The following is a 144179-nucleotide window of genomic DNA, read 5'->3' as shown; positions in this document are numbered from 1 at the left end:
TTGTATCGATGCAACCAAAATTTAAAAGCAAATGTTATGGAGCTAAAACCATAACTGCGCAACATCCCTAGTAAATTGAACCAAAATGAAAAGTAAAAGAAAAATAAAAGCTTAAAAAATAAATAAACCTTTACCTCTTTGCCTTTTGAGTTCACGTATTTAAACTTCCTAAAGAGCCGTGCAATCTATTAGGGCTAATATACGCCAATGAACATTTTCCCAATGATATGATAAATTATTTTAGTAAATTACAGCAATGCATTGCAGTTATCAATTTTTTATGCGGATTATCAAAGTATATTTTGTTTTAAAATGAATTAATTTATCAGTTTTAACAAATCAATCGTTTGTATTATTTATTTATTATTACATTTGTACCCCGCGCTTTCCCACTCAAAGCAGGTTCAATGCGGCTTACATAGTAATAGGGATTACAAAGTATTGATAGAGACAATATAAGTTAAGTATAGCAGAATAATAAAAGAGATAGATAGATAGATAGAGATGGGCAAGGGTGAAGGGAGTAGGAGAGGTATGAGCAAGGGTAGGTGAGCATTGGAGGAGGGGTGGAGGAGGCGGGAGGAGGATGGGACATGGGATAAGCAAATGGAAATTTGGTGGGAGATGTAGACTAGGTCATTGTCATTGTTTCCTGGATATGTGTTGGGTAGATGGGTACATAGGATTAGTCTGGGTCATTTGGGTAGGCTTGTTTGAACAGATGGGTTTTTAGTGATTTCTGGAAGGGTAGATAGTTAATGATTGATCGGATAGGTCTAGGGAGTGCATTCCAGAGGTGTCTGCCTAAGAAGGAGAAGTTGGATCCATAGTAGGTTTTGTACTTGAAGTCCTTTGCAATTAGGGTAATAATGTAGGTTGAGGTAAACACATCATCTTAACATTTAATGATTTGAAGGAATTTTAAAAGTCATTTTTATCTCAATAACATTTTATATTTATCTTTTCATTAACACACAGACTGAAGGTGTTTTTAAAAAAGGTTTTTTTTTAATTATTTCTTATAGTTATTGTCAATTGATTTAATTTGTATCTAACATTTTACATTTATCTTTTCATTGACTTTTAGACTGAAGGAGGAATTGTATTATCCAATAATTGGGCATAAGTACATAAGTACATAAGTAGTGCCATACTGGGAAAGACCAAAGGTCCATCTAGCCCAGCATCCTGTCACCGACAGTGGCCAATCCAGGTCAAGGGCACCTGGCACGCTCCCCAAACGTAAAAACATTCCAGACAAGTTGTACCTAAAAATGAGGAATTTTTCCAGTCCATTTAATAGCGGTCTATGGACTTGTCCTTTAGGAATCTATCTAACCCCTTTTTAAACTCCGTCAAGCTAACCGCCCGTACCACGTTCTCCGGCAATGAATTCCAGAGTCTAATTACACGTTGGGTGAAGAAAAATTTTCTCCGATTCGTTTTAAATTTACCACACTGTAGCTTCAACTCATGCCCTCTAGTCCTAGTATTTTTGGATAGCGTGAACAGTCGCTTCACCTCCACCCGATCCATTCCACTCATTATTTTATACACTTCTATCATATCTCCCCTCAGCCGTCTCTTCTCCAAGCTGAAAAGCCCTAGCCTTCTCAGCCTCTCTTCATAGGAAAGTCGTCCCATCCCCACTATCATTTTCGTCGCCCTTCGCTGTACCTTTTCCAATTCTACTATATCTTTTTTGAGATACGGAGACCAGTACTGAACACAATACTCCAGGTGCGGTCGCACCATGGAGCGATACAACGGCATTATAACATCCGCACACCTGGACTCCATACCCTTCTTAATAACACCCAACATTCTATTCGCTTTCCTAGCCGCAGCAGCACACTGAGCAGAAGGTTTCAGCGTATCATCGACGACGACACCCAGATCCCTTTCTTGATCCGTAACTCCTAACGCGGAACCTTGCAAGACGTAGCTATAATTCGGGTTCCTCTTACCCACATGCATCACTTTGCACTTGTCAACATTGAACTTCATCTGCCACTTGCACGCCCATTCTCCCAGTCTCGCAAGGTCCTCCTGTAATCGTTCACATTCCTCCTGCGACTTGACGACCCTGAATAATTTTGTGTCATCGGCGAATTTAATTACCTCACTAGTTATTCCCATCTCTAGGTCATTTATAAATACATTAAAAAGCAACGGACCCAGCACAGACCCCTGCGGGACCCCACTAACTACCCTCCTCCACTGAGAATACTGGCCACGCAATCCTACTCTCTGCTTCCTATCTTTCAACCAGTTCTTAATCCATAATAATACCCTACCTCCGATTCCATGACTCTGCAATTTCTTCAGGAGTCTTTCGTGCGGCACTTTGTCAAACGCCTTCTGAAAATCCAGATATACAATATCAACCGGCTCCCCATTGTCCACATGTTTGCTTACCCCCTCAAAAAAATGCATTAGATTGGTGAGGCAAGACTTCCCTTCACTAAATCCGTGCTGACTTTGTCTCATCAGTCCATGTTTTTGTATATGCTCTGCAATTTTATTCTTAATAATAGCCTCCACCATCTTGCCCGGCACCGACGTCAGACTCACCGGTCTATAATTTCCCGGATCTCCTCTGGAACCCTTCTTAAAAATCGGAGTAACATTGGCTACCCTCCAGTCTTCCGGTATTACACTCGATTTTAGGGACAGATTGCATATTTCTAACAGTAGCTCCGCAAGTTCATTTTTTAGTTCTATTAATACTCTGGGATGAATACCATCAGGTCCCGGTGATTTACTACTCTTCAGCTTGCTGAACTGACCCATTACATCCTCCAAGGTTACAGAGAATTTGTTTAGTTTCTCCGATTCCCCCGCTTCAAATATTCTTTCCGGCACCGGTGTCCCCCCCAAATCCTCCTCGGTGAAGACCGAAGCAAAGAATTCGTTTAATTTCTCCGCTACGGCTTTGTCCTCCTTGATCGCCCCTTTAACACCATTTTCGTCCAGCGGCCCAACCGACTCTTTGGCCGGTTTCCTGCTTTTAATGTATCTAAAAAAGTTTTTACTATGTATTTTTGCTTCCAACGCTAATTTCTTCTCAAAGTCCTTTTTTGCCCTCCTTATCTCCGCTTTGCATTTGGCTTGGCATTCCTTTTCATCAGTATTATATTACACTGCTACACCTGAGGTATTTTCATTTTTAAATTTTTAATTACTATAAAGAGACAAAAAATAGAAAATATATATATGTATGTAAAAAATATTTTAAATAATATTCAGGATGATAACTTAAGATCAAGTTTTTGACACTCAATTCATCACTCTTAGCATTATTTATCATATTAATTAATGTATATGGATTTGCATTTTCAACTATGCACACGCACTTAATCTAATGATTGTTTAATTTTAAAAGTATTTTAAACCATGCCTATTAATTGATCACATTTTAAAAGAGTTCCATCATTATAAAGAATTTGTTTGAGGTTTTAAACTGTTATTCAACTTATATACAATAATATGGTTCATTTATTTTAATTTTAAAACATTTTATTTGATTATGTATTATTTATTTATTCAAAATTATGTTTGTACATAGATTGATCAAGACCCCTGAGGAGGTCTTAGGGCCGAAACACAGCCGTGTCGGGTTGTTTTGGAAACCCTAATAAAGTTGTTTGGTGTCCTCCTTGGCTCATTCTCACTGTTTTTTCTACTACTACTAATTACATAATTGAACATTCTTTATGTACCTCAATGTCATGCTCCTCACCTCAGTAGGACCCGCTTCTTCGACACGGAGCGCCAGCCATCCTGGTGGGTCCAGCGCTCCAGGCGGTCCAGTGCCTACGGTGCTCCAGGGGGGGCTCCGGGGAGGGTGTCTCCCCTTTCGGCGAATCCACAATGTATTCCATGTGTCCTTACTCAAACCTTTCCTCACCTCCAAATGGCATCCGGAACCTAAGAAAGAAGCATTATCCAAAGCTGAACCAGACCCAGAGTACGAGGTGGAGGAGATTTTGGATTCTAAACATCGGGGAAGGCAGATATATTACTTACTGTCATGGAAACACTTTGGGCCAGAAGACAATTCCTGGGAGCCAGCGAGCAATGTCCATGCACCAGACCTGGTCCAGGAGTTTCATGCCTGGTACTCCTCGAAGCCCGGGCCAAGACGGAGAGGGGGTCTTCCGGGGAGGGTACTGTCACACTCCTCACCTCGGTAGGACCCGCTCCTCCAACGCGGAGTACCGGCCATCCTGGCAGGTCTGGCACTCCGGGCGGTCCCGTGCCTGCGGTGCTCCAGGGGGGGCTCCGGGGAGGGCGTCTCCCCTTTTGGTGACGCGGAGCACCAGCCATATTGACTGGGCCGGCGCTCTGGGAATTCTCCTGTCGGTCCGCCACGTGGAACGCCGAGTCTGGCCCCGCCTCCTGCTCTTCGGATGCTCCGCCTCTTGCTCCTCATGATTGGTCCCGGCTCCTCCTGACCCTGCAGCTGGCTAGCCAATGGGAGTCTCCCCCTGCCAGCTGATTCCATTTCCCCTGATGGTGGGGGCTATTTTAGAAGTAGCCTGGCCTCTCTTCTGTGCTTCGGCTTCTACTCCGGTAGATTACCTTACACTTTGGTGTGTGATCCTTTACTCGTGTTACTGCCTGACCTGACCTCTGCTTTGGACCCGACTACCTCCTGCTTGCTGCCTGACTTGACCTCTGCTTTGGACCCGACTACCTCCTGCTTGCTGCCTGACCTGACCTCTGCTTTGGACCCGACTACCTCCTGCTTGCTCCCTGACATGACCTCTGCTTTGGACCCAACTACCTCTTGCTTGCTGCCTGATCTGACCGCCGTGGCGGACCCTGATTACCCTTTACTAGGTGCCCGCTCTGACCTCTGCTGGTGTCCTGATTATCCTCGGCTCGCTACCTGACCTGACATCTGCTGGTGTTCCTCCTTGCCTGACCCGACCCGGCTAGAACCAGACTCCTCACTGTTTGACCCCTGTGCGTATCCAGAAGTCCTGGTGGCCACCTGCACCTGGGGGCTCAACCCTCGGGGAATGGTGGTTGCTCCCAGGTGAAGCCTCGGGGTTGTTCGGCTGCCCGACTGAGCGCTGGCTCAACACACCGGGTCACCATGCTCTGTTTGGGCACAAGGGCTCACAACCATAATAGTAATACTCAAGTTGAGTAAATTTGGTTATTCACCAAATGTTATTTTGTTTCATCAAGGATTCATACATATTTTTAGGTTTTTGTAACATATTCTTATCTATGTATCTTTTCTATATGTATTTGTTTTATACATTGATATATAATTTTTAAATATTTAATTGCCATATATATGTGTTTTCCTAGAGCATTGACGCAGGTGATTGGTCACCGAAACACAGACCATGTCGGGTCCACGCAATAGTTTCCTTTGCCCTGCTCCGGAAGGTCCACTTGTGCTTCTTGTTTTGTCTTGGTCTTGAACTGTACTCATTACCCTCGCTTTTCTGCTTAGACCCCAAACATGGGGGAAGAGAGAGAACACAAAATAAAAACAAAAGGAGCAAACACAAAAGCAAAATATTCATAAGGAAAAAGCTCTACACATATGGGACCTAATTTAATTTATGGAGCCTAAAAATCGGCTCCGATCGAAATCACACTTAGGCATATTCCATAAGCTGCACCTAAAGTTAGGTACGGTTTACAGAATACACCTGAACCTGTCTGAACGACTAGAATTTAGGCACAGAAAATTACTCCAATGAAAACCTGATGTAAATTCCCATGCCTAACTTTAGGCGCAGAACAGGTTATGCTATAACACTGTGGTCAGGACCAAGGAGATGAGACAAGATAAATCAAAAAGTATTTATTATATATTCTTTTGAAGTCAGCCCAATAAAAACAATTAACAATCAATCACTGTAGCATGGAGAATATATAATAAAGACTTTTTGGTTCATCTTGACTCATCACCGTGGTCATTCCCACTCCCACTCCTTGGCTTGTTTGCATTGGGTTTTGTAGGATTGTTTGACTTTTTTTTATTATCCCTAATTATCCCCTGCCATTAACCACATTGTTGGAAACAAGACACCTATAAGAACGTAAGCATTGCCATACTATGACAGACCGGAGGTCCATCAAACCCAATATCCTGTTTCCAACAGTGGCCAATCCAGGTCCAAATACCTGGCAAAAGATCCCAAGTAAAACAGATTTTATGCTGCTCAACCTAGAAATAAGCATTGGATTTTCCCAAGCCCATCTTAATAATAGTGTAAACCCCCACTATGATGTCATAAGTGCGCTCACTTGAAGGAACAGGCTCTGAAAAATGTCACAGTGCTTCCCCACATAAATAATGATCAGAGCCTTTACCAAACCAAGGAAATTGTTACAAATAAAAATTTATTTAAAATTAACTCAAAATTATTTCAGTATTTCAGTGGCCAAATGGCGTGGATTTTGCCGGGTTTGAGATGGCCGGGTTTGTTTTTCAGCGATAATGGAAAAAAATACCAGCGATCTCCAACCCGGCAAAATCCAAGCCATTTTGTCATGGGAGGAGCCAGCATTTGTAGCGCACTAGTCCCCCTGACATGCCAGGACACCAACTGGGCACCCTAGACATGTGGGTACAGTGGGCTTTGGAGGGCTCCCATTACCAGCACAAGTGTTACAGGTAGGGGGGGATGGGTCTGGGTCCACCTGCCTTAAGTGCACTGCGGTACCCACTAAAAGTGCTCCAGGGACAGGACTTGTTGCTGCTGTATAAGCTTGGCACACCAGTTGACACCTGAACACTAATCTCTTTGAAAAAGTCCTTTATTTGAATAAGCACGTTTACTCACAGTTAACTGCAGATCAGAGGTTGTGCCCCACTGGCAAAGAGTCTTCCTGGTTGGTACTGAGATTAGGTGTAGGTCAGAGCTGGCAGAATGGTGTACAATGCCCTCTTTCAGCCACATTCAAGATAAGAACTAAGTTCTCTAACATGGCTAACACATAAAAGGGATCTAAACCTGGCTTACAAACATGGCCACTACCTCATGGACTAATGGAAGTAAAACAGGGCACACTCTGACCCAGTTAGCAGGGGGAAAAGCACCATGGGAGTACAGCCCAGTAACCTACACCCACCACAATGCATTGCTGATGTGACTCTGCAGTGCACCTAACAGGAAAGGTGTCACACTCACCCGAGAGCCACATCACAACCAGGGAAAGGCTGTCGGAGGATAGAACACATTCTGCCGTCATGGAGGTGGGTACAGCATTTGAGGCTGGCATACGGCAAAAAAGGTTTTTAATTTTATTGTTTTAGTGTGGGAGGGGATTGGTGACCACTGGGGGAGTATGGGGAGGTCATCCCCCATTCCCTCCGGTGGTCATCTGGTCAGTTGGGGCACCTTTTTGAGGCTTGGTCGTGAAAATAAAAGGACCAAGTAAACCCGGCGAAATACTGCTTATCACTGGGGTTTTTTTCCATTATCGGCGAAAGCCAGCCATCTGGTAGCCACACCCACACCCGCCCATGTCCCGCCTTCACTTAGCCGGCGACATGCCCCTTTGAACTTTTGCCAGCGAGGCGACGGGAAAGCGGTGATGCTGTCAAAAATGCAGCTTTCGATTATACTGATTTCGCCGCTTTTCCGAGATCACCGGCCATCTCCCAATTTGTGTCGGGAAATGGCCGGTGATCACTTTCGATTATAAGCTGGACAGTCAACTTACCAATAAACTGAGTGCCTTGGTATAAGCCCTAAAGTGACTGACTAGACTAGAAAATAGTTGAGTGAAAGGTGACAAAGGGTGGTGGTAAATAGCATGCACTCTGAGGATTTGAGTGTTACCAGTGATGCGTCATGGGTATTGGTCCTTGGTCTAGTTCTTTTTATCATTATGCAAGCAATATTGCAGAAGGCTATAGGGTAAGGTCTCTTTTCAGAAGACACCAGAATCTGCAATAGTATAGACAACCTGGAAGGAGTGGATAACTTGAAGAGGAATTTATCAAAACTTATCTGTACCATTTTCGAACTCCAGACGCCTTTCTGTCCATCTTGAAGTTCCATACGCCTGGAATAGATTCCTGAGTCATTACGTCAAGCTCTGTCTCCAGCCCTATTCAAATCCAGGCTAAACGCCCACCTTTTTGAGGCAGCTTTTAGCTCATAACCCCTTATTTACCCATTCAATACCATGTAGTTTTAATCATTCCCATAAAAAATGTAATTCCCTAATCCCTTATTTGTTCTGTTTTCCTGTCTTGAATAGATTGTAAGCTCGGTCAAAAAGGGTAATAATAGATCTAGTAGTTACTTGAAGTACAGTCTTGAACTTAGCAGCTAAGATTTAATGCTAAAAATGTAGGGTCATGTATTTGGGCTGCAAAAACAAAGAGAGGGGTACAGTATGGGGGTGAAATATTTCTGTGCACAAAGAAGAGCAGGACTTAGGCATGATTGTTTCTGTTGACATTATGGTGGCCAAACAGGTAGAAAAGCCAGAAGGATGCTTGGGTACATAGGGAAAGGAATGGCCAACAGGAAAACAGAGGTGATAGTGCCTCTGTATAAGTCTCTGGATAGATCTCATTTGGAGTACTGTGTACAGTTCTGGAGACCACACCTTCAAAAAGATATTAATAGGATGGAGTCAGTCCGAAGTATAGCCTAATGATTAGAGCACCAGGCTGAGAACCAGAGAAGCATCTTTCAATTCCCACTGTAGCTCCTTGTGATCTTGGGCAAGTCATTTAACCCTTCATTGACTTGGGTCCTCCAGGGACAGAAAAATACCTACAATATCTAATGTATGCATCAATAGAAGGTCTACTCCCCGAACTCAACCTAACCTATCCATTCATGGTTCTCAGCAAGATTCTCCAACCTTATTAACTTGTAACTATTTATTCATCTTTTGTTACCTTTGCTGTTTAAATGATACCTATTTGTTTATTACCTTACTTTTACACTGTTTAATTGTACTTTTCTGTACTGTAGTCTCCCCTACGGTTCTATGTAAGCCACATTGAGCCTACAACTAGTGGGAAAAAGTGGGGTATAAATGTATTAAATATAAAACTGTGCCTAAATTCTTCAATAAATGTTCACAAACAATTGTCATTCAGTCCCGACACAGGTTGTGTTGATTGATAGATTCCAAAAACTTGATATCTTGTTGCTTTACTTTGCTTTGCTGTATTCAACAGTATTCATTCCTCATTTGTTCAACAATGTAATACTCGTGCCAAATACACGATGATATAGGTTTACCAAAGTTTCAATCCTATTTCTCTCACAGTTAAACCCCTGAAGATGCCTTCGGGTGAAACGCATCGATTGCGTAGAGTTTGACGGTGTTGAAAGTTGAGATTGAATCAGCTAACTGTGAAGCTACACAAGGCTATGCAAGGATTGTGAGCCAGCAAATGATATAGCTCACGTGGATAATCACACAGTACAAGACTGTTATGCGAGGTGACCGTATTTGGCATGAGTATTACATTTTTGAACAAATGAGGAATGAATACAGCAAAGCAAAGTAAAGCAACAAGATATCAAGTTTTGGAATCTATCTGTTACAGTCTCCGGTTCAAAACAAACAGTCACTAGAATGTGAGCCCTTGGACCACTGCTGAAGAGCGGCAGTGGCAGGCAAGACCTCCAGCTAGGACTGGGCAAACAAGCGAGGCTGGAGCTGGAATCTGGAATGGAGTTGGCCAGAATGGCAGGACTGGAACTGCGGCTGTAGGCAGACAAATGCTGGAACCACAGGACTGGGATAACAGGAGGCAAACAGGACTGGAGCAGCTCTGGGTTTCACCTGCGCTGATCGCCGTTCCCCAGAGGTTGAGCCCCTGGGTGCGGGTGGCCTGCAGGACTTACAGGATGGAGCTGGACGGGATCAGGATTCACAGACAGACTAGGCAGACAGGGTGTATGTACAAGCTGGGCAGAAGCAGGGTTCAGGATATACTGAAAAGCTAGGCAGAAGCAGGGTTCAGGATATACACACAAGCTTGGCAGAAGCAGGGGTTTAGGATATACACACAAGCTTGAAAGAAGCAGGGGTTCAGGATATACACACAAGCTTGGCAGAAGCAGGGGTTCTAGGGCAATTTTGTAAGTTAAATTTGAAAGTGCTAGGGCAATTTTGAAAGTTAAATCAATTGAAAATTCTTTGATCAGACTGTACCATTTCTGGTCCCATCTAGAGAATTGCCTTGATAACAGCATTTAGCTGACACATTGAGAGGAAATCACTACACAGCAGGAGGTAGGGTTGGGCTCTGAATAGGGAGACAAACCATTTGTTTGTAACTTTCCTCAGGTGCTGACCTGAACCAAACTCCTGCAAACGTAAAGTAAATTCTGAGCTTTTAAATTCCAAACTTCTCAACTTTCTGGCTATAGGTGAGACACCTGATATTCTCTTTAATTTAATGCTTATTGCTTAATTAATTAATTTGCCCTGTGAAACCTCTTATTTTCTTTCTTTCTCTTCCTGCCAAGCTCTGATAGAGAGGAGAGGCTGTTTAAACTGCATTGCATTGAGGCTCTAAAGTTTCATTTTACATTGCTGAAACTGATATAATTATTGGGAATATTTAGATTTATATTACAAAAAGGAAAGTTATATTTTAGGGCAATTTGAAAGTTAAATCAATTGAAAATTCTTTGATCAGACTGTACCATTTCTAGTCCCATCTAGAGAATTGCCTTGATAACAGCATTTAGCTGACACATTGAGACCAATAATCCTACCCACCCCAGGGTTTTCCAATCATTTATAGACAAACCAAACCTCATTAACTTTACTCTTCAATCATACACAGGCAGTCTTGCAGACTGTTAACCCCAACATAGTACACCTGTTCATACCCATTTCAACCAATCAGGATGACTTTTATTCTCAGCAATAATTGTGGTGCTTTTGTTTCAAGGCCAATCATCTGGAGACTGAAAGCTTGTCCTATCTGTCTTCAGCTATCCAGTTTAAAGCAAGAGCTCAGTAAAGTAATGCAAGAATTGGATGCAATTAAAGCAGCTTCTAGGACTGCAAAGAATAATAACTTCTCACCACTGCCTCAAAGAATAAAACCACATAAGGACAGATGGTTCACAGTAGGCTCAGGCAAACTTCGTCAGGTGACACAGAAGCATCCACCCGCACAAGTGTTGCCACTAAAGAATTCTTTTGCTCCATTACAGCACTGTGATGCTCCTGAAAATAAAACATTACAGCACTGTGATGCTCCTAAAAATAAAACTGAGGCAGAGGAAAAAGCAATAAAGTTGGAACAAAAAGATACGAAGGTACCCAAAGTGAAAAGACATCCCCAAATCACAAATGTTGAAACACATACCAGGAAATATAGATGGAAAGCGATGGCCACAAATGCTCGTAGTCTAAGCAATAAAGTTCATGACCTTCAAGCCCTGATGTTGGAGGCAGACTTAGATGTTGTTGCAATCACGTAGACGTGGCTCAATGATTCCCATGAATGGGATGCAAACATACCAGGCTATAATCTATTTAAGAAGGATAGAGAGGGTCGAAAAGGTGGAGGAGTAGCTCTGTATGTAAAGAATGATATCATGGCGATTGAAATGACAGGGACCTGGGGAAAAGAAGAAGCGATATGGATCACCTTAAAAAGAGAGGATAGAACCTCTGTCCACGTGGGTGTTGTCTACAGACCCCCGACACAATTAGAGGAACTAGATAAAGATCTGATCGCAGATATTCAAAAATTAGGAAAGAAAAAAGAGGTTCTGTTGATGGGAGATTTCAATCTGCCAGATGTAGATTGGAAGGTTCCATCTGCAAAATTGGAAAGAAGTAGAGAGATCGTGGATGCTTTCCAAAGTGCTCTGCTCAGACAAATTGTGACGGAACCCACGAGGGAGGGAGCGACACTGGATCTGGTGCTCACAAATGGGGATAGTGTGTCAAATGTCCGAGTGGGTGCACACCTGGGAAGCAGTGACCATCAAACGGTTTGGTTTGATATGACGGCTGAAGTGGAGGGGGGCCACTCTAAACTCAAAGTCCTGGATTTCAAGCATGCTGACTTTAATAAAATGGGGGAATACCTGAGGAAGGAGCTGATGGGCTGGGAGGACTTACAAGAAGTGGAAGGACAGTGGTCCAGGCTGAAAGAAGTAATAAATAGGGCCACAGACCTTTATGTAAGGAGAGTAAATAAAAGCAAGAGAAAAAGGAAACCAATATGGTTCTCCAAGCAAGTGGCTGAGAAAATAAAGGCTAAAGAGTTAGCATTCCAGAAATATAGAAAATCTCAAGAAGAGGAACACGGGGAGGAATACCAGATGAAACTGAAAGAAGCCAAGACAGAGGTACATCTGGCGAAGGCGCAAGCGGAAGAACAAATGGCTAGAAATGTAAGGAGGGGAGACAAAAATTTCTTCAGATATATTAGTGAAAGGAGAATGACTAAAAAGGGAATTGTGAGACTAAAAGATACAGCAAAATGCTATGTAGATAATGATGAAGAAAAAGCCAATTTGCTAAATAGATACTTTTTGTTCTGTTTTCACTGAAGAAAATCCTGGAGAAGGACCACGAGGGACTGGCAAAAGTACACCTGAGAATGGAGTGGATAGAACACCGTTCACAGAAGAGAGTGTGTATCAACAACTTGGAAAGCTAAAGGTGGACAAAGCCATGGGACCGGACGGGATCCACCCCAGAATATTGAAGGAGCTCAGAGAGGTTCTGGCGGGTCCTCTTAAAGATTTGTTTAATAAATCCTTGGAGACGGGAGAGGTTCCGAGGGATTGGAGAACGGCGGATGTGGTCCCTCTTCACAAAAGTGGTGAAAGGGAAGAAGCTGGAAACTACAGGCCGGTAAGCCTCACTTCGGTTATTGGAAAAGTAATGGAAGCGATGCTGAAGGAAAGGATAGTGAATTTCCTGGAAGCCAATAAGTTGCAAGATCCGAGACAACATGGTTTTACCAGAGGGAAATCGTGCCAAACGAATCTCATTGAATTCCTTGATTGGGTAACTGGAGAATTGAATCATCGACATGCTATAGACGTAATCTACTTAGATTTTAGCAAAGCTTTTGACACGGTTCCCCACAGGAGGCTCTTAAATAAACTCGATGGGCTGAAGATAGGTCCTGAAGTGGTGAACTGGATTAGGAACTGGTTGACAGACAGACGACAGAGGGTGGTGGTAAATGGAGTTCGCTCGGAGGAGGGAAAGGTGAGTAGTGGAGTGCCTCAGGGATCGGTGCTGGGGCCGATTCTGTTCAATATATTTGTGAGTGGCATTGCCGTAGGGTTAGAAGGTAAAGTTTGCCTATTTACGGATGATACTAAGATTTGCAACAGAGTGGACACCCGGGAGGGAGTGAAAAGCATGAAAAAGGATCTGAGGAAGCTAGAAGAATGGTCTAAGGTTTGGCAATTAAAATTCAATGCGAAGAAATTCAAAGTGATGCATTTAGGGAGTAGAAACCCAAGAGAGACTTATGTGTTAGGCGGTGAGAGTCTGATAGGAACTGAGGGGGAGAGGGATCTTGGTGTGATAGTATTCGAGGATCTGAAGGCGACGAAACAGTGTGACAAGGCGGTGGCCGTAGCGAGAAGGTTGCTAGGCTGTATAGAGAGAGGTGTGATCAGCAGAAGAAAGGAAGTGTTGATGCCCCTGTACAAGTCGTTGGTGAGGCCCCACCTGGAGTATTGTGTTCAGTTTTGGAGGCCGTACCTTGCGAAGGATGTTAAAAAAATGGAAGCGGTGCAAAGAAAAGCTGCGAGAATGGTATGGGATTTGCGTTCCAAGACGTATGAAGAGAGACTTGCTGACCTGAACATGTATACCCTGGAGGAAAGGAGGAACAGGGGTGATATGATACAGACGTTCAAATATTTGAAAGGTATTAATCCGCAAACAAATCTTTTCCAGAGATGGGAAGGTGGTAGAACGAGAGGACATGAAATGAGGTTGAAGGGGGCAGCCTCAGGAAAGATGTCAGGAAGTATTTTTTCACAGAGAGGGTGGTGGATGCTTGGAATGCCCTCCCGCGGGAGGTGGTGGAGATGAAAAGGGTAACGGAATTCAAACATGCATGGGATATGCATATAGGAATCCTGTGCAGAAGGAATGGATCCTCAGAAGCTTTGCCGAAATTGGGTGGCGGAGCAGGTAGGGGGAAGAGGGGTTGGTGGTTGGGAGGCGAGGATAGTGGAGGGCAGACTTATACGGTCTGTGCCAGAGCCGGTGATGGGAGGCGGGACTGGTGGTTGGGAGGCGGAAAGTACTGCTGGGCAGACTTGTACGGTCTGTGCCCTGAATAAGGCAGGTACAAATCAAGGTAAGGTATACACATATGTTTGTCTTGTTGGGCAGACTGGATGGACTGTGCAGGTCTTTTTCTGCCGTCATCTACTATGTTACTATGTATGTAAGCTTGGCAGAAGCAGGGGTTTAGGATATTCACACAAGCTTGGCAGAAGCAGGGGTTCATGATATTCACACAAGCTTGGCAGAAGCAGGGGTCCCAAACAGAGGGCAGAAAGCAGTAAGCAGACAGGGTAGAACAGGAGCAGACCACCTGCACAGCAGAGAGCTAATTAGGGACAATGCTGGCTACTGCAGACACTCAGAATGACAGACCAGAGCTCCACACACAGGTAACAGAACAGAACCAAGACTGAAGGCTGACAAGCTGCCACAGACAGTAAACAAGGCAAACAGAGAGACTGGAAGCCCACAGACAAGAGCAAGACAAAGCAGAAGAGCAAGAGCCCACAGAACAAGGCTAGGTAAACCGTGCAACAGCACACCGACTAACCTGACGACCCTTGGCAATGCAAAGGCAAACACAGAAGTCTCCAGGTGGTTAATAAAGCCCATCTGCAACTGAAGTTCAGCTGCAGGAATCACAAGGCAGCTACGGGTGCTGTTCAGGCACAAACAAGAAAAGCAAGTATGGCAGCCCGGAAGATCCGGACCGGACTGGGCTGAAGTCTGGAACGTGTGACAGTCCATAGCAGCCACCAGTACAGGCCACCAGAGGGCGAGGTGAGCACTGACAAGGAAACAGTCACCATCATGACACTGTCAATCAACACAACCTGTGTCAGGACTGAATGACAATTGTTAGTGAACATTTATTGAAGAATTTAGGCTCAGTTTTATATGTGCTTTGTTGCACCACCAGGTTATATTGAAAAAAACAAAACAGAAAAAATTGTTACTTGATGTTACATTAATGGTCTTGAAATTCTGTGGGTATATAGTTGAAACAAATTATAATGTTAAAATCGTGTGGTATGAATGTTGTGTGTTAAGAGAGGAAAATAGGATATGATAATAGTAAAAACTTTATGTATGGGAAGGATTGTCACATGCATATAATAATAAAAAACAAATATATTTTTTGATTAGAATTGTTCATAGTAGTTACTTAATTGCAAGATATGTAAAACATATAGAGACAAACTTAAAGATCTTAATATGTATAATTTGGAAGAAAGGCAGGAGAAGGGAGATATGATAGAACATTTAAATACCTCCATGGCATAAATGCAGAGGAAGCAAGTCTCTTTCAATTGAAAAGCTCTGGAATGAGGGAGCATAGGATGAAGGTGAAAGGAGTAATGTGAGGAAATATTTCTTTATGGAAGTGGTGGTGGATACATGTAATAGCCTTCCAGTGGATGTCCTTTCAGAGCAGTTTCTTAAAGTAGCCATTCCTCTTGGCACTAATGCCCCCATTTATCAGTTATTTCTTCTCTTGGTTTGATATATTTAAAAATGAACAAGCCTCCAAAATGGAATCATGTTGCAGTTATCGCAGTGTAATTAATGCAACTGTGCCTTATCTTATCTTACAGATGTATCTCAGCCATATGTTTCTACCCACAATCTATCTCATGTGAACAAGACTTATATTGTGCCAAAACTGAAAACTTTTATCTCTATCTGGTCATTAATAAAAGGAGCTCATTGTGAACACTATCCATCCTAACAGATTGTTTTGTGGCTGTACATGAGGAATTGTGATATATGGGTGGTATATTGGTGTATTAGGGTATGCCCAGCGTAATATTTACAGTGCTGCCTTTTCATGCATAATGTTACTTCACTAATGTAACCATTTCATTTTGGGATTTTCCATGGATGGAAATAGCAGTGTTTAATAATCGATAACATTTTTGAATAGTATACATTGGTTAATATATGCTTTTAACAATCACTTTATTCTTTGACATATGATACATATCTAATATCTAAATTTAATAAAAGGTATTCATTGTGACTATTTTACTTTTTTTTTCCTGTGGGTTGTCAGAAAATTATGGATATAAGTCCCACCCCTGATACCACCCCTAACCCCTCCCCCTTTAGCCTCCCCAAATAGTTGGGCCACTGACCGCCTATGACAAGCACTGTTAGTAACACCAGTGTACCCAACCGTTAGACTGGTGGTGAGTAAATCTCATGCATTCCTTTGCTGTACTCCAACTTCACGGAACCTGCTTCCTAAAGATCTACACTCCGAACATAACAATTTAACGTTTCATAAGTTGTTGAAAGTGTGGCTCTTTACACAGCTTTTCCATGATGGTTCATAAAATCGGTTGATGTTCTTAGTGTGTAACAGTTTTTCAATTTTGTTTTTTTGTTCTTGATATTATTTACTCCAGGATTTAGATGTATGATACATATTGGTTTAATATTGTAGTCATAGAAGCCAACTTTTCAAAATGATTGGGGGTGCTGAAATCTTCTTTTTTTTACAGGTGGTGCATTCCCCCCTCCCCCTCGTCCCACCTCCCCCTCCCTCCGAATTCCAGGCCCCTCCTCCCTCTGAGTTCCAGTCCCTCCCTCCCTCCCAGTTCCAGTCCCTCCTTCCAGGGTCCCCCTCCCTCCCTCTGAGTTCCAGGGTCCCACCTAGTTCCAAGGCCCTCCCTTCCTTTGACATACAGGCCACCTCCCTCCAAATTTTAAAAGTCATCTTACTTTGTCGGGGTTACGGCGGCAGCAGCGGTGAAAAGCGTGCAGGCTCGGCGCTTAGTTCAGTCTTCTCTTCTCTCTCTCTCAGACCAGGGCTGAGAGAGGGAGAAGGGAAGACTGAACTAAGCGCCGAGCCTGCACGCTTTTCACCCTCCTCTGATTTCTACCTCCAAACCACTATTACAGCTCTCAGAATACAGAGTCTCTGTGCCCTGAGGCAACACTTCAAAACATCTAACTGTGAGTAAATCATCTATACTTATTCAATAATTGAAACCTTAGAAAGAAAGAGACTTCAGTTGTGTTCGGGTACGCCAAGGACTCCCTCAAGACACTGAGACTTTACAGTGGAAGTAACTAGCTAACAGGAGACAAAGAACTATTCCCCCCCCCCCCCCCCCACGCTCACCAACATCATACAAGACCGGAGCAACTGCTGATCTCAATAGCTCAAGGGCAAGCCAAAAATACATGAAAAATAAGCCATTCTTGACATTTTGGACCTGCTACTTTAGTCACCTTTTCCCAGAGATGGTCAAATATTGCTGTATTGATCAAGATGGCGACGTGAACGGTTGTGAGGCTCAGTAGCTCCCGAGAACCAACATTGTTTCTGTGAGAGGATCACTTACCCGACTTTGTGATGGGTAAGAGAAAAGGGAAGACGGCGGATCCCTCCTCCGCGGTTCCGCCTCCGTTACCCACCTCTCGTCAGACGACTATGGAGAACTTTGGTGTTCGAGCCCTTGGAGAGCGGGTGCCCACTTTGGCGGACTCGGCCATTTTGGGCATTGAGTGCAGCATAGAAGGAGCGTCGTTGAGCCCTCCTTCCCACACTGCTCCTCCGCGACCCGGAGACGATTCGCTGACCATGGGGTCACAGCTACCCGAGAATGAAAAACCGGTGTTGGCCGTGGAAGGAGGACCTATGGGCACTTCGACCCCAGGAAAAGAAACATCTACATTGGATATTGTTCCACCAACCCGGGAGATCGTGGCAGTGAGTACCGGAGGAATTGTAAGACCTTCAGTGGTGTCGTTAGACACACTATGGGATGCCATACAAGGTGTGAATAGTACTTTATTATTAATGAATGCCTCAGTTAAAGGTGAAATACTTTCACAACAAGGTTCAAAAGATAAACCTTGCTTTCTCTACCTCACCACCTCTCCCTCCACTAGTCCGTCCCCCTCTCTCTCCTTCCCCTCATTCCCTTTCCTCCTTTCCTGAAGTTACTATTGAGGAAACTACACTTCTCCTTTCTTCCTCAAAATGTACCACCTGTTCCTCTGATCCCATTCCCACCCACCTTCTTAATGCCATCTCTCCTACTCTTATTCCTTTTATCTGTCACATCCTCAACCTCTCACTTTCCACTGCAACTGTCCCTGCTGCCTTTAAACATGCTGTGGTCACACCTCTCCTTAAGAAGCCTTCACTTGACCCTACTTGTCCCTCTAATTACCGACCCATCTCCCTCCTTCCTTTTCTCTCCAAATTACTTGAGCGTGCTGTTCACTGCCGCTGCCTTGATTTTCTCTCCTCACATGCTATTCTTGACCCATTACAATCTGGTTTTCGCCCTCTCCACTCAACCGAAACTGCGCTTACTAAAGTCTCCAATGACCTATTACTGGCTAAATCCAGAGGTCAATATTCCATCCTCATTCTTCTTGATCTTTCCGCTGCTTTTGACACTGTCGATCACAGCATACTTCTCGATACCCTGTCCTCACTTGGATTCCAGGGCTCTGTCCTTTCCTGGTTCTCTTCCTACCTCTCCCTCCGCACCTTTAGTGTTCACTCTGGTGGATCCTCTTCTACTTCTATCCCTCTGCCTGTCGGCGTACCTCAGGGTTCTGTTCTTGGTCCCCTCCTCTTTTCTATCTACACTTCTTCCCTTGGTTCATTAATCTCATCCCATGGCTTTTCCTACCATCTCTATGCTGATGACTCCCAAATCTACCTTTCTACCCCTGATATCTCACCTTGCATCCAAACCAAAGTTTCAGCGTGCTTGTCTGACATTGCTGTCTGGATGTCTCAACGCCACCTGAAATTAAATATGACCAAAACCGAGCTTCTCATTTCCCCCCCCAAACCCACCTCCCCGCTCCCCCCGTTTTCTATTTCTGTTGATGGCTCTCTCATTCTCCCTGTCTCCTCAGCTCGAAACCTTGTGGTCATCTTTGACTCTTCTCTCTCCTTCTCTGCTCATATCCAGCAGACCGCCAAGACCTGTCGTTTCTTTCTTTACAACATCCGTAAAATCCGCCCCTTTCTTTCCGAGCACTCTACCAAAACCCTCATCCACACCCTTGTCACCTCTCGTTTAGACTACTGCAATCTGCTTCTTGCTGGCCTCCCACTTAGTCACCTCTCCCCTCTCCAGTCGGTTCAAAACTCTGCTGCCCGTCTCATCTTCCGCCAGGGTCGCTTTACTCATACTACCCCTCTCCTCAAGACCCTTCACTGGCTCCCTGTCCGTTTTCGCATCCTGTTCAAACTTCTTCTACTAACCTATAAATGTATTCACTCTGCTGCTCCCCAGTATCTCTCCACACTCGTCCTTCCCTACACCCCTTCCCGTGCACTCCGCTCCATGGATAAATCCTTCTTATCTGTTCCCTTCTCCACTACTGCCAACTCCAGACTTCGCGCCTTCTGTCTCGCTGCACCCTACGCCTGGAATAAACTTCCTGAGCCCCTACGTCTTGCCCCATCCTTGGCCACCTTTAAATCTAGACTGAAAGCCCACCTCTTTAACATTGCTTTTGACTCGTAACCACTTGTAACCACTCGCCTCCACCTACCCTCCTCTCTTCCTTCCCGTTCACATTAATTGATTTGATTTGCTTACTTTATTTATTTTTGTCTATTAGATTGTAAGCTCTTTGAGCAGGGACTGTCTTTCTTCTATGTTTGTGCAGCGCTGCGTATACCTTGTAGCGCTATAGAAATGCTAAATAGTAGTAGTAGTAGTAGTAAATACTTGAGATAAAAAAGTCTAACAAGGATTTATCTGAACAAACTCAAGAACAGAACGTGAAAATTATTAAAATGTCAGGAGAAATTGAAGAACTAAAAAATTTAACCACGACTTTGATTAAAGATAGAGAAATCCAAGAAAGAAAATTGGAATATCTGGAAAATAATGGACGCAAGAATAATTTAAGGTTCCTGAATTTCCCTAAGTCACCTCTTATTTCCTCTTTGGATATGCTCAAGAAATATTTTTCTGATGTACTGGGAATACCCGTTGAGGGATACCCCCCCCATAACGAGGGCCCAGTACATAACTGGGATAATTAAGGTGCCTAAAGAACAACTCCAGCCTGCTCCTAATTCTGATTTAAATTTGACAGAATTCTTGGAGAGTTCTCTTGAATTAATAACCGAAAGAACAACATTACTAGTCACCTTCGCTCTTGAACCTGATAGAAACAACATTCTTCGCTCATACTTTCGCCATATTAATGATTCTTTCTTGGGACAAAAGATACAGGTTTTTCCTGATATGGCGCGAATTACACAAAAAAGGAGAAAAGAATTCTTGATGTATAAATCAAGAGTTCTTAAACTAGGTGGAACTTTTATTTTAAAATTTCCTTGTAAATGCTATGTCTCCTTTGCAACAGTGAATTTTGTGTTTTTTACACCCAAGAAATTATTGGAGTTAATTGAATTAAAAGAAAAAGATGTTTCACCTGTAGAAACTCCCATAGTTAATGCTGTATAAGCCGGCTGTGATCATCCGTTTTTTCTCTTCCGTTCGTAATAGTTATACTATGGTATTGTATTACTTAGCAGAAATTTCTTAGTATCTTGATCTATTTCTTTTTATTGTGGACAAATTATAATGTTTATGTCAAGATTATATCAGTTTGATATAATGTATTATACAGCTATTATAATTTCTGATATTTCCAATACATTTATGTTGGTGGATATAAATGTAAAAAGTTTATAAATAAAAAAAAAATATATATATATATATTGCTGTATTATAGACAAATTGATTCAGAACCTAAAATTGCTTGTGTTTTGATTTATTCATCACAAGCAGCTAAATTAAACAAATTATTGTGTATTACTGGGACATTTTGAAAGTTCATCCTGAGTTTCATGATAGACCAGTTTGCTTTTCAGCTTAGAAGAAATGTAAGAGACATTTTGTGCACTCATATTATCAAGTGGATTTAGAATTAGATATTTTATTTATTTATTGCACTTGTATCCCACATTTTCCCACCTATTTGCAGGCTCAATGTGGCTTACACAAGCCTGTTATGGCATGACCATTCCAGGGTAATAGATACAGTTGGTATTACAAAACATAAAGGATGACAAAGAAGCAATTGGTGTTACAAAAGATCAAGGATAACAAAGGGATCTAATCCTACAATTATAGAAAAAAGACTTTCAGGGAAGGTTTGAGTGAAGGAGTGTTATACTCAAGCTATTGAGAATGTGGGTCATTTTTAATATCTGAGGTATGTGTATCATGTCCTCATAACTCTGAAATTACAGGCATTTCAAATCCTCAATTAAGTTTTATTTGTAAATATAAAGCTAGCTTAGAGCTAAGTGTACTTCCTCAAGAGTTACATAATTGCCATCTGTCCTTGTAATAAATTATAGCTTTGGAAGATTAAGCAACTCATAAAACAGCACATAATAGAACACTATTCTGCTATTCACACTTTGAAATTTAAAGCTCCTGTAGTGAACATTGGGTGCTGCCGCCCCATAGTGTTGAATTAACATATATGTGACCATCTCAGAGAAAAAGGTGACTAAAGTAGCAGATCCAAAATGTTGAGAATGGCTGATTTTTCATGAAAGGAGTCCATAAGCAGTCTTAAAATGTTACACATTTAAATTTCTGTAACTTTTTAATTTTTTCACATAAAAGAATGGGGTTTACTTTCACAGAATTCATTAAAGCCTCATTTTTTTTATTTCTGGAGACTTTAGTCGCCTTTTCCCAAAGATGGTCACATATTGTTATGAATAAGTGAATTTACCCTAAAGTGGAATTTGTCCTAAATTCTATAAAAGTTGCCCAAATTTGGATATGGATTCCAGATCTGCATGCAAACTATCTAATGAGCCATTAACAATCAATTATTGGTGTTAATTGGCACTAGTTAGGACTTACAGATCTGCCTATGCACTATTCTAAAACACTGTGTGCCTAACTTGTCTTGCATGCAACTCAAAAAGGGGCATGGCCAAGGGCGGGGCATGGGTGGTCCAGGCGCATTCCCAAAATTTAAGAGTAACGTTATAGAATAGGGTAATTTATGTTTCCACCTGCCATTGGTTGCGCACCAGTATTTACAGCAGGTTTCAGCAGGTGTAAGTCCTCGCATCCAAAGTAGGGCATGAGAATCTACTCTAAGCACAATTCTATAAAGGTTGCTTAGCAATAAGCAACCTTTATAGAGCTGGCACTTGGCGTGGATCTTAATGGCACCTAACTGTGGGCACCACTTACTGAATCTGGCCCTGAATGGCATGTTTTATATATATATATATATATATATATATATATATATTTTTTTTTTTTTTTTTTAATAATGAAAGAAACATGCAAAACCAGAAAAAGTGATATTATAACATCATTTGAAATAACAGCGAAATAGTTTAATGCAGCTGAAATACAAGAGAAAAAGTGATTGTGTTATGAAGATTAGGGATGCTCAGGTTTTACCTTTGGGCATAATATGGCAGAACCCAGCAAAGGGGAGGGGGGCTATTGGCGGAAAAAGACAGTAGCAGGTATGGGATGAGGTGACAAAATTTCAGATTGGCCGAGCAGTAGAGGCGCTGCAGGCATTTAGTGGGGCATCTTCATCCAGGAAGACAGGCACAAAATCAGTGAAGAAATCAAGGTCTGTCACAGTGGCTTCCAGGGACATGGCTCTGGAGGTCAAAGCTGGCGAGTTGGGAAATTTGGTAGAGGGTGGAAAAAAATTTGTTAAGTGTCTCAGGAATGTACTTAAGCAGTTGAACACTGAGAAGTGGAACTACAAGGCACATTTGAATCTTTTGCAGGTGTGGGAGTCTTCAGAGGCTTGGGATTCATCTGAGGATTCCTCAACTTCTTCAGAGTCTTATGTTGAGGTGAGGTTTGCTGGTGGATCCCTGTGTTCTAGAAATTGGTCAGCTTCATCAGCTCGTTTCCAGAACTAGACATTCTTTATGTGAGATTGCACCATTAGATGCTCAGGTGTCTCAGAAGTCCTGTTAAAAAATTCTGAGGGGGAAATACATTGACAGTTTTTCCTTGCTAGCTCAGGAGCTGTTGAAGGGTAAGAAAAGTGAGGCGGGGAAGGACAGCAAGAAGATGAAGGGAAAGATGGCAAGGAATATCTTTGATTGGGTGTCAGCTTTTCATGCTTACTCTAGTGTTTTAGGTGAAGTGAAATCTCTGGTATCTCTCCTCATCTTCAGAGACACACATTGCTAGTAAGTGTACCTGTGTCCTACTCTTGTAACAGTTTGTATTTGCCCTTGTTGGGGATTGTAGCTACAGTATATTTTAAGGCAGTGACCACAATTTATTTTATCATCCTTGTGCTCAAAAAGAACCTAGAGAGATTTTATGATGTCTGGATTGTGAACCAAGGCTATAAGGCCCAGAGGAGGAAATTTCCAGGCACGAGTCCATAATTTTATCAGCATGAAAAGTGATTAGGTCTTATACCTTATTGAGGCCATAGGATCTCAAAATTCTGATTGCAGATCAAAGAGAGCAGAAATTTACCCCAAAGATCTAACCATTCCCCTTAACAGTTAATATAATCTAAAGCAATTGGTCTACCTCTGAAAGAAGCATTTTGTTTGAAAAAGAAAGAGTTTTTTTGTTGTTTTTTTTTTTTTTAGTCCATACTAGGGAGTCCTTATTTTTAAACATTTTGGAAGACAACATCTGCTACAACCTTCTTAAGTAATCTATAAAGTGAAGTCTGGAAATAGATTGGGCATAGCAGTTTAAGAGCTTGCTGCATTGTCATGACCTCTTCGCTCAGTGACACCACAAGCAGGAGAAAATGATTGCAACACAGGAGCTGTGGCATCTTGCATCTGTGCTTGACAAGAGCCTTAGCCCAATGTGGCTTTTTAGCAGACATGAACCACTTTTTACTGGTTATTTGCCTTGTTTGTTTCAAGATGACAGTGGCTAAGTACTCTAAATACATGGAACATTTCTTTTTTTTTTTTCTCTCATATGGAACATTTCTAAGCTGAACTTATTCTGTTGTGTTGTTTCAAACTACTATTAGTGTTTAAGTGCAGGATTGACCTGGTTGTTAGTGCCGTTCAGGCAGGGGAGCTGGGTTCAACTCCCAATGCAGCTCCTTGTGACCCTAGGCAGGTCACTTGATCCTTCACTGCCCCAGGTGCAAAACTTGGATTGTGAGCCCACTAGGGACAGAGAAAAGTACCTGCACGTAATAAATATAAACTGCTTTGGATGTACCACAGGAAGGCAGTACATCAAATCCACTACTCTTATTACTACTATCTTATTTTTATATTGCTACTAGATGTGTGCAGCATTGTACACAAAAACATAAGACAATCCCTACTCAATAGAGCTTACAATCTATTCAAGGCAAACAGGACAAATAAGGGATTAAGGAGTTTCACTTATTATTGGAATGATTAAAACATGGGTACTGAAATTAAATGTTTCTGTAAAACAGAGCATTCCTGACTCTGAGTATTTGGTTCTGTTTTTACTGCAACCTGTATGTTAAAGAAGGTATCTGTTCACTTTCTGTATATCCATAGATGGCATACAAAGCTAGATTCTATATATGGCACCTGAAAAAATCCGCAAACAGGCACAGCGAAGGACACAAGAGGGATGATGACAAAAAGACCTCTAATGGACTCAAAGAGTTCACATCAAAAGTTTATTGCTAAAAACTGGACTCAGCACGAGTCGTGTTTCGGCCACTCAGGCCTGCCTCAGGAGTCCCTGAAATTTGTATCTATGGCGCTTCCTGGAAGCAAAACTGTTCCTCAGAATTGTGTGTCAGAATGGAATAACAATTCAATAATAAAGTTGACTCAAATGTACGTCATCAAACACTGACGAACATCATCATTCTACGCCCCTAACCATGCCCCCTTTTCAACTGTGCAACTTGGAATTTAACGCGCACATTACAGAATACACTTAGTGAGTTGTGAGCATAAATCATGGCAATTAGTGCTGATAGTTGCTTGTTCACATCTAGTTGATAGCAGTGATTAGTTAACTAATTAAGTTATGCACACTCTTATAGAATATTATTCGATTTCCATGTTGAAATTAAGGCGTGATATATAGAATTTGGGGGTCAGTGTATGAATTGTCTACTACAATGTAGAGACTTTCTAAAATGAGACTTTTGTCAAGATTAACAAAAATTACACTTATTTTCCTATCATAAAATTCAAACAGCCTTGTGCTGAGTGATACCTTGGGTTTCCTGTTCCTCCTGAAGCAGAGTGTTCATTCAGCTAGTGCACTGCTTGGTCTTTGAGTTTCTAGAATATATTTGTAGTACTGGATAAGCTTTATAACAGGATAAAAATAACTTACTAATTTTTAAGGTAATCCATTTCTAAGAGTCTACTATGATGGAGAAGGCAGACAGACCACTCAGCTGAGAGGCTTCCAAGAAACCATCATGCAAATGGCGGACCTCATAAGTCATTTGCAACTCGGTACTTGCGTACAGAGGGCTATCTTTCCCTTTTTCTTACCATGGTTCTTTAAAGACTGAATTATCAAGCTGGCCCTGTGGCTGAGGATGCAGCACATATGAATTCTCTATTCATCTGAGCTGGGTATGACCACGGGTAAGGCACATGTTGCTGCTGTGGCAGCATTAGTCAGCCAAGAAGTGGTGCTGAGAATAAATCTCAAAAAGGAGGCTGACAAGGGTTCATAAAGTCACCCAGGATAAAAGGTGGGGGTGGGGGAAGACAAAAATATGGATGATCAAAGCTGGATGCTTTGAATATATTGTCCTGGCATGTCAGGGTGACCAGTGCACTATGAATGCTGGCTCCTCCCACGACCAAAGGGCTTGCATTTGGTCGCTTCTGAGATGGGCGTCCTTGGTTTCCATTATTGCCGAAAATCAAAAATGACCAAATCTAGGGACGACCATCTCTAAGGACAATCTAAATTTCAAGATTTGGGCGTCCCCGACCATTATCCCTATCCTTGTTCCTTCTCACCCAGTACTTTCCTCGCCCTTGTCTTGTCTGTCTGTAGTTTTAGAGTGTAAGCTCTATCAAGCAGGGACTGTCTCTCTGTGTCAGATGTTCAGAACTGCATGCGTCTGGTAGCGCTATACAAATGTTAATAATAATTATTATTATTATCGAAACAAAAGATGGACGCCCATCTTGTTTCGATAATACAGGTTTCCCCGCCCCTTTGCCAGGACATTTTGCGAGGACGTCCTCAGCAAAACTTGGGCGTCCCTTTCGATTATGCCCCTCCACGTAACTTTTTAAGCTAAGTACTTTGAAAATACACCTCTAAATGAATTCTTTGCATAGGTCTTCACCGAGGAAGATGTGGGGGAGACACCTCATGCCAGAAATGGTATTCAATGCTAATGAGTTAGAGAAACTGAAACAAATCTCAGTAAACTTGGAAGATGTAATGGGGCAATTTGATAAATTAAAGAGCAGCAAATTGCCTGGACCACACAATATACATCCCAGAGTACTGACAGAACTGAAAAATGAACTTAAGAGTTATTGTTAGTAATATGTAATTTATCTTTAAAACTAAGCATGGTACCGGAAGATTGGAGGGTGGCCAGTGTAAGAGGTGATCCAGGAAATTACAGAATGGTGAGCCTGACATCACCGCTGGGCAAAATGGTATACTAAAAAGAACAAAATTACCGAGCACATACATAGGCCAACATGGATTTAGTGAAGGGAAATCTTGCCTCACCCATCTACTACGTTTCTTTGAAGGGGTGAATAAATATGTGGATAAAGGTAAGCTGGTCAATACTGTGTATCTGGATTTTTGAAAAGGCATTTGACAGTACCTCATGAATGACTCCTGAGGAAATTAGAAAAAGTCACTGGATAGGAGGTAGTGTCCTATTGTGGATTAAGAACTGGTTAAAAGATAGAAAACAGAAAGTAGAATTAAATGGTCAGTATTCTCAATGAAGATGGGTAGACAGTAGGGTTCCCCAGGAGTCTGTGCTGGGACTGCTGCTTTTTAATATACGTAGAAGTGATCTAGAGATAGGAAGAACTAGTGAGGTAATTAAATTTGTTTAAGACACAGTTATTCAAAGTTGTTCAATCACAAGAGGATTTGAAAAACTGCAAGCGGACTTTACGAGACTGATAGAGTGGGTATCCAAATGGCAGATGACATTTAATTTGAGCAAGTGCAAAGGGATGGATGTAGGAACAAGGAACCCAAACTATAGCTACATGATGCAAGGTTCCACATTACGAGTTACCTCCCAGGAAAAGGATCTGTCATTGTTGTTGATACATTGAAACACTCTGCTCAGTGTACATTGGCGACTAATGCCTTTGTATCATTCCATGGTACAACCACACCTTGAATACTGTGTGCAATTCTGATCACTGCATCTCAAAAAAGATATAGCAGAATTAGAAAAGGTACAGAAAAGGGCGACGAAATAATAAAGGGGATGGGACGTCATTCCTATGAGGGAAGGCTAAAGCAGCAAGGGCTATTCAGCTTGGAGAAGACAGCTGAAGGGAGATATGATACAGGTCTATAAAATACTGAGTGGAGTAGAATAGGTAGACCTGAATCGCTTGTTTACTCTTTCCAAAAATACAAGGACTAGGGGGCACACAATGGAGTTAAGTAGTAGTAAATTTAAAACAAACCTGAGAAAATATTTCTTCACCCAATGTGTAATTAAACTCTGGAATTTGTTGTCAGATAATGTGATAAAAACAGTTAGCCTATCAGGGTTTTAAAAAAGGTTTGGATAATTTCCTAAAAGAAACCTCCAACTGTCATCATTAAGATGAACTTGAGAAAATCCACTGCTTATTTCTAGGATAAGCAGCACAAAATCTATTTTATTATTTTGGATCTTGTAGGTACTTGTGATCTGGATTGGCCACTGTTGGAAACAGGATGCTGGACCTTTGGTCTGTCTCAGTATGGCAACGCTTATGTTCCTATGTAATGCTGCAGTTGTTCATGTTATTTTAACAGTCAGCACATTGTTCTTTGATGGCTGAGTTGATGCATTTGGTGGTGTGGAGTTGCCTGTCAATGTAATGCTGTCTGTTTGTCATGTTCCTGGTATTTACAACTTAGCAGATGCTTTTTCCCATTTGCAGTGGTCCCAATTCCAGGCTTTGGCTCCCAACGCAAACTGAGATTCAGCGGTGATACTGGAGTTGTGGAACTTGCAGATGGAATCTTCAGGAATTTATTGAACAGTGAGTTGGCACCTAATATTTGGGAGGCTTACACAGCAAGGTGGCAGCAACTGCAGACTTTTTTGGGTCACAAAGGCAAACTGGCAGTTTAGCCACTTTCTATTCATACAATAATTGATTCTGAGTATATCGGTTGGTGGGTTCGTCAAGTTCTCTTTGGCCAGCACCACTTTTATGTCTCAAGTAAATAGCTTCCAGGACTCCACTGCTTCCTTTTTATTCTGGATTCTGCATGGTTATTCGCACTCAGTAGGGTCCTCTAGGGTGAGGCTGATTAGGTTACCAATTTTGCATGACAATATGTTGACAATTTTCACAGTTTTATGTGAGATTTGCTCCTCTTTCTCTGAAGTCCTATTGTTTCAAGTGACGTTTTCATTTGCCTTCTTTGCAGCATTGTGCATTGGGGAATTAGATGCATCCTGTAAGTCTATTTATTTATTAGGATTTATTTACCGCCTTTTTGAAGGAATTCACTCAAGGCAGTGTACAGTAAGAATAGATCAAACATGAGCAATAGGCAATTACAGCAGTAAAAATATTCAAGTAACAATACAAAATATGGCATGGTATACTACTTGCAATGACAACACAATACGTAATAGAACATTATAATTGGTAGTGAAGGGTAAGGCAAAGTTGTAACATATAGATGAGCAAGAAAATAGGAAGAATTTGAAAGTAAGGTGACTGATTTGAAGAAAGTTGCATAAGAGATCAGAGAGATGGTTAAATATCTCAATTAGGCTAGGAGTGGATAAACATGTCCTGCTGCAGTATGTGCAGCCCAAGTCAATCCTTGTGTGTGAGTGAGACTAACAAGTTAGCTACTTCTTCCATTAAAGGCTTGGTTGAAGAGCCAAGCTTTCACCTGCTTCCTGAAGCAGAGATAGTCTTGTGTTAAGTGGAGCCTTTCAGGCTTGTGTGCTGAGCCCCCCAAACCCCACTACCCACAACTGTACACCACTACCATAGTCTGTTGTGGGAAAAGCTGGGTTCCTGCAAGATAGATTGATGCGCATGCAGATTCGTTGTTCCAAGATGGATCAATTGGGGAAAGGTGTGTGGGTGACTTTGCGGGAGTCTTCCCGATAGTTACCTGTCCGGTGTGCTGTGCAAAGTTCTATACTAGTTTATATCCTCAAGGTGGTTTATATTGGTTGATACATTGGTGACGGTTCACCCTTAACTTGCATTCAGTTTTTAGATTTGCTGAAAAAGAGCTTGGCTCATGCTGGTTGGAATCCCGTAAACTTTGGGACACACTCATTCCAGATCAGAGCTGCTTCTTTTGCTGTTGCTAGGGGTGCTTCGCCTGGATTGATTCAGCACTTAGCGCATTGACAACTGAAGCAGTATTTGGGCTATGTATAATTAGTTGGGGATTTGTGAGCACTTGTTGTTTTTCTTTGTTTGTCAGTTTCTGTTCCAGGTGACATTTCATTGGAGATTTGCATTTGGATATGTGGGCATTCTTTCATCTTTTGGGCCCAGAACTATGCTGTTGAATCTTGCTCAGGTATGCATCTGGGACTGGCAGCATAGGAATTCACATCTGCTGGTTGGGGCTGCGGGCATGCTGTGGGAACAGCTACTGCCTTCTCTGCTACAAGCAAAGTGATTCTGTTCTCCATCTAATCTTTAATCATTTAGAGGATGACTTGTGTAGGGTAAAGGGGTGGACTTAATATGACATACTAAGTGGAATTTATTTTTTTCTGCCTGTTACTTTCCTTATTCTACATTGGTTTGGCCCCATAGTATTCCTAGATTGGTTTGGAGGATGAGAGAGCCATAGAGTAGCTCCGTTGTAAAGTTAATGCTGAGGTTTATAAATTTCTGGTGGCTTTGTAGGGGATTTTGGTAGTGCACAACCTGCTCACTGGTGATTGTTTGGGCTTATACTGTCTGGACAGTACCTACTTATCTGATATTGGGTTGGACAGTTTTCTCAGCACTATTCAGAACTTGGTGGAGGCCTGTTTTGGTGGCAAGTATTATGTGAGGTGAGGGAATATCAGATTGGCTAGGTGAAGAAAGGGGAAGGGTGAAGTGTGAGTCATTTGTAATCAGGGAAGGAGATCAGGTCACAAACTACAGGGGATTTATGGGATAGCTGCATATGTCCAGACAGCAATGCCTGGATTTTTGGTGTATGCAAACAAGACCCAGCTCTCTGCCACATGGTCCCTGCTCACTGTTTGTTATAGGTTGCCATCAATATCCAAACATACATCCTACAGGAGGATGCAAATGTGTTTATGGGTACACAATCTGCATCTGTGTGAGATGGAAACATCTTAGTGCAGTGGGTTAAAGGTAGTGGATGTCCAAACACCTGAACACTGATCAGCACATCCCTATTTGTGACTCGCATTACCATTGCCCTAGCAGGGGTGTCCTCTAATGAAATGGAATGTTTGCTCCAGGCAGCTCCACCCAGTTACCCACTGTTCTCTCTCTTGCTCCTACCGACAAGCAGTCCCCATATAGCTGACTTTATGATTCAGCCTCCTTCACTGCTGGTTATACAGCTGATTCTTTGACTGACCAAAGAAAGAATTAGTTTTTGGTTGCATAGTAGCTGAATACAGATTCTTTTCTACCTTCCCATTCCTGTTTGATAAACTGATTTGTATAATGAACCAAGTTAATGGCTGGGATTCCTTCCAGAAGCACATCTTGTTCTGCATGTCTCTTATACCCAGACTATATCCTGATTCTTATCCATGCTGGGGTCCTTACAGACCATCAGGCAAAACTAAGGCCCTAGCAGCCATCCTTTCCCATCCTCTGATACTTTCTCATAATTCACTGAAAAAATTGTTTTATACCTTTTGCATCTAAGTGAAGCGTTACCGGCAGCTATAGGGATGTCCCACTCGTGAACACAGACCACCCATTTTATTTTTAAACACTGAGATGCTTCAGAACATGACAACAATACTATTAAAATGCTTCGTTAGAAAAAGATAATATCTTTTTATTTGTTCTCTAAGAGGAATCCTGCTTCATTCATGTGTCTATTTTAAGTCCTCAGGCAGAATGCGGCCTTTCTTCCGGGCTCTCTCCTTCTTTTGCTCCACCTTGTTCCTCTTCTTCTTCTGGATGTTTCTTCTCCTCTTGTCTTGACGCCGTTGCATTTTCTCTACTGTTTGCTCAGTTCGTTTCTCCCACTGCTTCTGCCGCTGTGTCCGGCGCTTCTCCTTTCGCTTTAGCGCTGCCTGCAACAGCTCTTCATTATCTTTAATTTTGACACCTTCTGCCTTGTACAAGACATTTGTCCATTTCATTTTGTTCTCCAGCTCTTGGGCTCTTTTCTCATCCTTGGCTTTCAGGTCCTCCACTTTGCTTTTCCTAACTTCCAGCCTGCTGAGCAGCTGTTTGAAGTTCTTCCCCGTGAGAGGGGTCAGATTCCCCTTCAGGCTTTCTTTCTTCTTCTTCTTTACAGCCTGGTTCAGCTCCTTCTGATCATGGACTTCCATCTTGTTGAAGACAAATGATGCCTGGTCACTGCCCTGAGCTGCCTTTTTCTTCTCACATGGTGACTCCAATACCTTGCTAGTTTCTGGCTGACTGCACTCCTCCGGTCCCTCTCTCAGCTTCTTCCTTTTACGTTTCTTCCTCTCTCTTTCCTGCTTTCTCCTCTGTCTTCTCTTTTCCAGTTCTTCAGGCAATAGCCCTTTGGAGGTGTTCTTACCAGAAAGGAGGAAGAAAAAAAAATCACAGGCTTAATCTAATGCAAAAGAATAAGAATTCAGCATAAACAATGCATACACAAGCAGCAGAAAAGGGAAGATTGTCTCTTTCCAGTTTCTTCTGTCAAGGTCTATTTTAAAACTTGCTTTCCTTTGTGCAGGATCATGCTATTTGCTGATTTATTTATTTATGAAATGTTTATATGCTGGCTCACACCATTCAAGATGGTTTTACATAGGGGCCCTTTTACTAAGCCATGTAGGTGCTTATGCGCGCCCAACGTGCACCAATTCGGAACTACCGCCCAGCTACTGCCTAGCCCAGGCAGTAATTTCATTTTGTACGTGTGCCCCAGAAAATTTCTGGACAGCAATCAGCATTGTACGCGCGCTGATGATTACCGCCCGGTTAACGCGTGAGACCTTACTGCTAAGTCAGTGGGTGGCAGTAAGGTCTCATGCCCAAAATGGATGCGTGCCAATTTTCATTTTCCCGCAAGTCCATTTTCGGCCAAAAAAAAAAAAAAAAGCCTTTTTTTTGAAGGTACGCTGAAAAATGAACCTGCACGCATCCAATACAAGCGTCAACACCAGCGCAGGTCACTTTTCGGGTGCTGGTGTAGATAAGTGTATTGGACCTTAGTAAAAGGACCCCATAGTAATTAAAAAATATAGATCTCAAAAAGGACAGTAAAAAACAAAATAACTGTTCGATTTAAACCTTCCATCAAACCCTCGTTCCCACCCCCACCCCTACCCCCGCCCCCAAGGAAACAGGTCTTCAATTCTTTCTAGAACACTAAGGGGCTCATTTTCAAAGCACTTAGACTTACAAAATTCCATAGGTTACAATGCAACTTTGTAAGTCTAAGTGCTTTGAAAATATGCCTCTAAGGGGCTCTTTTATTAAGCTGCTTTAAGCATTAACACATTCCTAACACAGCTTAAAACGGCGCACCCTTGCTAACTATGTGCTAAAAAAAATTTAATTTTTGAGAGGGCATGCCAGGAGGAGGAGAGTGGGAGTTCCTGTGCTAATCAGTTAGCACAGGTACATTACCGCACTTTAACTGGTTAGCGCATGAATAGTGCGTGAGCCCTTACCGTCTACAAAATGAGTGCAGAAAGTGCTCACAGGATTTTTGTTAATGGCTGTACACTAATGGCAACATTAACAAATGGCCATTAATACAAAAAATACAAAAAGGCCATTTTTATGGCTGTAGCACTAAGGCCACTTTTTACCCCAGCTTAATAAAAGACCCCCTAAGAGATGACATCTCTCACAGGTCTACCTAAAACCTATTCCAAGTGTCCAACCCTCTCGCTCCATCTTGATTTCCACATTTCCATCACTGTAGGGATAACAAGTAGCTGGCCCTGAGAATATTGTAAATTTCTACCCAGTGGTTAATGTAGAGGTCCGAGAACCAGAGGAACCGGGTTTGATGCCCACTGAAACTCCCTGCGAGGGCAAGTCACTTAACCCTCCTGTGATAGTATATGCAAGGTCTGAGCGTGGGTCTTATGAATTGCATAATACATAAAGTTCTCCACTATTGATGTTAAATTTAACAAACACCTTTATTAATGTCCATCCATTAATTACCAATCCATACACAATGCACTCACGCAACTCACATTCAAATGTCTTACACACCATACCCCACAGGACAAACTTATCCTATTAATTTATGTCTTTACATACACTTTAAATGGTAATCATGCCCATACCATTGAACAATGCTTGAACTTAAATCTCTAATGTCCAACCGGCTCAAAGCACGCTGTTGAGATCAATCCTCTTTGGACTGTATGGCCACCTCCAGTCATCACAGATCACCTGTTTCCATTCCAAAGTTATTACATCTGGGATCACAGTAGCAACTCTATCAAGCAATTGAATCATTATGTATAGTCAATGTTGAATCTCATGCCTCACCCATCAAGGGATTATTTCAACTGTCCATGTGGGTCTGCTATGTGACACAAGAAAGGCTTGCGTGTGTAGCCACAAACAGGCATCCAAATCTTTCAATTCCCTGTCTGCCTGAGTTCCTTTAGTTCCTCAGGCGGACAGGGAATTGAAAGATTCGGGTGCCTGTTTGCAGCTACACACGCAAGCCTTTCTTGTGTCGCATACCAGACCCACATGGACAGTTGAAATAATCCCTTGATGGGTGAGGCATGAGATTCAACAAGGGGGAGGAGTTGGGGTGGGCTGGAGGTCTGCCGGACCTCCACCCCCCCCCCCCCATCGCTCACTGGGGGGAGGGGGTTGATCGGCGGCCACTGGACCACCATGGATTTCTTCAGAGAACGCTGGGAGGGGGGAGTTGGGGTGGGCTGGTGTCCACTGGACCTCCAGCCCCCGCCGCTTGCTGGGGGGAGGGGGTTGACCGGCGTCCACTGGACCACCAGGGAGTCATTTATCTGGGGGTTTGGGGGGCTGGAGATCCACCGGATCGCCAGCCCTCCCTGAACCTGGGGGAAGGGGTCATCGGGGGGGGGGGGGGGGGGGGGGGACCGGAGATCCACCGGACCTCCAGCCCCCTGCTGGTAGGTTTGCTTTGGGTGGGGGGAACGGGGGCCTGCCAGTATGCAATTGCATGCTGGACAGGGCTCACCATTCCTCCCCAATGATCTGCAAACCCTAACACCAGCTCGGAGCTGGCGTACTGTTTGCCGTGGCCAGCGACCCAAATTTTGGCACGCTGGCCGCTGATCATTGGCGATGAATGCGCTAAGCCCTGTTTAGCATGCATTTGCATGCTACCTGCGCAAAGAGCCCTCGAGCGCGTTGTTTCACACGCTCGAGGGCTCTGATCATGCAGGGTTAGCAAACACCGGCGCTAGTACGGCGCTAACAGCCTCTAGCGCCGGCGTTTGCTTTTGATCATGAGGGTGTGAGAGAGAAAGAGAGAGAGCAGAGAAGAAAGCAGAGCCATGTGCTCTGAGTGAGAAAGAGCGAGAGCTAAGAAAGCACAGCCATGTGCTCTGAGAAAGAGAGAGAGCAGACCAGCACAGAGCCATGTGCTCTGGCTTATATATATCTAACAGGAACAGAGAGGGATCAAATAACTTTTCTTTCCCAGCCTTTATCATCAGCTCTTTCTTTTGCAACCTCCAGTTTAATTTCCTGATGTAAGAAAGGTGAGCATTTTCACAGGTTCTAATCTTTGAAGTCCCTAGTTTTGGAGCCTCTCTGTCTGGCTCCCAGATGCTCAGAGAGGACAAAGGTATGTTAATCAGGGGTACTTGCAAAAACAAAGTGCTAGCAGGCAGCTGGGCACCATTTGGTCCATTTGCCATCCTCAGGGCTTCCTGAGGGAGGGTGGGGGGGAAGATATCAGAAGCTGGTTTCTAAGTATGTCCAGCAATCCTGACACTTACCTGTAATACTAGTTCTCTGTGGACAGAAGATCTGCTAACAACACAGACCCTCCCCTCCCCTCAGTTGTCATATTGCTTTTTTCATTTAACTGTCAAGGGGCCATGGTAACATGGTATATAAGGTAATTATATAGAGTGGGAAAGAAGGGACATATACATAAAGTATTTCTAGAAATTTTCATAGCTTTAGAAAAGATTGAGTCGGTCACGTCACTGTGATGTCATTCAACTGTGGCTAGCAGATCTTCTATCCATGGAGAACTACTGTTACAGGTAAGCAACTTTTATAACTAGGACAGCGTTTCCCAAACTGTTTGCCATGGCAAATTCACAGCGGTGCTGTGAATAGAGATGCAGAATAAGCGCACACACATGCGCACCTGCACGCCTCCAGGCAGGCACACAGGCAAAAGGCTGACTGATCTCCTGAGTGCCAGGATCAGGATTATCACATTAACGTGCCATGGGTCGGGTCCTTCTTCCTGCCTCGTCCTGCTTCCAGTTTGAAGTACTTCCTGTTTCCACATCCTATATAATAATTTGTACCTCCAACGTTCCATGGCTGGCTGGCTGTCTGGGTTTGTAACATCTCCTGACGTCAGCCAGCCTCCAGCGTTCCATTCCCCCTCACTGTCCCGCCCTTGCATCAAGACGTAATGACATCAGAGGGCGGAACAGTGAGAGGGATGGATCGCTGAGGCGAGCTGACGTCAGGGGATGTTACGAATGGAACGGAACAAAGCCAGCCAGCCAGAGAACGCTCATGTACAAAGAACAGAATCATGGGACATCGAGGGCAAGGCGGGGAGGAGAGAACCGCGGCACATGGATGGGAGGGCAGGGAAGAGGAGAATCGCTGGACATGGAGGGGAGGGGAAATAGAAAAAAAAACTGCTTACAAGACAGCCTTTCTAGGGCCCGTTTCATTGTTGAAGAAACGGGCTTTGTTCCACTAGTAAGAACATAAGAGTAGCTATACTGGGTCAGACCAATGGTCCATCTAGCCCAGTATCCTGTTTCCAACAGTGGCCAAACCAGGTCACAAGTACCTGGCAGAAACCCAAATCGTGGCAACATTCCATGCTACCAATCCCAGGGCAATAAGTTGCTTCCCCATGTCTGTCTCAATAGCAGACTGGATTTTCCCTCCAGGAACTTGTCCAAACCTTTTTAAAACCCAGATATGCTAACCACTGTTACTACATCCTCCAGCAAAGAGTTCCAGAGCTTAACTATTCGCTGAGTGAAAAAAATATTTCCTCGGGGAGGAAGTGACGTCAGCGGACCGAATGGCTGCTTAAACACTGAGCTCCAGCACACCCGCGATAAAACGAGCGAATCCCCCCTCTCTACAGCAACGAACGTGGGCACAAAACGCTCTTGAGATCTGCTAAGGGAAGCGGAGAAGGAATGCAGGCGAGTGGCGGTCCATTAAATCTCTCCCAATTTGCTTTTGAAAGCGGCGCGCAGAAAAAAAAAATGGCGGAGCAAGCCGAGACTGTACCAAGCACGCAGGAGTCGGATAGGGAGTTGGTCCCATCCCAGGAGCAAACGGACCGGTTGGGGGAGTTGCTACCTGAACTCCACGAGTGGCTACAAGAAATCCGATCTGACCTGAAGGCGGTACGCACTGAACTAGCAACGCTAGGTGCAAATCTGAGGGGAAAAATCGCAGAAGTCGGCCAGAGAGTTGACGAAGTGGAAAATCGGATGGAAGACCAAATGGAAGCTCTGCACTCCCTAGATTTGCAGGTCTTCGATGTCAGACTGGGACAACAACAAATTGGCGACAAACTGGAGGACCTGGAAAATAGAAGTAGACGCTGTAACCTGCTATTCCGGGGCATACCGGACACTCCGGCCTACCAGGATGCGGAGACGGTGGTGCAAAAATAGCGAGTGTGCTACTCTCCAAGGAGGGTAATGCAATGAACCCAGAGGAAATAAAGATAGAACAAGCGCATCGGGCATTGGGCCCGACAAGACAGAACTTGCCTAAAGATATTATAGCCTGTTTCCAGGAATATAAGATGAAGGAAAAAATCTTGCAGGCCGCTCGTCAAGTAGCTGATTGTAAATGGGACACACACCGCATAGAAGTGTATCAGGACCTGGCTGCGGCAACTTTAAAGAGAAGAGCGGAGCTAAAGCCAGTGACAATCAAGCTACGAGAGATGGGCCTGCGCTATAGATGGCGACACCCGTTTGCGTTGGTGTTCTATAAGGATGGAAAGATGCACCAAATCCGCACGATAGCAGAAGCACGGGAGGCACTCTCGGAGGGAGAACCCTTGGAGGCCCCAACAGCGACGGATGGGAGTGGGCCGATGGGAGCACTGATCAACCGCCCCAAATGGCAGAGAGTGGGGCGCAAGAGGCTACAGCGCCAGCAATCAGCGGGACGACTGACCTGAAGCTCCTGGAGGAGACCTATCCAAATTGGAAGACCAGGTGAAATGAGCAGCAGATCAATGGACCGAGACAGAGAAGAAATAGAACTGAAGACAGTTGATGTTATTTGTTGAGTTTGAGAGGGAGGGGGGATATATATCTGTATATAAGTTATATAAATATATCCATAGAGTCAAAGGTATGGGCTGAAGTATAAAACTACCCCGGGGGGATGTTTTTGTACTAAGCAACAGCGATGCCTCTAAGTAAGGTGACAGAAGGGTGAAAGGAGGTCACTTCCTGCCTGTGTAGCACCTACTGATTAAAAGTTCTGGTGCTTATGTTGAATGGGGAAGGGGAGGGAGGGGGGAGGGAGGAGGGAACGGAGTGTAGAATTGGTTTATGGGGGGAGAAGCGATGAAGAGATGGGCAGTGGGATGTCAGGGTAGATATGCAGTATAACAGTAATACAGATGGCTCTTAATTGTGTGACTCTGAATGTCAGAGGCCTAAATACCCCTCAAAAGCGCTCTCAGATGTTCAGAGAGATGATACGCATGAAAGTAGATGTAATGTTCATCCAGGAGACGCACTTGAAACGAGGACATGAGCGACTAGTGAGGCATAAGAAATACCCACTAATACAATATGCCTCCAATAGAGAAGGGAAAAAAAAATAAAGGGGTTTTAATAGCGTTTTCCAGTGCGTGCCCATGGATCATACAAGAAACGATAAGAGATCCTGAGGGGAGATACCTCATGGTAGTGGCATCACTGTATAATGTACAATATACTTTGGTATGTGTATATGCTCCTAATGATGGCCAAAAGGAGTTTATAGATGAGCTGGAAAAGATAATTCAGAAGAAAGCTAGAGGGCATCTCCTATTAGGCGGTGATTTTAATATCACACTAGATCCACATGTAGATAATTCGGGAGGGATAGCGGGATATGCTCAAAAGGATAGGCAGGCTATGAGAAGCTGGATGGCACGGGAATGTCTGGTGGATGTCTGGAGAGAGATACACGGGAATGAGAGAGACTACACATACTATTCGCCTAAATATAAAACATATTCGAGAATAGACTATTGGCTGGGTGATGGAGCCATAAGGGGCAAAATATTGCAGACTGAGATTGAGTCCTGTTCCTGGACTGATCACTGGATGGTGAGGTTAGTGGTGGCAATCAGGACAGAACAGAGGGGGCGCAGAAATTGGCGCATGAACGAAGCTATATTATTAGATCCCCAAACTGCACAACAAGTTGAAAAAGGCATAGAAGAATACATCAAGATTAATGATACAGGGGAAGTTCAACCTGTGAGTGTTTGGGAAGGGCTGAAAGTAGTGATAAGAGGACAATTAATTGCTTTACAGACACACCTGAATAAAGAAAAAATATATAAAGAAATTAAGATAAGAGAACAGATGGTAAGACTAGAAAAGGAACATAAGGCTGATCCCACCAACAGTAAAAGGGAGAAGGAAATACAGCAGATAAGAGAACAGCTTAATGCATTGCATCTAGAGGAAATAGCCATTCAACTACAGTCAGTAAAGCAAGAACACTTTGAATTTGGTAATAAAGCTAGCAGGCTCCTGGCCCATAAATTAAAAAAAAGAGAACAGCGCAACTATATAGCTGCTATAAAAAATATGGAGGGGAATATACTTACTAAAAGTGAGGATATACAAGAAGCATTCCGGAATTTCTATAGCCAATTATATAGAGGGGAGCAGTTAGCCACCAGGGAGGAATTGGAGAACTATGTGGAGGGGATAGAACTGCAGAGGGTAACGGAGGGCGAGAGAGACAGAATATCAGCAGCAATCACATTAGAGGAAATAGAGGAAGCAATAAGCGACCTTTCTAATCATAAGGCCCCAGGGCCTGATGGCTTTCCAGTACGATTTTATAAGATGAACAGGAAATGGTTGGTCCCCCTATTGCTGAAGGTGCTTACCTCTTTTGATGAAGCTCAGGAGATACCCTATTCCTGGAGACTAGCGGAAATAGTACTAATTTTGAAACCAGGAAAAGACCCGCAACAATGTGGCTCATACAGACCAATATCGCTTCTAAATACTGACTACAAGATTTTCACTAAAATACTGACTAAAATACTGAGAGGAGTGATGCCACGCTTGATTCATAATGACCAAGCGGGGTTCATAGAGGGGCGTCAAGGGGGAGACAATATTAGATGCCTGATGCATGTAATTCAGCAGGTAGAGGACAAGAGGGACCCGGTGCTCTTGCTCTCAGTAGATGCAGAGAAAGCTTTTGACCGGGTGGACTGGGCCTTTCTATTAACATTGGTGAAAAGGGTGAAAATGGGAGAGAGATTTTTCAAGTGGCTCCAACTCATATATGCGGAGCCCATGGCAATCCTAAAAATTAATGGAGGGCAGACTAGCCCAGTGCGGTTATATAGAGGCACGAGACAGGGATGTGCTCTGTCCCCTCTCTTGTTTGCCTTGTCTATAGAGCCACTAGCACGGAAAATTAGAGAACATACAGGAATTAAGGGGGTGGTCAGAGGCAAACAAGAACACAAGATTATGCTCTTTGCGGATGATGTTCTGCTGACTCTCTCGCACCCGAGTAGATCCCTGCACGGGGTGATGGAGGTGATAACACAATATGGGCAGATGTCAGGGTTCAAAATCAATCTAGCAAAATCGGAAATCCTCAACTTAACAGTATCCCAAAAAGAGGTACAGGAGATAAAGGAGAGGTACCCATTTGTGTGGGCCCGAAAATCTATCAAATATCTAGGGGTACAGATCACCCCCAAGATGGAAAAGCTATATCAGGCTAACTACCCTAGTAAAGTGAAAGAGCTATTTGCTGAGCTAGATAGATGGGAGGGACTAACAATGACACGGACAAGTAGGATCAATGCGATAAAAATGATAATATTGCCCAAACTGCTGTACATGTTCACGGCTCTCCCGGTGCTGATCCCGAGAATTTTTTTTCGGCGTCTGCACCGGAGAGTATTCGCATACATTTGGAGAAAGAAACCACCAAGGGTCCACAGGGGGGTTATGCACCAGCCCCCAGCAGTGGGAGGTATGGGGGTCCCAGACTTCCTTCTATATTACCAAGCAGCTCAACTAAAAATATTGGCCGACTGGACGCCGACTAGCACTAAGAAATGGCTTCATTGGGAAAGGGCATGGATGGGCTCCCGTTTTTTGGGAAATATATTGTGGAAGCTGAAAGCAAACGCCAGGGCGGAGGCGCAGAAACTCCCAATTGGGATGAATCACTTGCTTAATACATGGTTCCAAATTAGAGCAAAAGTTTTCCCTGAACGTCGCTACTTTTTGCAAATGGCCATAAGTGGTGCCCCGGGCTTCCCACTGGGAGAGGAAGAGAAAACTTATCAGATTTGGGCCAAGAAGGGACTATATATGCTGGGACAATTGTGGAAAGATGGGGAATTAAAGGGATTTGAGACAGTAAAAGAGGAATATGATCTGGATGATAAAGACCAGGTCTATTATCACTGTGTGAGGAACTTCATCCAGAGAAGGGTAAGAGAGGAACTTGAGCTGACTGAGACGGGACTAGAGAGGGCACTGAAAGGAGGAGGGGGGAAGAGATGTATAACACGATTATATAAAGCATTGATACTATTGACTTCATCACAGGATTTCTATACGGATAGATGGGAAGTAGTAATACACAAAACTCTGCCGACAGGATGGTGGGCGAGCAGTTTAAGGTTCCTATTGAAAGCCTCAATCACCCAGCCACTGATAGAAAAAGGATATAAGATCTTATATTGGTGGTACTATACACCAGATAGACTCCATAGGATATACACTACGGTGTCAGAAGATTGTTGGAGAGAATGTGGAGAAAGAGGGACATTTGTACACATATGGTGGGAATGCCCCAAGGTGCAAGTGTTCTGGGAAAAGATAGTGGAGGTGGTCAATGAGCTGGGAAAGGGGGGATACACACGACAGATAGAATACTGCCTACTTCATGCGCGACCTAAGGAGAGCAGGGTGCAGGAACACAAATTGGCGATCCAAATCTTTGCTGCAGCTAAAATGCAGCTGGCCCGTGCATGGAAAAAAGTGGAAGTGCCCTCTATGCAAAGAGTAGGTTATAAAGTGGACTATATATATCAGATGTCTAAACTGACTGCGTTGAGAAAAGGGCTGACACAAGGGTTCCAGAAAATCTGGGAACCATATGAACGCAAAAGAGATCATCTATGGCTGCTACCAGGAGAGGGAGGAATAAGTGGGAGGGAAGATAGGGTGGAGAGGGTAGAGGGATAAGACGAGAGGAAATGTGAGTTGGTTGATATGTATTATATAGAATGTAATGAGCTACGTAAGAAATATTTGGACCATGTGGTCACCACTGTTCACAAGTTATCAAAAATTTAATAAAGAAATTTCTAAAAAAATAAAATAAAATAAAATATTTCCTCCTATTTGTTTTAAAAGTATTTCCATGGCACATAGGCAGGAAGGCACTGTAGGAAGAAGGACCCAACTCACGGCTGGTGGCAGAGCAGAGTTAACACGTTAACCCAGGTCCTGGCACACAGAAGCAGGAGACAGACCAAGAGAGCACAGCAGAAGCAGTAAGAGCTACTGGCTCCGAGCCCCGGCAGCAGCTGAACAAGCCGACAGTAGACAAAACAGCGAGTACAAGGCAGCTCTTTCTATGCACAGGGGATTAAAGGTACACTCCCCTATTAGAACTTTTTTTTCCCCAGAATACCTTTTTGTGTTAAAATTCATTTTCCTATAATGTGCAGTCAGTATCTTTCAATGTTTGTTCCCTTCCCCCCTAGTGTGTGGACAGTTTGAAATAATTTGACCATGCCATTAAGGGACCAGGGAAGAAAGATGGCAGGGAAGCACCATCCACATCTCGGGCTGGACTGATTGAGCAAAAAGGAGAAGGATGGGGGGGTGGGGGTTGGATTTGGACTTATTACTTGTATTGTGGTTATTTAAGAATAAAATATTATTTTTCTTTCAATTTAATCATTTCTTTGGACCTAGCTACTTAATAACCAGAACTGTTAGGTATTTCTTTTGACTTAGGGGTGCCATGAAAAAATTACCGACACACTAAGGGCGCCTTGAACCAAGAAAGTTTGGAAACCACTGAACTAGACATGTATCTGGGACACACACCCTTGGCCCACCCATGTGTATCCTCCCCCTGCAGTTAGGTACCATGGTACTTGTGCACTACCTTATAGAACAATGCCTAGTGCACAAAGGTGCCTAGCTGTCAATTACTGATGCCTCCAAAGCACTAAGTGGCACCTACCTCTAGGCATCACTTTATAGAATTGCCCCCAAAATGGCACCTCAGATTTCCTCAGCAACACCCCCTAAAGCTGGAAATAAATGTTAAACAGTGGGGAGAAAGGAGAGCCCCGCGGAACTCTCCATGACCAAAACTGAGCTGCCGACCACTGCTCTGCCTAATGGACTGTAATTGCCTTCCCACCATAAGAGATCTGATGTTCTCCACAACTACCCACTTGTACCTAACTCTTTACACAGATCCAGCTGTATTTATTTTATTTTCAGGCACTTGATATACAAGTTGCACACTAAAAAGGGGGGAGGGGCAGCTCTGTTTAAGCTGCACTTGCACAGCACTTTGGAATAAATTTACACGAGGAACACTTCAGTTCCTGACGGCTATACAGCAGCTGTTCATCAGTAGCTTGAACTTTTACCCAGTGACTTTCCCACCCAGCAAGAGATTTAGTGCCTGGACAGTACCTGGCCTCGGGTTTCCTGGATTTTCTCATGCAACCTTTCACGAAGGAGATCCACAGCAAAAAAGGAACCATTTTCAGTCTCCCTTTCTAGGAGGGAAACAGAAGAAATGGACAGTAGGAAAACATATTTTATCTCACATAAGGAGTTTAAGCTAAAACTTTACCTGGCACTCTCCTACTCAAGAGAATCTGTCACTTCTGAAAGATGTATCTCGACTGTTTTTTTCAAGGGACAGATAAGAGATATGATTTTGTGACTCTTTCTGATCGTACACAATGGTTTGCTGCTGCCACACTTCTGGAGAGCTGGGACATATATGCCACCACAGCACCATCTGGTGCACATACACTGAATCTATCACTCCGTGATCTGAAGCCTAAGAATCACTCGCGCATCACAGAGTCGCTTTCCTAAAGCAGCAGCTCCTACAGTCTACCATGTTTTACTCTGCCATTATTAGAAGACTGACGGAACAACAGGACATGAAGAAAGGGCACTATTTACTGGAGTTTTAACTTTTCCAGGCTAGCTTCATGCTAAAACTATTTAATAAAGTAACATAACAACAGACTAATACTGTATATGGGCTGTTCATGCCATACACCTGCCCAAGAAGCAAGCAAACATTTCCATTAACATATTTCACATTTTGATTTTCCCCTATACCCCCACCCTTCAGTCTAGTTTTTAAAAATGAACCAAAAGACAACTCTTTCCTATTCTGCACACATGGAGAACACTTTCAAAAGATTTACTTCTCTTCTTCACAGCAGAGCAATTCAGATTCCTAAGCTTCAGCAGCTATGGGGGGCATTTTACTAGCAAGTGTATTCAGAAGGCAGACTTAATCCATATGCTCTAGGGCCTCCATTCAGGGACACTTTTGTCTTGTGCTGGGAAAGGCCAGGAAGGTTTCCCTGTATTTTCTATTGCCATTATGTCAGTGGAATTTTGCTTTCATTTTGGGCAACTGGGCCAGCTTAACCCATGGGCCAGGTGAGGCAGTGGCTCACGGTGCTGGTGATAAAAGGTGCCAAAATCCACAGCCTTTGACTTCACTAGCCCAGCTGACATTGTTTTCATCCAATCAAGATGGGATGCAGATGCTGCTTCGAAGCCACGACAAGTTACAAAGTCTACCCCTACAACCTTCCTGCATAGTGGCGGGCTTTAAGCCACCTGAGGTGGTCACTTCAGGCTAAACTGCAGCACATATCAAAAGCAAATACATTTCCTACGTCTCATAAGGCACTCTACACTGGTATTTAAAATATGCTGGCTCTGGCCTGGAGGTGGCCCGGCTGATGTGGAGAATCTAAAATCTGTAACAGTCTTGAATACAGCTTAGCCCTGACCTGCTCAGCACACCTGAACCATTACAACCCTTCTCACCTGCAGCACTTAGCCAGTCTTTTCTTTTCTTCTCCGAGGCAGGCCTTGCTTGTGGAGTATTAAAATACGATGCTAGCTGCAGACCTGGGCTTAACTTCATTTTTTCTGATCGCTTTCTTGGTTTCTTCTTCTTCTTCTGTGCAAATTCCTCAAACCCATCTGTTTTCAAAGTGGACAGATGTTAATGGCAGAGAACAGTCAGGGTTTTCCACATCTCCACTGTCTATGAAAATATTTTGTCAGTGCATCAATGAAGTCTTTCTAACCACAGCCCATCAAAATACTGATCAAAATTACTATAATAATTCCAAAACAGGAGTCAGTACTAAATCATGACTGCGTCAATTCCACGCTCCAATCTGGGCTTCCCTGGGGAGTCCAGATTGGGCGTGCATACAACGGTAAAACTTGAATAAGACATTCAAACTGGCTAAATTTAGACCTCAACATATGGGGCACTTTTAGTAAAGTTTAACATGCGCTAAATGCTGCGCGCCCTATTGTGTACCTATGGGCCACATGGCACTTAGCATACGGTAATGTAAGCTTTAGTAAAAGGGCCCCATGACGGATAATGTTATTAAAAGATGCCTATGTACCATTTAAAAAATAGGCCCCAAGAAATAGTTCTAATAGCGCAAAAATGCTGACACATATTTTGCACCTGCCCCAAAACAATGTAAATGTGTGCATGTACTCTATGCAAGTACCTGCATACTTATCAAAATACATCCTAAACTGCAGCTGCACTGCTCAAAATTATGCCCCCATGAAGGTCCATGCACAGTCAACACAAATGTATTAAAGGCCTTTTCCACACAAAGTAACATAGTAGATGACGGCAGAAAAAGACCTGCACGGTCCATCCAGTCTGCCCAACAAGATAAATTCACGTGTGCTACTTTTTGTGTATACCTTACCTTGATTTGTATCTGCCATTGTCAGGGCACAGACCGTAGAAGTCTGCCCAGCTCTAGCCCCGCCTCCCACCACCGGCTCTGCTACCCAATCTCGGCTAAGCTTCTGGGGATCCCTTCCTTCCGAGCAGGATTCCTTTATGTTTATCCCACGCATGTTTGAATTCCGTTACCGTTTTCATCTCCACCACCTCCCGCGGCAGGGCATTCCAAGCATCCACCACTCTCTCCGTGAAAACATACTTTCTCACATTTTTCTTGAGTCTGCCCCCCTTCAATCTCATTTCATGTCCTCTGGTTCTACCGCCTGGCTTTATAAAAATTTACCTTAACAAAACTCCAACACATGCCCAAACTGATTATTAAGTGGAAGTCACACTGTGAAGCTTTTTGGCAAAATTACTGTGCCATCAAGAGCAAAACTAAAAATGTGTAGTGATTTAGACAGGTTAATCCTAAATAAATAACTGGAATGTTACCTAGAAATTGCAAAGAAACCATTCTTTGTGATTTAAAAAAAATGGCATGTATATTAATTTTATACTAAGGAAAAAAGAAAAATAAAAGTTACCTAATCTTCTTTTCCTTGGTTCTTGATTCTGCTGGGCACACACTTTCTTGGCCAGGCTCTGAAAATAGGAGTCTTTGGCTACCAAACTGGCCATCCCTTAGGTACAGGGACAGAAAAGAGCGACAAACCAAACACAGTACGTATGTGCCTCAGTGTTCCTAGTCCCAATGTCCACAAGAGCGTGTTTGGAGACAGCAGAAGTTCCAAGTACAAGAGGCAAATCTATTTGTACAAAGAGCTGGTTTCAGTCTGGGGAAAACACCACACAATAAGTGAAAGCATCTGTTTTAAAATAAAAACAAAATATAACCAAAAAGGATAGGCAAGAATGTAATAATAAATTACCATACAGAAGGAAACATTATATTCTTACCTGATAATTTTCTTTCCTTTAATCATACCAGACCAGTCCAGACTAATGGGTTGTGTCCATCTACCAGCGGAAGTAGACAGAGAAAATAGTTCCAAGTAAACCGCCCCTTAAGGGTATCGTGCAGCCTGGAATGTTCAGTATTTCGAATAGCCCAGCAACGGTGCTCTGAAGTCTAGAAGAAAACACAGTTAATACCAAACAGGCAAACTCTTGGAGCCAATCTGCAAAACCTCACTGTTCCTGCTTGGCCAAAGGCAACTGCAACCTCCCCTCACAGTAAAGGAAGCGGTAGGGAATGGTCCATACTGAGCTTGCCCAAGAACATAGAGATCTACCCCTGAATCCGGGGAAAGAACTCCTTGATCCCAATAAGAGGAGTCATACAGAGCTGGCACAACAATAAGTGGCAGGAGATTGAATAGAGAAGATGAAGTAGGCAGTGCTGTAGAACATTTCACCATATTGAAGCATTGTGGAATAGCCAGGGATACCTAAAAGAAACAACACTCTGACAGACTATAGCCAGGGAGGACATCTGGACTGGTCTGGTATGATTAAAGGAAAGAAAATTATCAGGTAAGAACATAATGTTTCCTTCCTTGTCATCTATACCAGACCAGTCCAGACTAATGGGATGTAGCAAAGCAGTTTCCCAAAGGGGGGGGGGGGGGGGGGAGAAAAGAAGAATGAAGAAGGTTGAAAAATCAACAAAGCTATACACACAACAAACAACTGATCAGCAGAAAAGGATTCGAATAGCCGAACCACCAGGCTACCAAAATGGAACAGAGTTAGACACTAGAAAAGGAACTGAAGCCGTAGGACGTAAAACAAACTTCCTGAGCAAAAGAAAAATTGCGTACCCCTATCCCAAGAGTAGCAAAAGAAGCAACAAAAGATACTCATGCCAAAGGACCCCCCTTGGAAAGAAGGCAACAGTCGTATCCGAGCAACAAGGAGAACTGTCTCTCCTAGACCAGGATTCATTTCTTTGAACCCTGGCAGGACTAACTCCCAAACCTGCCGGTCTGCCTCAAGTCCAAGATGGTCGGATGAAGCAACCCTAACAAGTACTAGGAGTACGCAACCCCAAACAGTGCGCCACACTTCATAGAAGAAAGGAAGCAAGGCCCAGGAACCACCCAGACCCGTGCCTAGTGAGAGAATCAAACCCCACAGAACAAGAAGAGACTCCAGAGTCGAGAGAACCAACTAACTGGAACGCAAGTCTCTTCAGGAGAACCATGAAGAAAAGGACAGCAGCATACCAGGGTACAACCGTAGAAAGAGAGTACTCCTCAAGCAGATCGCTCTGGATTTAGGGATGAAAGAACAGAGCCAAGAGAACAAAAGGAGACAAAAAGAAAGAGAGTCGAGATCCACACTGTGGAGAAAAGACCCCCAAGGTGCCAAGTAGCCACAAAAGAAGCAGAGACGAATTCAAACTCCAGCAATGGAGAAGCTTCTCTCCAGCCACCAAGAGGCTACAGCAAGAAAAGGTGCCACAGGAATGGTAGCTGACAAGACAGCCTTGTCTAGCAATCTAAACTGCTGTATGCTACAGCTGCCGAGAATTTACTGTAGCCAACCCGCAGAAAAGAGCTGGGGTTGACCAACAAGGTGAAACAGTGCCCAACAGGCAAAGGTGAAAATACGCTCCACAGTCAGAGACTGAACTGTGCTCAAGGGACAGAAACGAAGCTGCACTCATCAGGCAGAGTAGGATCCGTGCTCAACGAGAAAACGGATTTGCACTCAAAGCACACAAACTGAGCACAGAGAAAGAGTTGCACACCTCTGGCAAAGATAGAAATGCGCTGAACAAGCAGAGAAAAAGCCACGAGTAACAGACAGAGGATGAGCAGTGCCCCACTGAAAGAGCCGGATGTTAGAGGTACTTGCAGAACTGAAGCTGCGGTAGCGACGGAACTGTGTATAAAACACAGACAAGGAGCTGTTTTCCACATGCAAACAAGGAGCTGCGCTCCTGACACCGGTAAGGAGCTATGCTTCCTATGCAGACATGAAGCTGTGCAGCACCCAGTCACAGAGCTGTGCTCCACATACCACCCTGGAACTTCGCCCAATTTGCAGAAAAGAGTTGTGCTAAACACACAGAGATGGAGCTACACTCAACAGGCAGTGAAGCTGCGCTCTGCATGCAGACAGGGAGCTGCGTTCCATACGCAAAGAGAGAGCTGCATGCCACACACAGACAAGGAGCTACGTTCCACAGGCAGGCATAGAGCTATGTTCTACACGCAGACACAGGACTGTGCCCCACACTGAGACCTGCAGAGAAAGAACTGCACTCAACTTGTGACAATGGAGCTGCATTCAACATGCAGAGATGAAAGGTTGCAGAATAAGCAGCGAAGGAACTTCACTCAACATGCCTTGATAGAACTGTCCTCCACACACAGCGATGGAGCTAAAGCCAACATGGAATTGTGGAACTGTGCCAGACATGCAGCAATGGAGCCGTGCCCAACATGGAACGGTGGAACTGCATGGAATAATGGAGCCGCGCTCAACAAGCAAAATGCATAAATGGAGCCCCGGGGAACAGCCAGAGAAGAAGGTGCTGCCAGGAGGCCAATAGGAAATGAATACAACTTGTGGAGGGAGTAAAACTACAAGAAGAGAAAGCCCCTGCCCCAAGAGACACTCTCGGCCCCCAAGTGGTCTCTGAGCCACAATGGCCGCCCTCCTAGGCAACCGATACGGAGCAGCAGTCAACGTAGAGAAAGAACTCCCACAAAGAGGGAGGTAAGCATCACAGATCTGGAATCCTCAGACCATAGAGAGCAAAATGCAGCCGTAAGGCAGTGAGGAAGAAACAACTCTCGCCAGGCCAGGAACAAAGAGGAAGCTGGCCACTAACATCAAACTGAGGAAAAACCAGCTAAAGGAGAGTCAAACTCCAGACCTAGAACAGAACCAGTTCCCTGCAGAAAAGTAGAGAAAAGCGCAGAGCTAAGAGGTGATAATCAGATGCACAGCAATAGATCTGCTCAGCAGGAAAGAACTGCGCTCCTCACAGAAAAAGGAAGGAGTGCCAAATGTGCCAGGAGAGAGACGCCTGAAACTAGAAAAGGCAAAATCCGCCTGTGCCAGGCTAAAACTCACACCCGAAAGCAAGGGAAGCAAGGAAGAGCTGTGAAAAACTAGTCCTAAAAAGGCACATTCCCATAAAGAGACACTGAACTGAGTCCAAGCAAAAGACTGGCAAGAATGGCGCTCCCAAGGGTACTCAGAAGAGGGATTTGAGCTAGCAGTTGCACACCAAGGACAACTTGGACCCCCGCCAGAAGGAAAGTACCCTGCAGAAAAACCAGAGCAGACAGGAAGGATCCATGGGGACGAGAGAACCAGAACCTCCCTAAGGAAGGGAGGAAAAACTACTGCCAAAACAAGAATCAAATAACAGGGCATCTCAAGCAAGATGCCTGAAGCAACAGATAACAGACGGTCTGTAGTTTCGTGATCTAGACACGAGCCATGCCCACAAAAAAAAAAAAAAATCAAAGCAACTGGTACTAGCTTGGAAGGGTCCAAGGTCAGAATCAGATGCCAGCCAGCGAAATTCAAATAAACTTCGCAAGCGCCCTCCTAGAATACACTGCCAAATGCGGGAAAATAAATCAGGTACCAGACAAGAGAAAGAAGAACAAACAAAGTTTCTTCTTTTTTTAAACAATCTTCTTCACTAGTGACAGGTTTATCTCAGAGGCAGAAAAAGAAGGGAAAACAAAGTTTCTTCTTCTTCCTTTTTTTTTTTGTTTGTTTGTAAACCACCTTCTTCACAAGTGACAGGAATCAATAAAGGTTTACCTCAGAGGCAGAAAAAGAAGGGAAAACAAAGTTTCTTCTTCTTCCTTTTTTTTTTTTGTTTGTTTGTTTGTTTGTTTGTAAACCACCTTCTTCACTAGTGACAGGAATAAATAAAGGCTTACCTCAGAGGCAGAAATTCAGATATACCTACCACCACAGAAGAGAAGAACCCTACAGGGGAGACAAGTTACTTCATGCCACAATCAACCATCACCCTGCTAGAAAGACAGCCAGGGGAGGGAACCAGGGTCACTGGATATCACCCTAGCTGGCACATGAGGAACTCAGGACCACTGAGTATCATCTAAAACTAGCCCCAACACGGCTACCAGCACACCCCTGGCTACACTGTCACCAGAAGAATCTGGGACAGGAGCTACCAGCCAGTAACCCAGAGCAGCTGCACGATCCGTCCACCATCCGCTAGGAGACAGAGAAAAAAAAATACTGAACATTACAGGTTGCACGATACCCTTAAGGGGCGGTTTACTTGGAACTATTTTCTCTATCTCCTTCCGCTAATAGATGGACACAACCCATTAGTCTGGACTGGTCTGGTATAGATGACAAGGAATCTGCTTTTCAGAATCCCTGAACAGACTTATGCATTCGGCTATCATATATCGTGTTTGCAGAGAATCACTGCCTTGTAAAGTTTTGCTGAGATCATGCAGATATGGAAGTATAAATACAGCACAAGAGGCTGAGGCACAAAAAAAGGGAAAGAGATTTTTTTTTTTTTTAATACAATGATCTTGTCCTTTTTCAGAGGACAGCATGGTCAACAAATTAAATCACTGCTGGTAGCACAGAATGCTGCTGGGAGGAAAGCGGTTTGACTCGGTGACTCCCATGTTACAATCATTAACTGGTTACCAATTGAATACCAAGTCATATTTAAAATATTAGTTTTAATCAAAAGGCACTTAGTAATGAAGTCCCTATTACATTGGCATCTATGTTAAAGTTATATCGGCCTCCTTGATTTTTACGATTATTAAATCAATGCTGGATGGCCATTCCTAGCCCAAAGTATGAGAAACTGTGATATACCAGAGCAAGAGTATTCTCAGTCGCTGCACCATCTTTATGGAATGCATTGCTATTAACACTGAGATCTATTTATAAAATATTGGAATTCAGAAAGCAATTGAAATCTTATTTGTTCCAGCTGGCTTATAAAAGTGACACTGAAAAATAATTTGCTGATAAGAATGCTAACACTGTTTGCAAAATGTTGATGAGAATTGATACTAACTACTAATTTAGATATGCAGTTGGTTTACGCTGTTGCATTTACAATGCTTAATTTTGTTATTTTATGTATTTATATTGTTTTATAAACATTGTGCAAGTACTTTGTAACCCACCTTGAGCACTGGAAGGTGTGGGCTATAAGATTTTATTAATAACCAGTAAAAAAAAAAAGGCCCGTTTCTGTCACAAATAAAACGGGCTCTAGTAAGGTTTTCCTCGGAGTGTATGTTTGAGAGACAGTGTGTGTGAGAGATGGAGAGTGTGATAGACAGAGTGTGTCAGAGACAGTGCGCCCCTCCCCCCTCCCAATGGCGGTCTCACGAGACTTCTGCTGAAGTCTTGGAGGCCGCCCTTGTAAGTATCGGCGGCCATTTTGAACAGCAATCCGGCAGCGGTGGAGCGTCAGCGCCAGCAGCGGGCAGGCAGGACCGTGGATCTTTCCTGCCTGCCCCAAAGAATTCGTTACACAACATGGGTAGATGAAGGAGGGGCAGGTGAGAGATCAGGGTCGCTGGACATGGGTGGTTGCAGGGGGGGCAGGGGGAGAGGAGGTTCGCCGCTGGACATGGGTGGCTGCAGGGGGGGAGGGGAGGTCACAGGACATGGGTGGCTGCAGGGGAGCAGGGAAGAGGAGGGTCCTTGTTTGATGCTCTGCTCTCTGCCAATTGCTCCGCTCCCTACCGCTTGGAATCAGCTGTTAGTGACCTCTGCCTGGCTACGGAGCCTAGCTCAAGAAGGAGGCACGGACACAGGTAGTTCCCAATTAGAACGTTGGTGGTGAGAATTATTATATAGGATAATAAAAACAAGAGGTAACGGTATGATATTTTTCATGGAAACAGTGGTGGGTGCATGGCGTAGCCTCCCAAGAGACAAATGGCAGACACAATGAAGAAAGCCAAGGATCCTTAGTCATGAAGGGAAAGCCAGCACTCAACCGGGATTTATACTCCAGGAATTATACTGGGCAAACTCAGATGGTCCTTGCAGTCCTTATCTACCATCGTAATTTATATTTCTAAAAGTTATAACAGAAGAAAGCAATTCACAAATAAAGACAAAATAATAGTAACACAGACAAGAGTCAAGTTAACATATAGGTATAGAACAATCCAGCATCAGACTTGCCAGTGGCACTTTTCTTCCTCTCTCACACTTTAATTTATGATGCAGAGCGGCTCTCTCGTCAGCAGTCAGAAAAGTCCTATTTGTTAATCAGGCATAAGAAATACCTCCTCTGATGATTTTTGGGTGAGAGGGGGTATGAATATCCACCATGCTTGCAGCTTTCTGTTCCACAGGAAGAAGCAGCCTCTGCTTACCACACTCAGTAAATGGTGCTGTTAAGTTCCATGTTAAGCTAGTACAGCACCCTTTACTAGCTTAGCGCGCATCCCATACCTAACTTTGGGTGTGACGTTACTCTTGCCAAAAAGCTGGTGTAAATCCTCGTGCCCAACTGCTGGGTGCGCAAATCCAAGTATTCTATAAAATTGTGTCTAACTTCTGGGAACACCCCTGACCCTCCTATGTCCAGGCCCCTTCTTGAGTTGCGTGTTATGAAATTTAGGTACACATTATAAAATAGAGCGTAAGGCAGATCAGTGCATGTCCTAATTACTGCCAATTAAGTGATTGTTAACACCAGTTGTTTAATTTGCTAATTAGTTTACATGCAATCTGGTTTAGGCAACATATAAAATATCCAGGCAATAAATAGTCCAGCATTAATATTTAAGAACAGAAAACAGGAGCCAACGTGTGCTTTCACTTTTGCTCAGACTTGACCACATTTGTTTATCAGTACCAGCGCTTAGAGGCTTGCTCAGGCTTCCTTGTGTCAAAAACAAATGAAAACCAGCAGATTTTAAAAAGAAAATCACAAGAAATCCTCTCAAACCACCCAACGCCAGCTCCAAGCCCGTGTTATTTTTTCCCAGCGGAAAGAGCTGGGTGTGTTTGTGCACTGTTCATTATGAGTGCATTGCAAATTAATTCATCAACATCTGTTTGATTACATTTAAATACAATTTGTAGCCATCTCTGGCGCGCACATTGTGCAGATTAACACCAGTGTTAGGTTCTTAGTACTAGCAGTTACTGCACAGTAAACCACACATTAAGGGTGTCTTTTACAAAAGCACACTAGCGGTTTTAGTGCGCGCTAAACACCAGAGACACCCATAAGAATATATAGGGGTCTGTAGCATTTAGCACATGCTTATTTTTAGTGTGCACTAAAAACACTAACGCACCTTTGTAAAAGGGGCCCTAAGTGAATAACACGATTTAATAAAACGGCTGCTATGCGTTATTCTTTCAGGAGTAACAAAAAAGCTGGCATAACTTTCAGGGATTAATCCTAAGAGAAGTGAGATATATATATATATATATATATATATATATATATATATTTCTTCCAAGAAGGCCAGGGTAACCTGCAGAAGCACAGGATTCAACCAAACATCAGCGATGAGACCAGACGTTTTGCGCAACAGCCTCATAGTTTGGATTTCACAAACATATCAATTCACAAGCATTTGGCTGTACTAACACCCTCACACGCCAAGCACCCCTCCTCACATGCATTTGGGGATCGGGGGAGAACTCTCCCCTCCCCATGATCTACCAGCTCTCCATCTTTCACTCTCTTCCTTGTCCGCGAGAAGGCACCTCTCCCTCAACCCCCACCTCGTCAAACTCATACCTCAGGTCACCAACTAACAAATCCCACAGCTTCCTTCTCCACTGGCCCGTCCTCTACTAACACTTAACTAACTTCTCTGTGTTCTGTTCTCTCCCTCTGCAAACCATCCATCCCGCCTTACCGGAAACAGGAAATTGCGTTAGGTCAGAGCCAGAAAGCAAGGAGGTTAGATTGAACCGGAGACGGCATGACGTCAAAACGTTTAAGGCATTTAGGTTAATCTATTTTTCCTTTTCCCCACGCAGCCGTCATTCTGCGTACACTCAAAACAAAGCAAACAAACCTATGAGCTGCTGCATCCACGTTGTCGTTCTTTATTCTTGGTAGCGTTTTTCTCACTTATATTTTCAAACATGCCAGCTTGTGCACCATACACAGAGGACGTATAATAAAGGAAAAACGTTTCATGCGTAGAGCAGTAAAACGCACCTCCAACGTTCTAATGAAGCCTCTGTTAGCCAACATTCTAAAGTGAAGGGGGGGTGAGATCGCATTGTGTCTGCCCCGCCCACGCGTCAAACGTGATGACGTCGAGGGCGGAGCAATGACACTCAACCAATCGCAACGCTCGGCAGCGAAGCGTCAGGGAAGGAGGCGGTGCTCTCGACGTCTAGCCTTCCCTTCGCTGTGTTCCGCCTTCTTCTGACGTCAAGGATGACGTCAAAAGAAGGCGGAACACAGCGAAGGAAAACCTAGACGTCGGGAGCACCGCCTCCTTCCCTGACGCTTCGCTGCCACGGAGGTAAATTTAAAAACAAGAAAAAAAAAAAAAAAACAACCATGTTGGGGGGAGAGAAGAGGGTGGCCACTAAACAACAACAATGGGAGCGGGAGGGCAGGGGAGAAACGACAGCATGGATGCGAAGGGGGGAGGGGGGGAGAAGAGGGCGGCCCAGGCTGGGACATGGGAGAGAGAGAAGCATGGATGCAAGGGGGGGTCACGAAAGGGAGACAGGGGACTTGCTGCAAAAGGATGAATGGAGGCAGCAGGGGACAGAGGGGCATGGATTGGGATGGCAGGGCTCAGGAAGAGAGGGCAATTGCTGGAAAGGGATGAATGGAGGGGGCAGGGGACAGAGGAGCATGGATGGGCATGGATTGGGAGGGCAGGACTCAGGGACAGAGGGAAATTGCTGGATAGGGATGAATACAGGGGACAGATGGGCATGGATGGAAATGGATTGCAGGGCAGGCCTCAGGGAGAGAGGGCAATTGCTGGATAGGGAAAAATGGAGGGGCCAGGTGACAGATGAGCATGGATGGGCATGGATTCGAAGGGCAAGACTCAGGGAGACGGGAATTGCTGGATAGGGATGAATGGAGGGGACAGATGGCCATGGATGGATATGGATTGCAGGGCAGGCCTCAGGCAGAGAGGGGAAATGCTGGATAGGGAGAAATGGAGGGGCCAGGTGACAGATGAGCATGGATGGGCATGGATTCGAAGGGCAAGACTCAGGGAGACGGGAATTGCTGGATAGGGATGAATGGAGGGGACAGATGGCCATGGATGGATATGGATTGCAGGGCAGGCCTCAGGCAGAGAGGGGAAATGCTGGATAGGGAGAAATGGAGGGGCCAGGTGACAGATGAGCATGGATGGGCATGGATTGGAAGGGCAGGACTCAGGGAGAGGGGAATTGCTGGATAGGGATGAATGGAGGGGCCAGGTGACAGAGGAGCATGGATTGGAAGGGCAGGACTCAGGGAGAGGGGAATTGCTGAATAGGGATGAATGGAGGGGACAGATGGCCATGGATGGATATGGATTGCAGGACAGGCCTCAGGCAGAGAGGGGAAATGCTGAATACGGAAAAATGGAGGGGCCAGGTGACAGATGAGCATGGATGGGCATGTATTGGAAGGGCAGGACTCAGGGAGAGGGGAATTGCTGGATAGGGATGAATGGAGGGCACAGATGGCCATGGATGCATATGGATTGCAGGGCAGGCCTCAGGCAGAGAGGGGAATTGCTGGATAGGGATGAATGGAGGGGCCAGGTGACAGAGGAGCATGGATTGGAAGGGCAGGACTCAGGGAGAGGGGAATTGCTGGATAGGGATGAATGGAGGGGACAGATGGCCATGGATGGATATGGATTGCAGGACAGGCCTCAGGCAGAGAGGGGAAATGCTGGATACGGAAAAATGGAGGGGCCAGGTGACAGATGAGCATGGATGGGCATGGATTGGAAGGGCAGGACTCAGGGAGAGGGGAATTGCTGGATAGGGATGAATGGAGGGCACAGATGGCCATGGATGCATATGGATTGCAGGGCAGGCCTCAGGCAGAGAGGGGAATTGCTGGATAGGGATGAATGGAGGGGCCAGGTGACAGAGGAGCATGGATTGGAAGGGCAGGACTCAGGGAGAGAGGAATTGCTGGATAGGGATGAATGGAGGGGACAGATGGCCATGGATGGATATGGATTGCAGAACAGGCCTCAGGCAGAGAGGGGAAATGCAGGATAGGGAAAAATGGAGGGGCCAGATGACAAAGGAGCATGGATGGGCATGGATTGGAAGGGCAAGACTCAGGGAGAGGGGAATTGCTGAATAGGGATGAATGGAGGGAACAGATGGCCATGGATGCATATGGATTGCAGGGCAGGCCTCAGGGAGACAGCGGAATTGCTGGATAGGGATGAATGGAGGGGCCAGGTGACAGAGGAGCATGGATTGGACTCACACTTTCACTCTGACTCTCAAACACTCACTCTCACATACACTCTCCCAAACATACACACTCCGAGGAAAACCTTGCTAGCGCCCGTTTCATTTGTGTCAGAAACGGGCCTTTTTTACTAGTTTGCTATAAATTCTAATCAGTGTGTCATTTGGAGGGGCTGGTTATAGGGACACCCCTAGTATATGTTATATTCGTGCAGAAAACAGACATCATGTTATGACAAGCAGGTGCTCAACATTCAGTTTCTACTTATGTATTTACTTATTTATGGTAGTTATATTCCACATAAACATGAACTAGGTTGAAGCCTGGGAGCATTAAAAAAAAAATCTTGTGCTATGTTATAAAAATGCACTTAATATTGTTTATTACTAAATAATAAATAATGAGGACAGATCTACCTTCTTGCAGAAGTCCAGAGTCAGTCTAAACGTGCCAACATAGTATGTGATATATATTTATTTCTTCTTCAAGTCAGTTTTCAACAGCATTTTCTCAATTATTACCCAAATGCAAACACAATTATAATGTTAATTACTACGTTTGGATGTTACTGAATTCTGTATTCTGTCTCACTGTATTTCCAGTTTTAGCACAGGGACAAAATAGAAGAAAAACAATGGACTGCATTAGGGGCTTATAGCCCATTTAGTTATGTTTAAACAAATGAGAGATCTGCATGAAATAAAATATTTATTTTTATTATTTTGACTAATGAAAACCACTTGTCCCCGAAACATGCTGATAATCCTTTTGTACAAAAGAGATGAGGTGAAGATGTGCCCCAATGAAAGGAAAGTTTAATTTTACTTCCAATATTTATAACACCAGGCTTCCCAAGGCAGATTACAACAACAGTTAAGAAGAACCCATGAGTAAACAGGATATCCTCACTGAAATGTATTACTGTATTGCATAGAACAGTGTAGAAAAATTAGCACAAAATACAGCCTTTATTAGTTCTGTTTCTACCAGCTACAAAAACTTTTGAAGCTGTTTTAGTGATATTCAGTTTTGATTTCATTATATTTATATCTACATATGGGACACTCAAATAAATGAAAAAGCTGTCAAATAAGTAAAAAAAAAAAAAAATTAATAATTTGTCCTCCACCCTTTTAAGGCACTGCCTATCCAACTGGAACAGCTTTTGACTTTTTACAGATGGACCATGCATAGACAGTCCCTTATTTCTAATAATACAGTGGGGGAAATAAGTATTTGATCCCTTGCTGATTTTGTAAGTTTGCCCACTGACAAAGACATGAGCAGCCCATAATTGAAGGGTAGGTTATTGGTAACAGTGAGAGATAGCACATCACAAATTAAATCCGGAAAATCACATTGTGGAAAGTATATGAATTTATTTGCATTCTGCAGAGGGAAATAAGTATTTAATCCCTCTGGCAAACAAGACCTAATACTTGGTGGCAAAACCCTTGTTGGCAAGCACAGCGGTCAGACGTCTTCTGTAGTTGATGATGAGGTTTGCACACATGTCAGGAGGAATTTTGGTCCACTCCTCTTTGCAGATCATCTCTAAATCATTAAGAGTTCTGGGCTGTCGCTATGGAACTTTGTAAGTCTAAGTGCTTTGAAAATACACCTCTATGTATACTTACTTCAAAGACATTTTTTTGTTTCAACCCCTTCCTTTTTCTTCTAAAACCTTTTCAATACAGTACACCCTGTCAGTGTCAGGATAAAAAGAACCTTCCACGGCTTCCCCATCGTAATCCTATATTTTGTAAACAGGCTTCTGCCCCCTGTTTAACATATTTGTGATTATAAATATCTCATCAGTCCATGTCTGTTCGTACCTCTTTCGAAAAACACTTTTTCTTTTCAACAGTGTTATATGATTGCCTTTTGTAAAATGTTTCACAGCCATTTCTAGTTTTGCATTCCTTCTATAGATCATTTTCCAGACCTGCAGAGAATTTAGAGGCATCATGTCAATAGGTCTACCCCTTATGGTTCTGTGATTATAGCTACGTAGCATGGCCTGCAATACATCTACATAGCAAAAAGTGTTGCGTGACATGAAGTACCACCACATTTTAGACTTTAGTCTGCAGTTAAACCTCTCTACCACAGCCACTTTTACATCTCTGTTGGTCACAAATTGTTGTTGGTCACAAAAAGTGACAGATTCCTTTTTTTTTTTACCAGTAATGTCTATACAGGTTTATTTAAGAACTCTTTGTCCTTATCCATTTGTATTTTTTTAGGAGTGCAGCCTAAAGTAAATACCTTTTCAAAAGGTTCAGCCACTTCAAGGCTGGTTTTTGTTTTTAGGCAAATGGCTCAAGCAAATTTTGACAAGATGTCAATAATCGTCAGTATGTATTTATAGTTGTGGTTAAAAAAAGACAGAGCTGATAGATCTACCAGGTCCGCTTGCTACTGAGCGTCCACCTCTAAAACTATGGTTTTATTTCTTTGAAAATGAATGTGAGTAGGTTGGTGTAAAGTATAAGCATTTTGTTCCCTGAGCCATTCATCAACCTGTACTCTATTGAGAGCTTTATTATTTTTTATTTATTTTTGTTACATTTGTACCCCGCACTTTCCTACTCATGGCAGGCTCAATGCGGCTTACATATACAGGTACTTATTTGTACCTGGGGCAATGGAGGGTTAAGTGACTTGCCCAAAGTCACAAGGAGCTGCCTGTGCCTGAAGTAGGAATCAAACCCAGGACCAGAGTCCACCACCCTAACCACTAGGCCACTCCTCCACTCTATGTTTTCTAGAAGCCCTGAGCAGAGACATGATGTCTCGTAAACTCTCAATCACCTCCAGATCGTAGTAAATTCTGCTTAGGATTTTTTTTGTACATGATTTCATAGGGTGGCACACATTTCAACACTAGCGATGTAGGGTGGGTTGGGAGCCATATAAGGGATGGTGAGGGGGGCGTAGAATTAGCCACCCATTGCATTTCTCTATGTACAGAGGCCTGACTGGCCAGGCAAAGATGCAGAGAGAGAGAGAGGTTTGCTTATCTGTAACTTTTTTTCCCCAGCTCTGAAAAGCAGGGAGGAACAGCCTGTAGTGTTCACACTAATTCTGGGGGCTTGTGGCCTTAAAAACCAAAAACAGCTCTATTACGATCTCTTGAAAAAAAAAAAGCAGGGAGGAAAAATACATCTGCCTTACGGTTATGTCCACAATTCTTGGAAGGGGCAGAGCAATGATTCCCTGTAAGTTTGCTGTTGGCTAGGGAAAAGGGGAAGGGTTTTGGTAGAGTCTGCAGACTTATTGATCTCACTCTGTCATGTCCCCTACCTCAATGCAAGCGGCGTCCTCGGGCTGCGCAGGGTCCCGTCAACACGCACACTTGGCTGGCACTGCCCTGAGCCATGTGTGTGTAGTTCTTGTCTGGCTGCAGGCTCCTTGATTGCTTTGCTTCCATGCACCTGGCTCTGCTCTCTCTCTGCCTGGCTTCCAGGCTCCTTGATTGCTTTGCTTCCATGCACCTAGGTCTGCTCTCTCTCTGCCTGGTTTCCCTTGCGTCTCTCCTATTGGTCTTCTGGTTCCCCCTTCCCCTGCTCTTGTCCTGTGGCTGTGCTCCTCCCTGCTGGTCCCTGCTGATGTCAGACGCTAGCACTTTATCAGCTGAACTCTTCCTGAACTTCAGGCTTCGGCTTCTACTTTGGTAGGTATTACTTGCTCAGTAGTTTGCTTCTTCTCTACTTTGTCCTTCGTTGCTGACTTTCCTGCCTGCCTGCTGCCTGCCTACTGACTTTGCCTGTACCTGGATTACTCTCTTGCCTGCTGCCTGCCTATTGACTTTACCTGTGCCTGGATTACTCTCTTGCCTGCTGCCTGCCTCCTGACTTTCCCTGTATCTGGATTACTCTCTTGACCGGCTGCCTGCCTATTGACTTTACCTGTGCCTGGATTACTCTCTTGCCTGCTGCCTGCCTACTGACTTTGCCTGTACCTGGATTACTCTCTTGACTGGCTGCCTGCCTATTGACTTTACCTGTGCCTGCATTACTCTCTTGCCTACTGCCTGCCTACTGACTTTGCCTGTACCTGGATTACTCTCTTGACATGCTGCCTGCCTGGCCGATACGTTCACCACCCCGCTTCCAGCTCCATCTCTTAAGTCCTGCAGGGCGCCCGCACCTAGGGGCTCAACCTCTGGGGAACAGCGGTTAGCGCAGGTGAAACCCGGGGTTGTCCGGCCGCCAAGCAAAACCTGGTCCGAGTACCGGGCTCAGCAGCGCTCTACTTGGTACAAAAACTCGCAAGTCTGACACACACAGACAGAGAACAGCATACTATTATTATTATTAACATTTGTATAGCACTACCAGACGCACGCAGCGCTGAACACCTGACACAGAGAGACAGTCCCTGCTCGATAGAGCTTACAATCTAAAAATACAGACAGACAAGACAATTAAGGGTGAGGAAAGTACTGGGTGAGAAGGAACAAGGATAGGGGAATTGAGTAGTGGTTAGGAGCCAAAAGCAGTGGTGAAAAGGTGGGTTTTCAGCATAGATTTGAAAACAGGTAGAGATGGAGCTAGGCGTACAGGCTCAGGAAGTCCATTCCAGGCATAAGGTGCTGTGAGGGAAAAGGAACGAAGCCTGGAATTAGCAGTGGAGGAGAAGGGGGGCAACAAGAGAGATTTGTCCAGCGAGCGGAGATTACGGGGAGGAATGTAGGGAGAGATGAGAGAGGAGAGGTAATGGGGGGCTGCAGAATGGATGCATTTAAAGGTCAGTAAGAGAAGTTTGAACTGTACGCGGAAGCGGACAGGGAGCCAGTGAAGTGACTTGAGGAGTGGGCTAGTGTGGGTAAAACGATTTTGGTGGAAAATAAGTTGTGCCGCAGAATTTTGGACAGACTGGAGAGGAGAGAGATGGCTGAGCGGAAGACCAGTGAGAAGCAAATTGCAATAATCCAAGCGAGAGGTGACAAGGGTTTGGATAAGGGTTCTGGTAGCGTATTCAGAGAGGAAGGGGCAAATTTTGCTAATGTTGTAGACAAAGAACGACAGGTTTTGGCCGTCTGCTGGATGTTAGCGGAAAAGGAGAGAGAGGAATCAAAGATGACTCTTAGGTTGCAAGCAGATGAGACAGGGAGGATGAGGGTGCCATCTACTGAGATAGAGAATGGGGGGAGGGGCAAGGTGGGCTTGGGGGGAAAGACAATAAGCTCAGTTTTGGCCATGTTCAGTTTCAGGTGGCGGTGTGACATCCAGGCAGCTATGTCGGTCAAGCAGGCTGAAACTTTGGCCTGGGTTTCAGCAGTAATGTCAGGTGTGGAGAGGTAGAGCTGAGTGTCGTCGGCATAAAGATGTCAAAAGCAGCAGATAGATTGAGCAGGATAAGGATGGAGTAATGGCCTTTGGATTTGGCAAGGAATAGATCATTACAGACTTTTGTAAGCGCTGTTTCAGTCGAATGTAGAGGGCGAAAGCCGGATTGAAGCGGATCAAGGATGGCATGAGAGGAGAGAAAATCAAGGCAGCGGCTGTGAACGGCACGCTCAAGTAACTTGGAGAGGAAGGGTAAGAGGGAGATGGGACGGTAGTGGGAAGGACAGGAAGGGTCCAATGACGGTTTTTTGAGGAGCGGTGTGACCACAGCATGTTTGAAGGCGTCAGGGACAGTTTGCAGTGGAAAGGGAGAGGTTGAGGATGTGACAGGTAGAGGGGGTGATAGTGGGAGAAATGGAGTTAAGTAGGTTGGTGGGAATGGGATCAGAGGGACAGGTAGTGCATTTCGAGGAGGAAAGAAGGTGTGCGATATCCTCTTCGGTGATATCAGGAAAGGAAGAGAAGGAGGCATTGGTTGGGTGATTAAGGGAGTGGGTTAAGGGAAGAAGAGGAGGAGGCGGCTTGGCAGAAAATCCAAGGTTGATCTTCTGGACCTTGTCATGAAAGTAATCAGCCAGTGATTGAGGAGAGAGAGAGGGGGGTAGGAGCTGAGGGTACTTTGAGGAGGGAGTTCAAGGTAGCGAAGAGGCGATAAGGGTTAGAGCCAAGAGAATTAGTCAGTTGAGTGTAATAGTCTTGCTTGGCGAGGACTAGGGAGAACTGGAAGGAGGTCAGCATAAATTTGAAGTGAATGAAATTGGCATGGGGCCGAGATTTCAGCCAGAGGCGTTCAGCAGAGCAGGCACAGGACCGTAGGTATCGGATACTAGGGGTCAGCCAGGGTTGAGGGTTGGTACGCCTTATGGGATGGTTGGTGGAGGGTGCGAGGGTATCCAGAGCAAAGGAAAGAGTGGCATTGTAGGAGGAGACAGCCTTGTTGACAGACTTGGACAAGATGGAAGAGAGGAGATTAGAGACACCTGAGAGAAACCAGCTCTGCAGTCTGTAGGGAAAAAGGGAGGGGGTGTTGGTAGGGTTTGTGGATTCTCTCACACAAAACATTTTTCCTTTTGAACTGTCTGCAGATGACCAATTCTTGCAGGTATGGCTCACGGGCTTCTGCCTGTGTGAATGAATCTGAAAGCACAGCATGCTTGCTGAAAACATGAGAGAAACCAGCTCTGCAGGGCACGATCTCATACAGCTGTCTGTAGGAAAAAAAGGAAGGGATGTTTAATCTTAAAACTGCTTGGCTTTTGTCTATGCACCCTTTAAAGCAAAGAGGAGAATGAAGAGGATGGTCGATACTTTTGTGTTAAAACCTAAAATGGCTGTCATGAGAGAAAAAAAAAAAGGTGAGACCAGGACTAAAAATGTCTATTTTCTTTCCTGTTATAAAAAATTAAGATGCACATGCACACATTCTGCATAGGCTGTAGAGGACAGTGTTGGTGGGGGGTTTATGTCATTTCCCGCCACGTGACCCCATCCAAGATGGCAGCCAGTAGTATAAACAGGAAGTGACATAGGGTGACAAGTGGTAGCCACCATCTTGGAAAGCGAGTGTGGCTATGATGTCACTTCCTGTGACCACCAAAAGTGGTGGGGTTTGGGGGCATGGTTATGCAAACGGAGGCAGTGTTTGGAGCGGGCTATGCAGATCAGGTGGGGCTAGGGGTTGGGTTATATGAAAGAGGTGTGGCTTAGGCGGGGCCGTGATCCCATCTGGTGATGTCATTAAGGGGGCAGGATGAAGGTGGGTGTGGGTGGGTGTGGGTGGTGATGTCATCAGAGGGTGTGGGTCTGGGTTGGCCTTGGGCATGTCCTCAATTCTGATTGGCTGTTGGGCCCAGAAATGGGCATAGCCACCTGTCAAAAATATTCAAATTATCTTTGATGAAAGCTGGTGAAATACAATACTCACAGGTGTACAAAGGAAAACAAGTGTCCCAGATTCACTCATAAAATAACTCTTAATTTTTCTCTATTCTATTATATGACTTACAAAACTTACAGACAAGCAGTGGTGATATACTGGCAGATCACCGACCTAGAAATTTTATGAACTAGTTCCTTTTCCTCATTGGCTCCAACCTGGTTATTTTGGGTTTTGGAGAAACTTACCCCTATACAAGCTTCTCTAGTTGTGGTTAGTTTTTAAATGAAGGAGAAGAGAACCAACTGAAAGTAACAGGATAGATCATAAGGAATGCCAAGCCAAATGCAAAGCGGAGATAAGGAGGGCAAAAAAGGACTTTGAGAAGAAATTAGCGTTGGAAGCAAAAATACATAGTAAAAATTTTTTTAGATACATTAAAAGCAGGAAACCGACCAAAGAGTCGGTTGGGCCGCTGGACGAAAATGGTGTTAAAGGGGCGATCAAGGAGGACAAAGCCGTAGCGGAGAAATTAAATGAATTCTTTGCTTCGGTCTTCACCGAGGAGGATTTGGGGGGGACACCGGTGCCGGAAAGAATATTTGAAGCGGGGGAGTCGGAGAAACTAAACAAATTCTCTGTAACCTTGGAGGATGTAATGGGTCAGTTCAGCAAGCTGAAGAGTAGTAAATCACCGGGACCTGATGGTATTCATCCCAGAGTATTAATAGAACTAAAAAATGAACTTGCGGAGCTACTGTTAGAAATATGCAATCTGTCCCTAAAATCGAGTGTAGTACCGGAAGACTGGAGGGTAGCCAATGTTACTCCGATTTTTAAGAAGGGTTCCAGAGGAGATCCGGGAAATTATAGACCGGTGAGTCTGACGTCGGTGCCGGGCAAGATGGTGGAGGCTATTATTAAGAATAAAATTGCAGAGCATATACAAAAACATGGACTGATGAGACAAAGTCAGCACGGATTTAGTGAAGGGAAGTCTTGCCTCACCAATCTAATGCATTTTTTTGAGGGGGTAAGCAAACATGTGGACAATGGGGAGCCGGTTGATATTGTATATCTGGATTTTCAGAAGGCGTTTGACAAAGTGCCGCACGAAAGACTCCTGAAGAAATTGCAGAATCATGGAATCGGAGGTAGGGTATTATTATGGATTAAGAACTGGTTGAAAGATAGGAAGCAGAGAGTAGGATTGCGTGGCCAGTATTCTCAGTGGAGGAGGGTAGTTAGTGGGGTCCCGCAGGGGTCTGTGCTGGGTCCGTTGCTTTTTAATGTATTTATAAATGACCTAGAGATGGGAATAACTAGTGAGGTAATTAAATTCGCCGATGACACAAAATTATTCAGGGTCGTCAAGTCGCAGGAGGAATGTGAACGATTACAGGAGGACCTTGCGAGACTGGGAGAATGGGCGTGCAAGTGGCAGATGAAGTTCAATGTTGACAAGTGCAAAGTGATGCATGTGGGTAAGAGGAACCCGAATTATAGCTACGTCTTGCAAGGTTCCGCGTTAGGAGTTACGGATCAAGAAAGGGATCTGGGTGTCGTCGTCGATGATACGCTGAAACCTTCTGCTCAGTGTGCTGCTGCGGCTAGGAAAGCGAATAGAATGTTGGGTGTTATTAGGAAGGGTATGGAGTCCAGGTGTGCGGATGTTATAATGCCGTTGTATCGCTCCATGGTGCGACCGCACCTGGAGTATTGTGTTCAGTACTGGTCTCCGTATCTCAAAAAAGATATAGTAGAATTGGAAAAGGTACAGCGAAGGGCGACGAAAATGATAGTGGGGATGGGACGACTTTCCTATGAAGAGAGGCTGAGAAGGCTAGGGCTTTTCAGCTTGGAGAAGAGACGGCTGAGGGGAGATATGATAGAAGTGTATAAAATAATGAGTGGAATGGATCGGGTGGATGTGAAGCGACTGTTCACGCTATCCAAAAATACTAGGACTAGAGGGCATGAGTTGAAGCTACAGTGTGGTAAATTTAAAACGAATCGGAGAAAATTTTTCTTCACCCAACGTGTAATTAGACTCTGGAATTCGTTGCCGGAGAACGTGGTACGGGCGGTTAGCTTGACGGAGTTTAAAAAGGGGTTAGATAGATTCCTAAAGGACAAGTCCATAGACCGCTATTAAATGGACTTAGAAGAATTCCGCATTTTTAGGTATAACTTGTCTGGAATGTTTTTACGTTTGGGGAGCGTGCCAGGTGCCCTTGACCTGGATTGGCCACTGTCGGTGACAGGATGCTGGGCTAGATGGACCTTTGGTCTTTCCCAGTATGGCACTACTTATGTACTTATGTGTTTTATACTAGAGCTATGTGAAAGAGCATATGTTCCCATAAGGCAGCCATTCCCAACCCAGTCCTCAAGGCACACCTACTCCCATCGAGTTTTCAGGATATCCACAATAAATATTAATGAGTTAAATTTATATGCAATTCAGGCAGTGCATGCAAATCTCTTTCATACATATACATTGTAGATATCCTAAAAACCTGATGGGTATAGATGTGCTCCGAGGACTGGGTTGGGAATGGCTGCCTTAAGGGAACATACGCTCTTTCACATAGCTCTAGTATAAATGGCTGCCTTAAGGCAAGGATTCTCAACGCAGTCCTCAGAAAACGTCTAGTCAGTCAGGTTCTCAGGGTATCCACAATGAATATGCATGAGATAGATTTGCATAGAGTGGAAATACTGCTTGCAAATTTATCTCATGCATATCCTGAAAATCTGACTGGCTTGTGTGTCCTGAGCAAGGAGGTTTAATAGACAAGTGGAACTGAGCCTATGTAGTTCACTGTAAGTGAGGAAGCCAAGTTGGTTAATCACTGTTTCCACTCTCCCATGCAGCCGTCATTGTCATACACTCAAAACAAAGCAAGCAAACCTATGAGCTACTGCATTCACATTGTTCTTTATTGTTGGTCTAAAGCTGTTTCAGTTGGATAGGCAGTACCTTAAAAGGTGGAGAAGAAAATAAATAACATTTGAATATCACTAAAACAGCTTCAAAAATTATTGTAGCTAGTAGGAACAGCAATTATAAATTCTGTAGTTTGTGCTCATTTTTCTTCACTGTTCTTCTATACAGTACAGATGGCCAGAGTTCAGTGAGGATATCCTGTTTCCTGATGGGTTCATCTTAACTGTTGTTGTAGTCTGCTTTTGGAAGCCTGGTGTTATAAAGATGATGGAACATATTGAAATTAAATGGAAGTAGAAAAAACTCTCCTTTCCTTTGGGCACATGGAATCACATCTTCGTCTGTTTTGTAGAAGTTTACCTTTTAGATACACAAATGGATTATTCTATTTTGAACAATTTTATGGGCAAGTGGTTTTATAATTCAAAATAAAAATAAATATTTTGTTCCATGCAGATCTCTTTTGTTTAAACTTAAATGAGCTATAAGCCCCTAATGCAGCTCATTGGTTTTCATTTTGTTGCTGTGATGACTTACACTGTGCCAAAACTGAAAACTCTTATCTCTATCTGATCAATAATAAAAGGGGATCATTGTGAACACTGTCCACCCTAAAAGGTTGTTTTGTGGCTATACATGAGGAATTGTGATATTGAATAAATAAGTGTATATTTGTGTCCCCAGTCATGCACCCTAAGTTTATATAATCCTTTCAAGAAATCCAATTACTCATTTAACTTATTAGTGCAGCATAACCACAGAGGCATGATATGGTCATATTTTCAATATGGTAATATTAGGCCCAGCTAAGGAACAGGTCATTTTGATTTAGTCTTCACTGGACCAAACTCGCTTTCTTTGTGCCATCACTATGCAGCAGGTAGGCAGTGTCTTAAAAGGTAGAGGATAAAGGATTTGTTTTTTTTACATTTATATCCCAAGCAAACTCTGGTTCAATGTGGCTTGCATTTGAAAATACAGTGAGACAGAATAATAGAATTGAATTATATCATGGGAACAAATAGATGGATATGGATATGTCTGAAATATTGAACAAAGTTCAGATTAGCATATATACCCAACTGGCCATTTAACAGTTTGGATGGACACCAAATGAAGCAGATACGTATGTGGAAAACAATGTTTAATTGATATGGATCAATAAAAAATTAACAAGCCCGACACAGGCCGTGTTTCGCCCCACTGGGCTGCATCAGGGGCTACAAAACAAACAATCATATAACAATTAGAACAAATATAAAAGCAAGTAAACATAAAAATAAATATAAAATAATAATTACATTTCATTACCATAATCTCATACTCGGTTGATAGTAATAGAACACCATGGTGATACAGTTAATTAAAAAAATAATTAAATTATTGAAATATCAAAATGATATTGTATAGAACTTAATTGAACAAATTGAATAAAAAATATGAATAAAAATAATATAATGTAAATCACTAACTTAACATTCATAGACAAATAATATATATATATGTGTATATATCCTGTTAAACAGACATCAAATAAAACACATATTATGTTAATAAATAGTCAAAAAATAATATGTTTAATATATAAATAAATGAATTAAGTAAATTGAATTAAAAAGCCAATGAAATATATGCTGCGTATATGTTTAAAGTAAATTTGACACATACCTAATCGATATCTATAAAATCATATAGAGGCTCATTTTCAAAGCACTTAGCCTCCCAAAGTTCCATAGAAACCTATGGAACTTAGCCTCCCAAAGTGCTTTGAAAATATGCCTCAATGTCTCCACTTGAGTATCTAGATAATATTAAATAAAAAGTGAAAAATAAAAAATGAATATAAAAAAAACAGTAATACAAAAATAATTACTAAAGATTATAGAAAAATAAATACCAACAGAAAAATAATTAATAAAGAAAATTATAGACAAGTATCCAAATCTAAATCATTAAATAAATATATACATATATATATACACATACATACATATACACATATAATCTTTAGTAATTATTTTTGTATTACTATTTTTTTTATATTCATTTTTTATTTTTCACTGTTTAACAGGATACATACATATTTATTGTTTGTCTATGAATGTTATGTAGTGATTTACATTATATTATTTTATTCATATTTTTATTAAATTTGTACAATTAAGTTCTATACAATATCATTTTGATATTTTAATTAATTAATTTATTTTTTATTTAACTGTATCACCATGGTGTTCTATTACTATCAGCCGAGTATGAGATTATGGTAATGAAATGTAATTATTATTTTACTAGTAAAACATGCCCGTTTCTGGAGCAAATGAAATGGGCGCTAGCAAGGTTTTCCTCCCGAACCCCCCCTCCCTACCCACCCCTTCGGTGTTGTGAAGCCACTGACTGCCATTGTTCTGGACCTCGTCAATGGACGCCACCTTCATCTCCCCAGTCCTTGTTGGTTGTAAAGCCACTGAAGCCATTGCTCCGCCCTCGACGTCATCACGTTTGACGCGAGGGTGGAGGCTTCACCACCACGAACCCTTCGAACCGGAAGGAAGTGGCCGCAGGTACTGACAGTGATGTCAGTGTCCTCAGAACATTGAGGGTGAGTTTTATTATATAGGATATTTATTTTTATGTTTACTTGCTTTTATATTTGTTCTAATTGTTATATAATTGTTTGTTTTGTAGCCCCTGATGCAGCCCAGTGGGGAGAAACACAGCCTGTGTCGGGCTTGTTAATTTTTTATTGATCCATATCAATTAAATATTGTTTTCCACATACGTATCTGCTTCGTTTGGTGTCCATCTTGGAGTTTGCAGATTGATTACCCTGCTGTTTTTTTTTATATAATAAGTTTATTAAATCATAACAATACACCACAGAAAATGCAACAGAACAGAACAAAACACACAATATGGTACAGTGCTGAGTTCTAACCCTAAAATTAGTCCTTATTGGATAGAAAAAGGTCTAAAGACTTCCATTTGCGGATAGCTGATTTGTGTCCAGACAGGGAGAGTACTGCAGATTGCTCATATTTTTTATAAAGCAGAATCCAATTCCACCACACCACCACATTCACATGGGAATTATCCTTCCAGTGCGAAATGACCAGTTTCAGCGCAACTGAAACCAAAAAGTGCTAGCTGATTTAATCCATCCTGACCAGTGTGGTTTTATGCGTCAAAGGTCTACCCTGCTGTTTTCTTGGACCATTTAAAAGTTTGTCCTTTATTGATGCCACATGTTTAGAAATCGCCATAAGTGTAGGCAGTTATTCAAAGATTATCACATGCACACACCAAAACAGGCATCCATCATCACATTGCAAAAGTAAACAACAACTTCTACAGAGTACCTCCAAAATGTAATTTTTATTTCCTTATTTCCATCTTCCAAAATTCCAAACAGCAGATGTACAGATCAGCAGGACCAAAAGCACTCCAAAACAAGTATTCAGAAACATCAGAGTTTATACCTAACTATTCAAACACTCTTAAGTGGTTGAATAATTAGGTATAAACCCTTCGGGTTTAAAAAGCAAACCATGTGTATGTAAGGTCTGGATAAACAAATTAAAACAATCAAAGTTTAAAGCAAATGTCCATATGTAATACGTGGTAGCAATAATGAAATAATGATGGACTATTCACATAGCAGGCAGCCTGAGCCAACAAATTTATTTTCCACTGAATATAATTAACTTTGTATGAACTTGATGGCTAATAACGTGCTGAAACTGGACAATGTTGGCACATTTAGACTGACTCTCGACTTCTGCATGAAGTGTCCCGTTCCGGGTCCTTACCGGTGCTCCCGCGGCGGGGAGCGGGGGTCGCCGGGGGCCGCGGGCTCCAGAGCGGCAGGGACCAGCCGCTGACGGGGCCAGCGCTACCGCGGGTCGCTCCGAGGCCGGCGACCGGCGGGAGCGGATGCCGACCTCGGGGAAGGGGAGACGCCGGCCAAGATGGCGGCGGCGTCGTCTCCCCGGCCCGAGCAGCAGCAGACAAGTTCCGCCCTCTCGCGCCCGATTGGCGCGTGGTAGGAGAGTCTCCGCCTGGTAGGCAGGACCGCCAATCCGGGCGCTCCTTGCCTATCAGGGCCAGCGGGATTGGCTCCTTTCCCGGAAGAGGAGAGATGGGCGGGGGATTTAAACCCCGAAGCAAGAAGGGCCCAGCGCTTCCGTTTCGTGTGTCAGAAGCCGACGTCGTGGAGTGCAGAGGCTGTGTTCCCTTCAGCTAGTCGTCCTTGCTAGCCACCTCCAGTGACTGTCTTCAGCTAGCCCTCCTTGCTAGCCACCGCCAGTGACTGTCTTCAGCTAGCCGTCCTTGCTAGCCACCGCCAGTGACTGTCTTCAGCTAGCCCTCCTTGCTAGCCACCGCCAGTGACTGTCTTCAGCTAGCCATCCTTGCTAGCCACCGCCAGTGACTGTCTTCAGCTAGCCGCCCTTGCTAGCCACCTCCAGAGACTGTGTTCCCTTCAGCTAGCCGTCCTTGCTAGCCACCTCCAGTGACTGTCTTCAGCTAGCCCTCCTTGCTAGCCACCTCCAGTGACTGTCTTCAGCTAGCCGTCCTTGCTAGCCACCGCCAGTGACTGTCTTCAGCTAGCCGTCCTTGCTAGCCACCGCCAGTGACTGTCTTCAGCTAACCGTCCTTGCTAGCCATCTCCAGTGACTGTCTTCAGCTAGCCGCCCTTGCTAGCCACCTCCAGAGACTGTGTTCCCTTCAGCTAGCCGTCCTTGCTAGCCACCTCCAGAGACTGTGTTCCCTTCAGCTAGCCGTCCTTGCTAGCCACTTCCAGAGACTGTGTTCCCTTCAGCTAGCCGTCCTTGCTAGCCACCTCCAGAGACTGTGTTCCCTTCAGCTAGCCGTCCTTGCTAGCCACCTCCAGAGACTGTGTTCTCTTCAGCTAGCCGTCCTTGCTAGCCACCTCCAGAGACTGTGTTGCTGGCGTCCAGCCAGGCCGACCGTCACCCCGCGGTTCCAGCAGTCCCGCTGGCCGCCTGCAGCTGGGGGCTCAACCCTCGGTGAACGGCGGTCGCCGCGGGTGAAGATCCGGGGTGCGCGGCAGTCCTCATGACGTCCTCCGGGCCTCAGGGAACCTAAGGGCTCACCACTACCCAGACCCGACAGGAAACGGAAGCCATGAGCTCGCCGACGCAGCCTGATCTACGGGACCTGGCCAAGGTACTTCAGCAGCAGCAGGAGCAGTTGAACGCCCTGTCAGGGGCGCTTCAGAACGTCTGCTCTCAACTTTCAACGCATCAGGTACAGAACCAGGCCGCTGCGGTCCCGGGGGCCGCAGCAGCTCCCCGTTCGGGAGGGTTCCGCACGGGACCTCGGTTCCCTGAGCCGGCACGATATGATGGGGCCCCCGGAGGTTGCCGGGGGTTCCTCAATCAGTGCAAGCTGGCCTTCCGGATGCAACCGGACACATTTGCTTCAGACCAAAGTAAAGTGGGATATATCATGGGCCTATGTGAAGGGAAGGCCCTGGCCTGGGTGGCCCCACTGAATGAACAACAGGACCCCATCCTGGATGACTATAGTGAATTTCAGCGTCGGTTCCGTATGGTGTTCGACCTTCCTGGGAGACCATCTTCCGTGGCGTCGGAACTATTGCGAATTCATCAGGGGGAGGGGACGGTGGCCGATTATGCCATTCGTTTCCGGACTTTAGCCACGGAGCTCCGTTGGAACCCAGAGTCCTTGATGGCAATTTTTATGGAAGGGTTACAAGAACGAATCAAGGACGAATTGGCAGGACGAGAGGTCCCAGGCCAGTTGGATGCCCTGATTTCGCTCTGTATTCGAGTAGATACCCGGTTCCAGGAGCGAGCCAGAGCCCGGGCAGAACGGCAGAAGTGGACGCGGGGAACGTCCCGAACTGCTAAGGGGCTGTCTCCTCGCAGTGGGAACCGGGACTCCAAGGAGAGTGGGGAGGAGCCGATGGTGATGGGCCGGCAACGGCTGGCTCCCTCCGCTAGGAAGAAACGCCTGTGGGACGGACTGTGCCTCTATTGTGGTGAGGCTGGACATTTTATCCGAGCCTGTCCCTCGCGGGCGGGAAACGTCTCCCCCAAGGCACCTTGAGGGGAGGGGTCTTGGGGCATTCCGCTCCCCTACCGGATGCCTTGATCACTCTGCCAGTAACCCTACGATGGCACGAGACCATGATCCAGACCCGGGCCCTGGTGGACTCGGGGTCGGGGGGCAACTTCATCGGGCACGAGCTGCTGCAACAGATGGGCTGGCCCACGCTTCCGCGGCGGCCGGCACTGCAAATAACCTCCATCCAGGGAACGACGTTACCGCAGCCGGTCACAGAGATCACCCCCTATTTGGGGCTACAGGTGGGGGAGGACCACCGGGAGGAGGTCCAATTCCTGATTCTATCCCGGACCATTCATCCAGTGGTCTTAGGACTGCCATGGTTACGGAGACATTGCCCTGTTATTGACTGGACCCGGGGAAGCATCCAGGCTTGGGGTAGTGCCTGTCAGGGGAACTGTTGTAAGGGCCGGACCAGCAGCTGCCCTGCCCTGGCGGTGGTGCCCGGGGGGGTACGGGTAGAGCTGGGCTCCCTGCCTATGGACTATAGAGACTTTGCAGATGTGTTTAGTCCCATGGAGGCGGAGGTTCTACCGCCCCATCGGTCGTTTGACTGTGCCATTAACTTGATGGCAGACACCGTGCCGCCGCGGGGTCGCCTATATACCCTGTCCCGAGGAGAGTCCAAGGTAATGCAGGAATACATCCGGGAGAATCTGCGGAAAGGATTCATCCGGCCCTCTACGTCCCCGGCCGGGGCAGGATTCTTTTTTGTCACTAAGAAGGACGGCTCCTTGAGGCCCTGTATTGACTATCGGGGCCTAAATGCCATCACCGTAAAGGATCGTTTTCCTCTACCGCTCATCCCCGAACTCTTCGGCAGGTTACAAGGAGCCCAAATGTTTACCAAGTTGGATTTGCGGGGGGCCTATAACTTAGTTCGAATTCGGCGAGGGGACGAGTGGAAGACGGCCTTTAACACCCAAGAGGGCAGATCACGTGGTGCCATGGGAGAGAGCAGTCGCTGAGAAGCGAAGCTCCCAACCCTCCAGAGAATCAAACTCACTAATCGAACAAATAAGGGCCTGATCCGACCCGAGGAAACGACTGGAACAGTGCGGAAAGTTAAAGAAGAGACAACCAACACTTACTGGGCAAAATTCGCTATAATGGCCTCCAGAATACCGAGGAAAGACAGGGACAAGCATAAGAGCGGGGAGAACAAAATGGCGGACGAACCTTGCTCCTCGGTGTGTTCAGCATGGACGGCGGAGATAACAGCGGAGGTAACCGCTGCAGTAGAAGCTGCGCTAGATAAGAAGCTGCAAGCCCTATATGATAGAGCTGAAGAAGCCCATGAACGGCTGGACGGTTTTCACTTAGACCTAGACCACCTGCAGCAGAGACTTAGTGATGTGGAGGACAAAGCAATAGAAACGGCGAAGCCTATGGAGGAGATGGTGAGAAAAATGGCCGAGCTTGAGCAAAAACTGGACGACTTGGAAAATCGGTCCAGACGTAACAATTTACGTCTCATCGGATTACCGGAGCACCTGAGAGATTCAGAGCTGGTGGAGTTACTGGAGAGGTGGCTCCCGAAGGCCTTACAGCTAAACGTTGCGTTGGGGCCTTTAAGAGTGGAGAGGGCCCACAGAGTAGGGCCGAAAAGAAATACAAATAGCAGACCGAGAGTAGTGATCCTAAAGATTTTAAACTATGGACATAAACAAGCGATATTGAGAGCTATGCGATCGGGCCAAAAGCTTCAATATGAAGGGAACAACGTGCTCTGCTTTCAAGATTATTCGGCCAGAGTGGCGGCGGCGAGGAGGGCTTATGCGCCTATATGTGCTGAACTGCATGCCCGAAAGATCAGATTTGCACTGGTGTACCCCGCTAAATTACGGGTGACCCACGAGGGATCAGAGAAAGCATTTGAAGAATTAGCAAAGGCGCAAGAATTTGTTAACAGCTTACTGCCAAAGACAAAGGAGTAAAAAGATTGAAGGCCGAGAGTGACATGGAACTGGCGGACGGCGAGCCGAAGCACGGCTGGAATATCAAATAACATAACACTGGAATCAGACTTAAAATGGAGATTTACAGTAAAGTGCCTGGAACTGGTTACAGAAATTAGTGACCAAGACATGAGACATTACGAATTGGGGACTGAACATAAAACAACTAAGATATAGAACAACTATCCTGAATGGCAGAGAGAGCCCACAACGGGAACAACCTTCATTCAAAGGTCAAATGGATAATCACTGCTGAGTAAGGTTGCAGAGCTGAGACTAGCGACACAGTTCTTTGTTGACTGTTATATTTATTTTCTGTTATTTCTTAATTTGTTTGCGGGTTGTGCACTGTATAGCTGGGTGGGATTAGAAAGATGTTACCAGTTAAACATACAGAAAGTAATTTAAATGAAGGAGGGAGGGTGCCTATACGTGAGGAGTTCATATAGAACTCAAGGGGCAGAGGAAGGAAGGGAATATGGGGGATAAGGGAGGGAGGGGGGGGAGAGGGAGGGTTAGGGGATTTCAAAAGGCTAAGAGGAGGAGGATGTTACGGATAAAAAGAGGGAACAATTTGTTACAAGAGAAAAATGGGAGGAGGGGTAAGCTGGGATACCTCTCTTCAACTGGGAAGTATAATCAACATGCCATATCAGTAGCTGAGAGGCTAAAAGAAACGTAATGGTAAAGGTAATTTCATGGAATGTGGGGGGGATACACTCTCCTCTCAAACGATCTAAGATTCTGCAAACATTGAATAGACATAAAGCGCAAATAGCCTTTCTGCAGGAAACACATCTAGACTCTTTGGAACATAGGAAGCTGGGTAAATGGTGGGTCAATGAAGTGATAGATAGTCCAGCACTAAATAAAAAGGCAGGAGTAGCAATACTGATCCGCAAAGGATTACAATATGTCTTAAACCGTAAAATGGTAGACCTACAAGGGCGATATATAATTCAGCATATCACCCTACAAGGAAAACCTCTTTTGCTGGTTAATGTATATTCTCCAAATCAATATGACAAAGCATTTTACCAGACCCTTGTTAAGCAAGTGCAAAGTTTTGGGCGACTCCCAACGATCATGGGGGGGGATTTTAATATGGTGTTTGACCCACTGATGGATAGCACGGGTCCCACACGAGTAAGACCAGTGAATTACAGTAAGGGGGTACCCTGGATATGCTCGAGCCTGGACTTGGTGGACTCCTGGAGACTGCTGCATCCAGGAGAGCGAGATTTTACGCATCTCTCCAGGGCCCATGGGACGCAGTCCCGTATTGACTACATACTTACGTCACAGAATAGTGCTACACATTTGGTAGAGGCAGCGATAGGGCCCACACAAGTGTCAGATCATGCTTTGATTTGGGTTACAATAGAGTGGGGGGACTCACCAAAGAGACCGTTTAGGTGGAGATTCCCGAGGAAGCTTTACTATGATGCACAATTCCATTCCTTTATGAAGGAGAAATGGAAAGATTATGCAGAGCTAAATAGAGCCAGCTTTCAGTCTGACCCCGTGCTTTTTTGGGAGGCTGCCAAGGCGGTATTGAGAGGTCATATTATCTCATAGTCCGCCCATAGAAAGAAAGTAAGAGAGGCTGAAATGCTTAGGCTGGAAGCAAGGGTACGCACGCTGAGGCAAACTTATGGGCAAACCCATTCTACTGCTCATAAAAAAGCATATTTGATGGCACAGATTGAATTAAATCATTTAGTGCACACCCGCACACAGCAATCTCAGACATATTACAAATACCAGTTGTATAAACACGCTAACAAGCAGGGGAAGTTATTGGCGAGGCTGGCGCAACAAGCGGGAGGCAGACGATGGATATCACATATACAGGATAAACAGGGAGTGAGTCATCACAAGAATATGGAGATTGGAAAAGTATTTGAAAACTTTTATGCTCAATTGTATGCACCACCTATGGAGGAGGGGTTAGAGGCAAAGACATATTTAGAGGGGCTAAAACTACCACGGCTTCTGAGGAGTCAGCAAGAAGTCCTGGAGGAGGAAATCACAGAGGATGAAGTTAGTTGGAATATAAGGGCTAGTGCCTTGCATAAATCGCCAGGAGTGGATGGGTTCACAGCAGAGTGGTATAAAATTTTGGTGGAGGATATTACTCCCTGTGTGACTAGGGCACTTAACTTGCATGTCCTTGGAGGAGAGTTGCCGACCTCGCTGAGATTGGCACAAATAATTGTGCTGTTGAAGCCCGGGAAAGATCCCAGCAAGGCAGAATCTTACAGGCCCATTTTTCTGTTATCATTTGAAGCTAAGCTGTTGGCCAAGATACTGGCCAACAGACTGGCCAGATTCCTCCCACACTTGATATCAGACCCACAGGTGGGATTTGTTAGGGAAAGATCAGTGGCAAAAAATCTGAGAAAGATACTACTGGCGCTGGAGCAGGTCAAATACATGAAAACCTCCTCACTCCTTATTAGCTTTGATGCACATAAAGCATTTGACAGAGTGAGATGGGACTTTTTGTTTGGGGTCTTAGAGGAATATGGTATTGGAGGATTTTTTAAGGAAGCCATACAGGCTTTATACAAGAACCCAATAGCAGAGATATCCGTAAATGGAGTGACCTCTTGTCAATTTTCAATTTACAGAGGCACGAGACAAGGCTGCCCACTTTCGCCACTCCTGTTTGTACTGGCGTTAGACCCTTTAATTCGGGATATTATGAATCTAGAGGAGATACAGGGAGTAAATATAGGGACGGAACAATTTAAAATCTCAGCATTTGCGGACGATCTGTTAGTCATTCTTAGGACCCCAAAAGACTCATTGGCAACACTTTTGGAAATTTTTAGAGAATATGGGGATTACTCAGGATTCTGCTTAAATTTAGATAAGTCGGAGGCTCAGGCCTTATGGATGTCTGAGGAGGAATGGGCAAACTTAGGGTGCCCCTTTAAGAGAACGAATTGTTCGTTTAAATATCTTGGCATACAGCTACCAGGAGATCCGGACAAATTGTACTCATTAAATATAGCTCAATTGTTAGAACATACGAAGCAGATGCTAGAGAGGTGGATAAATCTACCATTGTCATTATCAGGGAGGATCTCGTTGTATAATATGATCTTGTTTCCAAGGTGGCTGTATTGTTTTCAGATCTTACCACTGTATCTGACACAAAGAGATTGGAAAAAGCTGATGGGCCTCCTTTCCAGATTCTTTTGGACTAGGAGACGTCCACAGATCAAATGGCAAAACCTATTGGACCCATGGAGTAGAGGAGGATTTGGGGTGTTAGATTTAACACGCTACAACAAAGCGAGTTTGCTGAGACATATAGGGGATTGGGTGATGGGAACCTCACATTATACCCCAAGGACGATGGAAGAGCAGTGGGTACACCCCCTGAAATTACAATATGTGCTACAAGCAAAGTTAAAGTTGTTGCCAGCACATTTACGGAGGAGTGTGGTGATCAGACCCCTTAGATTGGTATGGCGAGATTTGGGCAGGATTTGGAAGTTTGACGAACACTACAGTAGACTACTGCCTATAATAGGGAATGGTGAATTTTTACCGGGTATAGATGGCCCAAGATTTAGACGATGGCAGCAGCACGGGCTTACTCTCCTCCAGGACATTGTGGAATCGGATGGGTGTGTCAAGAAATTGGAATCGTTAGGTTTGGGGGAGCTTCAGTGGATAGACAAATTTGCATATCGACAGATCTCACATTATATTGAAAGTCTACCACGCCAATCTCTAACTATTGATGTACTTACCATGATAGAAAAATTGTTTGAGGTACCTTCAGAGGAACCTATAACCATTTCTTTAATACAGAGACGACTTATGCTTAGTATATCACATAGAATGCAAACACACTTACAGGAGAAGTGGACAGAAGACTTAAACAAAGGAATCACTGCACAAAGAGTACTAAGTAGTATGAGGCATATTCCACAGAGAATAAGTAATGCAGAGTTAAGAGAGTGCCAAGGCAGAGTATTGTTCCGGGCCTATACCTCCACACATAGACTGTATTGTATGGGAGGAATAGACTCCCCGCAGTGTGGAAAGTGTGGAGGACCTCAATGCACATACTTTCACGCCATGTGGGATTGCCCCAATATACAACAATTCTGGGGGGAGATACATAGGTTTATGACACAAATATTGCACAGACCTATCACAATGAGCCCAGAAAATGTATTATTAGGTAAGGAGACAATGGGAGGTCCTGGTGATGCCCATCTTGATCTTTTATTGTACAGAGCGTTTTTAATAGGGAAAAAATGCATTTTAACAAATTGGGTCAGTCAAGAGGCGCCTTCATATTGGCAATGGCGTAATAGAATACATGCGTTGTTATTCATGGAGCTGAGAGAAGTTCAATGGAACTTTAAGAAACAAAAAAAGTTCTATCTGATATGGAAAGCTTACATACAAGTTTTGGCCCCAAGGGCAAGCAGTAGGGTTCTCAATCAATTAGGAGGTTTATGACGGTGTAACAGAGTACCATCAGCAATGAGCAAGTAACAACCACTCTTTGCATAGGAATACCAGGCCTTGAGGGGTAGAGGGGTAGGGGGGAGGTAAGGGGGGAAAGGGAATGGGGGGGGGGGGCATTAGGAGAAGGGAGAAGAATGTTATTGTCAATACAATGCATATGATGGGGAAGACAAATGTGATTTTGCGCAGTATAAGCTATGCTGGCAGACAGGGTCTGCATTATTCCACCTGAGAGGTGGTTAATTATCATTACGACAAAAGGATTAGCCTAGCTTTGGATGGTAGACATAATGTGATGTACCTCCCGCTGTATTGGAATGGGGATGTTTGTAAATGAGGGGGGTGGGAGGAAGAAAAATGTTGTAATTTATAGTTGGATTTCCACGAAAAATTTAATAAAAATATTTTCAACTAACACCCAAGAGGGACATTTCGAGTATCGGGTGATGCCCTTTGGCCTGTGTAATGCCCCTGCGGTGTTTCAGCGACTTATCAACTTTGTGCTTGAGGATTTTTTGAACTCCACAGTGATTGTGTACCTGGACGATATCTTGGTGTTTTCCCAAAACCCCACGGACCATGTGAGCCATGTTCGCGCAGTGCTGCAACGGTTACGGCAATACCGCCTGTTCGCTAAGCTCAGTAAGTGCGCCTTTCATCAGAGGTCGCTACCATTTTTGGGACACATTCTGTTACCCGGGGGGCTACAGATGGAGCCGGACAAACTCCGGGCAATTCGAGAGTGGCCACAGCCGCTGGGATTGAAGGCACTACAACGTTTTTTGGGATTTGCGAACTACTATCGCCAGTTTATTCCTCAATATTCACAACTGACGGCGCCGCTGACAGCTCTTACAAGAAAAAACGCAAATGTCCGGGACTGGCCGCCCGAGGCGCAATTGGCCTTTCGCCAGGTGAAAGAGGCCTTCAAATCAGCATCCATTTTGCTGGCCCCGGATCCTGAGAAACCCTTTATTGTGGAGGTGGACGCGTCCGCGTTGGGGGCCGGGGCGGTCCTCTCTCAGGTGAACCTCCAGGGCCGGCGTCAGCCTTGTTCGTTCTTCTCCCGTAGATTCTCCCCGGCTGAGTGTAATTATACCGTGGGGGATAGAGAGCTCTTAGCACTGAAATTAGCCCTGCAGGAATGGAGACACCTGCTGGAGGGAGCGGAACATCGGTTCACGGTGATCACCGACCACAAGAATCTACTGTATCTGCAGGAGGCCCAGCGGCTCAATCCCCGACAAGCCCGGTGGTCATTGTTTTTCGTCAGATTTCATTTTCAACTGGTCTTTCGGGCTGCCGCTCAGAATACCCCTGCGGATTCTCTCTCCAGAGCATTTGAGGTTCCAGAGGAGACAAGGGAGATCCAGTCCATGTTGGACCCGGCATGCCTCAGCGCGGCTTAGGGGAAGTCGCGGCTGTGAAAACACTAGTGCCGGCCGCTGATCGAGCGAAGGTAATGCAATGGGGGCATTCGTCCAGGTGGGCGGGTCATTTTGGGTATCACAAAACCCTGCGTCTCATTGCCAGACAGTATCGATGGCCTCAGATGAGGCGGGACATTCTTCACTTCGTCACCACCTGTCCTGTGTGCGCCCGAATTAAACCGACGATCGGGACACCCATGGGCGAGTTGCAACCATTGTCCGTACCGACAGGCCCCTGGACGGAGCTTTCCATGGATTTTATCACCGACCTCCCCAGCTCCCACGGACACACGGTGATCTGGGTGGTGATTGACCATTTTTCCCGGATGGCCCATTTCGTTCCCCTGCTGGGCCTCCCGTCGGCGGCCGCGTTGGCCCGACTCTTCATCCAACACATTTTTCGACTCCATGGGCTGCCGCTTCGGATTATTAGTGACCGAGGTCCCCAATTTACCTCGCGTTTCTGGAGGGCCTTGTGCTCCGCTTTGGGGGTGAAGACCCATTTTTCCTCAGCATACCATCCCCAGACCAATGGCATGGTCGAGAGGGTGAACCAAACCTTAAAAGGGTTCCTACGAGCGTTTGTCAACAAGCGCCAAGATAACTGGGTCTCCCTACTTCCGTGGGCCGAGTTTGCATATAATCACAGTGTCCACTCGGCCTCGGGAGACTCCCCCTTTTTCTTGGTATATGGACGACATCCTCGACTACCAGCACCTTTCCCGTCTGGATCTACGACCCCCATGGTGAATGTAACGTTGGCGGACCTGCAAAGAGTCTGGGAGATGGCCCGAGAGCAACTGCAGAGGGCAGCTGCCAGATACAAGGTCTTCGCAGATCGTCACCGGAGAGCTGCCCCCGTCTTGCAACCAGGGCAGAAGGTATGGTGCCCTCTCGTAGATTAGGACCTCGGTATATTGGACCGTTTGCAATCCAATCTCGACTTGGAGCTGTGACCTATCGATTGCGATTACCTAGGACCCTGCGGGTGCACAACGCCTTCCATATTTCCTTATTGAAGAAGTTCCGAGGGTCGCGATGGCATTCCCAACAGCAGGAGACCGAAGATCTAGAAGCTGACCCCAACCCGGAGTATGAAGTGGACGAGGTTCTGGACTCCAAGAAACGGCGGGGAAAGCTATATTATTTATTGTCCTGGAAGAATTTTGGTCCCGAGGACAACTCCTGGGAGCCCGCAGCGAATGTACACGCTCCGGAGCTGATCCAAGCCTTCTACACCCGGCATCCGTCCAAACCCGGGCCCGGGGAGGATACTGTCCCGTTCCGGGTCCTTACCGGTGCTCCCGCGGCGGGGAGCGGGGGTCGCCGGGGGCCGCGGGCTCCAGAGCGGCAGGGACCAGCCGCTGACGGGGCCAGCGCTACCGCGGGTCGCTCCGAGGCCGGCGACCGGTGGGAGCGGATGCCGACCTCGGGGAAGGGGAGACGCCGGCCAAGATGGCGGCGCCGGCGTCGTCGTCTCCCCGGCCCGAGCAGCAGCAGACAAGTTCCGCCCACTCGCGCCCGATTGGCACGTGGTAGGAGAGTCTCCGCCTGGTAGGCAGGACCGCCAATCCGGGCGCTCCTTGCCTATCAGGGCCGGCGGGATTGGCTCCTTTCCCGGAAGAGGAGAGATGGGCGGGGGATTTAAACCCCGAAGCAAGAAGGGCCCAGCACTTCCGTTTCGTGTGTCAGAAGCCGACGTCGTGGAGTGCAGAGGCTGTGTTCCCTTCAGCTAGCCATCCTTGCTAGCCACCTCCAGTGACTGTCTTCAGCTAGCCCTCCTTGCTAGCCACCGCCAGTGACTGTCTTCAGCTAGCCCTCCTTGCTAGCCACCGCCAGTGACTGTCTTCAGCTAGCCGTCCTTGCTAGCCACCTCCAGTGACTGTCTTCAGCTAGCCGTCCTTGCTAGCCACCTCCAGTGACTGTCTTCAGCTAGCCCTCCTTGCTAGCCACCTCCAGTGACTGTCTTCAGCTAGCCGCCCTTGCTAGCCACCTCCAGAGACTGTGTTCCCTTCAGCTAGCCGTCCTTGCTAGCCACCTCCAGAGACTGTGTTCCCTTCAGCTAGCCGTCCTTGCTAGCCACCTCCAGAGACTGTGTTGCTGGCGTCCAGCCAGGCCGACCGTCACCCCGCGGTTCCAGCAGTCCCGCTGGCCGCCTGCAGCTGGGGGCTCAACCCTCGGTGAACGGCGGTCGCCGCGGGTGAAGATCCGGGGTGCGCGGCAGTCCTCTGAGGTCCTCCGGGCCTCAGGGAACCTAAGGGCTCACCACTACCCAGACCCGACATGAAGGTAGCTCTGTCCTCATTATTCAATATCTGTCTTTTAAATAATAGTAATAAAATATCAAAATCATTTTTATAATATACCTCTGCAATCCACAAAACAAAAGGAGCAAGTTCCCACATGTCATCTTTTTCTTTTGATCTAGGCACAGGAAAATGTTTTTTTTTTAATGCACCCAGGTTTCAACCTAATGCATGTTTAATGTGGGGTATAATTGTCCTAAATGTCATAAATAAATAAATAAATAGAAACTCTGAATGTTGAGCACCTGATTCTCATAACATGATGTCTGTTTTAGTGACCCTTTACTAGGAGAAAAAAATATCTGCACGAATATAACACGTACTAGGGTGTCCCTATAACTAGCCTCTCCAACTGACACACTGATTATGATTTATAACAAATTACTACTCTACCTATGAAACGTTATTCTATTATTATATTTCCTTTGTGTACATCCATATGCTACACAAACCGGCATGATTGAAAATATAAGTGAGATTAAATACAAATGCTACCAAAAATAAAGAGCTACAACATGGATGCAGCAGCTTATAGGTTTGTTTGCTTTGTTTTGAGAGTATGGCGACAGCTGTGCAGGGAAGGGGAAACTGAGACTGACCTAATTGGTTTCAACGTTTTGATGTCACTTGGTCTCCTGTCTATTAAACTTCCTTGATTCTGAGTTCTGGGTTCAGAATCCCTGCCTTAAGGGAAGCCCAGGGAGAAGGTAAATGTAACCAAAAACATAAAAACAAACTAGCTCAAGGGAAAATTGAAGCAGGAGGGCACAAATAGCTGAACAGTAACAATTCCAGGGAGGAGCCATAAGGTGGGGAAATTCAGAATCATTGGACCCACCTGTATCATTCCTATAAAATAACCCTGGATAAAGGGGAGAAGGTATTATTTCTGGGGTAGCAATTGGTAAGTATTGGTGTAATGAGAAGGTAAATCTTTTATAAAAAAAATATTTCTCAGTTCAAGCAGGTTTGATTGCTTTGCTAGTTTATACAGATAGTTATTTTTTTTTTCTCATGTGAATATTGATTGATGATTGGAAGTGTGTAGAGTAGTATTGGACATTTGGTAAAGAGAAGCTTGTTTTTTTAGCTGTTGTATCTTTGTTGGGAGAATGCAATGCATACAGGTATCTTCCAAGTAGGCATGATGTATCAATCTATTAAATGGTTCAAATAACTGTCATTCTTAAATCTTATGTTTAGTAGGTGTGGCTCTTATTGGATGAGGAAAGACTCTCTCCGTTAAGAGGGGTGTTATAATGAGGAAAATATAAAGTTCCTATGGTCAGTGGAATGCAAGCATTAAGGCAAAGAAAGAACTATGAGTCACAAACATATGAGAGCAATATGGTTGTCATGGAAATAGCCTTGAGCTATGTAGCTCTGGGCAGTGAAGTAGAGACAGAGGAGAAAGTCTGTGCAAGGTAGTAGAAAGAATGTAGCTGTTTTGTATAGATAAGAAATGTGAAAACAAGCTTCAAAGAGAGAGGATTGATGACGTAATAAAAAATATTTTTTATTATTCTTTTTATAACAGGTGTCAGTTTCTTTGTTTACACACATATAGGGTGTAAATCAACAGGGGACATCCATAAGTAAAAAAAAAAAAAAAACTTCCTTGTAGGCTTAATTTTCTTAGCTATTGGCTTGATGCCATGTTACACTCTGCTTCTTTTCTATATCCTTCTTGGTCTCTAGTGTACTAAAATTGATTACTTTAACTACACAATTTCAAACAGTCCCACAGTGAAAACACTTTCAGCTGGTGATAAATGAGCCTCACTTGTCACTAATTCCAAGGAAGAGCTCCTCCCCTAAGCTTTCTCTGCTGCTTTCAAGTGTTCTATGGGTTTTATTCTTCCCTTTCTTCATACCCCTTCAGTTGTTAAAGTATCCTGGCCCAGTTTTTTTATTTATTTTTTTTAAGTCTGATTAACAGTCTGCCAGAATCCCACAGAGGCCTCTTTCCTCTATGTGCAGTACATGTGTAGACTAGGTTCTAGGTTTTCCTGATAAGTGGGAACCCTAAAGAAGCTGCTACCTATAACCCCACTGAGACTTTATGTTTCTTTTCCTGTCTGACTATATAATAGTGGTATCTAGTAACTCGGTGGTTAATCACGCTAATAGTAACAGTAGTTTATTTATAATATTTGTGACTGTCCTTAATAAAGCTAGATTGGAACACATTGAGCCTGGTAATCTACCCACTAATAGTACTCTAAATGTTTCTGTGAGTACACTGGCCCTTTCCTGGTCTTACATGTCAAAATGGGCACTTGGAAATTAAATTGTGGTGTGGTTATGAAGTTTGTCGTAATGACCAAATTAGTTTGATTGTGTTAGAATGTAACACCACACTCAGTGATCTGAGGAGAAGATTACTCTTTAGAATTTGTTTTGGGAATAAGGTGGATTAATATCATTCTGCTAATGAACAAGAATAAAAATAGCAGTTTTACTAAGCTAATGGCCCTGTCCTTGCTTTGGTGGTTTTCTAGAAGAAATGGCTTCAGTAGTAGCTGTACCACAAGTATATAGACTTACTTATGGTTGTTTTGCTGGGGTCCTACAACAGCTAGATTTCTAATACCACATACATATCTTAGAATGTGATAGGTAGCTAACCTGCCACTGGTGAGCTCTACCAGTAGTCTGATGTCATGAGCGTAGTTTGTCCATTTCATTTAGGGGGTGCAAAGGATGTGGCTTGGCATATTAACATATTCATTTGCATACATAGATCTCATTCATATCAATTATGGTTATTCAAAAACCACACACCCCAGACTAAAACACGGAATATGAAGCCAGTATATCAAAACAATTATTAAAGTTATTTTTTTTACTGAAATGAGCTAGCACCAAGGGAAATTTCTCACAAATTTAGCAAGGGAAGAGTGCACTTTCCCTAGGCCTGACACAGCACCATCTTTGTTTGCTTTCTCCAGATCCTAGCTGTTTCTCCTTCCTTACCAGCAACTCTCCATACTATGCCACATAGAAAAATATACTCCCCCCCCCCCCCCAAACAGGCAGCATTTTTCTATCCTATCCCTCCTCCCCTTTTGGTATAACGTTTTTTCCTCTTGGTCCCCTCTAGTGACATCACTTACTCCAGGGCAGCTCATGGCTGTCTGCTGCCTGAAGCAATGGATGAAGTGGTACCCCCTCAAAGCATCCAAAAGAGGATCCTTTGAAAAACTTTAAGAAGGAGGATGAGTAGGTCCTCTCACTCCAAATACTAGTCGGGCAATTGCCCCAGGAAAAATAGAATGCAATTTATGTTCCCAAGCTATACAACAAAATAAACAAAACAAAAAAAAAACTGCCAACATTGGCTAAACAAATGTTGCCTGGAACTCTAATATAAACAATTACAAATTATTGACCCCTGACTCTTCGTTGTCAATTTTGAATGAAAGCATGTATTCTGCATCCACAGGAGCCTTCCTCATGCAACAATGTGTGCAGAATTGAACTAGAGCATTTGCCCATAGAATTCACCATACAAAATAAAATTGGATTCTGGTTTCATCTCCACATTAGCAATATAACCCCTCTCTGCAGACATATTGGACCAGATATTCAGCTGATGGCAGTTAGTGTTTTGCTGACCATTCACAGCTTTATTCCCAGATATTCAATGCCAAGCCGTGTCCATGCACTGGCATTGAATATCCAGGCATACATAGATGGATAAAACATAGCTTGTGTGATATTCAGCACTTAACTGGCTAAGATGAACCGCATTAAGATAGTACGGGTTGATTCGGTTATCCTAGCTGCTTAAATGCTTTATCCCCCTTACAACTCACCATACAAAAATAATCATATTGTGAACAGCACACGCTTAAAGCAGACAGGTTTTTGTTTGAGCCAGACACTCTATGAAATAACACAACCCTGAAAAGATACTCACCTGTGCAGAAAAGTAACACACCATAACAGCCTTAACCTACCTATGAAAGGACAGTTCTATAAGCCCTAGAGTACCAATATACCTGCTACTGGGAAACTGGAACAATCTGGACTGTTATACATTATTACACAGACACTACATGCTAGCAGAATCCTTCACCTAAGTTGCACATGCAGAACATGGACAGACCCTCACGTGATAAGAGGGAACAATTATCTGTGTGTTAAAGTGTCCTATGTTGGAAGATCCTTCCACTACTCTCCCTCTTTTTCCCTTCTGGACTATTCATAATGGTCATCTGTTCCTCCACCTTTTATCACTATACAAAACAGGGAACCACAGAAACTGAAATAGAGATCTCCCTCATGAAAGCCAGACCCTGTAAGCAGTACAAACACTGGTAAAAGAGAAACAAATGTATTTACTCCTGCACTCTGCAAAATGCAAAAATAAAAGATTTACATTTCACAAAGCAGGCACATCTCTGTCCTTAAAGTATTAAATATAAATATTTTTTCTTCCTTTGAGCACTTTATTTTTCTAATTGGGCTGGTCCCAGTCTCTTTTCCACTTTCCATGGAGTGGAGGAGTGGCCTAGTGGTTAGCGTGGTGGACTTTGGTCCTGAGAAACTGAGTTCAATTTCCACTTCAGGCACAGGCAGCTCCTTGTGACTCTGGGCAAGTCACTTAACCCTCCATTGCCCCATGTAAGCCACATTGAGCCTGCCATGAGTGGGAAAGCACAGGGTACAAATGTAACAAAAAAAAAAAAATCTCAATTCTTTTCCACATTGGCTTTTCCATTTCTTTCCTTTTCCTTCTCTACATCTCTCTGACACTGACCTTTCACTTCATGTTCCTTTTTTTTTCTCTTTGTCCCCCATTCTCACCTTAGTCTGTTTCACTTCTCATCTATCTACTAGCTTTTACCATTGCCCTCTCAATCCCTCTCCAGCACTCCCATTGCTCCCTCTTATTCAGTTTCCTAAACCCCTTCACCCACTTCCTTAGCCCTCCAGTGGATCTCATCCTATCAGTCCACAGCTCATTCCCTTGCCTCCAAGGTCATTCTTATATCACTTATCCCATGCCCAATAGTGTCTTTTCACCATCTTTTTAACCCCATTTCCACCATCCTTCAACCCCTTCAGAGAGCCATATCTCTCTCCAATACCCTCATCCCTTTTCAGTGCCTCTCATTCTTTATCCAGTCTTCCATGTCATTCACATTATGTATCAACCTTTCCCCACATCATCATCCCCCTTTTCTTGCCTCTTCTCATAACTCGTATTTCACACCTCACTCATGTTCCCATTAATACACCCCCACTCATATCTAAAATTGCCAAGTATTCACTATTCCCACTCCATTTCCTATCCATAATTCCTGATCTGTTCCCCTTCCACTCCCCTACCCCTAGCCCTATCTCCTGTTCTGATCCCTTCTCCCCACTCGCACACCCTAGCCCCATCTCTTACTCCATTCCCCCAAAACATCTTAGCCTCTTCTACTCTGCTCCCCCCCCCCCCCCCCCCCCCCATCCACCCTCATCCCATCCATCTTCTGCATTCTGGTATCTCCTATTTTACTTTTTCCATGTCCACTCATTCCCACTTCTCCCCCTTCTTTCTTCTGTACTCCCACTCCAGGGCCAGCATTTCTCCCTGTTCCCCTCCCATGATACAGCATCTTTCCCAAGCTCACATTTCCTCCCTTTCTTCCTCTCCCAACTTGCATGGTTCAGTGTTACTCACCTTTTCTCCCTCCCTCCTCACAGGGTCAGTTTCTGCCATTCTCTCCCCCCCCCCCCCCCCCCCCCCCCACACTAACAAGGTGTTTAATCTGGCCTTTCTGAATACAAAGAACTCTATTTGAATTTTACCCACACTCTTTCCCCCCCCCCCCTTAATCTCGTTTCCCATCTAGTCCTGCCTAATTATGCTTTCACCTATTGTCCTTGAGATAGTCTAAATCCCACCCCTGGCTACTTAATGCACATGTGTTAATTTGTGCTGTATTCTGTACATTGTTTCATTCACTTGTTCATTTGTAAGCCACATTTAACTTTTTCATGCTAATGTGGGGTATAAAATGTCATAAATACTTCCTTCTGCAGAGGTCAGCAGCATGCCTTCAGCTGCTGACATAGGGACTTCTTGCACATGCTCTGCATTAAGATGTCCCAGCGTTGGCAGCTGAATGCATGCTTCTGACCTCTGAAGGAAACTATAGGAGGAGGGGAGTGGCTTAGGTACTGTATTTGGCTGTAGCACAGCCTCTGCATCCCCAGCAGCAAAAGTACGTTTAGCTAGGCTAGGAGGGGGGAGGAGAAGGGAGGCATGCATTGCACTCCCAAAATCAAAAGGGCTGGCTACACCCCTACCTCTTACAGATTGTGCATAGGCATTCCCATGGGTGGAGCTGTGATGTACTGTTAGGCATACATCTAACACCTGTTACAAAGATTAGACTTGTTTGAATTTTGTATGGTACTGAGGCTTTTTTCTAAAAGCACATAAGGTAGCTATGTTGGCCTTACTAAAGTGTCTGGGCTTTCTATAGAAGTATCTTAACTTCATAAAGGGTGCCATATTGCTATACCTAGGCTGTGAAGCTCCATAGGTATATGGTGAACAATATAACTTTGTCTGTGTTCCTGCAGTGACACTTGCACCAAGGCAAGAGTAATTTTGTACATCTGTGTCAGTAGAAATTGGTTTATGTAACTTAAGCACAGACCCTTCTTCCCCATTCTTGCTCCTAGGGACACTTAAACGTAGATATGTTTTGAGCATCTGCTTCTACCTACATGCAATCTAAACAGTGTTCAAACTGTTCTAGAAAAGTCAATTAAACTACCCCATAAGAACTAGTTCTAGCTGCATTATAGCAGCACCATGAACAGTGGCCATCTTACTGTAAAGAAGTTCAGGAGCCAGTTTCACTTAACAGGGGAAATGTTTGTACTAACTGGTTTTGTTTCACTCAGGTATAATCAATTGTAAGCGGTTTTGGTCTTTTGGGGGGGAGAGGTAGTGTTTCAAACTAGAATCAAGCAATCTGGTAAATATTCTAAGATTCTTTTATTTATTTATTTTTAGCACACTGAATTGCATATCCTAGCTGTGATCCAGGACTTAATTCACCAGCTTCAGACCACCTGCCTCAGTCTGGTAACCAGAATCCAAGGCTTACCCCAAAACATCCAGGACCAAATCCACCAGGTTCTCACAATGGCTTAAAATCTTTAGCAGACCTTCCACTCTGCCACTACCTTGAGGGACATGTCTGAGCAACTTAGCACCAGCAAGGGACCCTGAAAAAAATGAAGGAATCTGGATGAGGTGATGGATTCTCTTGGTAATGCACCCTTCAGCTGGGTAGTAGGTCCCTTCTACAGGCAACGGCAACATGCAGAACACAAAGTAGAGGAAGAAACCAGACAGCAAGACAGCCTAAAGAGAACATCTGCTCATCTAATAACCAATGTCACTATCTAGCAGACAAGCTGCATTAGTCTACTGAATTGTCCACCTAGGTTGGTTAGAGCCAAGGACAAAGAATATTATAAAGGAACACCTTTTTTGCAGGGACATGTTGGGCTGTGGACAGTAAGATAAAGGTTGAAGCTACACTTCTGCTTCATTGTAGCAATGGATGAGAGGGTTGCCAGGGAGCATCCGCTCCCTCAAATGGACTTCTGATGGCACCAGTGCTTGTGTGAAAAATAATCTTGTTGCATTTAAAATACACACTGGTGCCATTAGCAGTCTGCTCTCCACACCCCCTGCACCCTCAACCTGGCTACACTATTACAATGGATGTAGGCAGCTGTTAGTATATAATATGATCTACTGGCATCGGAGGCCAGTATTTCCAAAATGGAGATGTCTTTGATAACAGTTGGTTATGCTTTTTCAGCTGATCTGGAAATTTGTCTTAAAATCTGCAGCTGAGAACTCTGTATACCTTAATGACTAAACCTACATAGACAAAGAACGGTGGCTTTGTATTCTTCTGAGGCTGTAGAAGAGGGCTAGTCAAGTGGATCTTCAAGTGATACTTTTTAAGTTAATATTCAATGTTTTAACTACTCACCATAAGAATAAATTGCTGGCCAGAGCAGGTTTGCCGTTCTTTAGTGTCCGGATCTGTATTAGTAATAAACAGTGCATCTGATTTGACTACTGAATTTTTTTTTTTTGGGGGGGGGGGGGATGGGGGAATTGAGAATTCTGGGGTTCATGTTGTGTTTTATCTAAACAAAAGTGGGAGATGTAAATAGCAAAGCAGTTGCTTAGAGCATTCTTGGCCTATGTACATTCTGGCAGTCCTCTTGAGACTATGGATAGGCTCCATCCACTTCATTGTATATTTATTTTTTTATTTTTGTTACATGTGTACCCTGTGCTTTTCCACTCATGGCAGGCTCAATGCGGCAGGCAATAGAGGGTTAAGTGACTTGCCCAGAGTCACAAGGAGCTGCCTGTGCCAGGAATTGAACTCAGGTCCTCAGGACCAAAGTCCACCACCCTAACCACTAGGCCACTCCTCCACTCTCATGCACATAAATTGTGGCTATCCTGAAAATGTCTGACAAATGTACTGAAGACCACAGTTGTGAATCTTCTAGTATGTATGTTGAAAAAAACAGCTCAACCAAATAAACCAGAAAAATGTGCTGACATAAGATAATGTCGGACACTCTCTTAATTCTGGTAATGCTGAAACACATTTTTCTGGTTTATTCGGTTGAGCTGTTTTTTCAACATATATACTAGAAGATTCACAACTGCGGTCTTCAGTACATTTGGTTTCATCAAATCTACCATATTTTGACAGTAGAGGATCATTGTGTAGCCCCTGAAGCAGCCCTGCTGGGCGAAACACGGCCTGTATCGGGCTGTACTGTATATAATTTTTAATATATCTATTAATAAATTATATTGTTTCATCACAATCTGCTTTGTTGATTTTCTGTCTTGGAGTTTGCAGACCGTCTGCCCCTTTGCTTTCTTGGACCTATCCCATTCTCTAGGGAATTACTTGAAATAACCACTATGATTAGTCTAGAGATAAAACTAATGGAATCATGGGCTCTAAGTTCAAATTAAAATTTAATATGGATAAAACTAAGTTTCTAATTATAACTAATGCTCACCATCCTATGAATCTTAGTAACTTTACTATTAGGATTAAGAAGTTGGGTTTGAAGGAGAGATGTAGGGTGGGCAGTTGTTGAGCATCTGCTTCTTCCACTTTGCCTCTTGTGTCATTCGGAGATGTTGATACCTCATTTATGTCCCCATGTGGAGATTGGTTGGGAGCTTCTTGGAGTACGGGCGCAGTTCAATCCCTAAATAAAAAGCTCCTGTCCTGTCCTGCCATTTTTGATAGGCCTTGTGCGTGTCTAGTAACTGGCATTATGAGCCTGCAAAGCTCTCCTACATTCATGCAATTGCACCCAAGTTTACATATGCAAGCATGGATGGGCTTTCACATGTACTCTATGTTCCCACACTTGGAATCTGTACCTTTCCACGCCCTGCTTTATTTTTCTGTTCTGATTTTGGAAAAGAATTTTCCCTTTTAACCGCTTTAAAGATAATTTTATAAAGCATTCTGTGTCCAAGACATGCTCTACCTGTGGAAACAGCTTTTATAAAATTGTGTAGATGTATATGTGTAGTTGAAATCACCCATTATTTATTTATTTGTTTGTTTGTTGAGAACATTTATATCCAACAGATTCCCACCATGGCGGGCTCCATGTGGCTAACAACAGTTATAAAAAAAAAAAAAAGTACACTCTTGCCCCCCCCCCCCCCCCCCCCCAGGTCCACCCTATCACCCTGGTGATCTAATGGCTTGTAGGGGCAGGAGCAATCCCCAGTCACTCCTGCTCAGTCTGTCTCCACAGTTAAAATGGCTGTCGCAGCTTCCATTGGCAGTCTCACTCACAAGATTGCCACTGGAGCTTGCAGCAGCCATTTTGAGATTGGAGCCAGCATGGTCAGGAGCAATCCACAGTCACTCCTACTCATACCATCTGGCCTAGCAGCCTTCCTTCTGCCCTGCTGGAAACAGGATATTGCATTAGTGGTGGTGGAATGCAACAGAAGGAAGGCTGAAGGCATGTGAATTGTTACAGCTGCAAGTGACCTCCACTGCTAAAGATAGGATGAAAAAGAGAAATATGTTGGATCTTGGGGCAGAGGGACAAATATTTGACCCCAAGGACAAGAGAGCGAGGTAAGAGAGATGAAGAGATGGTGGGGAGGAGAGGTGGAGAGACATGATGTTACCTTCCATGCCAAGGATCCCCATACTGTTGCCCTAGAGTCTCAGCAGCATTTAGAAAGAAAACATGCAGATCTTTTTAAATTTATACCCCAGGTGCACCATTAGAAAACCTCATTCAATTTAACTCACTGTTGTGAATCTCACACTTTGGGATGGGCCACCCTTGGCATCTCTGCCTAAGTGCAATAACTGACTAACTGTACTTGAATTCCTAAAACTCAGATTTGGAAACTCAAGTAAATCTGAAACAAGCTCAGATATGATTTTAGGAACAGAATGATAAATCAGAGTTTAGTGCACAAGCCACAATGAAGTTCCCTTCTCTTACCTTGAGGCATAAGAAACATCTATTTACTATGTAAGCCGCATTGAACCTGCTATGTGTGGGAAAGCGCAGGGTACAAATGTAATGTAATAATAATAATAATCTGAGGCACGAAGATTAAAAAGTAAAAGCTTTACTCTGCACTGTCCTGGCCAAGGAAGTTTAAAAGACAGGAAATCAAGGGGGTCTTTTACTATCGCACTTACGTTTTTAGTGCGTGCTAAAAATAGGCGCGCTAAACATTAGAGATGCCAATGTATTCTAATGGGTGTCTCTAACATTTATAAAGTGCCTATTTTTAGAGTACACTAAAAACGTAAGCGCACCTTAGTAAAAGACCCCCCCAAGTGATGTCAACACGTTGAAAACAATTAGGTTAATCTCTGTTTCCACTCCCCTGCTCAGCTGTCATCCAGTACACTAAAAAGAAAACAAAGCAATCCTGTGAGCTGCTGCATCCATGTTGTCATTCTTTATCGTTGGTAGCATTTTCATTTAATCTCACTTATATTGTCAAACATGCCAGTTTGTGCAACATATGGATGTACACAAAGGAAGTATAATAGTGGAATAACATTTCGTAGGTAGAGTAGTAATTTGTTATCAATTGTAATCAGTGTATCATTTGGATGGCCTGGTTATAAGGACACCCTGTATTCGTGAAGAGATTTTTTTTCTCCTGGTAAAGGGCTACTAAAACAGACATTCAGAGTTTACGCTATAGAAATGATACGTAGTAGTAGTAGTTTCTATCTATTTATTTACTTACTTTTGACATTTATATCCCACATTTAAAATGAATTAGGTTAAAACCTGGTAGCATTTAAAATCTTTTTTTTTCCTGTGCCTAGATCAAAAAAAAAAAAAAGATGACATGTGGAAACTTGCTCCTTTTGTGGATTGCAGTGGTATGTTATAAAATACACTTAATATTTTTTTATTACTATTATTTTAAAGACAGGTATTGAATGAGGGCAGAGCTACCTTCATGCAGAAGTCCAGAGTCAGTCTAGTGTGCCAACATTGTCCAGTTCAGCACACTATTTAGCCGCCAAGTTCATACAAAGTTAATTATGTTCAGTGGAAAATAAATCTGCTGGCTCAGGCTGCCTGCTAAGTGAATATCCCATCATTGTTTCTTTATGGCTACCACATATTGCATATTATGGGCATTTCCTTTAAACTTTGATTGTTTTAATTTGTTTATCCAGACCTTACACATGCACATGGTTTTGCTCTTTAAACCCAAAGGTGAATCCTAAGGGTGGTTGAACAGTTAGGTATAAACTGTGTTGTTTCTGACTTTACTTGTTTTGGAGTGCTTTGGGTCCTTCAGTAAAGGACAAACTTTTAAATACCCAATTGGGTATAATCTCAACTTTGTCAGACATATCCATCTATTTGCTCCCATGATATAACTGAATTTTATTTTTCTGTCACACTGTATTTTCAAATGTAAGCCACATTGAACTTAACTTTATAAATGTAAAAAAATAATAATAATAAATCCTTTATCCTCCACCTTTTAAGGCACTGCCTACCCACTGGATAGTGATGGCACAGGGAAAGCAAGTTTCGTCCAGTGAAGACTAACTCGAAATAACCTGTTCCTTAGCTGGGCCCTAGTATTACCATATTGAAAATGTGACCATACCATACCTCTGTGGTTATGTTCCACTAATAAGTTAAACAATTAACTGGATTTCTTGAAAGGATTATATAAACTTTGGATGCATGACTAGGAACAAAAAAACATATACTTATTTATTCAATATCACAATTATTCATGTACAACCACAAAACAACCTTTTAGGGTGGATAGTGTTCACAATGATCTCTTTTCATTATAAGTCATCACAAGAACAAAATATAAGAAATCCAGTGGACTGCATTAGAGACTTATAGCCCATTTAGTTATGTTTAAACAAAAGAGATCTACATAAAAAAAATATGTATTTTTGACTTATCAAACCACTTGCCCATGAAACATGTTCAAAACTGAATAATCCATTTGTGTATCTAAAAGGTAAACTTCCACAAAACAGATGAAGATGTGATTCAATGTGCCCCAATGAAAGGAGAGTTTAATTCTACTTCCATTTAATTTCAATATATTCCATCATCTTTATAACACCAGGCTTCCCAATGCAGATTACAACAACAGTTATGAAGACTCCATCAGGAACAGGATATCCTCACAAATTTGGCCATCTATATTATATAGAACAGTAAAGAAAAATGAGCTCAAACTACAGAGTTTTTAATTGCTGTTTCTATCAGCTACAATAATTTTTGAAGCTGTTTTAGTAATATGCAATTGTTATTTCATGATATTTATATCTAGATATGGGAAGCTTTCAAATAAATTAAAATGCTGTTCAATAAGTAAAAAAAAAATCTTTTGTCCTCCACCTTTTAAGGCACTGCATATCCAACTGAAACAGCTTTAGACTGGTTACAGATGGACCACACATAGGCTGTCCCTTATTTCTAATAATCTTTTGCTATTGTTTTGGATGTACTAAAACCGTGGCAAGCTCCGCCAACTCTTACTGATGTCACATTATTTCGATTGTGTCCAAGTGTTCAAGCTCCAGCGTTTGAGGGCGAGACGCAATTGCTTCAGGCATCTGTGGGAGGCCCATCTTGGATTTGCAGCCTAGTATGAGTGTTGACATTGCGATAAGTTAAACCCCTGATGATGCCTGTGTGAAACACAGCGACTGCGTCGGGTTTGATGTTAATTTATGCTGGTGGAATATTCCTATAAGGTGCAAGCAAGAAGCGGAATAAACCTTATAACCACAGAACTGGATTATGAAGATAATTTAAATCACTTGAGTACTGATGAAGAAAATCATAATAAGAACAATGTGGAATTAACCACGGGGGCACAGTCGAAAGTATTGGGACAATGTGTGTGGGTATCGCTAGTATTATATATTTGAACACTTGGACACAATCAAAATAATGTGAGATCAGTAAGAGTTTTAGCCACATGATAAGTTTGTTATAAATCTTTGCTTGTGTGTAAATGGAAAATATTCAGTAGTGACTGGGTTAAATAACTGGTAAAGGTTTCCATTTTATCTCTTCAAGGAAAAAGTGAGATATTTAAAGTTCAGTTGAAAGAACGTGATAAATGAGAGTGATTGAGTATGAATGGTGTGGTAGAAGTTTTATGGGCTAGGAGAAACTGTACTGTGAAAATACAAAATATTATAATCCTGGTTAAAGATAAAAATAAAGGTTTTGTAGAAATAATGTGTAGTTACTTTCAATGAATATGCATGAGATATATTGGTCTGCACTGCCTCCACTGTATGCAAATAGATCTCATGAATATTCACTGCGGAGATCCTGAACACTCACCCTGGCGAGCGGCAAGGTTGGACACCCCTGGTTTACACACTTTACTAGCAGATGGAACTAAGAACTATAGGCTTCAATGTGAGCCTATATCCTGTACAACTCACATGTAGCCAGTATTTCTTAGGCAGTAGCAGATGGTGGATGGGAGTAGAGCTGTGCTCAACCTAATCTTGCAACACAGCTATGTGGGGACAGACCACATATTGCCAAATCCCAGAAAAGAGTTGGTAGTGAGTGAGAATAATTTATTTACCATTCTGGGGAATATACAAACAAAACCTCTCACTTCCCATCCCTTACTCTTAACTGTCCAAAATTATACTTATATTTATACTGAGAGTAAGAGACAAGGCTCAGGTGTTTTATAAAAATAGAAAAAGCTGTTTATTGAACAGTACTGGCAGCAAATAATAATAATATGTAATCAGAGACAATGTATAATGCAAAAACCCTCAGAATGGTGGTAAAGGGTCACAAATACCTGGCAAGAGAACTAAGATAGCACACACTGAACCGAACCCAATCCTGGAATAATAGGATGCCTAGCCCCCAAACACCGAGCAATAGCAGTTCAACCTGACAGATGATACCACTCACGACACTGGACCTGCAGCCAGGTGATGAACCGATGATGGTGATGAACCAGGACCTCAGGAATGCAGGCAGCAAGTGGTTTCCCCTAGCCAGATAGGAGTCTAGCAGGCAGGCGATGCCACAGATTAACAAGCCCTCATGCTAGTGGCAGGTTTGGAGCCAGCTAATGACCATTATCTAGGTTCCAGCAGATAACAGCTCACTTCCCAACTAGCTGATAACCCCTTCCACAAAGCGGATTTTATACCCTCTTCTGGGGGTCTTGGTGCCAGGTTGACTGGAACATGATGTCAGAAATGTTCTTGTTTAGATCAGATACAATTGTTTTGCCTTTCTCAGACTCGATGTCTCCCCATTGTCCAAAGAGGATTTCCAGAGTATCCAGTCTCTGTATTAGGGATGACAATGGCCAAGTCTGTAATAGTCAGGTTCATGATGTAGGCTAGTGCTCCATTGTAGTGCTTTATGTAGGGTTTTGGCCCTACAGCTAACCAGTCAGGATTTCAGGATACTCACAATGAATATGCATGCAGTATACATATGACTGAGGCAGGGCGTGCACATCTCTCTCATGCATATTCATTGTAGATATCTTGAAAACCAGACTAGCTTGATGTGTCCCAAGGACCAAGTTGAGAACCACTTCAGTAGGGTGATGTGGAGAGAGATAAGGCTCCCAGGGGAACAATGAGCTGCATGATGGAGTTCATTAGCAGATCTAGGGAGTTTTTCTACTAGCTCACTGGGCTTGACAGCTTCTTGTTAGCAGGCATCTTCATTGCTGTTGGTTATTCAGTCTAGGTCCCTTTTCTTCTACAGCCAATATCAAATAATGGCTTACAGAGGTAATGTTCACTTTTGTCAGGGATAACATAATACCCATTATTTTTGCCCTTCCACTGTCATTCTTTGTAAGGAATCAAATTGTGATACGTTTTAAATGACCAACAACAGAAATGCAGTGGACCATACAATTAAAATACTGGCAATAGCTTATCTACTCATCTAGCAAACTGCACCTGAACTTCTTTAATACAAATGGTTAAGTCTTGCCTTTTTTATCTCATGTTCTCAAATCTGTTCTCACTCTTTTTTTTTTTTTTTAATCATACAAAGGTTTTTCCTGCAAGAAAGAAGGTATCTCTCAGGCCTACTGGAAATATCACACGTAATCCCACCAAGCAGTACAGTAAAAGGTAATAAAAATGATAAATGTAATAGAAAGGTTAAACAGGTTAGGGCTTCTCAGCTTGGAAAAGAGAAGGCTGAGAGAGGAGATGATGAAGGTCCATAACATTGCAAGCAAAGTGGAAAAGTTTTTCACCTTTTCAAACCCTAGGACACATTCCCTTAAGCTAGCAGCTTTTTTAAAAACAAATTTACTAAAGTATTTTTAATTCAACCCAGGCTAATGTTAAGACATGCTAGAACAGAAATTTGGGAGGCGGCCCCCAAAACCACCAGTAGGCTGTATCTCCTTCAGTTTCAGGCTTGGAGCCTCCTCTGGTATGGGAGCCCAGAACAGTTACCCCGACTGCAATTCCAAACACCAGCCCTGCAGGTGATACACACTTAAGCTGTGGAATTTATTGCAGAGCATGTCATCAAAGCTAATAAAATAGCTGAATTTAAATGAAGTTTGGACAAGTGTAATCATTGCACGGGTAAACATAGGTATCACTATCTCTTTCTGGAAACGAGCAGTAAGAAAAGGATTTTTTTCCATTATGATCTGCCAGTTGTTTCTATATGATCCAGACTGGCCATTATCAGCAACTGCTGCTGAGCTCAGTGGATCTTTGGTCCAACTCAGCATGGAATTTCTTATATTTAATACCCGAGGGATATGCTTAAGGACAGCAACTGTCGGGTCATGATAATAAAATCCATAAAAAAAACAAGGCAAAAATGACAAATATTCCACTTTTTGTCATGGTTGTCCCCCTTTCTAGTTTTCTCATACTTTCTAATAAAACCAACACTTCCCTGGGATACTCTATGCTTTCCTTTAGCAGATCGTTTCTACTGACAAGATTTGTCCCTTGTTCCTGGAATTAGGCTACACAAGAACCTTCCTTTGGCATTTTACATGGCCTACTTCCAGAGGCTTCTCTCTTTTTTTAGGTGGTATACCCTATGGGTCATCCCGCTCTGCAGAAAAACACTAAAATATAAGGTAAAACAAAGCTCATATACTATCCCTTTCTTGCAAACTGCAAGGTGGTGACTAATCCTAGTGGCCAAAAGGATAGAAATAAAAGGGACCCTAGCAACCTTTTAAAATTGGTATTACTAGCCAATGCATGCTGTGTTCAGAAAGTACTTCAAATACTGTATGGCTGAATTCTTCCCTTTTAATTAGACAGTGAGCTAGGAAGACAAAATTCCCAAGAGTTTTTACAAGATAGATACAGTAATTGTCATTTGGCTTGGTTTACCAAAACTATACACACACATTTTCTCCTCTGTTTCTCAGTCTGATTACTCTACCCACTTAGTCACCCTGAGCACATTCAGCTGAAGATGATTCCCACCACCAATTTAGGTGTGTTCTGTCTGTCCTGTCCCATGGCCATTCACATGCGGGTGGCGTGGCGAGGTGCCTTGCAGAGTGATGCTGTTTGATTCTGCTGCTGTAGCTACTGATGGCGACGAAGCATCTTCAGGTGAAAGCATGGCCCCATCCTGGCTCCAATATGCTTCGCACAGGGGCAGATCATTTCTGTCACACAGACTGTAGCTTTCCAGAACAAAACACCCCAGTCAGAAAACACACAGCAAGGTCCAGCACAGAATTAAGGAGAGACAGGGGTGGAGAGGAAAAGGGGGCAGGGGAGCAAGATAGAAGCAAAGCATTAAGAAAATGAAAACAAATATTGCGAGCAAGAATCTTGATTTAAGCAGCAACATTTAATCCACAATCCTGCACAGGATATCATTCATCCAAATATCAAACATTCATTGCCTTAATTCTGTCCTACTTTTTTAGGTTAGATCTGGCCTTCACTGGATTACAGAACCATCTGGCCTCATTCACAATTACCTGGGATATTTAGGAAGCCCATCATCTACAAAGCAGGCAACAAAGTAATGTTAACATCCCCTTTTCACTACAATGTTTCATGACGGAATAAAGCAGAGGCATTGCAAAAAAAATAAATAAATAATCTTTTAGGGCCCTGTTTACTAAGGTGCGTTAGTGTTTTTAGCGTGCCTACACGTAGCGTGTGCGCTAACCATGTAAGCGCCTATAGGGATATTGTAGGCATGTACATGGTTAACATGTCTATAACGCTGCTTAGTAAACAGGGCCCTTAGTTGGCTAGCTGAAGCTCTGAGATTTATGCCTATATAGACATGCAAAAAAACCTTTTCCATACACTCCATATCAGTGACAACAGAATGTTAGACACCCTGTTTTGTAAAGGTATTATATATATTTAATCCACCTGGTGTTTTGCTGTTGAATTCGATTCACAATTATACTCCTAGCAAACTATAAACGTTACTCACAGCCACTCTCTGAGAGGAAAAAGACTTCAGATACCTGGTACTATTTCATTCAGTTAGTGAGAAGTACCGCTCCGTTCAGCTGCTGTTTAACTGGATTTCTATATTGCTGCTGGCGGGCATCCTCACGAGTCTGTAAAAAAAACCTCTCAGAAGTGCTATTTCTAAATTAACCTTTAGAGTGTACTCTGTTCGTATGTTAGAATAAACACTTCTGTTTTATGGGTCTTCTAGATGTACCTATATAATTCAATCGACAAGAGTACTGTATCAAATACACAACATTTTTGCTATTAAAATTCATATTATTTCTAGCAACAACGTTACATGCAAACCTGCTAGAACACGCCCTAACATACGAACAGAGTACACTCTAAAGGTTAATTTAGAAATAGCACTTATACAAAGAGGGTGTTGACATAGTGTCTGTTATCCTCAAGCTAAGAGTACAAAAACAATTGGAGGGATGGGGTGGGGCACACAAGGGGGAGCCTGAATGCAGGGGATGGTTGTGATGTATTTTACGCTTTCTTTAAATAAGTATAAGATGTATTAGCAATCTTGTTCAACAGTATTTGGAGATATTACTGTCACCTCATTTTGTATTGTTATTCAGTGAAAAATTTAAAAAAAAAAAAAAAGTAAAAAAAAGAAAAAAAAGAAATAGCACTTATGAGAGGTTTTTTTTTTAGACTCGTGAGGATGCCCGCCAGCAGCAATATAGAAATCCAGTTAAACAGCAGCTGAGCGGAGCGGTACTTCTCACTAACTGAATTAAATAGTACCAGGTATCTGAAGTCTTTTTCCTCTCAGAGAGTGGCTGTGAGTAACGTTTATAGTTTGCTAGGAGTATAATTGTGAAAGGTATTATATAATAAACAGTATGGGATGTTTAGTGGAGGTAGCTCCATACTGGCCATGCAGGACTTCAAGCATCGATATACATCTAGAATAATTCAAAAGCATTTGGCCTAATTTTGAGTAAGGTCCTCTCCATATATTTGGAGTTCAAGTAATAGCTCAGTAATTCCTACAGTGTTACAAGTTAGACTGTATGACTTGGAGAAGATGAAAAAAAAATTCAGACACAGCATACAAGGTAACCTCAAAGGAAAAAATCAATATGGATTTTATCTGAGCATACAACAATGCTATATGATATTCTATAAATCAGTTTAAAGGTCCAAATAAGCCAGCGGGGATGCTTAATACTCAAACAAAATCCCAGCTGTATCTGATGTGTTTCTTTTTCTGTTTCAAACTCAGTTCCAAACAGCACAGAAAAGGTTCATAATGTCTTTAAATATTTGTTTCTACAAAATAGACTAATTCCAATACATATCCTTGACTACATATTGAATACATATTATTGACTTATTGCAAACATATCTCACTTCTGTAGCACATGGTCTGAATGTTTAAATTCATTATCCCCAATATTGTTTGACACACAGAAGTAAGGGGGGAGGGAAAGGGAATAGAGGGTGGGGAGGGGGGAAGTATACAAAAAACTTGATGATGGTCTGTTCAATACTTATATGGGAAGTTTCACTGTACTGTTGAAGTTTTATATTTTATGGTATCTGTTATACCATATTTATTTCATCATTAATAAAAACATTGAAACATAAAATATTCCAAGGTAACAACTCTTCTTCAAATTCTTTTCACATTGCAGAGCACGGACTCCCCCCACCAACATGTGACATATTTCGCAAGTACTGCATCAGGGTGTGGTCCGCCAAAACTACAAGATAAAAATCACCAATCAAAAAACTATCTGTGCTTAAAACTGACTATATAAGGCACACATACCTTATACTTGAAGAATCGCATGTACTAAATAGTAGTAGTAGTACTGCATCAATGCCTGTCTCATATTGTTGCTAACTCACGGACGCTGTGTGAATTTTAAATAAATCACATGACCCTTTTGCACCAATGAAAGTAGAGCAAGTGAAAAACAAGATCAATTTGCATAGCTGCGGTCCAATCACTTTTCAAATTCAAACCTCCTGGGGTCACACAGTCCCTAGTGAAAGAAGTCCACCTTGTAATTAGTGGAGTGGAGGAGTGGCCTAGTGGTTAGGGTGGAGGACTCTAGTCCTGGGCAACTGAGTTCAATTCCCACTTCAGGCACAGGCAGCTCCTTGTGACTCTGGGCAAGTCACTTAACCCTCCATTGCCCCAGGTACAAATAGGTACCTGTATATGTAAGCCACATTGAGCCTGCCATGAGTGGGAAAGCGTGGGATACAAATGTAACAAAAAAAAAAAAAAAAAAAATTAGGCAGACTTCTATATCACCCCCCCTCTCCATTCCCATTTCTATCTTATCAATAACACGCTACCTGATTATCTGTCCAGTCATGATGTTTCTCCCGCCAATGATTCACAATGGGAGCTGTTAATGTGGAAGTGTTGATATGAGACTTATGTTCATTCAGTCTCTGTTTTATGGGTCTTCTAGATGCGCCTATATAATTCAATCAACAAGAGTACTGTATCAAATACACAACATTGTTGCTATTATAATTCACTAGTAAAAAAAGGCCCGTTTCTGGAGCCAATGAAACGGGCGCTAGCAAGGCTTTCCTGTGCCCCCCCCCCCACCCGTCGTCGATGTTGGTGAATTGCTCCGCCTCCGCCCTCAACGTCATAACGTTTGACGCGAGGGCGGTGAATTGCTCCGCCTCCGCCCTCAACGTCATAACGTTTGACGCGAGGGCGGGGCCCAGAGACTGTGATTTTCGAGGCTTCAGAGCTTCAAACATACGAACCTTGGCTTCAGTGACGTCAGAAGCCAATAGAACGTCGAGGGTGAGTTTTATATATATAGATATTATTTCTAGCAACAATGTTGCATGTAGTCCCAGCAACCTGCCAATTAATTCCCTTCAAAGTGAGTAAACAGTTGACAACTACCACATTGAGTGTGGCCAACAAGATCATCATCACCCCATAAACAGTCAGCCGTTTATATATGTGAGCATTTCCCCCGTAGTTCTAACCCTCCGATAAGCTATCGGAGGACGTTCCTGCAACACAGTATTAACCTGTAAAATCTCCCAATATTTATGAATTAAAGCAGTGATCTTTGAGCTACCTGTTACATAAGATAACGCAGCTACCACTGTACTTTCAGAGTCCCTATTAGAATATTGTAAAAGGAGTTCCCTCTGTGCAAATTTAGGCCTAAGGTATGATTTAAGAGGCTATCCCCTCTAAAAATCTAATAAGCAACTCTTGTGCTTGTTGTTCAAAACCATTATCACTAGAGCAAATTTGCCGTATTCTAAGACACTGACTAATTGAAACACGTGTTATTGATAAGATGGAAATAGGATACAACCCAGCTTCTGAACTGTGGTCTCGATTTCATCATTTAACCCAAGCAGGACAGTTGGAATAAGGGGGAGGGGGGTGGTTGGGGAGGGAGGGAAGGGAGAAATGTATGGGATAAAACTGTTCATGTCTACGTTTGTATTGTGAGGTTACCTAATAAAATATTTAAACAGTAAAAAAAAAAAAAAAAAAAGGATGGAAATAGGAAGGGAGGGGGGTGATATAGACAATCTGCTTAATTACAAAGAGCAATGGTGGAATTTTTCACTAGGGACTGTGACCCCAGGAGGTTTGAATTTGTAAACTGATTGGACCACAGCTATGTAAATTGATCTTGTGATGTTATTGCTCTTACTTTCATTGGTGCAATGGAATCACGTGTGATTTATCTAAAATTCGCAGTGCCGGTCAGTTGGCAACAGTTTGAGGCAGGCGCTGATGCAGTACGTGCGATTCTTCAAGTATAAAGGTATCTGTGTGTTATTATATGTAGTCAGTTTTAAGCACAGATATTGGTGATTTTATCTTGTAGTTTTGGTGGACCACACCGACGCAGCACTTGCAAAACATGACACATGTTGGTGGGGGGGGAGTCCGTGCTCTGCAATGTGAAAAGAATTTGAAGAAGAATGGTTACCTTGGAGTATTTTAAAGTATTTTCTACAGAAGTGAGATGTTTGCAAAAGTCAAGGATATGTATTGGAATTAGTCTATTTTGTAGAAACAAATATTTAAAGACATTATGAACCTTTTCTGTGCTGTCTGGAACTGAGTTTGAAACAGAAAAAGAAACACATCAGACACAGCTGGGATTTTGTTTGAGTATGATGGCACTCTGTAAACTGCTTATCCTTACCTAAGACCAGAATATGGTACACACCAGGCAGATTTAAGTACAAAGACCCAAATGAGCAGAAGGAGAACCCTCAATAGGTTGACAGAAACATGGGTGGGAATGCTGTGAAAGGAGCAGCTTAAAAGTTTTATCAGCTCTGAAAATAAAAAGAGCACCAGGCCCATGGAAACCACAGCAAGATTCTAAAAAAGTAGTGCAATCAGAAAAAAAAAGTCAAAACTATGCAATCACAAGGTTACCTTTATTTAAAATTCTGTTCAAGCAGTATAGCTGGGAGTCTAATAAAATAAAGACTAATGTAATGAAAGATTAACATTTACTATCAAGGTTTTAACTTCAAGGCACATTCATTGCACAGGTTCAGAGGATACAGAGAGGCGTGATGGTGGAACTTACAGCACAGGTTCCGAGCACATTTTAGACAAGTAGATCTGGTTTCTTTGTATAACATTTTATGGTCTTTCTGTTCTTAAAATGTACATGTCAATGATCCACTGGAAGTAAATATAAGAGTGACACTCTGGAAAACATCCAGGAGGCTCAGCTTAGGACATACCAATTCAAATAATCTCTTACTCACTCTAAAAGGAACATCTTGAATGAAATGCAGTTTTTAGATAAGGTGCTGCTTTTAAGCATAGAGCTTTGTTTACAAAGCCTTGCAGCAAATGAGAGGAAGCCCAGAGGGCTTCCTCTCATCTGACATGCAGAAATCGCTAGTACGGCATTGTAAAAGAAGCCATTAGTTTCTATGCAACAGAAGTAGGAAACACAGCTTAGCAAAGCATCTCCCCTGAACTGCTCCCAGCAGCTAAGCTTAAACACATCACTGACTACACACGCTGAACTTTACTTTTCAGTGTCACTCTGCGGCAAATAACAGAACTTAATGCGACCTTGATTCACGCAGTCCCCACACACAGGAAACCTGATTGCATTCTTCTGTAGCAAACCTATCTGTGGATGGATGTTAAAGAGTAGAAAAATTCATTTTAGGCACTTATGTAAAAACAACTTAGCCTCGGTGCCATGAACCCAGCAAATACAAATTACCAGTATTGCCATGGGCCTTAAAGATCTGGACTGGCGCTTAAACTGTAACATGCTTCCTGTGTCTGTAATAAGACTGGTTAATCTATATCCAGATAAAACAGAGCATCTTAGTGCAATTGTTGCATTAGAATTACATTAGAAAATGGTTGCAGATCACCTCTCTTATGAAGCAGGTATTCTTAAAAATAACAATTTAAAATTTGTAAAACTATGGGGAGCCAAAACAGAAAAACAATTTAGTACCAAGAAATTCCAGATGCTTCACAAAACGGTGTGGTGCAGCAAGGTCCTGTACGTAAAGCACCTTAAGCAGAGATTTGTGTCATGTGCTGGCAGTGCAAGAATTTAAGGCTTTAGGAGATTCAAGGTGCAACATCCCAGGAGCAAGGAACTTAAAGTGCTGTGCTCCGCTTCATGAGGAAGCAAACAGACTGTGCTCCTCCTAACATGGTGTCAATAACAGGTTATATTACAATATGAAGTTCACTACACAATGGGTTTTTCAATCTGCTCACTTATATAAAAAAACTAACTACAGCTGAAAGGTGTCTTAATATCTGTAAAATTTAGATTACTTACCATATAATATTTTTAATATATAGACTATATATTTTATATTTATGCACTTATATAGAAATCTCTTTGGTGCAATTTTCAAACTCTCTGCCACAATATAACCATATGAAAAGGAGAATGAAAGATACTTTGGAAGAGTGAATCAGTTTGGATCAAAATGAACAAGCAAAATCTACTCCTATTCTGCCAAATTCTTGAGATATTGTTTGTCTCATATTTTTTTAAATCAAGCTACATATCAGATTGTTAGCTCTTTCCCACAAGGATTTATAACTGTTCAAAATTGTTATTGGTACCTCTGAACTCACAAAATAAAAGGAATCTACCATGATGCTGCAGCTTCTACATCTTTGATATTAGTGCATTAAAAGAACCAGCCAGTCTAGGAGACTTATGCAGTGGCTGGAAGGGTAGCATTGACACCGAGACCTTGGAGGGTTGCAGGGTTGATAGGTCCTGCACCACTGTATCTCCACTGCATCGGGGAAGTAAACCTCAAGGCATCAGTATCTCAATGCTCTCAACAGAGGCCAACATGGACGTCAGGAAATCAAGATGGGCAGAGACCCAAACTTCTTCATTCTCAATAGTTTGTTTATATTATTTTATGTATGTGGTTTGATTATAACTTGCTGATAATTTGGGATCAGCAGGATACACATTTTTTTAAATAAATAAAATAAAGCTGTATGGCTTATGTTACAAAATTCTCACTATAATGTGCTTGTTCAATAAATGACATTCTGAAGGATGAGAGTGGGGTATGAATCATTTTATAACTTGGATACATTCTTATTGTTCAATTTCTTTTTTTTTTTTTTTTAACTTTGAAGAATCTCTCTCTTTCCTTGGTAAATAATACCAAAGTAGTTGAGTTTGATTCCCACTGCAGCTCCTTGTAACTCTGGGCAAGTCACTTAACCCTCCATTGCCCCTGGTACAAAATAAGTACCTGAATATATGTAAACCGCTTTGAATATAGTTGCAAAAACCTCAAAAAGGCAGTATATAAAGTCCTATTTCCCTTCCCTTCTATTCTTATGTGGCGAAAACAATGGGGACAGTTTTCAGCACTGGTGCAGCCATGTTAAATGCTGGCATTTAAATACATATATTCAATGTGACTTTGAGGCATATTTTCAAAGCACATAGATTTACAAAGTTCCATAGCAACCTATGAAACTTTGTAAGTCTAAGTGCTTTGAAAATGAGCCTCTATACATACTGTTAGCAGCACTGACCCTATGTTTAGTTTAGGCCTGAATATTGCTTTATCTGGAAAATTTCTGGAGCCCACCCTTAGGCCAGTTAAGAGAGGTTTTCAGCATGATACTATCCAAAGAGTGCCCAAAATCCATGGATAGTGAAGTCATATGTTCAGTGGTCACCAGTAAACATAGCACTGGCCTTCATCAGCCCAAATGCTATTACATAGTAACATAGTCATATAGTAAATGATGATGGCAGATAAAGACCTGTACGGTCCATTCAATCTGCCCAACAAGATAAACTCATTATGCATATTATGCGATACTTTATATGTATACCCTGAGTTTGATTTGTCCTTGCCATTTTCAGGGCTTTAGGTTCATGGACACTATATAAGACAGGGACAGCATGTGGATTCACCACAGGGTTGAATAGGGCAGTTGAAATGACTGGAATGAACTGTCTTTTCTTACAAGACTGAATACAATCCTAGAAGAAAGAATTAAAAAAAAAAAACTGTACAAGAGTTGCTGCACCGCCACTGCACAAAGAGCTTTGGTTGGTATCCTTGAGTTATATACTCATCAGCAGCTGACTTGTTCCTGCCCATTCTTCAGAGGGGACCCTATTGCGGATAATGTAGATCTTCACATAACCTAGCATTGCCTTTTTACTTCCAAGCACAGGGAGGAAAGCAGCAATGGCCAACAAAACCCTTCTAGGGATCTGTAACCCAGTACGGGATGGATTTTCCACTACACAATCTATTCAGTAATAAACTTACAAATCTAGATAAATCATTTTTCTTTCCCTAGTACATATGAACTGCTGAAGCTTGATCCAAACTGCAAGCAGTGCTCCTTCTATACAGTGGTAACCTCCTTCTTAGGAAGTGCAGCACCACTGGTACAGCACACCCCCGAGTTGCACAGTACCTGCATCACACAAACAGATTTATTTTCCTAAACATTGCTTTCACTTTGGCACATGCAAGTCCTTGTTCTTATTTGTACCTGGAGGAATAATATTCTTCTTCCAGCTCGTACAGGTCTATGGAGATCTCATCCCGCAGGGCGACAAGCTTCTTGTCACAGTCTTCCTGCAGGCTGCGCAGCTGCTGGTTCCTCTGATTGATTGCTTCATTCACCAAGGGGAAGTCATTGAGGATCAAAAACTGCTTCAGATCTGAAACCAATTTCATCAGGGACTCACCAGCACGGACCTTTCAAGCAAGAAAGCACAGCATACTGTATTATTCAGTAAAGAAGAATGGTGCCGTGTGTGACATGAGTTTAAACCCATCTAACCCCTGAAGGCCCCGCTATGTTAAATCCATTTCTTTCTCAGAGTAGCTAAAATCTTGAGCTGTGGAAGGGAAAAGGTACAGCTATGCCTCCTCTGTGGACAAGGAAATGCCCCAACAGACTGTCTGGTGTTCCTTCTCCACCAATTTAAAAACACAAATGTACAACTAAAATAGCATGTAAACTGCCAAAATGTGAGTACAAAATCGTTTGGGAAAATTTACTGTTATGACTATCTGAGCCCTTTGTGAACCTGCTTCTTCTTTACTATAGCTGGAGTTTGGAATCTCTGCTATCCCTAATCTAATAATTTTCTTAAAAAAAAAAAAAAAACAACCCACTAAATTCTACTCTTTCATTCAAAAAAGGTAGAGAGGTGTGGTAGCCGTGTTAGTCCACTCTTAAAGGTTATAAATAAAAATCAAACAAAATAAAACATGGAAAAGAAAATAAGATGATACCTTTTTTATTGGACACTAGTAAATAAGGCCTGTTTCCGACACAAATGAAACGGGCGCTAGCAAGGTTTTCCTCGGAGTGTGTATGTTTGAGAGAGAGTGTGTGTGAGAGTGACTTTGTGAGAGAGACAGATTGAATGTGTGTGGCTGCAAGTGTGTCTGTTAGAGAGTGTGTGTGTGAGATTGACAGTGTGTTTGAGTGGGTATGTGAGCGAGAGCGAGAGTGTATGAGAGTGATAGAGTGTTTGACAGTGACTGTGTGACACATAGAGAGTGAATGTGATCCAGTGTGAGACATAGCGTGTGTTGTAGACAGTGTTAGAGAGTGAGACAGTGAGTGTGTGTGAGAGAGAGAGAGAGAGAGAGATAGTGTGTGTGACGGAGATACATCCCCCCCCTCCCTATGTTTGCTCGAAGAACCCCCTCCGTCTGCGTCTGCCACTGTGTTGTCACAGGACCCCTCATCTCCCTGTCTGGTCAGTCTCCCCCACTCCTTTCAGGTCTCCCTGCAGCCCTTCTCTCAGGGCTGTGGGTCGCCCCTCCCCCCTTCACCTGTGCTGTCAGGACCCCCTCCTCCATCTGTGGTCTGTGTACTTGTTCTGGCCCTCATCCTCCCCCTCCTTGTGCCTGAACTGTTGCTTAGCCTGTGGCAACAGTGGAGACAGCTGTGCAGGACCTCCTCTTCCAACCCCCTTGTCATGTTTGTAGAGAAAGAAAAGAGGGAAAAAGAGGAAATGTGGCAAAATGTTTGTAAAAAGGAAGAGGGGCACCGCAGGCAGCGACCAGCTGTTAGCTGTGCAAGTGTAAACAAAACAAAACGGAGTTTTGTGCTGCCTGTTCAGTCCCAGCTCGTATTCGCTGCTTGAAAGGACAGGAGGGGAGGGTGCACAGCAGGAGCTGACTTACTTTGCCAGATGCGAAGCAACAGCTCCCGCCCTCGTTAGTTCCACATTCAGCTGCCAAGGCCACCGGAGAAAACAGAGGGAGGAGAAACGGGTGCAGAACTCCTCCAGCACATGTGCACAGCAAGGCGAGTGACGCTCCTCCCGAGTGACCCCTTCGTCTCTGACGCTCCTCCCTTCTTCTATTTGACTTCCCTCTGATAGGTCCCTCATTCGGTGTGACGATCCTCCCTTCTCTGATAGGTCAGGGCGGGGCAGAGGTGTAGTGTGCTTAAAAATGGTTACAGAGCTTCGAACATACGAACTGTTGAAGCCTCAGAGTGTACTTTAGAACGTTGAGGGTGCTTTTTATGTGCAGATGGGGCGTGGCCTAGGGCGCAGATGGGCGTGGCTGAGTGCAGGTCTATGACTGAGGGTGAGTAGTCCGAATAGCCTAGCCTACCAGGAGGACAGGAGTTCAGGGCTTCACTGCCACAGATGGAGTGAGCTTCAGAACGTCTGAGGGGGGATTTTATTTATATAGATAACTTCATACATTTCTTGATTAGCTTTCGAAGGTTGCCCTTCTTCATTGAAGAAGAGGAGCAACCTTCGAAAGCTAATCAAGAAATGTATTAAGTTATGTCCAATAAAAAAGGTATCGTCTTATTTTCTTTTCCATGTTTTATTTTGTTTGATTTCTATTTATAACATTCAAAAAAGGTGAAAGAATCAAAGAAAAAAACACCTATTAGCCTGCTATCTAGCAAGACATTTGCAAGGAAAACACAAGAGGCTTTGGGCACCAAGGTCCAGAACTCTGACATAAAAAGAACTGCTGACCACAAATGTTTAAGTGGCCATGTAGATATCTGGGTAAAACTATATATTTTGTCCTAACAGGTTGCTACAATGACAACAAACAGTTTGAAGGATCACTCGATCTGATTCCAACAGAAAAGGTATAATCAAGGTTGATCTAGTGATTTCCCTCCATTGAGGTCTCCAGCACTTGACTCTTATTTAAGTTATTAAGACAGCTGACTCTAATGCAGTGGGTCTTCACTAATTTTTAAGTCGGGGCCACTTTGCATCTAATAAGCTGAAGGAAAGCTGCCAAAATATCATCCCATGACACTGCCTACCAGCATATATCAATGATATCCATCTCTTCTAGCCCACTTTTGAATTTTTCATTGGGGTGTACTCAAGGAGATGGGCACTTCCAAATGCATTCTCTTCTTCTATTGAGAAATGCCTCGTCATTCATGCAAGCAGTTCCCTCCCCCATCCACTTCCCTACTTCTGTCACAAGCTTGGGCAGAAAATAGCAAGCCAAACAAAAACAGAGAATGACAATGGAGGCCACCAGAGGTCTCCAGGGGCCGCCACTAGCCCTTACACTGAAAACACTGCACCAGAGACTTTCTCCAGATCTCCTGTATTTACCAGACTTCAGAAACTGGTGGCATAGCTTCTAGAGTTATTTTAACAATATCTTGGATGTACTTCTTAAAACAGAGAGGGGGGAGATTGTAAATTCAACAGTTTTAGATGGTGCAGTCTACTAAATTTCTCTAGACGTTACCTTTCATTGCATATTTCTGTATATCACACTTTGAACTCCATTTTCTGGGTGTATGCCTTTTCTTTGTTGATCTTTATTCGTTTTAGGTATTTGCTTTTACCAAAGCTAATTTCATTTGTTATATTTCAAGTATAACTTTCAATAAACAAACAGTTGTATATACATATTCTATTACTTACAATATTGGCAGCTCTCACATGCATTTCATAGTTATCCTGCTCTCCTTGGGTTGCTCGAGAAACTTGGGTTTCCTCTTCAATCTGATAAATGAGTTACATACAAAATGATATATATTATTCAGGTTATCAGCTCATTGAGTGGGCCTTTTACAAAGGCGCGATAGCATTTTTAGCGCATTCTAAAAATAAGCGTGCGCTAAATGCAAGACACATCCATGTATTCCTATGGGTATCTCTAGCGTAGCATTTAACACGTGCTTTGTAAAAGACCCTTGAGTGTTAGAATATACCCTAGAGCAGTGGTTCTGAAACCAGTCCTTAGGGGCTACTGGCTAGTTTGGTTTTCAGGGTGCTCACAATGCATTTGCATGATATGCATGCACCATCTCCATTGTATGCAAACATGTGTCTCTCTTAAACACTCACTGTGGATGCCCTGAAATTCTGACTGGCCAGACAGTTCCCGAGGACCAGACAAAGAACCACTGTCTTTGAGAAAACAAGTCTCCAACCCCATCAACCTAGTTCTCAACTCCAAATTCTAAGTACAAGAATACTTAGGGCCTGATTAACTGAAGCAGATGAGGAACCTCTAGTGGCATGAGATGAGATTCTAGCTGCAAAGTGCAAGCTGCAAAGATCTCAGGTTCAGGAAAATTATAGCTGCTTAAGATTTTTCTTTTCACTAGGCATGGCCTAGTGGTTACTGTAATAGGCTATGAAGCACAGAAACCATGATTCACCTCATTTCAACCACCAGCAGGCTTTGTGACCCTGTGGAAGTAAATTTATATCCATCTCCTCAGCTACACACTTAAATTGTAAGCTGGTTGGAGTACCTACTTATTGTACTTGAATATCAAAAATGCTGTAGAACAGCTTGAATATTTGACTCAAAACAGCACATTTTTCACCTCTCCTTAAACCAAATCTAACAGCGTATTAACACACCACGTCTTCTTCTCAGTATACTTACTCTGGCAGTTTTGATGATCTCTGTAAAGTTGTCTATGATGGATTTGATGTCATCTTTCAGCCTCTTGTTGTAGGATTGAAGTAGAGTCTCCTTACTCTGGGGCAGCACACGCTGCTGTGACATTTTCTAACATTTAAGTTGTCTTACCTATAAAGAATGAGTATCATCAACAAATCAAGACTGCTCAACAACTTATGCCACAGCCTCATTTGAAAGAAAGCCTTCAAGGCTTGAAAACTGCAAAATCTCTTTAGTATATATATTAGTCAAGATATCCTTGAATTGGCAGTGCGCGGCTCACAAATTTAAACCTATCCGAAACAACGATAATTTCATCAGGCAGCATCACTTTTTTTATATATATATTCTTATAGTGATAGATTGAAGAGAATCTTCAGAAACAGAAATCTCACAATGGTTTATATAATCAACAAAAGACAGCTTTCTTTACGCCCCAACCTCATCGTGATGTGCAAAATGCTCTACCTCCCCAAAACTTAATGCAGACTAATGCAGAATGTTAATGTACTTGTTCTTAGATTTGGTATACCACCTCTCCCTACAACTCGAGGGAAAATGTCTACTTACAATCTTAAAGCAAACTGAAACCTGTACAAAAGCCTCCCTCCTGCTACAGCCGGCTCTATATTTAAGTTGCACTACATTATCTAGTCAGTGTATCTTTGCTTGCATTTTGCTTTCCTCCAATGGAATACACCCCCGGCGTACGAGGAATTATTACAATCTAACCTCCTTAGTCTTAAAAAAACCGAATAGGTTATTCATTGAATCCCTGCATCAATCGATTCGAACCGGAAGTGAAAGGGGTACCCTGGGAGCTGAGCTGCTCTCGCGATATTTGTAGCGTGTCTACAAATATTACCCATCATGCAGTGTTTTTCCTTTCTGTGTCGGTGGCCGCCATGGTAAGTTCGAGTTATTTTGGAGAGTTTCATCCATCTGCATCTTGCTTCTGTGTTGCCATATTTGCTCGGCGCCTTATCAAAGAGGGGCCGCGTTTCTTTATCCTTCTGTGTGCAGCTGATATGTATATGGTCCCCTGCCTCCTACTATTCCTAATCGGCCCTTATAATGAATTGGCTGGGCCTCCCTCCTGATCTTTACCTGTAGTATGAGGTGGTGGTGAATAGCGAGGCCCACGCCGTGTTCTCCTTCCTGTACCCGGTGTTCGAGACGTTTCTTCAAACTTGCTACGAGAGAAGGTGGCGGCGGCGGCTGGACGGGCCGAATCCCCCTTTTCCACCGCCTCACAGTACCGGGAATGATCGGGGAAGCAACGGAAGTGAAGTAACAGGATTTTAGTTTGTATGTTTGGTGAATTAATTTGTTATAACTGTTTTTGTAGCCCAAAGGGAAGAAGGCTAAGGGGAAGAAGGTGGCTCCGGCCCCTTCTGTAGTCAAGAAGCAGGAGACCAAGAAGGTTGTCAATCCACTGTTCGAGAAGAGGCCCAAGAATTTTGGCATTGGTGAGCCTGGATTTTGGAATAAGTATCTGCAGGAAACATAGATGCAGGCCTTTGCTGCTGCTTGGTACATAGTTAATACTTTTGTTCAGCATTATTGTAATAGGTGTATTTTTAAGTTAAAAAGAATATGGCTAAGTGTAGATCTTTTGTTGAAAGTGTGCTGATAAATCTGCAAAGTATTTTAGCTGTGCTGTATACCCCCAAAATCTAAAAGCTCATATTTGGAGGATTATGTAGATAGTGTGTGGAAAAACAGGACCCCTTACAGAGTTTCAAAATATTGTACTTTGCAACTGTTTAAACGTTTAGTATGAACGTTGAAAATATATTAATATAATTTTTTTCTTAGTTAATTCATAATTTGTGTTGTGTCCTCCTTCAACCTTGACACATTTGTGAAGTACTTGTCACTGAGCTGTTAACTCAATGAATGCTTGGGTTTCATTAGGAGCTCAATTGTTTTGCAAGCTTGGTGCACTGGAGCTCCATCCTGTTGAAAAATAAAGTACTCAGAAGTGTCCCAATTTTTAGGCAGAAGTTTCTGCAGTGTATTTACAATCTGTGTGGTTTTAAATGTTCATATATACTTTACAGTCTGCATGATGATGTGGGTATTTCTGATAATACCTCATTTGTAGGCTGTAATCTTTTCTGAACAGTTATGATTAATAGTTTTATTTTACACACAACTCACCCATCTAGTAGTACAGTGCCTAATGAAATTTTTTGCCTGAGCTTAACAGTTAAAAATGTTGTCATTTACTAGGTTACAGTGAGTTCTTGTTTAGTGACTAACAAGCGTAAGCAAATGGCCTTTTCTTATGTGCATATGATGTAAACGAATATTTGCTATTTGACTAAGCTGATGAATCTTTCCACCAAGATCGCTGATGCACATTCCTCCAGACCAGGGTCATTTGCTCCTGGTTGAATGTAATCAGAGACTGAAAGTGCTTTTGTCCTTTAGGTCAAGATATTCAGCCCAAGCGTGATCTGACCCGCTTTGTGAAATGGCCTCGTTACATTCGACTCCAGCGCCAGAGGTCAATTCTTTACAAGCGTTTGAAAGTGCCACCTGCAATCAACCAGTTCACCCAGGCTTTGGACCGTCAGACAGGTACATACTGGAAATCAAAACCAGTTTGTGGCAAGGCAGTATGGAGACTGGAGTGAGATCTTGAGGGGGAAACATTTGCATTTGAACAATTGATCTTGATTGCTGGCGATATAGCCTCACTCCAGTATAGTGCATTTTAAATAAACTGGTTTTGTAGTACTTTATTTACAGATTCATTTGAAGGCTTGGAAGCTCATTAGTTCTCTGTACAGGTTTGCTTATTTAAAAAATAGTCTGCACCATCCTAAGTACTAGGCAGTTAATAATAAAACATGTATAATAAAATCCACAGATAACAGGACACAACATACAGCAGAGACTGATACAATGTCTTAATTTCAGATTTAGTGAGTATTTAAAGTGATCTGTATGTGTGTTATTGAAAGGTTTAATAGTTTGATATTTTGTAAACCACTTTGATTACAAAGATGGTATATCAATATATATATTAAAAAGAAAAGAACACCGTTAAAAATAGGAAAGAAAAGGCAACAAATTATCAACTACAATCACATTTATTAACAATAAACACTAAAAACATGACAAATAGTACATAAGTAATGCCACACTGGGAAAAGACCAAAGGTCCATCGAGCCCAGCAATCCTGTCCACGACAGCGGCTAATCCAGGCCAAGGGCACCTGGCAAGGTTCCCAAACGTACAAACATTCTATACGTGTTATTCCTGGAATTGTGGATTTTTCCCAAGTCCATTTAGTAGTGGTTTATGGACTTGTCCTTTAGGAAACTGTCTAACCCCTTTTTAAACACTGCTAAGCTAACCACCTTCACCACGTTCTCCAGCAACGAATTCCAGAGTTTAATTATGCGTTGGGTGAAGAAACATTTTCTCCGATTTGTTTTAAATTTACTACACTGTAGTTTCATCGCATGCCCCCTAGTCCTAGTATTTTTGGAAAGCGTGAACAGACGCTTCACATCCACCTGTTCCACTCCACTCAATATTTTATATACCTCTTTCATGTCTCTCCTCAGCCATCTCTTCTCCAAGCTGAAAAGCCCTAGCCTCCTTAGTCTTTCTTCATAGGGAATACTCTGCAGATTCCTCAAGAACCCCCTTCAAGATAATCCAATTGACTTTTGAAAAATATGGGTTTTTAGACGCACCTTAAATTGCCAAAGTGTCTTTTCTTGCCTTAAATCGAAAGGGAGTTGATTACGTATCATGGGACCAAACCAAAAAAGGATGCTATCTCTAGTAACAATTAACCGAGCTTTTGCAACATTAGAAAGAGCTAATAAAGAGGAAGAGCCTGACCTTAGGTTTTTCTCTGGTACATGAAATGTAATCATCAGAACCAAATAAGATGGGTTACCCTGAATACAAAAATCAAAATCTTATAATAAACTATATATAATTGGCAGCAAATGGTACTACAAACACAGCAGAGTAGCATGCTCCCTAAATCCTCTCTCTTGGTGGATAGGTACATTTTGTAGAGTCCTTAAGTCAACAGATATCTAATATGCAAATAATGTACATCAAAATATGATCTTGCTGAACATAACATCCACTAAGCTACAAATCCAGTATGTACCACCTGCAATATCTGCTGCTCGAAATGTATAGCCAAATCCAAAATTATTCCCAAGTGTCTAAAATCACATACAGTTATCTGCTCTTCCCAAATCTCAGGAGCCTTTCATAGGCCATACTATTAGGGTTTCACAACCTTCTTCCACTTCCTCTTATCCCATTTCATGTGGTGTGCCCCAGGGTTCAGTTCTGTCACCATCACTGATAGTATCCCCTTAGATCAATCAGGAATTTAAGTGATCGACTTGTAGTAGTAGTACATGCGTGTATTTTTCTATGCATATGTTACTACTCGATATGACTACTGTATGCAGGTATCTCTAAGGCAAATATTAAGACTCCCGACTACAAAGTACAGCAGCCCACATTCGTAGAGCTAACAGGTATGACAGGGCAACTCCACTTCTTCAGCACTTTCGTTGGCTTCAAATAGAATATAGGATAAAATTCTATTATGTCCTTCTGCCAGCAGGTGGAGATAGAACCTCAGAGGTTTGGTATATATGGCCCTATGCAGCTGCCATCACCTCAGTATTCTCTCTATCTAGCAGGTGGCGGATGATAACCATGCAGCTCTGCATTGATTTGGCTCCTGTCCCGTTCCCCTGGATCCAGTAGAACCTATTTTGGGGTTGAAGTTCCCTTTTTGGGATTGTGGGGTACACCTGGTGGTGCCAGGTCCCTCTCTCTACTCCCCCTGCTGACCCCTCTGTGTGTTTGTGCCTCTGACTGTACCTGGCTTCAGCTTCTCCCTGCCTCCTTCAAAGCCTCTGAAGAAAGCGGCAGCTGGTGAGCATTTTAAATATTAATATTTTCAGACAGACAGGCGAAGAAACACTGGGCTGTGGCTAAAAACAGTGCTTGGAGGGCTCAGGTTGTAATCAGCCCTTGGAGGACTCAGTATGATGACGCCGTTGGAGTCTTCGAAATGCTGTAGAAATGCTAAATAGTAGTAGTGCTGCTCCAAGTGTGGGAACCAGAGAGCTGCATCCGGGGTATGTGACGCGTGTGAGCACCTAGGCGCACAGTGGCCACAACCGGCAGAGTTAGCAGGGTCTTCGGCACCAACTGATACCATGGAGGCACCAGAAATCATTTTCGACCGATACCATGGAGGCACCAGAAACTGTTTTGGCAGGAGGGCCAGGCCTTCTCTTGGGGCGCGTTCCTGCAGTCGCCATTTTTTCTTCCTTATCGTGTGCTGGTACCTCCGCAGCTGATGCAGATGCATGAAGAGTATGGAGGCCTGAGTCTCTATCAGGATGGTGCCGTCCTTCCTCCCTAAGGTGGTATCACGTTTTCACTTGAATCAGCCACTTTTCCTTCAGGCCTTTCGAAAGGAGGGCTTCCATTCATTGCGATGCCTGGACATATGCCATATTCTTTTCTGTTACCTGGAGATCACCAACAGAGTCGTTCTGATCATCTTTTCATTCTCTTTGCAGGTTGCAAGAAAGGGGAAATGTCCTCAAGCCACAATTGCCTGTTGGCTAAGGGAAGCTATTTTTTCCACTTACATTGTTAGGGGGAGGCCCGCTCCGCTGCAGGTGAGAGCGCATTCTACCAGGGCATAAGCGGCTTCTTTTGCTGAGTCCCGTTTGATTCTTTTAGAGGAAATTTGTCGTTCTGCCACTTGGGCTTTGGTCCATACCTTCTCTAAACATTACAGATTGGATTACAGATGTTATGGATCGCCAGTATGTGTCCTTTGGGGGTCCTGGCTACCGGGATTGCTGTGTCCCACCCTACTTGAGAACTGTTTTGGTACATCCCACAAGTCTCTGGATTGATTTGTGGGATGCTATGGAAGGTAAAATTAGTCCTTACCTGATAATTTTTTTTTCCATTAGTCCCAACAGATCAATTCAGAGGTCTGCCCTTAGGGTTCTTACAGTGTTTCTTGGTTTCTGAGTTGCTTTGCTCCTTGTTTGCAGATCAGGTTCCTTTGTTTGGTTCGCCTACAATGTGGAAGCTTAAAAGGAAAGGAAATATCCTGGTTGAATGTTTCAAGCATTGCCTTCCACAATTGTGAAGGAGCCTTCATAGGCTTTGTAGAGGCAAGAGAGATCTTTGTCTATGGCAGTGGTTCCCAAACCTGGTCCCCAGCCAGTCAGGTTTTCAGGATATCCACAATGAATATTCATGAGAGAGGTTTGCATGTAGTGGAGCTAGTGCATCGGTCTGTGGATTTGTGGTTTCTTACACTGCTATGGTATTGGCAATACTGAGGTGATGGCAGCTGCACAGGGTCACATATGTGAAACCTCTGAGGTTCTCTCTGTCGCCACCTACTGACAGAAGGACATTAACTCACAAGTTTCTGGATTGATCTTTTGGAACTAATGGAAAGAAAATTATCAGGTAGGGACTAATTTTACCTTCTTACCCTGACCAGCTCTCACTCTTCGATCTCTGACCAATATTAGGTTAGTTCTGCCACCTCCTTCAAGTGCTAGATGGGAGTCCACTCATAATTCTGCTTTTTACTTCCTCTTTCCTGCTTTATGGAACTTGCGCCCCAAGCATAACCGGTTAGCAAGTTCTTATACTGTCTTTCGTTCTGCCTTGAGAACACTCTTTTGAGTTAGCATTTCGAACACTTTGAGTCCTCTTTCTTTCCTCGGTTCCAGACTCTGCAGCAGAAAGCTGTGCAGCCGATCTCACATAGGGTTGTGAGTGTGGTGGAGTAGCCTAGTGGTTAGTGCAGCGGACTTTGATCCTGGGGAGCTGGGTTCGATTCCCATTGCAGCTCCTTGTGACTCTGGGCAAGTCACTTAACCCTCCATTGCCCCATGTACAAAATAAGTACCTGTATATATGTAAACCGCTTTGAATGTAGTTGCAAAATACCACAGAAAGGCGGTATATCAAGTCCCATTTCCCTTGTTGAAAATGGCTGTGATGATTGACTTGGGTTTTTGTTAATGATGTATTGTATTCTTTCCTTTCTTTTAATGGAGTTCTTTTATGTTGTTTTATTTTATACATTAACCGATGTAACTTGTGCAATTAATGTCGGTATAGAAAATTCAATAATAAACGAAATACCCTGGTAACCAACAAACTTTAGTTTTGTTTTTAATTTAATACCAAGTTCTGATTCTTGAGCCAATCCACTGTTGGTACTAGGCACTCATTCAGGATGTCTTTTACTTAAGCCATGGTAGCTATAATGTGACCATTGCTGGGAAAAGGTGACTAAAGTCTCTGGAAAAGAATAAATGAGGTGTTTAATTCTGTTAGAGCAAACAGTTTGTAATTCATCAGTCCAAACCTCATCCTTTTATGTGAAAAAAAAATAGAAAAGTTACATAAATTTAAAGATGTACTTCCTTAGCGTCCCTCCGGACCGGACCAGGATTGGACTGATGGGTTGTGCTCGCCTACCAGCAGGTGGAGACTGAGAAAAAACTCTGACTCTAGAGAGCCAATAGGAGCCCTGGCCATGTGACCTTAGTCCCAGTATTTTCTCAGTCTCCCAGCAGGTAGGAAGTGAGCCCATTAGTCTCTCTCCTTTTCTCTTTAGATATTACAGATATTTGTGATAATTCTTCTGTGCCTGGAATCTTATTTAGAGGCTTGACAGGGTTTCCTTTCTCTTCTTTCTTTGACAGCCTCGGGGGTGTTAAACTCGGGTGTCTCGAGTCCACCCCCCTTCCTTCCCATCTCCCTGGCTTAGCAGGGAAGGGCCGTCCCTTTCTCTGGAAAGGTGTACCGTCTTTGGTAGAGGCAGCCACTTTTAACAGGTAGCTGCTTTAAAAGAATTAAATCAAATAAAAGGAAATTCAAAGAAGCAGCCTTTCTTTCCCCAGACTTCTAACGAGCAGGCAGCTCCAGTGTTTTATTATGATTGAGGGGTTATAAAAAAAAAAAAAAACAGAAGAAAATAATTCAGTGTCTGTGACTTTAAACAGCGATTTTTCTCGTCAGATTTAATTTCCTCCATTTTCTTGCGTTTTGGCAGCGGCAGTTTAAAGAAATGAAAAAAAAAAAAAAAGAAAGGTGCGAACTGCATAAGCGCGGCCACCTGTTTTTTCTGATATGGCTTAAAAGTTCAAACAGCTGCTGTCGGTCAGGCGCAGTTCACGCAGCCGGAACGTGTAAATTTTGCTCTCCCTTCAAGGTTTCTTCAGGTCCAGTGCTGCCTCCGGTTTTTTCGGGGCCTTTTTCGCCGGCTGTTGTTTCTTCGCCGTTCCACTGGGCTTCACTTGTTCGGAGGTGTTGGGCGCGCTGTCGACGATCACCACAGGGCCAGTTTGTAATTCATCAGTCCAAACCTCATCCTTTTATGTGAAAAAAAAATAGAAAAGTTACATAAATTTAAAGATGTACTTTCTTACACTGCTTATTGGACCCATGACATAACATTTGGGATCTGAGACATTTAACATATTTACAAATGATACGGTAATCGGAACGAGTGAGGTGATCAAATTTGCAGATGACACAAAACTATTCAAGATGAAATTTAATGTGGACAAATGCAAGGTGATGCATGGAAAGAAAAATCCGAATCATGGTTACCTGATGCTAGGGTCCACCTTGGGGGTCAGCAACCAAGAAAAAAGATCTAGGTGTCGGGATAGATAATACGCTGAAATCTTCTGCTTAATGTGTAGCAACAGTCAAAAAAGCAAACAGGATGCTAGGAATTATTAGGAAACTGGATGATGAATAAGACCGAAAATACTATAATGCCGCTGTATTGCTTCATGTGTGACCACCTTGAGTACTGCATTCAGTTCTGGTCGCTGTATATCAAAAAAGATGTAGTGGAATTAGGTTCAAAGAAGAGAGACGAAAATTATAAAAGGGATCGAATTTCTCTCATATGAGGAAAGGCTAAAGAGGTTAAGGCTTTTCAGCTTGGAAAAGAGACAGATGAGGGGAGATATTGAGGTCTATATGATTTTTTTACCTGTTCCAAAAGTACTAAGACACTCAGACGTTACATGGAAATATTTTTAAAACCAGGAGGAAATATTTTTTCACTCAATAGTTACGCTCGGGAACTGTTTGCCAGAGGTGTGGTAACAGTGGTTAGTGTGTCTGGGTTTAAAATCAGTTTGTAAAAGTTCTTGGAGGAAAAGTCCATAGTCTGCTATTGAGACAGACATAGAGAAGCAACTGCTTACCCTGCGATTGGTAACATGGTATGTTGCTACTATTTGGGATTCTGGAATGTTTCTTCTTTGTACGTGTGACCTGGCTTGGCCACTGTTGGAAACAGGATACTGGGCTAGATGGACCATTGGTCTAACCTAGTGTGGCTACTCTTATGTTATGTAGGTTATGGTATTAATCCGCAAACAAACCTTTTCTGGAAATGCGAAGTCGGTAGAACGAGAGGACATGAAATGAGATTGAAGGGGGGCAGACTCAAGAAAAATGTCAGGAAGTATTTTTTCACGGAGAGAGTAGTGGATGCTTGGAATGCCCTCCCCCGGGAGGTGGTGGAAATGAAAACGGTAACGGAATTCAAACATGCGTGGGATAAATATAAAGGAATCCTGTTCAGAAGGAATGGATCCTAAGGAGCTTAGCCGAGATTAGGTGGCAGAGCCAGAGGCGGGGATGGTGGTGGGCAGACTTTATACGGTCTGTGCCACAGCCGGTGGTGGGAGGCGGGACTGGTGGTTGGGAGGTGGGGATGGTGCTGGGCAGACTTATACAGTCTGTGCCAGAGCCGGTGGTGGGAGGTGGGACTGGTGGTTGGGAGGCGGGGATGGTGCTGGGCAGACTTATACGGTCTGTGCCAGAGCCGGAGGTGGGGCTGGTGGTTGGGAGGCAGGGATAGTGCTGGGCAGACATATACGGTCTGTGCCAGAACCGGTGGTGGGAGGCGGGGCTGGTGGTTGGGAGGCAGGGATAGTGCTGGGCAGACGTATACGGTCTGTGCCCTGAAAAGGACAGGTACAAATCCAAGGTAAGGTATACACAAAAAGTAGCACATATAAGTTTATCTTGTTGGGCAGACTGGATGGACCGTGCAGGTCTTTTTCTGCCGTCATCGACTATGTTACTATGGGGCTCATTTTCAAAGCACTTAGCCTTCCAAAGTTCCATAGGTTTCTGTGGAACTTTGGAAGGCTAAATGCTTTGAAAATATGCCTCTGTGTTACTATATGTCAGCACTGATCTAGATTTTCAGGTTGTATATTTATGCTGCCCATTGTATAATGAGATTCTTGTGTAGATGAACAATATTTGCTGAGCTGTAGTGAATATATCCACCCAGATTGCTGATGCATAGTGTTTGCTGGTGCTGATTTACCTAGCAATGCTGACTAATCAATATCTCTTCTAGCCACACAGCTTTTTAAACTGGCCCACAAATACAGACCTGAGACCAAACAAGAGAAAAAGCAGAGGCTGCTGGCCCGGGCGGAACAGAAAGCTGCAGGCAAGGGGGATACTCCTACCAAGAGACCCCCTGTTGTCAGAGCAGGTATTTGAAAAACAAATGGGACTCTTCTGACTGCTGAGGGGAGCAACTGTTTAAAATATATACTCTGGGGAAGTTAAGTATTTAAAAAAATATATTTTGCAAAATCTGCATATTTTTTGTTATAACACAAATATACATATATAATATAATTGTATTTAAGCAATGCTTATAGTGCAATACTGAGAAAAGTTTCAAAAATGCAACTGTGAGTATATTTTCACTAGGTCTAGCTTCACATGCTTGCTTCTGCAAGCTCAGGCCTATCCCTACCTGCCATTACTCCTTCAGTCCTACCCCACAACTTTTCTCCAATTCTTCCCTCCACATTTGTATTGCTGCTTTCTCCTCCTTCCCCCAACCCATTTTTATTTCAACACTCCTGTTGGCTCCGAACCCTTCTGTTCTCTCTTCCTCTGACTTCTGGTTTTTCCTTTCACTTGTTTGCTAGGCTTGAAACCACAGTGCTTCCTTTTCCTTCCCAGCCCAAAACACTGCTTTGGGTTGCAGCTTCAGTGATTTTTCTGAGTCCTTTTTAGGAGTGGAGGAGTGGCCTAGTGGTTAGGGTGGTGGACTTTGGTCCTGGGAAACTGAGGAACTGAGTTTGATTCCCACTTCAGGCACAGGCAGCTCCTTGTGACTCTGGGCAAGTCACTTAACCCTTCATTGCCCCATGTAAGCCGCATTGAGCCTGCCATGAGTGGGAAAGCGCGGGGTACAAATGTAACAAAACAAAAAAATTTGGTACCAGAGGGAGGTAGTGTAGGTTGAGAGTTGGAGAGAAGAGCTACTCTCAGTTTTTGTTGCTGGCTATGTTTTGAGAAGCACATCTGATAGGGAAATTTAGGATTAAGTTATTTGTGGCTTTTAATTATTTTCCCAGTGCAATGTGATAGCTGCAAGTGACCAAGTTTGTTTTGTTGGACATGGCTATTGCAATGATGTCTGAATTTCTTCACCTGAAACAAAGCCTGTAGATCAAATAACACGAGCTTTTTAACACTGAGCAATAGCCATTGATCCAAATTGCTATCTTGACTGAGGTTAACTTGCAAGTATTTTAAATATTTTGGGGACTATTTGCATTTCTGTGGTTGGGGTTGTGTAATAGTTAAAACAAACTGATTAGGTACTTCTCTGCGCAGGTGTGAACACAGTGACCACCCTAGTTGAGAATAAGAAGGCTCAGTTAGTGGTGATTGCACATGATGTTGATCCAATCGAGGTAAGAGAGCTAAAACAAGATGTGATGGTCTGGGTTGTGTTATAATAATTGGGGGTTGGGTGAGCAGATAATTTCTAATGATCTGTGTTTATTTTAAATTACTGTAATCAATTTTGGCTTTCTATTGGTCATCTTAGTTAAAGTTTGTAATACAAACTTTTTGTGAGTAGCCTTTGTTAGGCTACTTTCACAGTACTTACAAAATCCTTGAAGTGTTTTTTTTTTTTTTTTTAATAACTAGTGGATGTATTTTCTCACACAGTTAGAAATGACTTAAGTTTGCACTTTCAAAATCTTGAAAGCTGGTTATTTGCTCTGTTACGGAAGATATAAAGGATCTATCTAATAGCTGTATTTTGTGAAGGGGCACCTTCCCCCACTGGAGCTTGGCTATCGCAATGATGTATGAATTTCTTCACCTGAAACTCAATGTGAAGAGTAAACACGAGCTTTTTAACCCTGAGTGACTGCCAAAGCTTCTTTTTTTTTTTTTTTTTGTCCTATAGCACAGATCTCTACCAGTGCTGACTCTGTCCCTTTTTTTTTTCTCCCACAGCTGGTTGTTTTCCTGCCCGCCTTGTGCCGTAAGATGGGAGTTCCATATTGCATTATCAAGGGTAAGGCCAGGCTCGGTCGCTTGGTCCACAGGAAGACCTGCACCTGTGTCGCATTCACACAAGTTAATCCGTAAGTGATTAAAGAATCCTGTACAGAAATGGGCTAAAAGTGGATGTGTAACAGTGGTTCTCAAACCTTGTGTTGGGTTCACTTTGTCACAGCATACATCACTTTCCCTTTTCCTTTCACTGCCCTGGAATCACCACCCTTCCTTCCACCTCTATTCATAAACATCTTTCCATATCATCAAGCTGATCAATCCATAGACTGGTGGGTTGTGTCCATCTACCAGCAGGTGGAGATAGAGAGCAAACTTTTGCCTCCCTATATGTGGTCATGTGCTGCCGGAAACTCCCCAGTATGTTCTCTATCTCAGCAGGTGGTGGTCACACACAGCAGCAGCTCTGGCTAGGCCTCCAAGCCTAATGTTTAGGTTTTGTTGAGTGCCTGGGGTTGAGGGCTCTTCTTGAGCAAGTGCAAACCTGGTGGCGCCAGGTCCCTGCTTTTCTCCCCCCTCCCGCTGGCTCCGTAAAAAAAAAAAAAAATTTTTGGCGTCCTTTAAAGACGTTTATTTTCGACGTTTATTTAAACGTTTATTGCAGCTACTCACTGGGACACCAGGTCGTTACAGCTCGGAGCAAGAAGCAGGTAATTTTTACCTTTTTATAGCGGGCAGGGGGTTCCCCGATCGATCTCCACGTGGCCTATGGCGTCGGAGGGCGAGGGCGTGAAGAATCGCTCCCCGGACCGCGTGTACGCTTCTAGCGGGGATGCGGGGGTCTTAAAGTCTGATTCGCCCTTCTTGGGGGTCAGTTCGGAGGCAGGTCAGTGTCCCGGTTCTCCCTCCGGCGCGGCGGTTTTTCCCGCCATAAACGCCCATCCCACGCTGCTCGCCTCCGCCATCTTGGCCGGCCACTCTGCTCGGACGGCTTCTTCTTGGACCGCCCTTGAGCTGGGAGACGTTAATGCCTTGGCAGCCCTTGATTTGGGCGACGGCAAAAAGGCGGCAAAAATTAAGCGCCGTTCTTCCCGCGCGGCTCCTTCTCGGAGTGTCGCGCCGGACGCCATCTTGGATGCGCAGCATGTTTCTCCCCCGCTCTTGCGAGCGCCGGTTGAGGGTGCGTCTAGGGCTGTGGCTCAGGCTGCTGAAGTGCACAGTCTGGGGGGTTTCTCCCCCGAGTTTATTTTGCTGCTGCATCAGGCTTTTCTTATGCAAAACGCTGCCCCTGCCCCCTTGTCCGATAAAGGGATTGAGGCCTCCGGAAATAAACGCCCTCGGGTGGATTCCCAGGCCTTAGAGGACTTTGTCTCCTCGGATGTAGATGAGGGCAGCGTATCTGAGTTCTCCCAACGGTCCTTTGAGGATTCCCGCTCGGATGGAGCGGATGACCCCTCTGCAGCGCGGATCTTTCGCTCAGAGGATTTGCCCAACCTGTTAATGCAGGCCATGGGCATTTTGAAGATTTCCTCTCCGGAGGACGTCTCTCCCTCAGCCCCTGTTGGCTCCGCCATTATGCTGGGGACGAAGCGCCCGCCTAGAACCTTCCACGTGCATGATGCCATGCACACCTTAATTTCGGCTCAATGGGATGTCCCGGAAGCGAGCCTCAAAGTGGCTAGGGCTATGTCCCGCCTCTATCCTTTGCCTGAAAGTGAACGTGAGGCCTTTCTTTGGCCTACCGTGGATTCTTTAATCACTGCGGTGACTAAGAAAACGGCGTTGCCGGTGGAAGGTGGCACGGCCCTAAAGGACGCCCAAGATAGAAGATTGGAGGCGGCCTTAAGGTCGTCCTTCGAGGCGGCTGCTTTAAGTTTGCAGGCCTCAGTTTGCGGCTCCTATGTGGCCAGGGCGTGCCTGACGATTGTTCAGCGGGCTTCCCCCTCGGATCCTTCCTTGAGGGCTGATTGGCCGGCCCTGGAATCGGGCTTGGCTTATTTGGCAGACTTACTGTATGATGTCTTGAGAGCCTCAGCTAAAGGTATGGCTCAGACAGTCTCTGCGCGGCGGTGGCTATGGCTGAAGCATTGGTCTGCGGACCACGCCTCTAAGTCCCGCCTGGCTAAGTTGCCTTTTATAAGCAAGCTGCTCTTTGGGGTCGAGCTGGACAAAATTGTGACCGATCTCGGCACGTCTAAGGGCAAGAGGTTACCAGAGGCCAGGGCTCGGCCTAGTGCTCGCCCCGGTAACTCCAGAGGACGGTTTCAAGAGGTCCGTCGGTACTGCCCGGGCAAGTCGGGCTCCTCTGCCTCCTCTTCCTTCAAGAGGAACTTCTCCCCCAAGCAGCATTCCTTTCGCAGAGACCGCCGTCCCGGAGGTACGTCCTCCGGTCCTCCCCCAGGGTCTCATACCCAATGACGGGGTCTTGGTCCATGGCCCAGTGCAGATTGGAGGACGCCTGTCCTCGTTTCTGGGTGAGTGGACCAGAGTAACTTCAGACGCTTGGGTGCTGGAAGTCATCAGAGACATCTACAAGCTAGAGTTCTGCCGACCCTTAAGAGACGGGTTTGTACTCTCTCCCTGCAAGTCTCCGGTCAAAGCTGTGGCAGTGCAGCAGACCTTGGAAAATCTGATCCGCCTGGGTGCGGTCGTTCCGGTGCCAGTAAATCAGCTTGGCAAGGGACGTTACTCCATTTACTTTGTGGTGCCAAAGAAAGGAGGTTCTGTACGGCCTATCCTCGACCTCAAAGGGGTCAATCGGGCCTTGAAAGTTCGGCACTTTCGCATGGAGACTCTCCGCTCTGTTATAGCGGCAGTGAAGGCAGGGGAGTTCCTGGCATCCTTGGACATCAAGGAAGCGTACCTGCATATTCCCATCTGGCCTCCTCATCAACGCTTCCTGCGTTTTGCAGTACTGGGCCGACACTTCCAGTTCAGAGCCCTCCCGTTCGGGTTGGCTACTGCTCCGCGGACCTTCTCCAAAGTAATGGTGGTCATCGCGGCCTTCCTGAGAAAGGAAGGAGTACAAGTCCATCCTTATCTGGACGACTGGTTGATCCGAGCCCCCTCTTATGCAGAGTGTGGCAAGGCTGTGGACCGGGTGGTTGCTCTTTTGAGCTCCCTGGGATGGACCATCAAATGGGAGAAAAGCCAGCTGCGCCCGACTCAGTCCCTGGAGTATCTGGGAGTTCGATTCGACACCCAAGTGGGCAGAGTGTTCCTGCCAGACAATCGGATTGTCAAACTTCAGGCTCAGGTGGACCAGTTCCTAGTAGCCTCTCCGCTTCAGGCTTGGGACTATGTGCAGCTGTTGGGCTCTATGACGGCCACGATGGAAGTAGTGCCCTGGGCCAGGGCTCATATGAGACCACTACAACACTCTCTGCTGCAGCGCTGGACTCCGGTGTCGGAGGATTATGCTGTGCGCCTTCCCTTGGACCCAGTAGTGCGCAAGGCGCTGAGCTGGTGGTTGCAGACAGACAAGTTGTCTGCAGGGATGCCTCTCGTGACCCCGGAGTGGATTGTCGTCACGACGGATGCCTCTTTGACGGGCTGGGGAGCCCACTGCTTGGGAAGGACAGCGCAGGGGCTCTGGTCTCCTGCAGAGGCAAAGTGGTCTATCAACCTCCTGGAACTCAGAGCCATTCGGTTGGCGCTTTTGGAGTTCGTCCCGGTATTGGCGTTGAAGCCAGTACGGGTCCTGTCGGACAATGCCACGGCTGTGGCCTATGTCAACCGCCAGGGAGGTACCAAGAGCGCCCCTCTAGCCAAGGAGGCCATGAATCTATGCCAGTGGGCGGAAGCGAACCTGGAACAGCTGTCAGCGGCCCACATTGCCGGAGTCATGAATGTCAAGGCGGACTTTCTCAGTCGCCATACCTTGGAGCCCGGAGAGTGGCAGCTATCTGCTCAGGCGTTCTTGGACATCACGAAGCGCTGGGGCCAGCCGAGCCTAGATCTGATGGCGTCATCGGCCAATTGCCAAGTGCTGCGCTTTTTCAGCAGAGGACGGGACCCTCGATCCCTGGGAGTAGATGCTCTTCTCCAACAGTGGCCGACACAAGAGCTTCTCTATGTGTTCCCGCCCTGGCCCATGTTGGGCAGGGTGCTAGACCGGGTGGCAAAGCATCCGGGCCGGATAATCCTTGTGGGTCCGGACTGGCCCAGACGTCCCTGGTATGCAGACTTGATCAGGCTCTCAGTCGACGTTCCTCTGCGGCTGCCAGTGGAGCAGGGCCTGTTACATCAGGGTCCCGTGGTGATGGAGGATCCCTCCCCCTTTGGTCTTACGGCCTGGCTATTGAGCGGCAGCGTCTGAGAAAGAAGGGCTTCTCAGACAAGGTCATCGCCACTATGCTGAGAGCGAGGAAGCGCTCTACTTCTACTGCTTACGCCAGGGTTTGGCGTATCTTTGCAGCGTGGTGTGAAGCAGGCTCACTTTCTCCCTTCACTGCTCCAATTTCTTCAGTGTTGGCGTTCCTGCAAGAAGGTCTGGAGAAAGGCCTGTCGCTCCGTTCCCTTAAAGTCCAGGTAGCGGCTCTGGCTTGCTTCAGGGGCCGCCTGAAGGGTGCTTCCCTGGCTTCGCAGCCAGATGTGGTGCGCTTTCTCAAGGGAGTTAATCACCTGCGCCCTCCTCTGCACTCAGTGGTGCCTGCGTGGAATCTCAAACTGGTGCTAAGAGCCTTGCAGAAGCCGCCTTTTGAACCCTTGTCTAGGGCATCTCTGAAAGTCCTGACGTTGAAAGCAGTCTTTTTGGTGGCTATCACTTCAGCCAGAAGAGTTTCTGAGCTCCAGGCACTCTCATGTCGAGAGCCTTTTCTGCAGTTCACGGAGGCAGGAGTGACTATTCGCACAGTGCCTTCCTTCCTGCCCAAGATTGTTTCTCGCTTCCATGTGAATCAGCAGCTCTGTCTCCCTTACTTTCGTAGGGAGGACTACCCAGAGGAATACTCTGCTCTCAAATTTCTGGATGTGAGACGAGTCATCATCAGATACTTGGAAGTGACCAATGATTTCCGGAAATCGGATCATCTGTTTGTCCTGTTTGCAGGTCCTCGTAAGGGTCTGCAGGCTTCTAAGCCTACAGTGGCAAGATGGGTCAAGGAAGCCATTGCAGCGGCTTATGTGGCCGCGGGGAAGGTGCCGCCTATCCAGCTGAAGGCTCACTCCACTAGAGCTCTGGCGGCCTCAATGGCAGAGGCCGGGTCCGTCTCCTTGGAAGAGATATGCAAGGCGGCAACTTGGGCATCGGCCCATACCTTCTCCAGGCATTACCGCTTGACTGTGGCTGCTCGGGCGGAGGCCCGGTTTGGAGCTTCAGTGTTGCGGTCAGGGATTTCAATGTCCCGCCCTGGGTGAGTACTGCTTCGGTACATCCCACCAGTCTATGGATTGATCAGCTTGATGATATGGAAGGTAAAATTATGTATCATACCTGATAATTTTCTTTCCATTAATCATAGCTGATCAATCCATAGTCCCTCCCAGATATCCGTACTGTTTATATTCTGGTTGCATTTCAGATTCAAGTTTAGTCTTCAGTTCCTGTTCAGGAAGACTTCGTGTTCAAGTTTTTTCAATTGGATTCTTCAAGAGTTGAGACGAGTTTGTGTTACAGTGAGCTGCTGCATTCCTCTCCCCTCCGTTTTACGGGGCTGGATTGAGACATAAATTCTGCCGGCACTCCCTCCCGCTTCGTGCGGCTGTAGGGCAGCTTTGTACCCCTTCCGCTTCGGCGGTGTTTGGGTCAGTCAGCTCATCCCGCGGTTGCAGGATAAGCCAGATCCCCCCGCATCGGCGGGTGTGGTGTCCCTCCCCCGCTCCGCGGGGATGAGCTGGACGGATTCCCCTCCCCCACTTGTGTGGGGATGAGCTGGGTTAATTCCCCTCCCCCGTTTCGGCGGTGGTGAGCTGGGCAGAGTGTCCCTTTGTGGGTGTAATTCTCTAAGTGCTGAGTCCTGCGGATGGAGCTTTGATATCGACAAACTGAGGAGTTTCCGGCAGCACATGACCACATATAGGGAGGCAAAAGTTTGCTCTCTATCTCCACCTGCTGGTAGATGGACACAACCCACCAGTCTATGGATTGATCAGCTATGATTAATGGAAAGAAAATTATCAGGTATGATACATAATTTTACCTTCCCTTTCAGTTGAGAGGAATCAGTCAAGCAGCATGCCTTACCTGTTCATGTTCCTCTGTTGTCTTACTACTACTACTTATCATTTCTTTAGCGCTACAAGGCCTACGCAGCGCTGTACACGTACACAAAAAATACAGTCCCTGCTCAAAGAGCTTACAATCTAGATAAGACAGAACAATTAAGGGTTAAGGGAATAAAGAGGTGAGTATAAAAGGACAGGGCAAGTGAGCAGTGGTAAAGATGTGGGCTTTAAGTTTGGACTTGAAAACGGCTAAAGAGGAGGCTAGACGTACAGGCTCGGGAAGTCTATTCCAGGTGTGAGGTGCCGCAAGATAAAAGGAACGGAGTCTGGAATTAGCAGTAGAGGAGAAGGGGACAGATAAGAGAGATTTATCAACAGAACGGAGTACCCGAGGGGGGGGGCGTAGGGAGAGACGAGTGGAGAGGTACTGGGGAGCGGCAGAGTGAATGCACTTATAGGTCAATAAGAGAAGTTTGAATTGAATGCGGAAACGGATAGGGAGCCAGTGAAGTGACTTAAGGAGAGGGCTAATGTGAGCATTAGGATCAGGCGACCCTCAGGGGGAGGAATGCTGGCTTCGGCCTAACCCCTGGTAAGCCTTTCCTCAGCTGAGAGGTGCCCAGCTCTACCACCGGCTGCCTTTCAGGTGCTGTGGAGGACTTGCAGCTCATCTGCATATCCTTACAGCCTTCTCCGGGGTGACACCCAGGTCCACTCCGATCCACTCAGGGTCTCCGCTCTAGGTGCCCAGCGCTCCCACCAGGTGTTGTGGAGGACTTGCAGCCCTTCTGCATTTCCTCACAGCTATATCCGGGGTGACTCCAGTTCCACCCCGATCTTCCCAGGGCCCTCGCTCCAAGTGCACAGAGTTTCCAGGTGCTTTTTGGCTAGGATCAGGCGACCCTCAGGGGGAGGAATGCTGGCTTCGGCCTAACCCCTGGTAAGCCTTTCCTCAGCTGAGAGGTGCCCAGCTCTACCACCGGTTGCCTTTCAGGTGCTGAGGAGGACTTGCAGCTCATCTGCATATCCTTACAGCCTTCTCCGGGGTGACACCCAGGTCCACTCCGATCCACTCAGGGCCTCCGCTCTGGGTGCATTTTTCTCTTTACATCTAATCTTCTTCCCAGTTGCTAAAGTACCTCAGTCATTTATGGCCCCTATTCACATTCTCTTCCTAGCCCTGTCCCTTCCTAATCTTTTCCCTCACCCCCTACCTCTCTCCGCTACAGGAACTCACTGCCCATCCATCGACTTCATCACCTCACCTTCTCTCCCCTACCCTCTTCCTCCCTCTTGGCTTTTAATCTCCGCCTCTTTCTTCCCTCCATTTTGCCTTCCCCATTCCACCTAAATACATCTTGCCTTCGACGCCTTCGTGGCCACGCCTCTCCTACTCTCCTCCGCTCTCTTTTACTCCTTCTCTTACTCTGAGCCGGTGACATCAATCCTAATCCTGGCCCCCCTCACCAACTATTATCCCAACTCTACAGAGCTCACCGCGACCTCTCTAACCTCATTTCTATTTCTCTACTCCCCTCCTCTTCTCTGCCCTTCTCTTGCGCCCTATGGAATGCCCGCTCTATCTGTAACAAACTCGCCTATATCCAGGACCTCTTTATCTCGCGTCACCTCCATCTGCTCACCATAACAGAAACCTGGCTCTGCCCTGATGACTCTGCTTCAGTCGCAGCCCTGTGCCATGGCGGTTATCTATTTTCACATACTCCTCGCCCTGCTGGCCGTGGGGGTGGTGTTGGACTACTTCGCTCTCCCTCCTCCAGATTTCAACCCCTTCTTCCACCTCAATCTCACTGTTTTTCCTCCTTTGAAGTCCACTCTATCCGCCTTTTCTCTCCTCTGCCTCTTCGAATAGCGGTCATTTATCGTCCCCCTAATAGCTTTCATCCTTTCTCAGTGACTTTGACGCATGGCTTGCCTTCTTCCATGATCCTTCCTCCCCCTCTCTCATCCTTGGTGACTTTAATATTTCCTGCTAATGATCCTTCCAACTCTTATATTTCCAAGTTACTCGCTTTAACGTCCTCCTTTAATCTCCAACTATGCCCCACCTCCCCCACTCATCAAAATGGTCACTGTCTTGATCTCATCTTCTCCTCCATCTGTTCACCCTCTAGTTTCCTTGCCTTTGATCTTCCCTCCTCTGATCACCATCTTATAACTTTCACACTTAAATCTCCTCCCTCCCAGTTCCGTCCTATCTTATCTAATTTATCTAGGAATCTTCACGATATTGACCCTTCATCTCTATCCTCCCATGTTTCAAACCTCCTCTCTACTGTGGCACCATCCACGTCTGTCAACGAGGCTGTTTCTTCCTACAACAATACTCTATCCTCTGCCTTAGACACTCTTGCACTTTTGATGTCCCGCCCTGTAAGGCGTACAAAACCCCAACCTTGGCTGACTTCTAATATCCGCTACCTACGTTCCTGTACCCGCTCCGCCGAACGCCTCTGGCGGAAATCTCGGGCCCTTGCTGATTTCTTACACTTTAAGTTCATGCTGACCTCCTTCCAATCTGCTCTTTTACGTGCCAAACAGGATTATTATATCCAACTGACCAACTCTCTTGGTGCTAATCCTCGACTTCTCTTCACCACATTGAACTCTCTCCGCAAGGTGCCCCTCCCCCAACTCCCCCTTCATTATCTCCTCAGACCCTTGCTGAATTCTTTCACAACAAGGTTCAAAAGATAAACCTTGCTTTCTCTACCTCACCACCTCTCCCTCCACTAGTCCGTTCCCCTCTCTCTCCTTCCCCTCATTCCCTTGCCTCCTTTCCTGAAGTTACTATTGAGGAAACTACACTTCTCCTTTCTTCCTCAAAATGTACCACCTGTTCCTCTGATCCCATTCCCACCCACCTTCTTAATGCCATCTCTCCTGCTCTTATTCCTTTTATCTGTCACATTCTCAACCTCTCACTTTCCACTGCGACTGTCCCTGCTGCCTTTAAACATGCTGTGGTCACACCTCTCCTTAAGAAGCCTTCACTCGACCCTACTTGTCCCTCTAATTACCGACCCATCTCCCTCCTTCCTTTTCTCTCCAAATTACTTGAGCGTGCTGTTCACCGCCGCTGCCTTGATTTTCTCTCCTCACATGCTATTCTTGACCCACTACAATCTGGTTTTCGCCCTCTCCACTCAACCGAAACTGCACTTACTAAAGTCTCCAATGACCTATTACTGGCTAAATCCAGAGGTCAATATTCCATCCTCATTCTTCTTGATCTTTCCGCTGCTTTTGACACTGTCGATCACAGCATACTTCTCGATACCCTGTCCTCACTTGGATTCCAGGGCTCTGTCCTTTCCTGGTTCTCTTCCTACCTCTCCCTCCGCACCTTTAGTGTTCACTCTGGTGGATCCTCTTCTACTTCTATCCCTCTGCCTGTCGGCGTACCTCAGGGTTCTGTTCTTGGTCCCCTCCTCTTTTCTATCTATACTTCTTCCCTTGGTTCATTAATCTCATCCCATGGCTTTTCCTACCATCTCTATGCTGATGACTCCCAAATCTACCTTTCTACCTCTGATATCTCACCTTGCATCCAAACCAAAGTTTCAGCGTGCTTGTCTGACATTGCTGTCTGTATGTCTCAACGCCACCTGAAATTAAATATGACCAAAACCGAGCTGCTCATTTTCCCCCCAAACCCACCTCCCCGCTCCCCCCATTTTCTATTTCTGTTGATGGCTCTCTCATTCTCCCTGTCTCCTCAGCTCGAAACCTTGGGGTCATCTTTGACTCTTCTCTCTCCTTCTCTGCTCATATCCAGCAGACTGCCAAGACCTGTCGTTTCTTTCTTTACAACATCCGTAAAATCCGCCCCTTTCTTTCCGAGCACTCTACCAAAACCCTCATCCACACCCTTGTCACCTCTCGTTTAGACTACTGCAATCTGCTTCTTACTGGCCTCCCACTTAGTCACCTCTCCCCTCTCCAATCGGTTCAAAACTCTGCTGCCCATCTCGTCTTCCACCAGGGTCGCTTTACTCATACTACCCCTCTCCTCAAGACCCTTCACTGGCTCCCTATCCGTTTTTGCATCCTGTTCAAACTTCTACTACTAACCTATAAATGTACTCACTCTGCTGCTCCCCAGTATCTCTCCATACTCGTCCTTCCCTACACCCCTTCCCGTGCACTCCGCTCCATGGATAAATCCTTCTTATCTGTTCCCTTCTCCACTACTGCCAACTCCAGACTTCGCGCCTTCTGTCTCGCTGCACCCTACGCCTGGAATAAACTTCCTGAGCCCCTACGTCTTGCCCTATCCTTGGCCACCTTTAAATCTAGACTGAAAGCCCACCTCTTTAACATTGCTGTTGACTCGTAACCACTTGTAACCAGTCGCCTCCACCTACCCTCCTCTCTTCCTTCCCGTTCACATTAATTGACTTGATTTGCTTACTTTATTTATTTATTTATTTATTTATTTTCGTCTATTAGATTGTAAGCTCTTTGAGCAGGGACTGTCTTTCTTCTATGTTTGTGCAGCGCTGCGTATGCCTTGTAGCGCTATAGAAATGATAAATAGTAGTAGTAGTAGTAGCATAATGACCTTGGCGCAGCAGAGTTTTGGACTGATTGAAGAGGAGAGAGATGGCTAAGAGGGAGGCCTGTGAGAAGCAGGATACAATAATCAAGACGAGAGGTGATAAGAGTGTGGCTGAGGGTTCTGGTAGAGTGCTCAGATGAAGGGACAGATTTTGCTGCTGATATAGAGAAAGAAACGACAGGTTTTGGCAATCTGCTGAATGTGAGCAGAGAAGGAGAGAGAGGAATCAAAGATGACCCCAAGGTTACGAGCAGATGAGACAGGGAGAATGAGAGTGCCATCCACAGAAATAGAGAAAGAGGGGGAGAGGTAGGTTTAGGGGAAAAGATGAGAAGCTCGGTTTTGGCCATGTTAAGTTTCAGATGACGTTGAGACATCCAGGCAGTGATATCAGATAGGCAGGCTGAAACATTGGTCTGGATGCTGGTTGAGATTTTGGGGGTAGAGAGGTAGATTTGGGAGTCATCAGCATAGAGATGGTATTGAAAGCCATGGGATGACATCAGAGAGCCAAGGGAAGAAATGTAGATGGAGAGCAGGAGAGGACCGAGAACAGAACCCTGAGGTACACCGATTGGTAGAGGGATAAAAGTGGAAGAGGAACCACCAGAGTGTACACTAAAGGTGCGAAGCGAGAGGTAGGAAGAGAACCAGGAAAGAACAGAGCCCTGGAATCCAAATGAAGACAGCTTATCAAGGAGTAGGCTGTGATCAATAGTGTCAAAAGCGGCGGGTAGAATAGAGACCTTTGGATTTGGCCAGGAACAGGTCGTTGGAAACATTTGTAAGTGCAGTTTCAGTTGAATGAAACGGGCGAAAGCCAAATTGGAGTGGGTGAAGAACAGCTTGAGATGAGAGAAAGTCAAGACAGCGGCAGTGAACGGGCGCGTTCAAGTAATTTGGAAAAGAAGGGGAGGAGGGAAATGGGTCGATAGTTGGAAGGACAGGTAGGGTGAAGTGAAGGCTTCTTCAGGAGCGGTGTGACCACAGCATGTTTGAAGGCATCAGGAACGGTCGCAGTGGAAAGAGATTGAGGATATGACAGCTAAAAGGGGTGAGAGTAGGAGAGATGGTGTTAAGGTGGATAGGAATGGGATCAGAGGAACAGGTAATTTGTTCTGAGGAGGAGAGAAGCTGTGATGATTCTTCATCAGTGACTTCAGGAAAGGAGGAAAAGGACTGAGGGGTTAAGGAAATAGGGGAACGGACGAGGGGAGGGAGAGGTGGGGTCTTCTTTTTGAAATTGCAACAGTGCAGGAACTTAGAGCTCTCATGAGACTTAACCAAATGCTTTGAGGTAGCAGCAAGTAAGAAATGCTGCTTGTTGACTTCCATCAGCAAGGTGCCATAGTGGTTTGAGAGCAGGGCAGCAGTATGGCAGTGGTCGTTGTTACCTGCCACTGTGTTCTCCATAGGTGGCCAGATTTTAACAGCATACCAGAAGTTCTGTAACACCAGTTGGGAATATCTGGTGGAACTGAGTTCTCCAGCATGATTCACCTTTATATTATAAGCATCATTAGTCTGAAACAGAAAAATCCTGCAGAGCTTTTGTCAGCACTTGTTTTGAGGCTGTTTCCAAAACTTAGGCATGAGAGAAGAAAGTTTTTATTAGGGTTTAATTCATACTTTTAAATGTCTCTGCTTTTTCTGCACTGCTGTTTACTCTTCCCTTCCACCTAGCCTTTCTCTTATCTTTCCTTCCTCCCCTTGCCTGCCACAGAAGGATGTTACCAGGCCCTGAATTTTGGTCATTTTTTGAATTTACAAAAATTCTCTTTCTAGACCTTTAATCATAACAGTAACAGAAGATCATTCATTGTACGAACCTTGAGTATAGAATTTCTTTACCTGTAAAAAATCATGCAGTACTAAGCTTTTTTAACTTGAGCTATGGGAAAAATTTGATAAATGTACCTGAAAAGTACTATGAACAGACTGATGGGCCCACTTTTCCTTTATAGTGAAGACAAAGGAGCCCTGGCCAAACTGGTGGAGGCTGTACGGACCAACTACAATGACAGATATGATGAGGTAGGATTTACATGCAATGAGAACTATCTTATGACCCTCTGCTTGCCAAATCAGGTGCAACTGTATGCAGGAGGTCACCTTTTGGGACTTGTTAGAGGTTATGAGTGCACAGCTACCATTCTTGTTGATCTGTTGCCCTTATTTTGCTTTGACTGAACCTTTACCATATACTGCATTCTACAAAAGTATAGCAGTATATGGTAAAACTTCATATTTAATACAGCTGGCAAGAAAATGTCAGAAATATATTAAAGCATATGCAAAGAGCCCACCAGACTTGAAAAGAAAAGCAAAAATATTGAAGGAAAATCTGTGAAAGACAGCTTACAGAAAAGATAACTTGGTAAGTGAAATATTAACTGAGTGACACATTAATTTAGCTGTAAGGTGCTACCAAAAGAGAAGCAGAAAAATCTGGAGGGTAGACTACTAGAAGATAGGTAATGAGTGAAGTATTAGTGAAACAAGGAGGAATTGCAATGAAAAGAGTAAAGCAGGAGAAGAGGATGTGGAACAGCTGCAGTGAGCTCTTGGCATTTGCTGGAGGCAAGGAGAAAGTTAAACTAGTCTGACAAAGTAAAAACTGCAAGGTAAGGCCACCATAATATGCATAAAGGAACTATCGATATCAAGAAATAAAATACAAATTATGCAGCAAAAATCATTACTGAGATTCCTTTCAATAAGAATACAAGGCCTGAAGAAAAGGAGAACATTTCTCATTTGAAAGAGATGAACAAAAAATCAGCCTGCAGCAGTCACTAACAGACGAAGTACCACACAGAATCGAGAACATCAGATGAGATCAAGAACAGCATCTGTGCAGTTCAAATACCACCAACTAAAGCAAAATGTTATACTCTATAAATGTTCTGAAGACTCTAGTTCAGAATGGCCTAAAATAATTTATGAGCTGAAATTTGTGTTTAGAGGAGTCCAGACTACAGAACTCTGGCTTTGATGGAGTATTTAACTTCTGGTTTGGACATCTCTCCAGCAAAACCTGGCAAACTGTAAAAATCAATGGATCAACCAGCCAGAAGTAACACCACAGTGACTAATAATGGATCACATCTTACAAAAGGGAGGCTCTAAAACTACTGATAAATTGCTTGCTTATGCTGCAGTATGTGCTGATAAAACATCTGATCATATCAACTCTAATATGGCCATAGAACAGAAGGGGGAATGGATTTGGGATTTAGCTCATGCATTTTTTCAGGCCATGTTTTCTGCAACCTTCCTATATAGTATAAGTGTACAAAATGTCAAGAATGTTCAAATTAAATATTTTCTATTTCTTCCCATACCCCCTCCCCTCTAAAAGCAACCAGGCCAAATTCTAGAGCAGTGGAATATTTGACCAGTTAGTACAACTTACTTATTGTCTGGTCTCTACATGGGGAGTAGAAGGCACAATAAATTTAATGAAAACCCATTTACCCCTATACAGAAAAAGTTTACACCATGTTAAGATTCTCAGAGAAATGAACACATATAGAGGAACTGTCAGTAGACTTCCAGGCTTTCTGAACATCCACAATCTGTCTCTAGCCTTAAACGTGAACAAGTAATCATGTAATGCCTGAGCGCTACCCCTTGCACCCTCCTGGGGTTAACCCTGTGGCCGCTTTGAGGGTCCTACCCAGCACTGCCCAGGCCCGCCTGAACATGTGCGCCTACACTGGCATACCCTCCACCTGCCTGCTGGGTCCTGCTTGCCTCTGAACAAATTCTCCCACCTGCAAGTTATTTCCCTGGTGGTTTCTAGGGACACTGGGAGCTGCAATTCTGAGGCTGCACAGTTCCTAGAAAAACGCTCACTGAGAACACAAACTGTCAGGAATCTTAGTCCAGGACAACAGAGCTAACAAACTTTATTAACAAAAAGTAGAATGGTAAAAGTATTAAAACAGGAACAGGTAAAAATAACAATGTGAAGGAATAGCCTAGTGGTTAGTGCAGCGGACTTTGATCCTGGGAAACTGGGTTCAATTCCAACTGCAGCTCCTTGTGACTCTGGGCAAGTCACTTAATCCTCCATTACCCCAGGTACAAATAAGTACCTTTATATGCTATGTAAACCGCTTTGAATGTAGTTACAAAAACCACAGAAAGGCGGTATATCAAGTCCCATTTCCCTTTAAATCGAACATTTTTACTACCTAAGTTATACCAGGGGAGATAAGCAAAAGAAACTGCAGGAATTGAACAGGGTCTCAGTGCAGGTGTCTACTCCCTCCAACTGAGTTCCAGATGCAGAAAGCTTACCCTGCTATTAACGTTTGCTTTAGACTGGTTCTAGCCATTCTAAAGCGAACGTACATAGCATAAAAAGGTTTTCTGTGGCTCAAACGTGTGCCCTTAGCAGTCATCGAGAACCTCATGGAAATGTATTAGCTAGTATTCTAATCAGCTCATTCATAGTCTGTGTATTCCAGGGGATGCACAGCTCCAGAGCAGCCCTAATTTAATGAGCAAATTTTACGGCTGCTCTGGAGCTGCCGGAGAGGAGAGAAGCAAGGCAGGAAGCTATAAAGGCTGCCTGCCTGTGCTTCCTAACTCTCGCCTCTCCTCTTTTCCCCCCCCCCCCCCCCCAAAAAAAAAAAAAAAAAATTTAAAGAAAAAAAATTTCCCTGGCCCCTCCCACCGGAGACCCCAGAACCTTTTTTAAAAGTTAACCAAACCCCTTCCCTTTGCAGGCCCCCCCCCCCCCCCCCCCCCCCGGTACCTTTACAGCAAGGTGAAGGCAGGAGCAATGGCTGCTCCTATCGGACCTGCCCGGAACAAAGTGGCGGCACCCAGGCCCTGTCCAGTGCATTCTGGGATGCACTGGGCAGGGCTAAACACCATATAAGGGGGGGCTCCTTATATGGTGCTTAGCCCTGCCCGGTGCATCCCAGAATGTACTGGGCGGGGCCTGTTCGCCGCCATTTTGTTCCGGGCAGGAGGGAGGAGCCATTGTATCTGCCCTCCTGCTTCCACCTTGTAAATGGGCAGGTTGGGGGTCAGGTACAAGGGGGGGGGGGTGCAGGGGAAGGGGTTCTGTTCACTGGACCACCATGGAAATGTTAAAAAAAAAACGTTCATTTGGGGGGGGGGGTGTTAGGGTCCACTGGACTACCAGGGTAAGGTTAAAAAAAAAGAAAAGTGTGGGGTCGGGGAGGTTCAGTGCATCAGAGCTATACTGCTAAGACTAACTTGCAGGTTGCAGCAGTGTACAAAAATTCCAATTCCAAGATGCATAGAAAAGGAAAGGCGCTACAGTATGTTGATATGAAAGGGAATCACTCACACATCATGCTCATAAAGTAGAGATAAGATATAGAGTAAAAGGAAGTGGGGAAGGAACTGGAAGGTAAAGGACAACGGCGAACAGCCCAGTATTTATTATAATTGAGGTTGCAATTGCAGATTAAGAAATACAGTAGAAATAGTTCCAATTGTATCAGGTGCTACTTATCTGATAAATTCCACGGGCCTATTGATATGTTGAATACATAATTACGCCATATGAATACATAATTACGCCATATAAACTCCAGAACACTTATTGACACATTGCAGGTATTCAGATGACTAGTAGTGCTAAATTTGAGATCTTCAAATTGTACCCATTATACCCAAGCCTAAGGAATCTGGTTCATTCTTATAATGGTGTGGGCAACATTTGAAGATAGTCTTCCCTCCACCCCCCCCCCCCCCCTTCTTCCTGTGAGAAACTGAAATACAACAGTAATCTCCAATTCAAGGCAGGGGTAAAAATTGACAGCTTTCTTGTCTTGGTTTGCTGTTAAATCTAAATATTTTTCCTGGGGTTTGCCACAACCATCCTAGGCTTGCCTTGCATTCATTCCCTTCTGCTTATATAGCCCAATCATTACAAGGTGAGTATGTGTAATATGCATATACCCCATTAAGCCTGTTTTGTTAAAAATGTTCTAAGATTTTAAAGCATCAAATGAGGGCTATAGTAATGATAACTACAGACTCTAGCATCCTCACTGTTAGGTCATCCTAAAACAAATCAGTTGCTGGAAATTGGCTTAACGTTTTAGATTCTATGGTATTAACCTTCTCCCTTTCTTTCAGATCCGGCGTCACTGGGGCGGTGGTATTTTGGGTCCTAAATCTGTGGCTCGCATTGCTAAACTTGAGAAAGCCAAGGCTAAAGAACTGGCCACCAAACTTGGTTGAATGTACCACACTTTGTTTTCTGTATATACAAAATAAAATTCCAGAAACTATTGTCCTTTGGTCTTTTGTACTGGGTAGCAATTGTTCAAGCTATTTTTTGTCATGATTGAAGTTTAACCTATTACCTTTAGCTCTTATCATAGGACAAACTTTCCTCTTGTAATCTAACCTAATCTGTCCCTTTGCCCCATCTATGTATTTCTCCTATCCGGAACTGGTAATCACCACTTGCAGAATTATGTAAGCCACATTGAGCCTGGAAAATGTGGGATACAAATGTTATAAATAAATGGTTAAAGCTAAGGTAGAAATCTAGAGTTAATATCAGCAAGGAGGTAAACTAAATTGTTTACTGTACAAGCTGTACTTGGAGGTTTCTTGTTAGTGTTTCCCTAATAGTGAAAGAGGTCTTCTGTAGTTAGGGAGAAACCTCTTCACTTGGATTTTTTAT

General features: G+C 44.0%; 3 protein-coding genes and 3 non-coding genes across 15 annotated transcripts; 4 read left to right on the top strand and 2 right to left on the bottom strand.

Annotated features, from left to right (window-relative positions):
• Positions 1-31399: 31399 nt before the first annotated feature.
• SURF6 (surfeit 6) lies at positions 31400-55178 on the bottom strand. Of its 6 annotated transcripts, none has more exons than XM_030207745.1 (5): positions 55039-55178; positions 46585-46806; positions 45097-45255; positions 43705-43790; positions 31400-32136 (listed from the first exon to the last, which is right to left on the bottom strand). In XM_030207745.1, exons 2-5 carry the CDS (start codon positions 46676-46678, stop codon positions 31465-31467), a joined length of 1011 nt encoding a protein of 336 aa, XP_030063605.1. In that variant the 5' UTR covers positions 46679-46806; positions 55039-55178; the 3' UTR covers positions 31400-31464. The 6 variants fall into 6 exon arrangements, with proteins under 6 accessions (XP_030063605.1, XP_030063603.1, XP_030063602.1 ...); XM_030207743.1 differs by lacking the exon at positions 55039-55178 and adding an exon at positions 54756-54844; XM_030207742.1 differs by lacking the exon at positions 55039-55178 and adding an exon at positions 54756-54832 and having other exon boundaries at positions 46585-46833.
• Positions 55179-98193: 43015 nt separating this feature from the next.
• Positions 98194-115187, bottom strand: MED22 (mediator complex subunit 22). 5 transcript variants are annotated; one of them, XM_030207736.1, is made up of 5 exons: positions 115113-115187; positions 114363-114509; positions 113387-113467; positions 109990-110198; positions 98194-101167 (listed from the first exon to the last, which is right to left on the bottom strand). In XM_030207736.1, exons 2-5 carry the CDS (start codon positions 114483-114485, stop codon positions 100969-100971), a joined length of 612 nt encoding a protein of 203 aa, XP_030063596.1. In that variant the 5' UTR covers positions 114486-114509; positions 115113-115187; the 3' UTR covers positions 98194-100968. The 5 variants fall into 5 exon arrangements, with proteins under 5 accessions (XP_030063596.1, XP_030063595.1, XP_030063597.1 ...); XM_030207735.1 differs by lacking the exon at positions 115113-115187 and adding an exon at positions 114951-115106; XM_030207737.1 differs by lacking the exon at positions 115113-115187 and adding an exon at positions 114951-115106 and having other exon boundaries at positions 98194-101161.
• Positions 115188-115242: 55 nt separating this feature from the next.
• Positions 115243-143783, top strand: RPL7A (ribosomal protein L7a). The gene is made up of 8 exons (XM_030207734.1): positions 115243-115288; positions 115729-115849; positions 116817-116966; positions 124832-124972; positions 126115-126194; positions 126751-126881; positions 139462-139531; positions 143624-143783. Exons 1-8 carry the CDS (start codon positions 115286-115288, stop codon positions 143726-143728), a joined length of 801 nt encoding a protein of 266 aa, XP_030063594.1. The 5' UTR covers positions 115243-115285; the 3' UTR covers positions 143729-143783.
• On the top strand, positions 116674-116744 carry LOC115473614. The gene has a single exon (XR_003942706.1). It is a non-coding gene; the product is annotated as a small nucleolar RNA SNORD24 (small nucleolar RNA).
• LOC115473611 lies at positions 125903-125980 on the top strand. The gene has a single exon (XR_003942703.1). It is a non-coding gene; the product is annotated as a small nucleolar RNA SNORD36 (small nucleolar RNA).
• Positions 126588-126662, top strand: LOC115473612. The gene has a single exon (XR_003942704.1). It is a non-coding gene; the product is annotated as a small nucleolar RNA SNORD36 (small nucleolar RNA).
• Positions 143784-144179: the final 396 nt, after the last annotated feature.

This window comes from Microcaecilia unicolor, chromosome 6, assembly GCF_901765095.1.
Source record: "Microcaecilia unicolor chromosome 6, aMicUni1.1, whole genome shotgun sequence".
Classification (NCBI taxonomy): domain Eukaryota; kingdom Metazoa; phylum Chordata; class Amphibia; order Gymnophiona; family Siphonopidae; genus Microcaecilia; species Microcaecilia unicolor.
This window is presented reverse-complemented; position numbering and strand designations above follow the sequence as displayed.

Coding starts and splice junctions, on each gene's coding strand:
- SURF6 (XM_030207745.1), bottom strand. CDS start 46,678: ATGGCCAGTTTGGTAGCCAAAGACTCCTATTTTCAGAGCCTGGCCAAG. Junction 43,791..45,096: donor AGACTGGCTAAGTGCTGCAG/GTGAGAAGGGTT, acceptor TTTCCCTCCTAG/AAAGGGAGACTGAAAATGGT. Junction 32,137..43,704: donor TCCAGGAAACCCGAGGCCAG/GTACTGTCCAGG, acceptor CTTTCTGGTAAG/AACACCTCCAAAGGGCTATT.
- MED22 (XM_030207736.1), bottom strand. CDS start 114,485: ATGTCACAGCAGCGTGTGCTGCCCCAGAGTAAGGAGACTCTACTTCAA. Junction 113,468..114,362: donor AGATCATCAAAACTGCCAGA/GTAAGTATACTG, acceptor CTCATTTATCAG/ATTGAAGAGGAAACCCAAGT. Junction 110,199..113,386: donor ATGTGAGAGCTGCCAATATT/GTAAGTAATAGA, acceptor CTTGCTTGAAAG/GTCCGTGCTGGTGAGTCCCT.
- RPL7A (XM_030207734.1), top strand. Junction 116,967..124,831: donor GGCTTTGGACCGTCAGACAG/GTACATACTGGA, acceptor TATCTCTTCTAG/CCACACAGCTTTTTAAACTG. Junction 126,195..126,750: donor ATGATGTTGATCCAATCGAG/GTAAGAGAGCTA, acceptor TTTCTCCCACAG/CTGGTTGTTTTCCTGCCCGC.